At 35.9% G+C, this 108,515-nt stretch overlaps 11 protein-coding genes and 2 non-coding genes across 13 annotated transcripts; 8 read left to right on the top strand and 5 right to left on the bottom strand.

The window, feature by feature from the left end:
- The first annotated feature begins 2,849 nt into the window (after positions 1–2,849).
- On the top strand, positions 2,850–2,956 carry LOC112090066. Its single transcript, XR_002901425.1, has one exon. It is a non-coding gene; the product is annotated as a small nucleolar RNA R71 (small nucleolar RNA).
- A 21,545-nt stretch (positions 2,957–24,501) lies between these two features.
- LOC112089707 lies at positions 24,502–26,398 on the top strand. The gene is made up of 3 exons (XM_024160458.1): positions 24,502–24,993; positions 25,070–26,050; positions 26,150–26,398. The coding sequence occupies exons 1-3, from the start codon at positions 24,502–24,504 to the stop codon at positions 26,396–26,398; spliced, it is 1,722 nt and encodes a 573-aa protein (XP_024016226.1).
- A 3,421-nt stretch (positions 26,399–29,819) lies between these two features.
- LOC18025905 (aspartate--tRNA ligase 2, cytoplasmic) lies at positions 29,820–33,638 on the top strand. The gene is given in 10 exon segments (XM_024160814.1): positions 29,820–30,365; positions 30,434–30,532; positions 30,655–30,762; positions 32,145–32,334; positions 32,337–32,434; positions 32,520–32,630; positions 32,739–32,792; positions 32,873–33,068; positions 33,155–33,269; positions 33,344–33,638. Coding segments are annotated over 10 exon segments (1,644 nt in total). The 3' UTR covers positions 33,471–33,638.
- Positions 33,639–34,363: 725 nt separating this feature from the next.
- On the bottom strand, positions 34,364–36,951 carry LOC18025906 (pentatricopeptide repeat-containing protein At5g28460). Its single transcript, XM_006409396.2, has one exon. The coding sequence runs from the start codon at positions 36,815–36,817 to the stop codon at positions 34,517–34,519; it is 2,301 nt and encodes a 766-aa protein (XP_006409459.1). The 5' UTR covers positions 36,818–36,951; the 3' UTR covers positions 34,364–34,516.
- Positions 36,952–39,394: 2,443 nt separating this feature from the next.
- LOC112089708 (putative F-box protein At2g16290) lies at positions 39,395–40,172 on the top strand (the record flags this gene model as incomplete). Its single annotated transcript, XM_024160459.1, is given in 2 exon segments — positions 39,395–39,727; positions 39,730–40,172. Coding segments are annotated over 2 exon segments (624 nt in total), but the record flags the coding sequence as incomplete, so codon positions are not given.
- A 212-nt stretch (positions 40,173–40,384) lies between these two features.
- Positions 40,385–42,447, bottom strand: LOC18025907 (3-ketoacyl-CoA synthase 9). The gene has a single exon (XM_006409397.2). It carries the CDS (start codon positions 42,132–42,134, stop codon positions 40,602–40,604), a length of 1,533 nt encoding a protein of 510 aa, XP_006409460.1. The 5' UTR covers positions 42,135–42,447; the 3' UTR covers positions 40,385–40,601.
- Positions 42,448–44,566: 2,119 nt separating this feature from the next.
- On the top strand, positions 44,567–45,466 carry LOC112089709. Its single transcript, XM_024160460.1, has one exon. It carries the CDS (start codon positions 44,567–44,569, stop codon positions 45,464–45,466), a length of 900 nt encoding a protein of 299 aa, XP_024016228.1.
- An 8,217-nt stretch (positions 45,467–53,683) lies between these two features.
- Positions 53,684–55,875, top strand: LOC112089710. The gene is made up of 5 exons (XM_024160461.1): positions 53,684–53,911; positions 54,092–54,646; positions 54,895–55,355; positions 55,429–55,504; positions 55,690–55,875. The coding sequence occupies exons 1-5, from the start codon at positions 53,684–53,686 to the stop codon at positions 55,873–55,875; spliced, it is 1,506 nt and encodes a 501-aa protein (XP_024016229.1).
- A 2,477-nt stretch (positions 55,876–58,352) lies between these two features.
- Positions 58,353–59,822, bottom strand: LOC112089711. The gene is made up of 2 exons (XM_024160462.1): positions 59,109–59,822; positions 58,353–58,589 (listed from the first exon to the last, which is right to left on the bottom strand). Exons 1-2 carry the CDS (start codon positions 59,820–59,822, stop codon positions 58,353–58,355), a joined length of 951 nt encoding a protein of 316 aa, XP_024016230.1.
- A 2,249-nt stretch (positions 59,823–62,071) lies between these two features.
- Positions 62,072–65,562, top strand: LOC18025908. Its single transcript, XM_006409398.2, has 3 exons — positions 62,072–62,385; positions 62,877–65,143; positions 65,235–65,562. The coding sequence occupies exons 1-3, from the start codon at positions 62,232–62,234 to the stop codon at positions 65,313–65,315; spliced, it is 2,502 nt and encodes an 833-aa protein (XP_006409461.1). The 5' UTR covers positions 62,072–62,231; the 3' UTR covers positions 65,316–65,562.
- Positions 65,563–65,618: 56 nt separating this feature from the next.
- On the bottom strand, positions 65,619–66,581 carry LOC112089885 (glycine-rich RNA-binding protein GRP1A-like). Its single transcript, XM_024160737.1, has 2 exons — positions 66,385–66,581; positions 65,619–66,171 (listed from the first exon to the last, which is right to left on the bottom strand). Exons 1-2 carry the CDS (start codon positions 66,496–66,498, stop codon positions 65,734–65,736), a joined length of 552 nt encoding a protein of 183 aa, XP_024016505.1. The 5' UTR covers positions 66,499–66,581; the 3' UTR covers positions 65,619–65,733.
- A 14,375-nt stretch (positions 66,582–80,956) lies between these two features.
- On the top strand, positions 80,957–84,897 carry LOC18025909 (probable LRR receptor-like serine/threonine-protein kinase At2g16250). The gene is made up of 4 exons (XM_006409399.2): positions 80,957–83,223; positions 83,538–83,663; positions 83,765–83,787; positions 83,928–84,897. Exons 1-4 carry the CDS (start codon positions 81,248–81,250, stop codon positions 84,539–84,541), a joined length of 2,739 nt encoding a protein of 912 aa, XP_006409462.2. The 5' UTR covers positions 80,957–81,247; the 3' UTR covers positions 84,542–84,897.
- Positions 84,898–85,032: 135 nt separating this feature from the next.
- On the bottom strand, positions 85,033–85,104 carry TRNAQ-CUG. The gene has a single exon. It is a non-coding gene; the product is annotated as a tRNA-Gln (tRNA).
- Positions 85,105–108,515: the final 23,411 nt, after the last annotated feature.

A 108,515-nucleotide genomic window follows, 5' to 3' on the forward strand; every position in this document is an offset into this window, starting at 1 on the left:
GCGACGGCTCCTTCGGGATCTGGTTTCGTCTATTTTCTGCAAAATGAAATGATTCTTGGAAAAAGATTTAATTTGGATGCTGATTTTAACACATTAAGATCTGTTATACTAATACTAGCATAAAGAGATTAATTAAAACCATGAGCAAATAAAATTGATATTAAATCAGAGAAATCAAGTACTTTATGACCAGATTCGGATTTTTGATGTTCTCAACATAGAAATCTTCTAAAAATCGGTTTTTATTAGCAATTTCCATGTAAATTCTAAAGATTACCCAATACTAATCACTAATCACACAAGACTAAATCAAATTCATCAATTTTGCTGTTCCAAATTCGATTTTTATGAAGCATGTAGAATCCAAATTTCAAAAATCTCAATTTCTCTTAAGCTAGGTGCTAAAATCGATTTTTAGATAACCTAAATGGATAATCTATCATTCTTAAGCTATTTCCACCATCAATAGACCAAGATTTTGGGTTTTTAAAGAAAATCCTAAGCTCAAAATCGAGTAAGAATGGTGAGTTTGAGGTTCATACGTTGCTGAAAAGAGAGAATTGATGGCAGAATTGAAATCAGCTTTGAAAAAGAGTGAGGTTTGAGCCAAAAATCTCTTTAAAAGATTAAGAATTGAAAAATGTGTTCTTTCTCCTAAACCTCTAAGTCTTTTGGAAGAGAAGAGAAAAAAGAGTTTTGATCCAAAAAGTTTGTTTCTTTTCTTTAAAAAGCGTTTTTGAAGCAAAAACGGAAAATTTCTGGAAACTTTTAAGTTTACGGGAACTTACCTTTTCTTGTTTGCACATTAGGAAAGTCTAAAACTTACGGAGGATCTTTTCGGGTTTTACCGGGAACATTTGGGGAAGCATCGGGAATCACCGGGAATCACCAGGCAAACATCAGGCAACACCGGGAAATCACCAGGCAACACTGGGAAACGGCAGAAATCCGCGGAATTACCTCAACGACCAACGGCCGCGGTCAGGAGACGCGCGACCGCGGTGGTTGAGGGCTCGGCCGCGGTCATGTTCACGCTGACGCTGTCGATGCACTCTTGGCCGCGGTCAGGTCAGTCGCGACCGCGGCTCTTTTTCCTGCGGCCTTTGTCCAATCTTCTCGTCTTTGCCGGGCCGAGCAGCTAAAAACCTACCTTTTCTTCTTGGTTTTTCTAATTTTCTGATTTTTTTTGTGTTTTTTTTTTTATATAACATACCTAAAACTTAAAAAGAAAAAGAAAGCATAAATTGTAAAAAGGAAAAGAAAACTAAAAGAAAGAGTACCTAAATGGGTTGCCTCCCATTAAGCGCTTTTGTTTTAAGTCGATTTGGTCCTCACTAGTTTCAGTTGCATCTGGTGGAATGATGATCTTGATCTTTGCAAAAACTTTCGGCTTCTCCTTTTCTTTCTCTTTTGGCCTGTTTCCTTTACTTGGAAATTCATCTAAGATAGTAGGATAGTACCTTTTTCGGTCCACATTGAGGAAAACAGCATGCGGGTTTGCGTGATCGATAATTGCTCATATTGTAGCTAGGAATAGTCTCCCAAAAATTAGTGGCCTCTCCTTGTCTTTATCCATCTCCAGGACTTGGAAATCTGCTGGAACAATCTTATCTCCCACTAGAACTTGTAGATCATGAATCGCCCCTTCAGTATCTTTTTGAGATGAATCTCCAAAGATAACCTTAACCGTCGATGTCCTTAAGGTTTTTATGCCCAATTTTTTGGCAAATGTCTTAGACATGATGTTGACATTGGCTCCGGAATCGCACAAGCAGTCTGTAAACTTGATTCCTGAAATGAAACACTGGAAAACAAAACGTCTCGGATCATTGGTAAGCCTTTGAAACGGTGATCGTTCAGGTACCTTAAACGGTGGCTGCTTGGGATCGATATCCTTGTACAGTGGTACAAAGATTGGGGTTTCTTCTTTCTTTCCATCGGTTCCGGCCTCTTCTTCGGGCAATGTGGTTATGGCGTTGCAAAACTTCTTAGGGTTATCTTCAACTCTTCCTGGAAGAACTCCACTTTGCCTCTTCATATAGTCGGCTGTTTGGGCGACTTGCACATCTAATTTTTTTACATGCGAAGATAAAGATTCAAACTTACCATTCAGATCATTGTACATGCAGTCCACTTTCACGTTCACGTCTTTAGATGCTTTTTCGTTCGTCATAACAAGCTGTTGGATTGACTGTTCAAGTCTACCGATTTGTGAAGCTAGCTGGTTCGTTGTGACTCCCTGCTGTTGTACAAATTGATTGTTAAAACCCGTACCTTGGTAGTTATATGGCTGTCGCGGTTGATATGGTACTATTCCTCCAAAGTTTCCACCTTGAAACTTGTTTTGGAAGGATTTTTGCTGAGGTGGGTAGTACTGATCTTGAGGATTCTCCACATTTGGATTGCGGTAAGAGAGATTGTTGTAATTTGCATTCCGGAAGTTGTTGTTGAAGTTGTTGTTGGAGCGATTTTGGTATGGCACCAGTGCTCCTACGTAGTTCACATCTTCTTCTTGAAATGCTTGATTAATGTGATCGATATCACTAGGTACTTCCTCTTCTGCGCCATTGTTGGTTTCACAGGCATGGATCGGGCGATTGTTGCTCTTCAGAAGCTGGCTCACCATGTTCTTCAACTCGATTATCTCCTTGTTGTCTGTTCCGGCTTGCTTCATCGATCGATCGTATTCAGGACAGTCATTGCTATTGGCTTGAGCCAAATCTTCGATGAGAGCTCTTCCTTGGGTTATCGTCTTTTGCCCAAAATCTCCATTGCTAGCTGTATCAAGTGAAAGTTTGTATTTTGGTTGCAAACCTCGGTAAAATGTGCTCAGCAGGCTTGATCCATGAAATCCATGGTTAGGGCAATCACGTTCATACTCCTTAAAACGTTCCCAAGCTTCATAGAAAGATTCAGTTTGCCCTTGTTGAAAGGTTGAGATCTTCGTTCTCAAATTGTTTGACCTTGACTTAGTGTAGAAGTGGTTTAGGAAAGCAGTTCTACATTCTTCCCAATTAGTAATCGATCCTGCAGGCAAAGACTTCAACCAACGGTGAGCTTTATCTGCTAATGAAAAAGGGAACAACTTACACTTTAAATAGTCATGTGGAACTTGGTTTGTTCTCATCATGCTGCAAATTTCTTCAAAAAGCTCGATATGGTCCATTGGGTGCTCAGAAGGAACTCCATGGAACTGGTTTTGCTTCACCAATGAGATGATTTGAGGTTTGACTTCAAACTCATTCCGGTTCGGAAATGGTACTTGAATCGCAGATCGATTCTGAAAATTTTGAGTAGGTGCATCAAAATCAGCTATGCGATGGTTCCTGGCTTGTCTTCGGTGTTGATTTGCTGGCGGAATGGGGCGGTGAATGCGTTCATTCGGCTGCATTGCTGGGTGGTCACCACCGGCTGCATTGATGGGTGGATCAAGGTCTTCACGTCCTTCTCTCTCTCGGTTCTGGTGGTTTCTTGGAAGAATCTCATCCTCCTCTCCATCTTGTCGAGCATGATCACCCTCTGTATGATCATTCTCTTCGTTTTCTCCATGTTCGGACCCGTCTTGGTCCATATTTAAATTTCGATTAATAGGATCTCCAGGCTGGTCGTCGTTGGCCATTCCTTGCGTTCGTCTAAGTCTTCGAAGTTCTCTTTCGTGTCTGTCTATCTCGTCTAGAATTGGAATGTCTCATGCAGGTCTACGCCTGGTATTCATGCAATTCAGAGAAAAACAAAAGAAGGGAAAGATAGTTCAGAAAAACTTTAAGAAAGAACTAGAGATCAGGTGTCTAGAACAGAAGTTAAAACAAGAAAAATAGCAAAAGGCAGCGAAACAAATCCCCGGCAACGGCGCCAAAAATTTGATGACGTTCGTGTCAACTACGTGAGGGAACAAGTTTTACCCTTAACAAAACAAATGAAAGCCGCAAGTGCACAGCTAATCAGTTGTAGTATTTAGGGATCGAATCCACAGAGATTTGTGTGCCTGGTATTCTTCTACGGTTTTTAACTTTATGTCTAGACTAAATTGGTTTTAAAGGTTGGTTGTTTTTCTTGCGAATTAAACTAAAGAAAAGAAAGCAAATAAATCTATCCTAAAAAGCAGGTAAGAAAATCGAATGGAATGCAATTAGAATAGGCAAATATCGAATGAAAGACTAATAAGACAAGTAAGATATCGCATGAAATTTAAATAAAGCAAGTAAATAATGAACTAAGGAAATTGAAATGCAGGTCTAAGAAAGCAAGTAAAAATCGATGGAATTGAAAACTATGGGTTTGGGAACTTTTGGGAACTATGAGCTTTTGGGAACTCTAAGGGATCATAATCGGTTTTAACACTAAGGTAGATAGATTGGGATTGACAGATAACGATATATGGGTTCTAGAGCTAGAGTACGGCGGTATGACTACGTCACTGTCGTGATCATAACCAACTGTTTCTCGCAACCCTGACCAGTAGGTTTCCACTCTGGCCCTGGAAGGGAGAGAACGCAAGAGCTGCACAAGACTCGTCAATACTCACGATCTCGCCGCAGGTAGGTTTCCACTCCTACGGAAAAATCGCCTGTTTCATTCTAGGGCTGATACTTAATGAAAACTTTCGCAACACTAACTATCTAGATCAGATACTAGGTGATCAATCAAGCATACATGCAATAAGAACAAGAATAAATAGAGAACAGGTCGAAATCCCAGATCCATAAACCTAGATGTCTTAATCGATTATGAGAGCCCCTTTCGGGAACCCTAAGCCCAACTCGGGATCTACTCAGACATGGCTGAGTTCGACATCATCATTGGTTTTAATAAAAGTAATGAAAAACAGTAAAGAAAAGAGATAAAGAAAGCTTCTCTATTGAAGAACTCGGACTTGAACAATCTTCTACAAAAATCTCATAAAAACGGCTAAAGGAAAAGGGTTTCTGTAAAGTATCAAGTTTTTTCTCTAAAAACGACCTAAATGACATGTATTTATAGTCTCCAATACTCCATGGTCTCTAGGGTTCCGGAATTGAGACTGAGAATGACTTTGGGCTTCAGATAAGTGGGCTTTAACTCGGAGATTGATTGCCGCGGTCGAGAGTGCTGTGACCGCGGCAATTGGCTTGTTGGCCGCGGTCAGGAAGCTTCTGACCGCGGCAAATAGCTTGTTGGCTGCGGTCAAGTGAGTTGCTGACCGACTCCGAATGGCTCCGGGGCTAATGAAATATCTTGAGATCCAACCGTTGGAATGTCTCCAAACCAAGTGCATTTGAAAGCTGGTTGATTCTTCTATAAGTTGTCCAATTTTGAGGGTGATCAGACAGTGAGAAGGTCTTCGTCTCTCCATGAGAGTTCTGACGGTCTGCATTTATCCAAAAGAGTCTTTTTATCCCAAATTACCTGAAAAGTCTTTTAAAATTTGGAAACATAGAAATCTTTTAAAAACCTTTGAAAATAGAGTTAAAACACCTGTAAAAAATATTAAAATGATCCATAAAAATGGTCAAAATCCGGTGTTATCAGTTAGTTTTAGCCAGATCGATGTGAGTGATTAAAATTAGCTCATGTAGTCTTAATTTTCAAATAAATATCTAATACAAAACTATGAGAGGCTTTGTGATACCAAAAGGGACATGAAAAAATACTTATGGTCTCACGATCCAGACAAATAAGTTTCAACGTAATTACATCTCATGTGGAGACGAAATCACATGTTTTATAATGTTTTTTGCTTCTACATTATTTCATTATGCTTCGATATAAAATGTTATATTTAGAAAATTGAACAAATAAACGTTATAGTCAAGTGATATATTGTGAATTGACCTTTCTCCTCTTTTATGCCACATGATATATTAAAGGGGCCTTGATCAAATATCATCACATGGTCAAGTAAGTGAAACTCAAGACGAAAATAACAAAAACGAAGAAATACTGCTATGGTTACGATGATTAAAAAAAAAACGTTTTAGGTACAGGTCATCATACTAAGCAGCTAAAGTCCATTAGAAACATGAATACTCGCCACTTTTCTGCCTCATGATTTAAACCATTTGCAGATAAATGACTTATATAGTAAAGTAAATGCTGCCTCATTTTTTGGATGGCAGAAGTTTGAGTTGGTTTGCTCTGATTTAGTTTGGTGTGCTTTTGGTTTTTGTTCAATTTTTTAGTATTGCAGCATCAATTTTTGTGTTAGGTTTATATTTTTTTACTTATAATTACCTAATTAGTCTATCATTTTTTAAGCTACAAGCTATTATCTACAGATTAGTAATTTGTCAAAAAGTCATGATAAGGGAAAGTATTATTTTTATAGTTTCCAATGGTATATTTATATACTACTGAAGTTGTTAACTCCACAAAACATTTGCCATAACTACAACATTTTATATATATAATGTTGGTTATACTTTCTAATAATTTTGCATTCATCTAATGATATGCATTTCTATAATATGCAAGTATGAACACATTATACATATATGTGTTGTATATACTCAAAAAACAAATTATAACTTAAAACTAATTTAAAACTAAAAAAAGATTAATGAAAAACCCGGGCGTAACCCGGAGCCAAACCTAGTAATATTAAAATGTGAAAATTCCTCAGACTAGCCTTTAAGGTTAATGAAATGACAAACCTAGCCTAACATATTGAAGGGCTTACTAGACTAACCTTATAAAGTTGGTTTAAGTCTATTTTATCCAGATGTTGAATATTATTACGAAAATACCATTATGATTTTTTTTTATAAATTTTTTTTTCGAAAAAACTTTAATTTCAAAAAAACTTTTTAAAAAATCGAAATTTTTTCTGACGAAAAAAAAATATTTTTTTAAAACAAAAAAAGCAAAAAAAAAATACAAAACCAAAAACTAAAAAAAAAACCCTAATTCATCTTCTTCTCTCTCTTTTTCTCCTGCGCCGTTTTTTTTCTCCCATGGAGCTGCTCTTCTTCTTAACCTTTTCATTCATCTCTTGCTCTCCTCTTTATCTTTTCTTTTGTTTTGTTAAATTTTGTTGTATGAATATGTATTCTTTATGAACTTCAAAGCTTCGATGTTTCAGATCGAGAAAAACACAACTAGTTCTACCGATTTTTTGTATCAAGAAGCCTCCAACGTTTCCAAGCTCGGAGATCTAGATCTTCCTATGGTTTCTACAATTCATTCTGCTATTATCTGAGTTTTTTTTTCATTTTTTCGAATTCTTTGATTTTTTTCTAGATCTAAGTTTTTGGATCTAATATCAACGATAAACTATGGAGATGTGGCAGTTGGCGGTGACTCTTAAGCAGCATTCTCGCCGCGTTGCACACAACCACAGTGGATAGACGTTGTTTCAATGGAATGGTCGGCGGCATAGATTTTTTTTTCAGGTACGTTTGGTAGATATATTTGGAAATCGATTTTGTATTTTTTTGGTTGTAAAGTCATAATGTGTGATGGTAGATTTATTTGAAAAACGGTATGTAGTTGGTAGATTATTAGTTATTGATGGTAGATATATTTAGAAAACGAAATGTGGTTGGTAGATTTATTAGTTATTTGATGGTAAAATTATTTTAAAAAACGATGTCGTTTGGTAGATTTATTAGTCATCAAATGATACACTTATTTGTAAAACGATGTGGTTTGGTAGATTTATTAGTCATTTAATGATAACTTATTTGAATTTGGTAGATTTATTAGTTATTTATGGTAGATTTATCAGTCGTTTATATTTGAATTTTATATATAGATAACAATATTTGTTTATTTTTTTCTGACAGATTATGGACTTTGCCATGGTGAACAAATCTTTGATGGGATATCCAGCACCGATCCGACATGTTTTACTATGAATTGTAGATTTACATTTGGTAGATTTGTTTTGAAATGATGGTAGATTTATTATTAAATTGATGGTATATCTATATTTGAATTTGTAAAAATGATAATTAGATTTTGAATGATAATATTTTTGTTTTCAAATTATATTTGTCGTAAAACATTGATCCAGACATTTCACATTTTTATCACATTTGCTAGTAATGTTATTATTCAATTTAATTTATTTCTTTACTTTCATTATGATGTATATCATAACTGAAATCATTTGACATTGTGATGTTGTAAAAGTTTATGTAAATAGAGTTAAATGTAACAAATATTCAAAAATAAAAATCAAAAGATCATAAGTTAAGAGATGGTTATTACAAATATGACATATATGTTCAAAGTTAATATGAAAAGTAAAGTTATCTTAGAGAAAAGATATATCATAGAAAAAATATTCATGTTAGAAATTTTTGATCATTGATTATGGCATCTATATCGTAAAGAACAATACTCATCTGTGATCGAATCACAGTTAACCGACATAATCTTAGCAAACTCATGCAAAGAAAACGTCAATGGTAACAAAACCAAGTCAAATATAACCATGGAACAAGTTTACCATATGTACGAAACCTGTTTAACATACAACATTCCAAAACAAGTCTACCAAACCGCTGGTTTTTTCGTAGATAGGAGAATATATTTAGGACAAAAAAGTAATTTCAATCCAAAAAGTCAAATGTCTGCCAAACATTAACAACTAAGTCCACCTCAAGCATGGAAAATAACTCTACCATAGAAACAAGTCTACCATAAGCACCTCATATGTCTACCAGATCGAGGTTATCTTTGTAAATACCAAACTTAATTAATCTACCACATGATTATTATAAGAAGTCTACCATACGTACAATAACTCTACCAGATTACATAAACTCTACCAAACTGACAAACAAATCTACCAACATTCTGTAAGTCTACTTCATGTAGCAAATAATCTACCACTTACCGGAAGAAATTTTATTTCAATTTAAATCTACCACACAACAAACATATCTACCACAAAAAACAATAAATCTACCAACATTTTGTAAATTTACCTCATGTAACAAATAATCTACCACTCACCGGAATTTTACTTGAATTTAAATCTACCACAAACAAACATATCTACCACAAAAGCAAAAAATCTACCAACTAAATATAACTCTACCATGAAACAAATATATCTACCGTCACATATTGACAACTTTTTTCACATAAGTCTACTGCCAAAGGACATAAGTCTACCAACTTAGAAATTAAATCTACCTCATTGTCAATAAATCTACCGATAAAGTCAACTATGCGACAAAGTCAACGCTTTCTTTAACAAATCTACCAACACGTTTGACAAGTCTGCCATTTATAACAACAAATCTACCAAAACATAATAAATCTACCTCTCATCATCAAAACTCTACCATGATAAGTCTACCAACATTTGTAAACTCTACCAACATTTGTAAACTCTACCAACTCTCGAATAAATCTACCATCGACCTAATAACTCTACTGACAAAATTTTTGCGTTGACCAAAATTTGATAAGTCTACCGTCAAAGCCTGGTAGACTTATCAAATTTTCAGCGCTATATTTTGCCTACGTGGCATTAAAAAATTAATGGCATTTTCGTAATTATGTTTTTTTCAACAAAGGTCAAAAGGGTGTTTTGGGTATGCTAGGTTAGTTTTGTAAAAAAAATAAAAGTGCGCCAAACAAGTAATATAGATACTTTCTAAGGTTAGTGTAGTAATCCTCCTTATTAAAATTTGTTAACCTTTTTAATTTTAAATATTGATGTGGATCAATAGAATTATCCTTTTTAATCATATGTGGAAATTTTTAAAGGCATTTAGCTTCAACTTTTATTAGTAATAAATAAGATATATACTACATATATAATACAGAGAAATGTGCTAGATTGACTCTAATTTTAGGAAATATTACTAGATTGACTCTAGATTTCTAGTTTTACTAGAATGACTTTAATCTTTATAAGAAAGACCACAAAACCGTGGTTTAGAGTTGATATTCACAGTTATGCCATTTTGATTTATTTTTTCAAAAGAAAATGAGTTAATTACACAGTCATCAATTAAGTTATAAAAAAAATAAAAAATTTCTCTAAATTCTGGGTAATATCGACAAGAATATGGAAGATTTTCTTTCCAAAATTTTTCAGAAAAATCATCATTTCTCCTAGAATCTCTCTCCACGATTTTTAAAGCTAAAAAACCTAAAAACTATCATTTGAAACCCCGAGCACCTCTTTCTGCCCTAGCCGCCGTATACTTGCGATTTCTGTGGCGATTTTGGCTGTCTTCCTCCCGGAATTCGGTCCGCATAAAGTTTCCAGCAAAGTAGACGACTTGTTTCATCTATTCTGGTGGTAAGTTCAACCCGGATTTCTCACTGTTTTTTTTTTGATTTCGACAGTGTGGAAGATGATTAATTCTTGATGGTACGTACAAATTCCTCGTGTTTTCAAGTACAGATCATGTTTTCAAGTGGTTCGACGAAGCACACGCTGAGGAATTGGAGGTAATCACGAAGCAGCAATCGATGATTTTGAATGATCTGGCGGATATCAAACAGGAGATCCATGACCTCAAAAACGACATAAAGGAAATTGTATCTGTTTTCGAAAGTTTCAGATGTAGCATCGTATGAAATTCTTAAATGAATTATTTGTCAGACATATTTCTCATAATGATAGGTTTATTGCACTTGATGGTAAACTTAAATATCGTTAACAAGTTTGCCAAGATGTTATTTTCGAAACAAAAACAATGTAAAAAACGAAAACGTTTACGTAAAATATCAATTGTCGAGATGACACGTCTTGCTGTTGTGACCAGACTGGTTACAGTTGGAGCACTTGTGATCTTTACGTGGTCTTTTTTTATCAAGCGCTTTCTCGAGAGCCGATTTGATCCTACTCGATTTCGGTCTTTCCGGTGGCTGACGTACATCTGGTGGCTGACAAACTTTCAAAGCCACATTTTCTGGAACAGGCAAATCTGAATCTCTTGGCATCACGATGCCACTATAAGCGTTGTACAAGTAGTATTTAGTGTAATAAGCATGACAAAGTTCCATACGGCATGTGTTTCTTGCGTCTGCTGCTGCAAGTGTGTGTACACATGGTAACTTCTCCAAGTCAAATCTTCGGCAAGAACATTTTTTTCGGTTAGATTGACTACATGCGTAGACGACCCAAGCGTCACCTGCGACTGATGTGCATCAATAGCTTGCACTCTAAACTGTTTAGCGTAATTCACACGTGACTGCAAAACAAAGTGGACATGTTAGAAGAAAAATTACAGAGTTTTTACTCAAGTTTTGAATTTTACCTCTAGCAGCTTCTCAACACCACACGTAAAGGTAATTATGGGTAAACCGTCGGTAACATATCTGTCATAAGTAATCCGTAAGTCTATTTTTAAACTTTACTGTCACTGAGCTATATATATCTGCCGAGAATAAGTCTTCTATCAAAGAAAGGTTAATCCAGTAACAAAACAAATATGTTATGTCGTCGACATTGTTAATTTGCCACCAAAGCAGGTTAATATAAGTTTTTTGTGTCGTAAAAATAACTCTGTCATGTCGTCCGAGTCATATGAGTAATTAAATTAGCAATTTAATAAGTTTGTGTCCTCATAGATTTATTCAGCATTACTTTAACTCTGTCACCAAAGCCACATCTTTATCATGTCTCTGAAGAATATCTCTGTCAGACAAAACAATAAACTTGTCGCAGATTTATGTATCGTATATTAAAACTGTCAAATATTACATATGTTTGTCGGGACTATGACAAAGTAATTTAATATCTCTATGCACACAAAAAAAGTCTATCAGATTTTAATAAGTCTGTTAAAAAAATAAGTTTCTCGCCATGCAAGACAGACATGTTGAAACAAGTCTGTGTTATCTAATCAAGTCTACCATATGTAATTAATCTATCATCATGTACAACAGAGTTAATGATTTAAGTCTGACATTCGATTAAAAATCTACTATTCGTAAACAAGTCTGTCATACCCTATCAAATCTGTTATAATGAAGTTGGTAGATTTATAGTAATTGAAATATGGCAGACATATGTAAATTCGAGAAAAGCGGTGGCATTATTGTAAATAAAGTGACGTTTTTGCTGATGTGGAAATTAATTGTTAATGACATTTTTGTAATTTTTTCGACAACAGGCTTTTAAGGGCAATTTAGACATGATTTTTACTAGAATAACCTCAATTTTTACAAAGTCATTCTAGTAATAATTGTAAACATTAAGGTTAATCTAGTTAATCTTCCCATATAATACACCATCTTCTAGTAGGGCTGGGCAAAATATCCGTTATATTTGCTTCGATCCGTTATTCGTCTTGATTCGATCCGAAAAATCCGGATATCCGTAATTTTATGGAGCAAAGAAAATACTAAAATTCAATATCCGTTAAAAACGGAGCAAATCACAAATACTAAAAACATTTAAGACGGATATCCGCTCCGCTCCGTTATAAATATATATGTATATATAGATAGATAAGAATTCATATAAAGCGTATAATTATTATATATAAATGTAATTTTGTGAATTTTTGTTTATAAATTTGATTATTATAAATATTAAAATGTAATAAGTTAAGAAAAAAATATTTTTTATAGAAAATATTGTAATTTTTAGCTAAATTTTGAATTTTTAAATTTTTATTTTAAATATATTATTATTTAAATATTTTTATAGGGCGGATCGGATATCCGGCAAATATTTAGATTTTTGGCGGATATCCAAAAAATGGATATCCGGATTATTACGGAGCGGATACGGATCGGAAAAATAATTATCCGGACAGAGCGGAGCGAATCACGGATATCCACAAAATCCCAGATATCCGCTCAGCGCCCACCCCTATCTTCTAGTAATGTTGAAGGTGTTCAAAGTTCAAACTAGCGTGTCTTTAATTATAAGTTTCTTATCTTGCTTTTTTTCTTTTTCATAATGCAGCCTACATAACATAAATGTAGGAGAAAATTGGACCTGCTTGGTGTTAGACTTTCAAGACTTTTGTAGCATTTAACAGTTTTTATAGTCTTTTTTTTTTTTTGTCAAACATGCTTTTTTAATTTATTAAGTCAGAAGTCTTAAAAGTCACATTTTTTCAGTTTTTGTCTTGGTTTCTAAAAGTTATGTAGGAGGGACTTTTACAAAATCAAAGTAAAAAAATATATTTTTTTTTCTCTCTCTCTCTTTTCTTCCTCTTACATTATTCAAATATGTTTATAGATTTCTGTATAATTTATTCATAACAAAATTTAATTGATTATTATAATCTCTTTTTTTTAACATCTATCTTTATTAATTTGAAAATCAAGTTACATAAATACAACAATCCATAAAAATAAATATACAAAGCAATAAAATAACAAAGATACAACAAATAGAAATTCTAACGATTTCTTTCTCCGAGTTTTCCTTGCTGAAATAGTGTTCATGCTTTCTTTCCTTGATCGCATTTGATCTGATGCGATTTTCTTTGGCTATAATCAATCTTATCTCCTGCTGTATGTTATTGACACATTCCCAAATAAGAATCTATAGATATTTTTCAAAAAAGAATCCAAATTATTGATTCTTTCGATAGAAAAAAGATTTGAGACTGCCAATATTCAACGACTGTACGCATGTCGCCATACAACAAAAAAACTGCATAATATGCTCCAAAACCTGGTTCCCTCCTAGGCGGTTTCCATGGTGGTTGTTCCCATACAAGCGCCATTTCCAGTAGAGTAAGAAAAACTGAAGAATACAAATTTAAATTCCAAATTTGTCGTTCATCATCTTCGCTGACCCTAAACTCTTCTATCCCCGGATCAAAAATCCAAATTATATACCTAAACCATCAAGTGTTGGGTAATATAATTCGTTGAGACAATTGTTCCATACTTGGATCAAACTGGGTAATTTGATTCAAGTAATGCCAACCGATCTCAGAGATAAATCACTGGCAACACCACCATAATGGGTACCAGAAGAAGACTCCAAGGAGGAGAAGAGTGATTGCATCAACCATGGGAGTCAGCGAAGGATTCTTCGAAGGGATAAGGAAGAATTGTAATGAAAGTCTTGTTACTTTCAAACCGACATTCCCAGATTGTTGCACTTTTATTATCAAACATAACATAAAATAAACAGAATAGAGGAGTATGGCAGATGTGGGAATCGACACCGCCGGTGAAAATTGCAGACGACAGATGAAGATGATTGTTTGTAATTGGCTTTTTTAGTGGAATGGTGAAGGAGAAGAGAATTAAGAAAACAGAGATGACCGACCGACGCCGGAAAAGCCGACGCCGGCCAGAAACTATGAAGAAAACGAGGTCCGACGGTTTTGTTTAGAGTCGCCTATGTAATTGCCAACGAGAGAGAGAGCGAAGTTAATCTCTTTTTCTATTATTTTGAGATCTATTTTATATAATTTTTTGCACCATATTTTTTTTCAGAAATATCTAAAATTTTTTGTTAAATATAGGTTAAAAATTCTTGAAAAAAAAATAATTATTATTTTTAAAATAAAAAACAGTTTTACAGCCAAAAATTTTTAAAGTCAAAAGTCATAAGTAAAAGCAGCAGCAAAAGCTCTACAAGCAAGCCTGTTATTCTTTTGGATTTTGGTGTAAGTAATCTTTTTCTTTAATTTTTCTTTCTTTTTTTTTAGATAAACAGCTTTCCTTTTCCTAGTTATTTAAGTGTTTTGTTTTACCTTTATATATACTAGGAGAAGACCCGTGTATTTTGTATATTAAAAAACTGATTGCTTGGTTAAATGTATTGGAGTAAAATATGTTTTACACTCATTTACTCTATCTTGTTCCCAATCAAGTGAATAAAAGTCTACTTTATGCTAATTTTTTGTTGTCTTTTCTTAAAAAAACGAAAATTTGTTACTCCTCTCTTTGAAGAGGGAAGGAGCGTAATAAAAATAAACAAATAAATTTATTTACTTTTCTTTCTTTTATTTTCATTTTTTATTTTCTTTTCCTCTTTATTACTCTACTAATTCCACCTATTTACTCTCATGTTTACTATTCACATCATATATATATAATCTAATTTGTGTTTAGAATAATATGATATATTTGTTATATAGTTTTTGGAAGTAAATTTTTATTTGTAGGAAAATTACCATAAAAAATATAACTTAATTCAAGATAAGAGAATTAAGCACATTGATAAATATTTTATTTACTGCATAATTATTAGTTAATGTGTTTATAAATAAAAGTGTCCGACTCATCTTCTGGTAATCTCTTCTTCCTCTTTTACCTAGGCTTATTTCATAATCCCTATTCACCATGTGTTAGGCTTGGAACGGAATAGGATATTCGGACTTTTAAAGGTATCCGAATTCGGATCCGGATCCGCCGAATAATCAATTTTATTATCCGGATCTGGATCCGAAAACTCCAGATATCCGGAGACCGAATATCTGGTTTGAACTGAATATTTACGGATATTCGGTCGGATATCCGGTTTTGTTGATTTAAAAATAAAAATTCAATTTTTTAAATTATAATGAGATAACATAGATAATTAAAATATATCATCATAGCAAAAGTTACAAATAGCAAAAATTAAAAAGCATTCAAGTAGCATTCAAATAGCAAAAAGTTTAAAAGTTTACATAGCAAAAGAGAAAAATAGTAATAAAAAAGTTAATTTATCTTCATGTCTATGTACTATCCATTTTCATATTTTTCTCTCACAATCTGAAATAGAAAATTATCATGCAATATGAATTTCAATCATATGTAAATGAGTTAAAACAAAAACAATTTTAATGTTAATTTTTAAAAAGAATAAATATTATCAAAAAATAAATAAATATTTAACAAACGGATAACGGATATCCGGTTTCAGAATTTTCTATTATCTGGATCCGTATCCGAAATAACCGATTACTTAATTTCACTATCCGGATCCAGATCCGAACTACACGAATATTCAATTTTTACGGATCGGATAGGACCGGATACCGGATCGGAGATCGGATACTGGATAATAATTCCAGGCCTACCATGTGTCACACATATTTTTCTAATAAATATTTAGCATATATATTATGAAAATGAGTGATTTGATAAGTATTTAGCAAAGACAATTATCGATCATTTTAGAGTATCACAAGCTTCACACCTAGGTCTTGTCAATCAAGTTTTCCACTTTAATTATCCAAATATCCCCAAGAACTTGTTAGTAAATTACCGATACTAAAGCAACCTAAAGCTTCTCAAACTATCTCTCTCTCTTTTTTGAATATTTTTCGTTTTGGGTTTTGTTTTGTATCGAATTGTCAAGGGTCTTGACTCAGTTTAGCCTAATACAACCAATGGTTTTGTTTTTGTTTAGGGGACGGAAAATAAAGTTGTGATCTGTGTAGAAACTGTTCTTCCTTATCACCACCTCAAACTTGGGAACCTCCTAAGTGACTCTAGTAACAGAGGTTTAGAGTTTTCCTGTCGAATTGGAAGCAAAAGAAAGAGATACAACCGATGAAAATGGTATCAGTTTTCAGTAGCTTCGAAAATCAAAGTCGAAAGAAACATAAAAATTTGGAAAAAAAAAAAAAAAAAAAACATAAAAATTTGGTGAACCTAATTTATTTTTCTTTTTGTCAGAGAGTTTTATCTCTCTCTATCTCTCCCAAACAATACTGTTTCAAACAGCTGCAGACTCAGAGATTGATTTCACAGGAAAAATTGATTCAAATGTAGAAGATGAATTGATATCAGATTCGAAGTAGCTGATCTGGCCTGAGACCAACGGAATCTCCCAGAATGATGACGTTTTCTGAAATGTCGAGCATCTTCGAGATCCCTGATCTGGTTCTGATGAAGCTTCACCACAAATGCCGATGAACTCCGTGTACGGCATCTAGCTTCTTCCGGTCTCTCTAAGCTTCGTTTTCACGATTTGCGCCGCTCTAAGAAGCTTCTTTGTATCATCCACCGTGAGACCCGGCGTCTCCGTCTCGGGAATCGCCATCGACGGCGGAGCAAGGCCGTCTAGTCGAATCCGGTCTTTGCTTCCATCCATCTCATGGAGGTTCTCCATCTAGCTCTCTCCCACCGGTATCTGCATAATCTCCAGACGAATCACAGGGAGAAATTTGATTTCTGGGCTTTAGGTAGAGGAATTTGGGAGATGGAGTGTGGTAAAGAAAAAGAAAAGAGGGATATTGTTTTTGTTTTTCTGAGGAAGGAGAGAAAAGTGAGAAAAGTTACAAACGAGAGAAACGAAGAGAAGCCTAGGTGTGAAGCTTGTGACTGAGTTTTTATATAATACACTAGATTTTGCGTCTATGCTACGTGTGGATATTTTATTAATAAAAATTATATACAATTAATTATATTTATTAAGATATAAATTTTATATATGAGTGATTTAATATTATATTAAAAATATTATGATGTTAATATAATAATTTTTATGTAAATTTTGAGGTTTTAACGGTTTTATTTTAAATTTATATACAATATGTTATATTTCAAAAACGTATTATTTGGTCAAACACTTATAAATTAATATACCCAAATACTAAATTTTTTATAAATTAATCAAATGGTACTTATTAAACATAATATTAACATGATGATAAAATATTATACATTTATTTCTTTAAATCATGAAACTAATTTTTTCATCATTTTCACTTTTCTTCCAATTATATATGTATTTTCTAAAAACAATAATAAAATATAAAAATTTAATCTTTTTTTCTCTTGTTTAACCGATACAAATTTTTATTTTGTTATATTAATTTTAAAAACAAACTAAGAAATAAAATATTTGCTTTGAGATTAATAACAACTTTAAATTTGAAACCAAAATAATAGTTGAATATAAAATAAAGAAAATCACACAAAATTTTTGCATTAAATATTTTTTGTCAATTGGTTGTGTAAACACTTAAATAATTTTTCAATGATTATACGTCATCAATTCTAATAATAATAGTTTTTTTCATCATGTTCATTTTTATTCTTATTATATCTGTTTTTTTAATTAATATATCATATTTATTTATTTTAATGATTTTTGTATAATTATATTCAGTTTCATCATATTCATTTTTACTTCTTTTAATTATAATTAAGTAGGTAGTCGGTACAATTTAATACATATAAATTTAGAAAAATGAAATAACAAATTGAACAACTCAAAACTAAAAACTTCTACATTAATCTATTGCAATTCCATGTTGAATATACAAAATATAAATTTTTTCGATTATTTTTGCATAATATATTACATGAGATTATGTAGAAATATGTTTTGCATATGTAAAAAAATTAATATAAATTATAAGTATTAGTTGTTTAAAATTCTACATAAAAAGCATTAAAATCAAGTAACATAAACTTGTATAAGTAGCATATAGTTTTATAGATAATAAATTAAATTTATAATTTAAACAGTAATAATGAAGATTTTAATATCATTTTTTGTTATTAGAGATTTTTTATTTTTTAATTTATTTTCTTAATAGAATTAAGAAATTTATTTAAATTTACAATTTTGATATATATGAATAATATTTAATTTTTAAATGCTGATGTGGATGCATTGAAAGTAATATAGTTTTAACTGTTATTCATAATAGAATATTTTTAATCAACAATTTTTTCTATATTGTTTTGTATTGACAATGTAATTTTATAATTTAGATTTTTCTTTTAATTTTAGTTATTGATGTACACTAATAAATTTGATCTTTTAAATCTTATGTGGATGTCTTTAGAGGCATATCGCTTCAATTTTTATTTTTTTTATAAATATATTTTTTGTTAACCATATAATTTTTAAATTTTGAATTTTTTCTAATTTTAAATATTAATGTGGACCAATAAAATTGAAATTTTATATCATATGTGGATATTCTTAGAGGCATATAGCTTTTTTTTTTTAATAATAGATTTAGATATCAAAGCTGGAATATCCCACACGAGGCAATTGATTATGGTCTCTCCTTGTTTTGAGACTTACCGAATGTATTTGCATGTTGCTTGGTCAGCTAATTGTTACTTTTTTGGTTAATGTTAGGTTGTTAAAACCCCATCAGATGCCATGTTATTTCAAAAATCTTTCTCGGATACTTCAATCTTTGGCTTAATGACAGAACTTCTTTCTCTATTTTCAGTGTTTCGTTTTTCAAAAGTGTCATGATTTTGGTATCGCCTCCTTGTTTTGAGGCTTACCGAATGTATTTGGATGCTGTTTGGTCAGCTAATTGTTACCTTTGTGGTTAATATTAGGTTGTTAAAACTGTAACATATGCCATGTTATTTCAAAAATATTCCCCAAATACCTCAATCTCCTTCGTCTTAATGATGAAACCTCTTTCTCTATTTTCAGTGCTTTGTTTTTTAAAAGTATCGAGTATCAATCACTTGACATGTTTCTCGGATTGCTTGAAATTTATCATTCTTCTCAAATTCGGTGGTCAAGCTTTGGAGATTTTTTGGTCTCTTTTTCGATATTAAAACGGCTTGTAATGGCTTGGTTTATATCTCGTTTCATTATATTCTTTGTAATTTTAGCTAATAGTTAAATTTATAGTTTAGCCAAGTTGGTTCTTTTACATTGTAATGACTCATTTTTTGTGAAACCTAACTCTATTTTTTTTTTTTTTTGAAATGGTTGCACACACAGAAAAAAAAACTTAAAAATTATTATAGTTATGTGACAAAAATTTGGATACTAATGTAAGAGTCTCTAAATATGTGTGTATACATCTAATTTAAATTTAAAATTTTCTATTTTAATATTATTTATTTTAGTTTTTATTATTAACAAAAAAAATTTATATAACTTTTTTATCTTTAATAATTTTTAAAAATAATAATGGAATTTGAAAGAAAAATTAAATTTTCAATGTTGAGGTGGACCAATAAAAAATTTATATAGAATATTTTTATTCAGCAATAATTAGAATTTGTAAACTTTCTTAATTTCCTTATTGAACAATAATATTAGAATTTGTAAAGTTTCCTGATTTTGAATATTGATCTGGACCAATAAAATTACCTTTTAAAATCCTATGTGGACACCATCTAAAGAATCTCTTTCTCTATTTTGAGTGCTTTGTTTTTCAAATGTATCATGATATTAGTCTCTCCTCCTTGTTTTTGAGTCTTTATATAATATACTAGATTTTGCGTCCATGCTACGTGTGGGTATTTTGTTAATAAAAATTATATACAATCAATTATATTTATTAAGATATAAATTTTATATATTAGTGATTTAATATTATATTAAAAATATTATGATGTTAATATAATAATTTTTATGTAAATTTTGAGGTTTTAACGGTTTTGTTTTAAATTTATATACAATATGTTATATTTCAAAAACGTATTATTTGGTCAAACACTTATAAGTTAATATACCCAAATACTAAATTTTTTATAAATTAATCAAATGGTACTTATTAAACATAATATTGACATGATGATAAAATATTATACATTTATTTCTTTAAATCATGAAACTAATTTTTTCATCATTTTCACTTTTCTTCCAATTATATATGTATTTTTTAAAAACAATAATAAAATTTAAAAATTTAATCTTTTTTTCTCTTGTTTAACCGATACAAATTTTTATTTTGTTATATTAATTTTAAAAACAAACTAAGAAATAAAATATTTGCTTTGAGATTAATAACAACTTTAAATTTGAAACCAAAATAATAGTTGAATATAAAATAAAGAAAATCACACAAAATTTTTGCATTAATATTTTTTGTCAATTGGTGTGTAAACACTTAAATAATTTTTCAATGATTATACGTCATCAATTCTAATAATAATAGTTTTTTTCATCATGTTCATTTTTATTCTTATTATATCTGTTTTTTTCAACTAATATATCATATTTATTTATTTTAATGATTTTTGTATAATTATATTCAGTTTCATCATATTCATTTTTACTTCTTTTAATTATAATTAAGTAGGTAGTCGGTACAATTTAATACATATAAATTTAGAAAAATGGAATAACAAATTGAACAACTCAAAACTAAAAACTTCTACATTAATCTATTGCAATTCCATGTTGAATATACAAAATATAAATTTTTTCGATTATTTTTGCATAATATATTACATGAGATTATGTAGAAATATGTTTTGCATATGTAAAAAAATTAATATAAATTATAAGTATTAGTTGTTTAAAATTCTACATAAAAAGCATTAAAATCAAGTAACATAAACTTGTATAAGTAGCATATAGTTTTATAGATAATAAATTAAATTTATAATTTAAACAGTAATAATGAAGATTTTAATATCATTTTTTTGTTATTAGAGATTTTTTATTTTTTAATTTATTTTCTTAATAGAATTAAGAAATTTATTTAAATTTACAATTTTGATATATATGAATAATATTTAATTTTTAAATGCTGATGTGGATGCATTGAAAGTAATATAGTTTTAACTGTTATTCATAATAGAATAGTTTTAATCAACAATTTTTTCTATATTGTTTTGTATTGACAATGTAATTTTATAATTTAGATTTTTCTTTTAATTTTAGTTATTGATGTACACTAATAAATTTGATCTTTTAAATCTTATGTGGATGTCTTTAGAGGCATATAGCTTCAATTTTTATTTTTTTTTATAAATATATTTTTTGTTAACCATATAATTTTTAAATTTTGAATTTTTTCTAGTTTTAAATATTAATATGGACCAATAAAATTGAAATTTTATATCATATGTGGATATTCTTAGAGGCATATAGCTTTTTTTTTTAATAATAGATTTAGATATCAAAGCTGGAATATCCCACACGAGGCAATTGATTATGGTATCTCCTTGTTTTGAGACTTACCGAATGTATTTGCATGCTGCTTGGTCAGCTAATTGTTACTTTTTTGGTTAATGTTAGGTTGTTAAAACCCCATCAGATGCCATGTTATTTCAAAAATCTTTCTCGGATATTTCAATCTTTGGCTTAATGACAGAACTTCTTTCTCTATTTTCAGTGCTTCATTTTTCAAAAGTGTCATGATTTTGGTATCGCCTCTTTGTTTTGAGGCTTACCGAATGTATTTGGATGCTGCTTGATCAGCTAATTGTTACCTTTGTGGTTAATATTAGGTTGTTAAAACTGTAACATATGCCATGTTATTTCAAAAATATTCCTCAAATACCTCAATCTCCTTCGTCTTAATGATGAAACCTCTTTCTCTATTTTCAGTGCTTTGTTTTTTAAAAGTGTCGAGTATCAATCACTTGACATGTTTCTCGGATTGCTTGAAATTTATCATTCTTCTCAAATTCGGTGGTCAAGCTTTGGAGATTTTTCGGTCTCTTTTTCGATATTAAAACGGCTTGTAATGGCTTGGTTTATATCTTGTTTCATTATATTCTTTGTAATTTTAGCTAATAGTTAAATTTATAGTTTAGCCAAGTTGGTTCTTTTACATTGTAATGACTCATTTTTTGTGAAACCTAACTCTATTTTTTTTTTTTTTGAAATGGTTGCACACACAGAAAAAAAACTTAAAAATTATTATAGTTATGTGACAAAAATTTGGATACTAATGTAAGAGTCTCTAAATATGTGTGTATACATCTAATTTAAATTTAAAATTTTCTATTTTAATATTATTTATTTTAGTTTTTATTATTAACAAAAAAAATTTATATAACTTTTTTATCTTTAATAATTTTTAAAAATAATAATGGAATTTGAAAGAAAAATTAAATTTTCAATGTTGAGGTGGACCAATAAAAAATTTATATAGAATATTTTTATTCAGCAATAATTAGAATTTGTAAACTTTCTTAATTTCCTTATTGAACAATAATATTAGAATTTGTAAAGTTTCCTGATTTTGAATATTGATCTGGACCAATAAAATTACCTTTTAAAATTCTATGTGGACACCATCTAAAGAATCTCTTTCTCTATTTTGAGTGCTTTGTTTTTCAAATGTATCATGATATTAGTCTCTCCTCCTTGTTTTGAGGCCTACCGAATGTATTTAGATGATGTTTGGTCAGCTAATTGTTACTTTTGTGGTTAAAGTTATGTTGTTAAAATCCCATCAAATGTCATGTTATTTCAAATATCTTCTTTGGATACCTGAGTCTTATTCGTCTTAATGACATAACCTTTTTCTCTATTTTCAGTGCTTCGTTTTCAAAAGTGTCGAGTATCAATCACTTGACATGTTTTTCGGATTGTTTAGAATTTATCATTTTTCTCAAATTTGGTGGTCAAGCTTTGGAGATTTTATGGTCTCCTATTTATTATTATTTATTTTAGTTTTTTATTATTAATAAAAAAATTATGTATAATTTCTATATCTTTAATAATTTAAAAACAATAATAGAATTTGAAAACTTTTTAATTTTCAATGTCGAGGTGGACCAATAAAAAATTTATACATAATTTTTTTACTCAGCAATAATATTAGAATTTATACACTTTCTTAATTTCTTTATTCAGCAATAATATTAAAATTTTGTAAATTTTCCTTATTTTTAAATCCTATGTGGACACCTTTAGAGGCATTTAGCTTCAACTTTTCTTAGTATAAGACTAGATTTTGCATCCACGCTACGCGTAGGTATTTTATTGATAAAATTATATGCAATTAGTTATATTTATTAAGATACAAATTTTATATATTAGTGTTTTAATAATATATTAAAATATTATAGTGTTGATCTAATAATTTTTTGTACATTGTGATATTTTAACGGTTTTGTTTTGAATCTATATACAGTATATCATATTTCAAAAATATATTATTAGTCAAACACTTGTAAGTTACTGGGGCACTAGTTCTTCGTGATGATCTGAATGAGTGTGAGGATGTTACTGGGGCACTAGTTCTTCGCGATGATGATGGAGATGGAGATGACCATAATGCAGTAAGTGAGGATGACTGCGCTGTTCATGGTGATGAAGATGTTGATGAGATTCGTGATGATGCTGACGAGGGTGGTTATGAGGCCAGTAATGAATCTGCTGATGAAGGTGGTTATGATAAAGATGATGAACCTGAAGATAACGACGGTTTAGGTGTGCAAGAAGAAGTTTGCCAGGATTTAGCACTGCACTTTGGAGAGGCTGCAAGAGAGGAGGACATTCAGACTGATGGAGAGAGCGGGGATGATATCTGGAACGATGACACGATTCCAGATCCTCTGTCAACGGATGATGAAGAAAAAGCAGAGAATGAAGACGAGGATGAAGTGCCAGATGATCAAGAGAGGATAGATCCAGAAGAGCTGCTAGTGCTGGGTAAAACCTTTGGTTGTGCAGAAGAATTCAAGCTTGCAGTGCTTCAATATTCTCTGAAGACGAGATACGACGTGAAGCTATACAAGTCATCAGCTTTGAAGATCGGTGCCAAATGTTCTGACACTGAGTATGATTGCCAGTAGAGAGTCTACTGCTCATTTGAAAAGAGGAAACGAAAGATGCAGATAAAGGTATTTGTTAATAAACATGTCTGCGTTAGATCAGGTTACTCTAAAATGCTAAAGAGATCAACAATAGCTTGGTTGTTTGTGGAGAGACTGAGAGTGAATCCAAAAATCACAAAAAAAGAAATGGCTGCTGAAATTAAGAGAGAGTATAAGTTGATTGTCACAGAGGAACAATGTGGGAAGGCAAAGACAAAGTTGTTAAAGGAAAGAAAAGCAAGCCATGAAGCTCACTTTGCACGAATCTGGGACTATCAGGCTGAGATTCTGCAGTCCAATAAGGTATCTGTAATGGAAATAGAGACTACACCAGGGCCTACTATTGGAAGCAAACAACGGTTTTATCGTCTCTATATCTGCTTTAAAGCTCAACGAGATGCTTGGAAAAATAGTTGTAGACCGATTATAGGATTAGATGGTGCTTTTCTTAAGTGGGATATTAAGGGCCACCTTTTTGCTGCAGTTTGTCGGGATGCTGATAATCGAATAGTTCCAATAGCATGGGCGGTTGTTGAGATAGAGAACGATACCAATTGGGACTGGTTTGTTAGTCACCTAAGTGCATCATTGGATCTTGGTGATGGTGGCAAAGTTACAATCCTTTCAGACAAACAAAAGGTTGTAGTTTCTTGTTTTAAAAGTTTTGATGATTATGATTGTTGTGAAACTTATCTATGGTGTTGTTTCTGTTCAGGGTTTAGTGAAAGCTGTTAAGATCGTCCTTCAACAAGCCAAACACCGTATGTGTGCTCGACATGTTATAGATAATTGGAAGAAGGATGGCAATGATCTAGAGCTGAAGCGGCTATTTTGGAAGATAGCACGTAGTTACACAATGGGAGACTATGAAGAAAACACGCAAGCACTGAATAGATACAGTCCAGGTGCATGGGTCTCTCTGCAGAAGACTAATCCTCCAGGCTGGTCCAGAGCTTTTTTTAGGGTTGGATCGTGTTGTAACGATAACCTGAACAATCTTAGTGAGTCTTTCAACAGAACAATTTGTCTTGCAAGGAAAAAACCACTACTGGACCTGTTAGAAGATATTAGGAGACAGTGTATGGTGAGAAATGCGAAGAGGAAGATTATTACCAATAGAGCAAAGACCAGATTCACACCTAAAGCTCATGAGGAGATAGAAAAAATGTCAAAGGGAGGCATGGACTGCATCAGATATATGTCGACAGATACACTACATGAGGTATCACATGATAATGTTAGTTATCGTGTAGATTTTAGTGATCATACATGTGGCTGTAGGAAATGGCAGATGACTGGAATACCATGTATTCATGCGGCTTGTGTTATCACAGCAAAAAAACAAAAGGTTGATGATTATGTGTCTAAGTTTTACACAACAAAAATGTGGATAGAAACATATCAGACTGGTCTTGAGTCTGTACAAGGAATGAAGTTGTGGCCTAGGACTGGTAGACTTCCTGTTTTGCCACCACCATGGAGAAATCGTCCTCGTGGTAGACCTCCTAATTATGCAAGGCGTAAGGGAGTGAATGAAACCGCCTCCTCTTCCTCCAATAAGACGAAGTTATCACGTATGAAGAGAATCATAATGTGTTCTAACTGCAATGAAGAAGGCCACAATAAGGTCTCTTGTTCAAATCCGAGAGTGGAGAGTCAACCAAAAAGACCAAGAGGTCATCCAAGATTGAATCAGGTATTTGTTACTTATTTTTTCTTCAATTCGTGTGCTTTGATAATTGCAATTTGTGTGCTTTGGTTTAGGAATGTGCTTTGATAATTTACTACTTTATAGGAAGGAGCATCACAAGGGCAAGGGCTAGATTCACAAGAGCAAGGGCAAGGTTCACAAGGACAGTGGCAAGGACAGTGGCAAGGGCAAGGTTCACAAGGGCAGTGGCAAGGACAATGGCAAGGACAAAGTTCACATGAGCAAGGTGCACAAGAGCAAAGGCAGTGGCAAGGTTCTCAAGGACAGTGGCAAGGATCACAAGTGGAAGAGCAAGGTTCACAAGGTTCAGGTTGGCGACGCTGGTTTTTCTGATGAGAGATGGAGAAGGCTATTTTGTTTTAAGAGACTATGTTGGTTCATTTTGGATTATGTTTTAAGACTCTTGTTTTAAGAAACTATGTTAGTTCATTTTGGATTGTGTTTTAAACTTTTGTTTTAAGAAACTATGTTGCTGTTATGGTTTATGTGGCCGTTGTAATGGGATCACGTTTTAAGACAAATGAAACTATGCATTTCAGGTTATTGTTTGAAAATATGTGTTCTTTTCATAGTGTTTTAATCAAACTATGTAATTCTATTCCCAAAATTCAGGTAATGTTTCTACAAGAACAGCAATTCAAGTTTCATAAACAACAACAATTGATTTCATAAACAACAACAACAATTAATTCAAGTACCAACATAGTTTCAAAAGATTAAGACAACAACACCATAACAGCAGCTTTTCTTACACTAATAACCAAGAATAAATTTTGTTGTCTTTGGTTTACCAACCATTACGTAAACAATTGCAATGGTAAGAAAGCAAAGACACACCATAAATATACATATGTTGCTCATCATTCTGCACTTCTGAATATCGGTCTTGCTCCTTACAATCTCCTCCTTCAATTCTTCAATCACAGCTTTCAAATCACCAACTTCAGTCTTCAAATTGCGAATTTCACTCTCAATGGTGCCAACTTTTGCTAGCGCGTCCTCAACTTCCTCAAATACAGCATCTTCTACCCACTTAAACAAATGGTCCTAATATATGAACAATAGAAATTTTGACACTTACAAAATCAGAACGTGAGAGAGGAACAAAGGAATTTTTGAAACATTTCCAACCACTGAAATTTTTGCCATTTAAAAATCACTATACTTACATCTTTTTGGGTTGGACATCGGAAGAAAGGTCGTCCAGGGTTTTCTTGTGTCTTAGATGTATATATCTTCACGGCACGCCCACACTCACACTTCAATGGAAACCCACGGATTCCAGATTCGTAATTAGAACTCATCTGAAAAGAGGTGAAGATGAACAAATTAGAATCCGATATAAAAGTGAAAGAATATCGAATTGAGTGTCACAGAGAATCAAAACTAAGCCTGCCTTTCGTATAGAATCAGAGATAAGAATGAGAGAAATTTGAAGGAAATGTGGATTTGGAGAAGAAGAAGTCGATTTAGGGTTTTTAATTTGGGGATTTTCGTTTTCAACAAGACGACGTCGTTTTGATAAACGACGGTTTTAATTGGGATTTAACCCTGTTTAACTGCTCCTTTTAGCTCGTTAACGAGGATCTTAAATTGGATTGGTCAACTAAAATTTAAGATTTAAATGACAAGTCAATAAAAATTTGGGTATTATTTGGTCTAACTTGTAGTTCGGGATTATTTTGGCTGAAATCGGTAACTTTAGGGTTTTTATGGCATTTTTCCCAATTTAGATTTGTGCAAAGTGAGCTTCATGGCTTGCTTTTCTTTCCTTTAACAACTTTGTCTTCGCCTTCCCACATTGTTCCTCTTTGACAATCAACTTATACTCTCTCTTAATTTCAGCAGCCATTTCTTTTTTTGTGATTTTTGGATTCACTCTCAGTCTCTCCGCAAACAACCAAGCTATTGTTGATCTCTTTAGCATTTTAGAGTAACCTGATCTAACGCAGACATGTTTATTAACAAATACCTTTATCTGCATCTTTTGTTTCCTCTTTTCAAATGAGCAGTAGACTCTCCACTGGCAATCATACTCAATGTCAGAACATTTGGCACCGATCTTCAAAGCTGATGACTTGTATAGCTTCACGTCGTATCTCGTCTTCAGAGAATATTGAAGCACTGCAAGCTTGAATTCTTCTGCACAACCAAAGGTTTTACCCAGCACTAGCAGCTCTTCTGGATCTATCCTCTCTTGATCATCTGGCACTTCATCCTCGTCTTCATTCTCTGCTTTTTCTTCATCATCCGTTGACAGAGGATCTGGAATCGTGTCATCGTTCCAGATATCATCCCCGCTCTCTCCATCAGTCTGAATGTCCTCCTCTCTTGCAGCCTCTCCAAAGTGCAGTGCTAAATCCTGGCAAACTTCTTCTTGCACACCTAAACCGTCGTTATCTTCAGGTTCATCATCTTTATCATAACCACCTTCATCAGCAGCTTCATTACCGGCCTCATAACCACCCTCGTCAGCATCATCACGAATCTCATCAACATCTTCATCACCATGAACAGCACAGTCATCCTCACTTACTGCATTATGGTCATCTCCATCTCCATCATCATCGCGAAGAACTAGTGCCCCAGTAACATCCTCACACTCATTCAGATCATCACGAAGAACTAGTGCCCCAGTAACATCCTCACACTCATTCGGATCGTAATCATCAGTCGAATGAACCTGACTACTTCCACTCTTCGTTCTTCTACTCCAACGAGTTGGAAGCTTCTTCCGTTTTCCCATCATCAGTCAAACGTGTGTGCCAAATCGATAGAGAAATCGATGTAAGAGATGGAATTGAGATAGAATTTCGGAATTTAGGGAGAGAGAGAGAGAGAGAGAGAGATTGGGAAAGAAAGGGTAAAATCGATTTTGATTTGGGGAAGAAGAAGTCGATTTAGGGTTTTTAATTTGGGGATTTTCGTTTTCAACAAGACGAAGTCGTTTTGATAAACGACGGTTTTAATTGGGATTTAACCCTGTTTAATTGCTCCGTTTAGCTCGTTAACGAGGTTTAAATTGGATTGGTCAACTAAAATTTAAGATTTAAATGACAAGTCAATAAAAGTTTGGGTATTATTTGGTCTAACTTGTAGTTCGGGATTATTTTGGCTGAAATCGGTAACTTCAGGGTTTTTATGGCATTTTTCCCCAAAAAAATTGGATGTTCATATAAGAGTCTCTAAATATATGTGTGTATATATCAATTTAAATTTAAAATTTCCTATTTTAATATTTTTATTTTAGCTTTTTTATTATTAATATCAATTTTATATATATTTTTTTTACTTTTAATAATTTTAAAAACAATAATAGAATTTGGAAATTTTTCAATTTTCAATGTTAAGGTGGACCAATAAATTTTTTATAAGACCAACAAAATTTCTTAATTTCCTTTTTCAGCAATAATATTACAATTTGTAAATTTTCCTTAATTTTGAATGTTGATGTTGACCAATAAAATTAATTTTTTAAATCCTATGTGACACATTCTTAATTTCCTTTTTTTAGCAATAATATTACAATTTGTAATTTTTTCTTATTTCTAAATGTTGATGTGGACCAATTAAATTGATTTCTTAAATTCTATGTTGACACTCTTAGAAGCATTTAGTATAAAGATTGTCGATGTCTCAACTTGTGAGCACACGACTTATTTGAATTATTATCAAAAAAGCTTATTGCTCTCTCTTATTCTCTTGTTAGCGGGAACGTCTGGCTCTATCAAAAAGGGCGTTTAAAACTGCCTTAATGTCGTTGGAGCGGGAAAATATGTCGTCAACCACCAACGCGCCGGAGGAGAAGATCAGCAAGGAAGCGGCAAAGAAGGAAGCCGCGAAATTGGAGAAGTTGCACCGAAAACAGGAAAAAGAAGAAGAATCCGCCCGTAAGATTGCTTCTCTTCTATCCCTGGACGATGAATCGTTTTCCGAGAACGAGAACTATGGCGGCGACGTGACTCTTACCGAGTTGAATTCGCCGGCGGATCATAAATGGAGAGAGGCTACTGAGGGAAAGAAGTGGACCGATGTGGGGGATTTGGTGGAAGAGATGGTTGGATTAGAGGTTCTGATCAGAGGCCGATTGGAAACGTATCGCCATAAATCTAGCAAACTGGGATTTCTGATGTTGAGGCAAAGTGGATTCAAGGTCCAATGCGTGGCTACACAATCGGAGGAGACCAAAGTGAGCGTCAACATGATTAAATTCCTCAAGCAGCTTAGTAGCGAGTCCTTTGTCAATGTCATCGGTGTCGTCCTTCTCCCCAAGGACCCTGTGACAGCATCCACGCAGCAGGTTTGATTCCTTCTTCTCCCAATTCGTTTGATTTTTTAACTGGTATTAACTCGTGTTTTTCATTGCAGGTCGAAATTCAAGTGAGAAAAGCCTACTGCGTCAACAATGCCTTGCCACAGTTACCACTTATCGTGGAGAATGCTGCCCGAAGTGAAGCTGATGTTAAGGTACTTTGTATACTGTTTTACAACTTGGAGATTAGTCGGAACTGGTACAACTGTGTTGTGAATTTTTCGATAGTTGGTGGTTTATCTGTTCATAAGAGCTCTTGTGTCCAAAATTGTTGCAGGCTGGGAAAGCTGGTGCCGATCGGGATACACATTTGAATTATAGGGTGATCGACCTCAGAACACCGGCTAATCAAGCCATCTTCCGCATTGAGATGCAAGTCAAAAAAGTAAGCCCTCTTTTAAATGATTTTGATATGCGAAGGATAGGATTTGTCATTTTACTTGTGTCATTAAAACTGTCCCCATAGTAAGTATGATCTTTCCTCCCATGATTTAGTCCTGTTCGTTTTTGTATCTGGATGTTGCATCTAGCTGCAAATGTCCAAATGTTGTTCGTTTTTCATAAAAAAATTTGTGTTCAGATGCAGCATCTGGATGCAAATTGATTAGCATCTCAAATATCTGGATATTCTAGATGCTGAGAAATAGAGAGTTCAGATGCAGCGTTTGCATCTAGTTTTTTCCAAAAATGCAAAATCTTGATTTTCCGCCAAAAACGAAAACTCTCAGTTTCCCACCGAAAACGCAAAATCTCGATTTCCCGTAAAAACACGAAACCCCGATTTCCCGCCGAAACCAAAAAATCTAGGTTTCTCGCCAAAAACGCAAAATCTCGATTTCCCGCCAAAAAAGCAGAATCTCGATTTCCCGCCAAAAATGAAAACTCTCGGTTTCTCTCCAAAAACACAAAATCTCAATTTTCCGTCAAAAACGAAACTCTCGGTTTCCAGCCGAAAACGCAAAATCTCAATTTTCCGCCAAAAACGCAGAATCTCGATTTCTCGCCAAAAAGGAAAAATATCGGTTTTTCGCCAAAAACGCAAAATCTCGATTTCCCACCAAAAACGAAAACTCTCGGTTTCTCGTCAAAAACGCAAAATTTTGATTTCTCGCCAAAAACAAAACATCTCGATTTCCTGCCATAAACGAAAAAAATCTCTGTTTCTCGCAAAAAACGCAAAATCTCGATTTCTCGCCAAAAAAAAGAAAAATCTCGGTTTTTCGCTGAAAACGCAAATTCTCGATTTCTCGCAAAAAACGCAAAATCTTGATTTTTCACCAAAAAAACGAAAACTCTTGGTTTTTCGCCGAAAAATACAAAATCTCGATTTCCTGCAAAAAACACGATATCTAGATTTTTCATCAAAAACTCAAAATTCCAGTAAAAAATTTTCTGTCAAATATATAAAACCATGATTTCCCAAAAAAATGCAAAAAAAGAAAAATTTCATATATTTTTAAAACTTAATTTAAATTCAAAAATATGTTCTTTTTATTCATTTGATATATTTTGCATCTAACTATTTTTCTAAATTCACAAACGAACAATTTAATATCTTTCACAAACAAACAATTTAATATCTAGACGTAGCATCTTGATGCAAAACCTAGTTTCCAAAACAAACAATATTTAGATATTGTATCTAGATGCTGATCTATATACAAAATCTAGATGCAGCATCTAGATAAAAAACGAACAGCATCTATATGCAAAACTGCTTTCTTCTATATATGTTACTTTTGCTGAACGTAGCTAACAATTGTGTAGGCGTTCAGAGAATTTTTAGAATCCAAGGGGTTTATTGAAATCGACACACCGAAATTGATCGCTGGTAGTAGCGAAGGTGGTTCTGCGGTATTTAGGTTGGACTACAAAGGACAGCCTGCTTGTCTGGCTCAATCTCCCCAGCTTCATAAGCAGATGGCAATATTGGGTGACTTTCGACGCGTCTTCGAGATTATCATGTTTACAGAGCAGAAGACTCCTTCACTCATAGACACCTGTGTGAATTCGTTGGTCTTGATGTGGAGATGGAGATTCAAACGCACTATTCTGAGGTAAGATTGTGATGTTAATTATATATATTTCATCTCAAGTATGTCTATTCTGCTGCCAGCTAATATATTTTTTGCTTTTTTGCAGATTATGGATCTTGTTGATGAGCTGTTTGTCTTCATATTCACTAAATTGAACGAGAGGTGCAATAAGGAACTAGAAGCTGTCAGAAAGCAATACCCATTTGTACCTTTGAAGGTAACAATGCAATATGATTTTTGTATCTTATTGGATTCTGATGATTTTTTTTTTTTTTGTTAATCTTATTGGATTCTGATGATTAGCACTAATTAAACTTACTTGCAGTTTCTTCCAAAAACATTGAGGCTAACTTTTGCAGAAGGGATTCAAATGCTTAAGGTATGACTGGTCCTGTTGCATTTGACTTGATGACTTATTTACTATCAATAATATTTGTTATATCTTGTATGTGTTGACAGGATGCTGGCGTGGAGATTAATCCTCTTGGAGATCTAAATACAGAATCCGAGAGAAAGCTTGGCCAGCTCGTTTTGGAAAAGTACAACACAGAGTTCTACATGCTGCATCGCTACCCTACTGCAGTTAGGCCATTCTACACTATGCCATCTGGAGACGATTCTCGCTACAGCAACTCATTTGATGCCTTCATAAGAGGTGCATCTCTGAGTTTTTGGTTTTTTGACTATCAGTTTCTCAGTGTTGCCACTCATTTTAATACTAAATTTGCTCTTTTGTCCTAGGTGAGGAGATCATATCAGGAGCCCAACGTGTTCATATCCCAGAATTCTTGGAGGAACGAGCAGGAGAATGTGGCATTGATGTGAAGACCTTAAAATAATACATCGATCAATTCAAGTAAAACACAAACTGAACCAGTTTTTGGTACCTACGATTGGTCATCAGAGTTGACATATGATAAACGTTTACAGGTACGGTTCACCTCCTCACGGTGGATTCGGAGCGGGGCTGGAGCGAGTGGTAATGCTCTTTTGTGCCCTCAATAACATCCGCAAAACATCGCTCTTCCCTCGTGACCCTCAAAGGCTTGCTCCCTAATCCGATCTGTTCAACTCAAAGCTAAAGCATGGATAATTCACCAGACTTCGCAGATCTTTCTCATGAATATTTTTCGAGAGTTTAAGGGATTTTATTGTCTTTGCCTGATTCTTGCCCTTTAGTGCAAGTGAATCTTGATTTTACTTATGTGTATTTCACATTACCGAGTAAAACTAAACCCATTTCTCCCAATATTTTTGTTGAAAATTGATTTTCTGATGAATTCGTATATGTTCAAATATAAATAATATGCCGTTCATGTTTGCGTTACCATAACCAAAGTTTAAGCGCTATTGCCTACTTTTTAAGTAGCTCAACTTTGTTACTTTAAACAGACTGATTGATGACTTGTTTTTTTTTTTTAATTTTGTCGTCGATATTTGACAATAAAAGTAACTAGACACATCTTCCCTTAATATGCAATAATTGGAGTTTATTGAAAGGCGCTGCAGAGGCAGAAACATAACACAACTAGCACTCGTTAGGGACAACAGAGTTGAAAACACAACCATTACACTTCTACTTAGAAAACAAACAAACTTAGTTAAAATTTTGCAAAACGATCTGCTTTCACAAATCACATCAAATGCCGATTGTTCTGTTTTTGTAGAAAATAACAATCGGCATGAAGAGAGAATTGTATAAGGATTACGAGAATGGGAAAGTGAAGTCGTCGCAGTTGGTCATGAGTAAGCTAGAGAATTTGTTTGGAACTAGATTCAAGCTAGATTAGTAGCTCTTTCTCTTTCTTGTATTCCTTGAATTTAAATGTTTATGTTCTTGTTTGTTGCTTTTAACGTTCTTTCATTATGCTAAGTATACTCAGCTCAATACCGAGCCTCTTTTTTTTTATATGTATTTTTAAACAACCAAAGGAAAAGGGTTCTGCGCATGGTAGAAATGCATTTCACCTTAACTGCTAAAATTACAAAACAAAGGAATATCTTCCTTTTTGTTCGGTTATTACAATTGCACAATAAACTAACGATTGCGTAATTGTATAAAAGTAGCAAAGAATCGAGGTAGAGGTTACTGAAACTGAACCATTATCCCAAGCTAAAGACATTGAAAGGTGAAGCTTTCTCGATCGGAGAGGCAACAGAGTAACCTTGCAAAGACTTTTTCAGCTTAATCAAATCATCAGAACTTGTGAGACGCTCCATTAGAATCTCCCAGGTGGTCTGATTGGCTTCACATGACAGCTCGTTCATCTCATCCATCAGTTTAAACAACGTCTCCTTTTGGTTTTCCCCCTTAAGACACCTGAACAAGGCATTGTATGTTTCAACATTCGGTCTCACCATTTTCTCTTTCATTTCCTCTTTTAGAGACAGTGCTTTTCCGAAATTCCCAAGCTTGCAAAATGCGTTTATGAGAATGTTGTATATCACAGTGTCTGGATTGACCTTGGAGTGCAAACCCATGTCATTGAATAGCTTCAATGCCTCGTTTGTATCCCCAGCTGAGCAATAAGCTTCGATTATCGCTCCATATGTCACGACAGTCGGGTTTAACCCATCTTCTCTCATATTCTCCATCATTTTCTGAACACTCTCGAAGTCCTTGAGTTTGCCAAAAAACGAAATCAGAGTGTTGTAAGTGATGGAATCCGGTTTCAACTTTGCTTCCTCCATATCGGTTAGCATCTCATAGACTTTCTCTCCGTTATTTTTATCACAAAACAACCCAATAAGCATGTTGTAAGCCAATAAATCAAGAGAAAACCCTGATTGTTTCAGTTTCTCCACCACTCTCACTGCGTTATGATCTCTTCTAGCTTGGCACAACCCAGAGATCAAAGCATAATAGATCTTTGCATCAGGAGAACAACCAGCTTCCAACATTTGTTCAAACATATGCATAGCCTTTTCTACGTTACCGACGCAGCAAAAAGCATGGATCAGTGTCATATACGTAACCACATTACCTTTCAAGCCTTCCCTTTGCATATCCATAAAGAAACCAACCGCCATGTTCACTCCATTGTGCCTGCACATTCCACCAATAACTGTATTAAGAGTGACCACATTCGGTTTAATCCCGTCCTCGTTCATCCGAGAAACAGCTTCTTTAGCCGACTCAAGCTGTCCCGCTATGCAATACCCACCAATCAAGCAATTGTAAGTAACTGTATTTGGCACACAATTCTCTTCCATTTTCATCCTTGCCAATAGCTCCTCCGCTTCTTTCATCCTCCCCACCTTGCATAACCCGTTGATGAGAGTGTTAAAATGAATGGAATCAGCTTTAATCACATTTCCATCATCAGTTTTCTTTCCACACGTTTGTTGAAAAACTTGGAGAGCTTCGTCCACCTTCCTTGATTTGCACAAAGTGTTGATAAGAATCCCCAAAGTTACTACATCAGGCCGAATTTCCATCTCATCCATCTTTAAAGCTATGGCATTCATTCTACCAATGTCCATATTCCTTCCTAAGAATGTCAAAAGCGCATTGAAGGAAGGAGCTTGAAGCGGGGCTTTGTTCTTCATCAGATCGCTCAAAATCTCCCAAGCTACATCAACGCGAGCATTTCTGCATTGACTAGTTATAAACCGAGTCAACCAAACACAGCTTGGGGAAACGCCATGGGAGCTAAATCTTGAAATCAACCTAATAATCTCATCTTCTTTCAAAAGCATTCCCCTCCAAACCTCATGGAAAACAATATCAGCCGTAATTCTATTAGGAGGAAAAACTGATTCTTTCCGAAGCATTTCGTCGAGCACCTTGAAGGCATCATCCGCAAGTCCATTTTTGAGCAGGACGTCGATCACAACATTTCGAACTTGCGTGTTTTGCATATTCGAATCGAGTTGTTCGTATACAAGAATCGACTGGTTTGCCATTCCCATACGCCCAAACCACCGGATGAGAAGCTTAGTGGCAACGACGGTAAGCGGGATATTCTTCTCTTTGGCAATCTCGTAGAGCCGGAGAAGCTTATCCCGCGAGTCTGGTTCACTACCGGCGAATTCGATAACCGACTGAAACACCAAGGAGAGAGCATCTTCGCGCCGTTCTAGAGACTGAGATTTCGCATCCAAATACTCGAAGAACGAAACTGCCAGAGAGTATGATCCCAGCCGCCGTGTGATTTGAGAGAATACTAGAGGAGAAACAGAGGAAGAAGATGCTAGAAGCGAACTTAGCGACTCGCTCGACACCCAATCATGTTGCGGGATTTTCTGAAGATTATCTAAAAATTGGACTTCCACCGATTTCTGACTCTCCGATTTGATTCCCGGCGGTGGATAAACATCAGCAGAAAATCGGCGGAGAAATTGAGTTTGATTGAGCAGATGATAGGAGTTCAGGCGCCGAGAAAATGATAGCATAATACTCATCGTCAAAGTTGGAAGGATTTTGGCTTAAATAACCTTTTTGGTTTCTCTCGGAAAATTATACGTGGGTTTCGCAGCACTAAGCCGACTAAGCGCTGAACTGTGACTTCGCAATTTTGGCCTATGCGCTTAAGCGGATAACCGATTTTCTTCGGCCGAAAACCAATTTAAAAAATGAAACTCAGGTTAATTATTTGAATAATCGGAGACTCTTAGAAAAATGACGGGCGTAACATAGGCCCAACTGATGTGCAACATGCCTGAGTTATTTTACTAATTTGACAGAAAATGAAACTCTTATTTATAGTGCAGCTTCCCCTTTTTCGATGTGGGACAACCAAAAGACCTACTTTTATAAAAAAATATCATGGGTATTAATGGGCTTGAGTTATATATGGATCCTCAAGACACAAATATGTCCATTATGCACGTACATCGAAACTCTAGGATATATCAAACCTTTTTCAAGTTCGGAGCAATGGTGAATGTGGGGACATCAACCTACATGTTCATCGAAGAGAAACTCAGCTTGAGATTCTTTTGAAAACTCTTTCGTTTCTTCGTCTCCTTTTCGTTGTTAGAGCATATGCAATAGGGTATTTAACTCCTGTCTCTACCAAATTTCTCTTAATTAAATAAATCAAAAACAACAAAAAGGGAGAGAGACGTCGCCTAAATTGAAGCTGAGAGAAACGTTCTCTACACACGTGGCGAAAAATCATTGGACACAAAAAAAAGGAGAAGAGAAAATTTTTTTTGGGTCCTCAAACAATATTTTCATCTCCCAAAACCATTTTCCTCTCTTCTTTCTTCGTTATCTCCGTCAAATCGCAAGTCGTCGATTTCATCGGAATTCTTTGTCAGCAAGTTTCAGACGGTGGCGGTGATGTCTTCTGAACAACTGATTGGCGGAATCGAGGAGTTGTGAAGGCTTGAAGCTTCTGGATCCATGGAACCGTTGGAGAAGGTAAACGAAGAATCGATTAAAATTGTTCTGATTTTTGGGTTTAGATTGAATACCTCAGATGAAATGGTTTACTGAAAGGGTTCAGAGGTAGGTAGCGATGATTGGTTGTGCTTGGATATGTATGCTGATTTAGGTTTTTGATGATCGGATGAAATGGTTTGCTATGATCGAGAAATGATTTGTCTTGGCTGATTAATGGTTTTGTCTTTGGTCTTCTGATTTCGTTTAGGGTTTATGATGATTGGCAAAAATTTTTAGTTTGTTTTGATCGACGAATGATAGATGATTTTGTTTTGAAACTTTAAGTATCGATAATTTTGTTTTGCTCAATGATAGATGAGTTTGTATGAGTTTGTGAATGGGTTTAAAGTTGATTCTTTGGTTTGTAGTTGAAGTTCATTAACTCTGAGTGTGGATTACTTGTCTTGTTTGTGTAGTTGTGTTCACCTACTGTTGTTTTTGTTCTCTGCACAATGAGTAAATGGAGATGGAATGACATGAAGAGGAGAGAAGAAGCAGAGCGGTTTAGGATATCATCACTTCCTAAAAAGGTTAGCTTCAGTCACTTCCTAGTTAATTGTAGTAAATGCTATTTTGATGTGGGTTTAGGTGGTGTTAGATAATAAATGGAAGAGGGGATTAGTTAATGTAAAAGTTAGATATGTGTCAAGTCTCTTCTGCTTGTGATCAATGCATATTGTGTTAGGTTGGGTTGAATGCTTGTGTTTAGTGTGTAGTTAATGTTTGTTTAGGGTTTAGCGGACACTTTTGTTCCTTCTTCTTTCATGCTAGTATAAAGCCCTCTCTTTCTCATCTCTTTGAACTCGGACACTCGTATCACTTCCAAAAATCTAGTCTTCTCTTCTTTCATCTCTTCTCGTATCAGTTGCAATCCTTCTTGTCCTCTCTTCTTTTGTCCAAGGATGTCTTCTCCATTTCCCTTTAGCAACACCTCAAACTTTGTTGATCTTTTACAAAGTCAACAAGAGAGTGTGTCACCTTACCCAAATCCATACCCTTCCTTCGAAAACCATGCCTTCGGTACCCAAGCTTCCACCGAAGAAGTAGAAGAGGTTGGAGTGACTAGCAATGATTAGACGACCGTGGAGTCCTGCGGAAGATACCCTCCTCATCAGCTCGTGGTTGAACACCTCGAAGGACCCGGTTGTAGGAAATGAACAGAAAAGTGGCACTATTCGTATTCCACAGCTCTTGTTATCTCTGTCTTATATTCTCCGTAGTCCAGTGTGGAGTGTGTCTTCGTCCATATTCGCCAAGCAGACTCGGAACTAACCGCAGCTTAGGCGCTAATAGCCATCTTCCAATCACGACCCTCGGTTCCAAGAAGATACGCATTGCAAACTTTAAAAAAAAAAAAATCCAACTTATCTCTTGAGATTCAAGACTCCTTTTGGTGCTGATTATTTATTGGTAGGGATGAGCCAGAGCAAATCTGGTAAACTGAAGTTGCTGTCGCCATTTATAGATTCTTGTTTTGCACCTAAATATGGGATGATAACTCTCAACACTCTTAGCTCCCAAATCATCCCATTGGGTTATCACTTATGACTACAAGGCTGGTTCTGTTACCTTTGCATTTTTTGAAAGAATAACTCTGTTTCATTGGTAAGGATTCTCCTAGAGAAATCTTTGATATAGATTTTGTAGTAGTAGCTGGAGTGTTTGGGGATATAATGATGCATAGAAGCTGTGACAAGAAATGGGTTGAAATCGAGGGTCGGTTTAGATCATATCGAGATATGGTTTCATTCAAAGGAACGTTTTATGTTGTTGATATGAGTGGACGAGGACATATCTTTGTTAGCGAGATCCAATCAGTCATACAGTCTCATGAGTCTTTTGACGAGAGATTGGTTGTCTCAAGAGAGGAGGAGCTCTTGCTGGTGCAGCGGTTTACCCCAGGGCCGTATGGTCGTGAATATAAATGCATACGTGGTTCAGATTGTTTAGGCTCCAAGAAGAGGAAGGCAAGAGGAGATGGGTTCGAATCAATGACTTAAGAGGACCGATGTTTCTTGGGTATGACCATGACTGGGAATCTCTGCTATTCATTGACTCTGATGCTATCTTTGATAGAATCCGTGTGTTTGACTTAGGAACCGAAAGGACACAAAATGCATCCGATTGCAGTGGCTGTATCGGCGTGTTCCGCGAAAATATAGAATCTCCGGTGTTATGTGGAATCTTGGCACTGCCAAATCCAACAATGAGCATCTAATACAAGTAATCTTGCGTCCAACTTTGTTCATCTTTGGTTTTGGTTACTTGTATTAGTACTAAAGAAAATTTTGTTGAAAAGTTTCAAATCCTGTTTTTGAAGCCTCGCAAGTCCATATATTCTGATTCTTGTTCCAACATGTAGAATGTAAAATGCAGAATGAATGTGAATTCATCTCAAACCACTATGTTTAAATTCTCACCTTAAGTGTAATTCAAGAAGATTATTTCGTATCTACTTCTATTTAATGAAAATTTCAAATGTTAGAACAAGAAATCAAGGAAAATTCAATTAGCACAACTACATGAAGCCTAGATTATATCAGTCATAGATGAATCTAGTGTTTTCCAAAAACAAACTCCTATTTTGATTCTTGTTCCAACTAGTATGGCAAATAGAGATGCAAATAGGTGGCTCAAGATGCCATAAAACACAAAGTGAGTAATAATTCAAGAAGCATCAAATTAAGAGTACAAGAACAATCGAACAATGGAAAAAGAAAAAAAAAGGAAACAAAAAGCAATAAACAAGGAAGAGCCAAATAGACTAGGGACTAACCATGTTGATACCAAATGATTGAATCAGAGTTCAAGCTTAACCGGATATCGGTCAATGCAATGTTCCCACGGACTACTAACCGAAGGCTTGACATTCCCCAGAGCCACCCAAACCGCACTGTTACACTTAAACCCACTTCCAAAAGCAATCTGCCAAACTCTGTTCCCTTTCTTCATCCTCCCTTTAGCCTCAATGTAAGCCAGTTCATACCATATCGAGCTCGATGAAGTGTTTCCAAACCTGTGCAACGTCATCCTCGACGCCTCCACATGCCTCTCCGAGAGCTGCAGATTCTTCTCCAGCTCATCAATCACAGCTCTACCACCAGCATGGATACAGAAATGGTCAAACGCAAGCTTGAAATCCGGTATGTAAGGCTTCAACTTAGCATTAAACAACTTCTTCGCAACCAAAGTAGCAAAGAACAAGATCTGCTCGCTTATAGGAAGAACCAAAGGACCTAAAGTAGTGATGTTCGCCTTAAGCGCTTCCCCTGCTATAGCCATAAGATCCTTAGACAAAGAAACACCGGTTTTCCCGTTATCGTCTTGTTCTTGGTACACACAATTGAAAGCCTTCTCATCAGCTCCTTTATGAGTCCTAACCGTATGAACAAGCTTGTACTTAGACCGTCTACGATCCCTGCTCTTATTCGAAAGCAAAACCGCGGTTCCACCAACACGAAACAAGCAATTAGGAATCAACATGGCCTTCCTGTTCCCGAAATACCAGTTCTGAGTAATGTTCTCTGTGCTAACCACAACAGCATAAGTGTTCCTATGAACTTGCAACATATCTTTAGCTAAATCAATGGCGATAACACCAGCACTACACCCCATTCCACCTAGATTGAAGCTCTTAATATTCCCTCTAAGCTTATACTTGTTAACAATCATGGCCGATAACGAAGGAGTCGGGTTAAACAAGCTGCAATTCACTACCAAAACACCAATATCCCTAGGGTTGATTCTTGTGTTCTCGAAGAGTTTGTCTAGCGAACCAAACATTACCTGCTCAGCTTCCTGACGCGCCGCCACCATCGTCGGAGTCGGAGGGATGCAATGTAAAGCCTCGGGAAGATAAGTCTCTTCTCCTAAACCCGATCTCTCGAGAATCTTCCTCTGAAACTCGAGAGAAGAGTCGTTGAAATCTTCGATTAGCTTCGAGTGATCCATGAATTTCTGGTATTTGACTTTGAGACTCTCCGGAGGGAGATAACAAGAGTAATCGACGAGGTAAACGGATCTGGGTCGGGTCATGATGAAGACGGTGGACCCGAAAACGGCTAGAGCAGAGAGGAGGATGAAGGCGACGAGATTGTATTGGAGATGGAGCCAGAGTTGGTAGAGATCGTCTGGTGTTAATCGAGAGATCTCGGTGAATAAAACCGCCATTAACGGAACCAAACAGAGCTTGAAGAGATGAGTAATCAGGTAATGGTAACCTAGCTTGACGTATTTCATGTTCACGCTCTGTAAGAAATTCGGAAGCTTTCGTGACCCATTCTCGTTCCGGATCTGTACGGATCCGCCATTGACTGGTTCTGCAGCTTCCATGGCGGATTCGAAAAAAAAACGTTAACTTTCGTCGATCGTGCACGAGTGTATGTGTGCAATATAGAATATATAACGAGAGATCGAAAGAGAAGGAATAAAAAAAAAGGATCTTTTTGTTTTGGGAATTAATTATAATGGGTGGTAAGTGGGTTTGATAGGACTAGGATCAGTGAAAAGACGCCATTGATGAACACGTATAAAGACGAAAGAAGAAAACAGTTGATCTGCCGGAAACTTGTGTTATGATTTAGAGAGAGAGAAGAAGGAAAAGAATATCGTCTTTTTTTAGCTTTTCTGATGTGTGTGTATGTGTGTGTTGTGTATATATAAGCTAAAAAAAGGTATCGTCGTCACGAGTCACAAAAAGCTTCTCTCTGGTTAAAGGGTATATGTGTGATTGCAATTAAGGGGAGAGATAAGGCTGGCAATTATTTGGATCCGGGTCAAGTCGAATTAGTAAGTGGGGAAATGTTATTAAATTTGCCAACTCATATCAAATCTTTGGGGTATCAAAACGACTTTAACCAATCTCATTTAATTTGTCTTTGGGTAGCAGTAGGACTAGTCTTGTAGGGATTGCGGACCTATCATACTTTAAGCGAACCAATATTTTCAGTTTTTGGTTTGGTTTTGGTTCTTTTGGCTGAACCAATTGGTAGGTTTTCAATTGGGGTTTGGTCGGTTTTTCGGTTGATTTTTTTTTTTAAAATAATCAGATTATGCCGATTTATACTAAATTAGATCAAATTTCACCAATATTGTATTTAACCAAACTAAATTACCCAAGTTTATAGGAAAATAACTGATTTAAAACTGAAATTCACCAAATATATATTTAACCGAGTACCAAACCAAACCAATTGGATTATCAGTTAATTTTGGTAGTGTCTTCAAATTATTTTGTTAACCGATATCCAAATTGACCAAGTTGATTTAGTTTGGTTAACCAAAGTCCCCATCCTTCGTGAATGTATTGATTAGTGAACTTTTGAAACAGATTTTTTTTGAGTAAGGAAATTAATTTGGGACAAGATTTCCCTTGTCCTCTGGTTTATCTCATTTCAAGTATATACCTTATTTTATTTGGTTCAGCTATTTCAATTATGTAAACCGGTTTAGTGTGTTAAACTGTTAGCTATTTCCAACAAACTAAATATGTAGGCCATGCTTGACCATTTGGGAAATTAATCAGAAAACCATTTATCTTCTTCAATCTCTCTATCTCGTGTGATTGCACATAAAGGGGAGATAAGGCTGGCAATTAAGTTGAGGGGTCAAGTCGAAGTAGAGATTGAAAACCATTTATTAAATTTGCCAACTCAGATCAAATCTTTGGGGTATTAAAACGACTATCTCATTTTCTTTGTCTTTACCTCTTTGGGTAGGAGTAGGACTAGTCTTGTAGGAACTGCGGTTCTATAGTGCCCTATCATACCTTTTTTAAAGTCGTGATTATGGCTGGGATAGTCAACCAAACCGATATTTTCAGTTTTTGGTTTGGTTGAGGTTCTTTCGGCCGAACTGATCGGCAGGTTTTTAAATGGGTTCTCTTGGTTTTCCGGTTAATTGTTTTTTTTTAATAATCAGATATAATCAACTAGACCAGTTTATACCAAATTAGCCTGATACCCAAATTAAACCAAACTAAACTATCCGACTTTATCAGAAACTAACCGATCTTAATCGAATTTCCCAAAAAAAAAATCGGTACCAAGAACCAAACAAAACCAATTGGATTATCTGTTAATTTTGGCAGAGTCTTCAAATCACTTTTTGTGGTTCAATTCGGTTCAGGTTAACCAAACTGTTGGATAAGTTTGAAGTTAACTTGGTGGAGAATTTAGTTTAGATATTTTCTAGAGTAATTAGAAAATACTTGGTGTTGTTTTAGGAAGTTATCCAATAATATGTATTAAGAGTTATCTAATATCTAATTCTAGAGGGATTAGGAGTTATTTTTAAACTATTATATAAAAAGTTGCAGAGTTGTTGCAAACACTTATGAGTTTTGTGATAACTTTTAGTTTTTGAGAAAGTTTTCTAAAACATTAATAAAGAAGAGTAATTTCTTTTAAGCATTGTGTTCTTGAGCTAATTACCCTTGAATTCTAGAATTGGTATCAGAATCTAACCTAGAGTTCAAATACAAAGATCATCAAGTATAATATCATGGACGATATTATACCTGCGACAGACAAATCTAAAGAAGGAAGAAGACCTTCTTCAATCCAATGTCCTATGCTCAATACAACAAATTACACTGTGTGGACCATGAGAATGAAGATATGTCACAAAGTGTGGGAAACCATAGAAGTTGGGACGAAGGATGAAGAGAAAAACAACCTAACGATAGCTTTATTGTTTCAGTCCATACCGAAGGCACTGAATTAAACACAGCAAAAGAAGTATGGGAAGCAATAAAATCGCGACACATGGGAGCAGACAGGGTCAAAGATGCGAGACTACAAACCCTAATGGCTGAATTCGACCGACTCAAGATGAAATATACAGAGTCAATCGATTATTTCTCAGGAAAACTGTCTGAAATCTCATCAAAATCTGCGGCTTTGGGAGTCACTATTGAAGAACCAAAACTAGTTAAGAAGTTTCTTAAAAGCCTCACAAGAAAGAAATACATCCACATTGTTGCATCTCTTGAACATGTATTGGACCTTAATACTACAAGCTTCGAAGATATTACTGGTCGACTAAAGGCAAACGAAGAACGTATCTTTGAAGAAGAAGAAGAAACTCAAGAAGATCAGACTAAGTTGATGTGGATGAATACAGAGGCTCAAAATCGAAACTTCAATGGTGAAAACAGAGGCAGGGGATGCGGTGAACGATTTTACTCAAGAGGAAGAGGATGTGGCCGTTTTAACGGTGAAAGAGGAGATTCAACGAGGAATGTTGATCTATCAAAAATCACTTGCTATCGATGTGACAAACAAGGCCACTATGCGTCAAGCTGCCCAGATCGACTACTAAAGTTGCAAGAAGCCCAAGAAAATACCGAAGAAGAAACCGAGGATGTAGATGAACTATTAATGCATGAAGTGGTTTACCTGAATGAGAAGAACTGCACACCAAGCAAATATAAAACTAACACCGAAGAAGAATACATATGGTATCTCAACAACGGTGCGAGCAATCACATGACTGGTGATCGGAGGTATTTCATGAAACTTGATGACTCTGTTACAGGGAAAGTTTGTTTTGGTGATGATTCACGAATTGACATCAAAGGAAAAGGATCGATATCATTCATTGATAGAAACGGGGACTCAAGAGTGATGAACAACGTCTACTTCATCCCAGATTTAAGATCATAATCAGTCTCCGTCAAGCAACTGAATCAGAATGTGACATAAGGATGAAGGGAGACTACCTGACAATGCACGACAACAAAGGGAAACTCCTTGTCAAAGCAAGTAGATCTCGAAGTCCGAATAGAAATAACAGACAATGCGTGTCTACAGCTAACGCTGATGAGCGATTCAAGCAGGTGGCATGTCAGATTAGGACATGTCAACATGGCCAATATAAAGAACTTGATACAAAGAGAGCTTGTAGAATGAATTCCACAAGTCGTCATTGAGAAAGGAGGAAGGTTTTTCCCCAAGCTACTGCGTATCGAGCTAACAGGAAACTCGAGCTTGTACATGGCGACTTGTGCGGACCCATAACACCAAGCACAGCCGGAGGAAACAAATACATCTTTGTCCTCATTGACGACTATTCCAGGTACATGTGGACTGTTTTGCTGAAAGAAAAAGGTGAAGCTTCGACAAATTCAAGAGATTTAAAAGTTCTGTAGAGCAAGAATCAGGAGAAAAGATACAAAATTTTAGAACAGACAGAGGAGGAGAGTTTGTATCACATGATTTTAACGGTTTTTGCAACAATCATGGAGTCAAAAGGCACCTCACCGCACCATACACGCAGCAGCAAAACGGTGTGGTTGAAAGGCGAAATAGAACAATGATGGGAATGACGAGAAGCATCATGAAGCATATGCATGTGCCAAACTACTTATGGGGAGAGGCGATAAGACACTCCACTTATCTTCTAAATCGAGTGGCTTCAAGGACAATGTGTTTATGCCAAGGTGGAGATGCCACATTTGAAAAAGTTAGATGATCGATCAAGAAAGCTTGTGCACCTCGGCACTGAACCGGGTTCAGAAGCGTATAGATTACTGGACCCTCAAACTCAGAAGATAATTGTTAGTCGGATGTTGTCTTCGACGAATCAAAGAGCTGGAATTGGAATTCTAGCAGTACAGGACAACAACAAGATGGAAGTTTTAAAATCACCTTCAGAGATTTTGGAAATCACGGCATCGAAACGAGTGTTTTCAACCAGAGCAAGAACGAAGAACAGAGACTCATAACGAGGTAAAAAAAGCCGATAATGGTGAATTTATAGCTCCACATGAGCACGAAGATGCAGACTTAGAGACACATCATCAGTCTCCACCTGCACTAAGGAGATCGCAAAGAGAATCGTGGAAACCAAAATATCTTGATGATTATGTGTGTTTTGCAGAGGAAAAAGGCGATTAGATTATTACTTTGTCTAAACGATGAACCAAGGAGCTTCAAGGAAGCGAGTGAATCGAAAGAATGGACAATGGCTTGCAAGGACGAGAATAGATCAATCAAGAAGAATCAGACATGGAGCCTTGTGAACTTACTACATGGAGTAAAACCGATTGGTCTAAAGTGGGTTTTCAAACTCAAAAGAAATTTCGATGGAAGCATCAATAAATACAAAGCCCATTTAGTCGCGAAAAGTTATATACAGCGATATGGAGTTGATTTTGAAGAAGTCTTTGTTCCAGTAGCTCGACTTGAGACAGTAAGGCTTCTTATCAGTCTCCCAGCTTCTAAGGAATGGAGATACATCATCTTGACGTCAAAACGTCGTTTTTATATGGAGAATTGAAGGAGACAATGTTTGTGACCCAACCAGAGGGATTTCAAGAGAAGGGATATGAAGGAAAGGTTTACAAGCTTCATAAAGCTCTGTACGGCTTAAAACAAGCTCCAAGGACATGGAACAATAATTTAAATCAGATTCTCCTGCAACTGCAATTCAAAAGATGTTCTAAGGAGCCATCAATTTATCAGAAAAGGATAAGAGAACATCTTCTCTTGGTAGCAGTTTATGTGGAGGATCTGTTTGTTACCGGAACAAACAATGGTGTCATTGACGAGTTCAAGAAAGAGATGGCATCGAAGTTTGATATGAGAGACCTTGGTAAGTTGACCTATTATATGGGTATTGAGGTACATCAATACAAAGGGGGAATAACTTTAAATCAAAGACGCTATGCTCTGAAAATCTTGGAAGAATCTGGGATGGCAAACTGTAACTTGGCTCACACGCCAATGGAGATCAGAATGCATCTGTCAAATTCTGTAGAAGAAAAGGAGGTTGATGCCACAAGATACAGAAAGAATGTAGGTTGCCTTTGATACCTGCTGCATACACGACCGGATCTATCCTTTGCTGTTGGAGTCCTAAGTCGTTATATGCAGAGTCCTCGAGATTCCCATGGAGCTGCAATGACACATTGCCTAAGATACTTGAGAGGAACCCTGGTCTCGACTTGGAATTTAGGACTTTAAGTTCAAAGGTGCCAAGGTTAGTTGGTTACAGCAACAACTCACATAATGTTGATCCAGACGATGGCAAAAGTACAGCTGGGCACATATTTTATTTTGGAGAAAGTCCAATCAGTTGGTGTTCACAAAAACAAGATGTTGTGGCCTTAACATCTTGTGAAGCTGAGTTCATGGCAGGAACTGAAGCAGCAAGGCAAGCAATTTGGCTACAGGATTTACTTAGTCAAATTACTGGTTCACCATGCGATAGGGTTCTCATACGAATCGACTATCAATCTGCGATAGCACTGACCAAGAACCCTGTTTTTCATGGGCGAAGTAAACATATTCATAGGAGGTTCCATTTCATTAGGGAGTGTGTTGATGAGAATGGATAGAATCATGTTACCTAAAAAGTGACGCCATTTCATTTAAGATGTCAAACCATATCTCTAATTAAACTAAAAAACTTGGATGAGGTTGATATTTATAGAATCGTGTAGAGATATGGTTTGACATCTTAAATGATTATAAAACATCATTGGATACTGAGGGAACTGCAGTCGCTTGCTCTGATGAAATTTTAGTTTGTAGAACATTTATGAACTTTTTTTTTTGTGGGAGGTAATACTTTATTAGATCACCAATATGGATACACTATTTCTCGGTCTTACATGCCAAATTTTCTAAAAAGATATTTAGGTTATTTGATTGTTATCTAAGCTTTTAGAAATTGAGCTCCATTGATTTAGGGGTAGATGAGATGTTGTACGTAAATTACTGTAGGCCGCACCAACTAACAAATATATATATATATATATATATATATATATATATATATATATATATATATATATATATATATATATATTACACTAGGGAGGTGCGAGTGTATCCATTGGAAAAATAAAAGTGTATCCATTGTGTGACAACCCGATTTCTCAGTGTCGGGTGATATTAAATTCAATTTCTGGTTTATTAATTAGACCAATTTTTTAGATAACCTATTCTTACTCTTTTTTAATCTTCTGCGAGCCCATTAAACCCAATCCAAACTAAATTAACCTAAATATAAATATCTTAATCTCTCATTAAGCTTTCTAAAACCCTAGTCTCTCCTCTTTCTAAAACCCTAAGAAGGATTGGCGTACCTTTCCCCCACCGTTGAGCTAGTGTTGGGTCACACAGACAGGGTTTTAGAAAGCTTAATGAAGGATTATGGTATTTATATTTAGGTTAACTTAGTTTGGACTGGGTTTAATGGACTCGCAGAAGATTAAAAAGAGATTAAAAATATGTTTAATTAAGAAAAATGGTCTAATTTAAATAAACCGGAAATTGAATTTAATAATAACCGACTCCGAGAGGTCGGGTTGTTACGCATTGGTTTTTGATTTTTGAAATTTGAAATTTAATGCTAATTCACATCTTATACTATTAATTAAGAAGAATATTTTAAAAACAATCTTTATTTGATATGTAATTTACAAGAACGCTATGTTAATGTGTCGTCATGAAAGAGTTTTCCAAAATACATATAAAAAATATTTACTTTTTTAGAGTAATTACATCATATGTCTTTAACATTAATTTGATAAGATATTATATTAATTATATATATTTAATACTCAACATTTAATTTGTAAAGATATTTTATTTTTTTCTTTTAATTTTTTATCGATATATTTATAAAAGTTTAATACATAATATCACTTATGTTACTAAATATTATATTCTTTTATCTCATCTTTATTTGATTTTTTTTTAAATAATTATTTTATTCATTTAAGAAAAAAAATTAATTTTTTCATACGTATTATAATTCAATTTTTTTTTACATCAAAAACAAAATATCTTAGTTAGTATTAAACCAGTTATATAGAACGTATTAATCAAATTTAGTATATTCAAATATGTAATTTTATTCATATAAAAATTACTATTAAAATTAATTATAAAACCACTACTTATTTAGCATTAATTTATGTAATTGTATTACGAAATAAATATATATTATAATTATTATTTGCAATTGCATAATTAGTATATAAATTTATAATTATTAGGTATTTAGTCCGCGACTTGCGCGGGTCAAAAGGTTTTTAAAATAAAAAAAAAAAAATTTATGCTATAAATTGAAAATAATTAAAACAACTATTTAAGACATTAAAAAACAAAAGAAAGTTAGCTAAAACAGTAAACAAAATTCAAAATTAATTATTTAAAAAATACTTTATAACTGAATAATCCACAAACTAATTTAATGAAAATAAATTCTAGTTTTTCGTTTCCTATTTCTTCCTCTTCATTATTTTTTTTTTCTTTCTTCTTCATCGTTTTTTCCTTATTCTTCTTTTGTCCATATTTTTTCTTGTTTTTTTTCATGTCTTATTTTTCATTTTTTTTCTTCTTCCCATATTTTTTATTCAAATTTATAGTTCACATCTTTTACTATTATTATTTAACACATTCGTCTTCTTCGTCTTCTTCTTCTTTTTGTTTTTACGGTTTATTCTTTTTCTCCTTATGATTTTTTTTTCATATTACGTACTTTTCATACTTTTTATGACTCTATATATTTTGAGGCTGAGAAAAAAGATAAATACACATTTCAAACTTAAAACTCTCCTTAAAAAGTGTGTTATAATTATTGTTAGATAAGAAAGCTGCATTAACTTTTGTAGCTTGCTCCTTTCGAACAATCAAAACTGTTTCTAGGTAATCAACTTTAAAAAAGAGCTTAAACATATATACCAAAAAGAAATTCTCAAAAGTTCTTAACTATGCTAATAACAAAAATATCAAAAATTAAAACAAATATCAAAATAAGACTTTAAGTAAAATAGAGTCTCCACAAAAGGGTTGTGACATTTTCACGGTCCCAAGATTTGCAGATTTTTGTATATAATTTATCATCGATTTCTTTCACATTGTTGTGCTAGAATATTTATTTGTTACCCTATTAAATAATTTTAAAAAATAAAGAAAATACAAAATTAGATGGAATTGAATCCTTCCAACATACAAACTTAAGAAAACTTAGAGTTTTAGCTACTTAAACATAAATTTTACATCTTTTGTGAAACTTAAGCAAGAGAAGTTTTACTCTGATCCAAAAACAACATTTTATAATTAACAGTTCAAACTCAACTGGAAACACATGAGATGAAAGCACTCCACACGAAAAAGATTTCAGTCGGAGAAACGTGCAAAAGATTCAAAGTACAAATAGGTACTTTTTTCTCCTGTCTTTGCCCATAGGTAAAATAAAGGAACCAGAAACCAATATCAAAAAATATCCCAACACTGGACATAAGAGACAAAACACACACAAAGCCCATTCAAATAAAGTGATGTTCGAATAAAAATAGTAATTTTGTTCATGTATCATATTTATTATCAATAGAACTAACTTTGAGAGTAAGAATATGCCAAGTGGACTAACATTTTTGCTGGAACTAAACTCCTTGTTAGCTTGTTTTCTTTTGTTCTCGGCAGCGACATGTGAGGTCTTGGATAAAACATAGACCACCATGTTCTGCACCTCATTCACCAAAACTTCTTTTGAACTGTTATAAATTTAGGATTTATCAGATCAAGTAATAATCCATAATCAGATCGATGATTAAACCTGTGTTTTTGTATGTGTTCTTTTAAATTTTCATGTACCTTCCAAAAGTTCAATCAGCTTGGCAACCTTCACAAGAATCAGGTGAACTCACGTTCATTGCCATGAGATATTTAATGTCTTATAGACCATTCTGAATCGTCACCAAGAGCCTACACCACAAAACAGAATACATGATCTTTTGTAATAATTTTTTAAAACATATAAAACGCTCTTATCTAACTCTGAGAACTGGTTCGGTTCATGACCATAATCTTGATCTTCATCCCCAGCAAATGAAATCTGTTGCATCGCAAGATGAAACAATAAAACGCGAGCACCTAAGAAAGAAAAAACAAAAACAATCAAAACTTAAAACAGATAAGAATCAATAAATAAAAAAAGGCTCGACTCAGCCCCAACTAATAAAAGAGAAAGAAAAGTGTACCAAAATTGGCTAATATATAAAACATAAATATGATAGATAATTAAAAAAATCACAAATCTAAACCTAAAGCACAAAAAAGAAAATATAATGTTACCCTTTGGTATAGCAGTAAACTAAACAATCAACGATCAAGAAAGTCCGGCTAACATATCACCTCCTAAACAGAAAAAAAAACATCAAACGTTATTATTAATAAAAAGAATTTATAAAATATAAATAGAATCCAACTTCTAATATACATCAGAACAAAATATATTCCTGAAAGAGCTATAAAAGGGAAGATACAAAGTATCACCTAACATATATAAAAAAATGTAGATCTACATGAGCTAACAGAAACGAATATAAAACAAAAATAACAACCGAATAGAAAATTAAACAGCACAAAAACTATTTTTTTAGAAGTCACAAGATCACTAATGTGAAACACACGAAATATATAGCTTACATGATCGCCAAACATTACAACCGTGTAAGTGAAGAAAAAAAATTGGTTGAAAAATCTTTAAAATTTTTGCAAATCGGATAGTTCATATATATTTTTTTATTAAAAAACAATATCTAAGTATTTATCAAGACTTACTTAAAGATTAAGGAAATAACATAACTATATATGATGATTTTTCATTTTTTAATGTTTTTTAATAATTCATATAAATATTTTTTTTAAAAAGAAAACAATATCTAAGTATCTATTAAGTAAGATTTACTTAAAGATTTATGGAGTAACATAATTATATTTGATGATTTTTGATTTTTAATATTTTTTTATAAAAATTAATTTAAATAAAATTAATTTCGTTTTTTATTTTTGTTTTAAAAAATCGTGATTTTAGTTGTAAAATCATGATTTTTGATTTGATAAAATCGTAGATTTTGATCAAATTGAGATAAAATCATGTATTTTGATTTGATTTAATTTATTACAACCAATATTATAATCGTGATTTTAGTTGTAAACAATTTTTTTTTAAATTAAAAATAATTTTAAGGAGGGATAAAGGGTAATTAGCCACTCTGAGATTCAACGAGAGAACTTTAAACGAAATTTTTACTTCACTTATAATATATATGATACCAATCAACTAACATTTTTGTAATTATATCTATATACATTTTATTTGCATATTTAAATAAAAGAATTATGGTAATACAATAAATAAAAACTGGACCACGGTAATACTTTCTTGGTAATACATAAAAATGGACCGAGCCTTTTATTTAGTGGCTCACGTTAACGTTTTTATGAATTGGGCCTATTGTGTAGATATTTCTTCCAACATCATCTTACAATCAATTTCTAAATTGGTTGCTAAACAATCTCAATCACACATATCCTCCAAAATATTTTAATTATACTACTTGTCAAATATAAAAATAAGTTGATAAATGTATCGAATACATTTTTCAAAACAAATAATTTAAATTACCAATTTATTTATAGTTTTATAACTGGGGAAATATTTTTTTTAGTTTTATAACTCTTGGTTTTTCAAATAAATACAAATGGCCTCGTATCTATACGATCTAAAAATGTAATTATCAAATAAAAATAGAATAATTATAAGGAATGACCATCCCGCTATCAGTATTTGCAAAAATAATCAAAGGTAAAAAATGACACTGTTCAATTTTTTTAAATACCTTTTATCCCCTACACATCTATGCGGACACTTATGTACTAGGAAAAATATTGTGTCAAATATTCGAATAAAATATTGATAAGGTATGACATTAATTGAAACACTGTTCAAATTCAACATTTTTTTTGGAGTAAATTTTCAACCGATACGGCGTTTCGGTTGCACTCATTTGTCACAGCCCATTTTATCAGTTCTGGGTCTGTACATAATCGGGAGAGCAGGGCACTAATTCAGTAAAGAAGATGGATCTATCATTACCGGAGAGAATATTCGCCGCCGGCGAAGAACCTGTCGGAGAAAGGGTTAATTACTACCACAAATCCAAGGTGATTAACAACATCCTTAGCGCATTGGACAAAGAGGAGAAGGATTTTATGCAAAAATCTCAGTTTGGCAAACTAATCGCGACTACGGAAAAACCCTCCCTTCCTGGGAGTTTTGGCCACTTCATCATAACGAGGTTGCTCAAGGTTAGTAAAAAGTACGAAATATGGATTCTTTTCGCCGGCCGTCCGATTAGAGTGTCTCTGCGATAATTTGCGATTGTCACCCGACTGCCGTGCGGCAAGTACCCAAAAAAGCAGAAGAAAAATAAGAGAAACCCCATTCGGGAGAAGCCATACTGGCCAGACTTATTTGGAAATCTGAAGACATGCTGTATCGACTCGGTCGTGAAGATGTTGAAGAAGAAAATAGTCGTTGACCGCGAGACGCGACTGAAGTATGCATGTCTCGCTTTAACCGGCGCAGTTTTGTGCCCCACCAATCACATATCCAAAATCATCTCCGAACACGTGGAATTGATTAGAAGCATCAAAGAGTTTTTCTCACACCCGTGGGACAGAGTGGGTTTTGAGATGTTGATGTCTAGCATCAAATCTAAAGATGAAGTTGCACTGGCACAAAGCACGGTAGCGGTTAAAGGTTTCTTTCACGCGATACAGTTAGTGTTGGTGGAGGCATGTCCATCGTTAACCGAAGTAGTTCAACTGAATGAGTCTTCCTCGGAATCAGAATCTGAAGGAGACGAAGAGGAGGGAGAGTCCGATGACGTTGCCCCAGCCAACATGCCGGAGAACCCCTCAAATGAGCAATCGATTGCTGGCGATGCCGAGAAAAATGCTGGAAAGCCTTCGACACACACAGAGTCGGCGACTGTCGGACTAAGCCCAAGTCACGCAAGGGAAATCGACGAAGGATGCAAGGTAATATCTTACCTGTTAACTTCAAAATTTACAATGTAACAAATGTTTTGTTATTTAACAACTTTATTATCGGACTAACATTCGTGATAATGCTGCAACTTTTTTGTATGCAAGTCTTGGTTTTTAGCATTATCCCCGACGATTCAGATTCTGCATTTTGCTGGTCCGACGAGGAAGATGATCCAAGGGTTGATAATATGGTAAATCACATCGGGGAGAACTTTGAATTCCGCAAAAACATGTTTCAGGGTGGTTTGTCTCAGGCTGAGTTGGCGAAGATTCGCCTTGAGAGGAAGGAAATCAGGGAGCGGAAGGAGAGGGAGAAAGAGAAGGCCCAGGAAAATGTAACCAATCTTGGTGCCGCTGGTCCGTCGTCGACTGCTCCCCCCAACATAGCTGAACTGTTGTATGTCACGGTAAATGCAGAGCTAGCTCCAGTTGAGCTAAAGGTGGCAGCCGCTGTCGACAAGATATCGACTATTGAAACTAATTTGTCCACTCTTGGCACTGTGATGAAGACAGCTATGGAACGGATGATTACATCAATGCAGGAACAAGTAATATCCAACATTATTGGTTTTCTAGGCAAGTCTGTTTCGGAATTCGACAGGCACGACACTGAAAAATATAGATTTACGGCTCGTGGAAACGCGGAGAGGCAAGGCGATGCAGCACGAACAGGGGCAAGGACTGCAAATCACCAGACACGGCAACAGGTCCAAGCGGATGCAGTTATAAATGACGCCATTGCGTTTGCTAACAATATTAATACCGACCAACAGGCAGCAGGAGGGCGAAGGAGTTGGAGGTCTGAGTTCAGAAGCTGGCGAAAGTAACGAGAGCTCGGAAGAGACACAAGTACGTGTTAAGATTAGTATCATAGTTACTCTATTTGATTTTTGTATACAAACGTAAATAACCGCATAATAGGAGCTGTAGCTGTCTACAATCTCTATTAACTAAGATAACTATAGGTGTATCTGATAACATTAAGCGTAACAATGATGTGAGTTGTGACTTGTTAATATGTTTGTTTTTGCCAGGATGGTGCTGATGAAGGCGATGGGGATGGGGATGACCCGGTTGATGAAATTGGCGATGAAGGAGATGGTCCGTGGCGAGGCAAGAGGGCTATGGTGCAAACATCGTTCAACGACTCCCACGTGGATCCGAAGTGGGTTTCATGCATGATGGGGAGCAATCCCTTTTTATGCCACATTGAAGAATGACCAAGTTATTTTACCAAGTTTGCGCGATTACACGAGGTGTTGCAGAACTATCGGTAAGGTCTCCCCATCATGGTAATTAGAATGTAAGATCGGTAGGTTCAACTAACAACAGCCAATAGATATGTTAGAGTTGCTACTTAGAATGTTAACCTGAACTTTCTGATTTGCACTATAATGTTACAACGAATTTTGTGTTGAAAGTTTGTCTCCGTATGTAGGGTATTCAACCTTGGCAGTGGCACATCTGTTAACAACAAGGACGTTCTAGATATAGCTGATAGGACAAAGCCCATGATGCCTAAGGTAATGCCTTCATTCCACCGTCGTTCGACTTTATCCACGACATTATACGCCTAACAAAAGTAATATCAGATAACTAGGGGGTTAGATGTATAGTCACATAACTATGTTCATAAGTTTTCAGTTTAATGGTTTAGATGTTTGTTTTATGTAAAATAAAAGTGTAGAGCCCATAATTTATTTAGAACTAAGCGTTTTTGTTGTATCTAGATGATGGACGCGCTTCTCCTATACACCCGCGCTGTCTATGTTCGACATTTTTCTGAGTCTCATTTGAACAAGACGGCGTTTCTTGAAACCAAATTCACGACTGCACTGATGAAGACCTGTAGTAAGTTTTCCCGTTTGGCTGTCAAAGATCGTCATAGGTTCAAATTTTGGGATGGTGTCATGGATCACCTTGAGGTGGACAACGTAGAGATCCTTATGCCGGAGCTGTTTGTATTTGTCGTTCAAATTTGACAAGGAGCACTGGGTTGGCATAGCTGTTGACACAACTGCTGGGAGTATACACGTGTTGGATTGCAACCTCTCTTTGAGGACTGATAGCGCTATAAAGAAGGAGATGGCCCCCATATCAATGATGTTACCGTATGTACTAAAGTCCATCCAACAAATGTGTTAGCGAGTCTAAACCTTACGTTATCGTTCGACCTAAAGGGATTCCACAGAACAGCATCATGTGCGATTCTGGTATTACAACTGCCCTGCTTATAATGTTACACTCGGTTGGAGGGATTGACTGATGCAACATGCTCACTCCCGATGTGATGGCCAAAGAGAGTCAGGTTTTGGCTGTTAAGTTTTTCGAGGAGTTTGATGCTCCAGCGTAAGCCAAGGGGTGCAGGACTTAACAATTTGCTAAAAGACATTTGTTATTATGTTTACTGTTTGATTTTCTTATTTTTGTTTAAAGACTTTGTTGAATTTGTCCCATGCTTATTCATTGGCCATGTCAAACTATTTTCTAATTTACGTCTGTTAACATATGTCGACTTTTTGAAAAGTAGGTCTGTATCAAATATCAAATGATATGATAACATGTTTTATAAATCGGTAATCAGAATGTTAGATCAATAGAGTAAACCAACATCAGCCAATTTATATGTTAGAGATGCTAATGAGAATGTTAACTTGAACTTTCTATGCCTACGTCTGGTTGATTTTAGGGCGATGGAAATATCAACAACTAGATAAAAAAGGTGGACAGGCATAGTAAACAAAAATACTTTATAGTGGGGGCAACAGAATAAATCATCTTACAAACATATTTTACAGAAACTTAGAGAATAGTTTGCTTGGATTCATTAATACACAAAACATATTAAAAACAGAAAGTATTTGAAACCGACATAGTGTCGGTTTATGCAGCTCAACAAAAAGGAACCAACTGCATGGAATCCGTTGCCCCCATTCATCATTCCCATAGCTATATCGGCATCTTACAAGAGGCGCGGTTATGGCCGAAGCTACCACATCGACCACAGATGTTTAAACGCCTCGGTAATCCTCCCTGTAACAACGTAATAAGAATGTTAGTTTGCTAACTCTCAAAGTTACACGGGTAAACAGAATGATAACCGAGTCGATAATAAAAAAATTACCCCAAATTCTTCACGAGATCGGATGCGCGTTTTGTGTGGCCTCCCAGGGGGGCGGCGGGTGTTAGGTGGCTTCAGGTTAAGAGATGAGAAGTCGTCGCCTACTGGAAGAGTTTGCGCAGACATTGTTACGGGGTAGATGCTGCACTCGTATGCCTTGTTCCAAAAAGCTGTGGTGTATTCAATTCCAACCAAGGAGTCAACCCTTGTCTCAGATCTCAACGCTGCGACTTACAGCATGGCAACAAGGGATCCGCAACATCTGGAATTCTTGACAGCTGCATGCCTGCATCTCCAGGTTAACCAGGAAAGGAACCCCTCTTTGTTCCGGACCTCGAATTCATCTTGATTTATCCGACGGAACGAAAACTCTGTTGACAGTTCAAAGTTAGCAACTAGGATATCCTCTACCTTTGGGGTTAGCGTGTTATTTGTCTCCGAAGCGAGGGTACGACGAGTGTTAAACCAACCCATCAGAGTTGCCCTAATGTACTCGATCAATGGCACAATTGGGTAATCTCGTGCAGCTGCGAGCACATTGTTGAGGGATCCAGTTACATTGCTGGTCATGATGTTTTACTGGAGACCGTTGAAGTGAGCCCTCGTCCAGTGTTCGAATCCAATAGCTGTCAAATAGTCAGCGCAACCTGAGTCCACAGCTCGAATTTGGTCAAATAGTTCAGAGAATTGGGAAGGTAGGTAAGCTCTCGCAGCTTGAGACACCAAATAGCTGAGATGATTTTTCTTGAAGATCGCCTGGAAGTTACGCTGGAGATGCACAACACACGCACAGTGCTGTGCCATTGGATACACCTAATCACATTGATACATAATTATTAGCGTCAAGCCAGTTATCACTAGTATTTAAGACGCTAACACTATGAGTACACATTTAAAAGGTTTCTTAACGAGAAGCAAATAACTCATTATCCAAAAACCCGTGCATCTTAAGCAGGCACTTATATGTTTCATTAACTAAAATAGATATTAACGTGATAACATATTTGTTATCAATGGTATAAGACACTAACAATATGAGAACACATATAAAGTTTTTATTAACCTGAAGCAAACAACGTATCACCAAAAGACCCATTTTTTTTACTAAACATGCACTTATATATTTATCCATATACACGAACTATTAACGCACCATTAATATGAAAAAAAACAACTCATTATCAAAAGACCCATGCATGTTAACCAGGAATTTATATGTTTATCCATCTACACCAACTATTAACGCGATACTATAAGTGTTAACACACCAATAAATAAAATGCATATCTAAAACTGTTATTATTAATATAGTTGCAGATTAAAGTGTAATACCTTTTGCAGGCCGGCATAGATCGAGTTATGCCGGTCAGACACAAAAACGAGATTATGGCTGTCCGGCACCACCTCCTGCAACTTCCGGAAAAACCAACTCCATGCCTTGTCGTTCTCTCCATCCACTATCCCAAAAGCCACTGGGTAAAGCTGGTAGTTTCCATATTGACAACTCGCGGTGAGCAGGCAGCCTGTGTACTTCCCTTTAAGGTGGGCGCCGTCGATTATGAGGACTTTGCGCGTATAGGGATAACCATTGAGGCATGCCCCCAAGGTGAAGAACAGATATTTGAACCTTTGGTCCACTCCTTCATCGTAATCCGTTTCTAGGGAAACGACTGTTCCGGGGTTTGACATAACCAAGCGTTGTAGGTAGATGGGTAGCACCTTGTAAGAATTGCCAGCAGTTCCCAACCCTGTGTCCCTTGCTAAATCTCTAGACCTCCACGCCTTCCAGTATGATATTGGGACGTCATGATCATCACGCATAAGCTCTCGTAGTTCATTAGGTCGGGGTCCAACACCACCGGCATATTTGTTTTTGAACAAATCTCCAATCACACTTGTCTTAGCTTGCACATGAAAGCGGCCACGCTCGTCAATGGTACAGTTGTGGTCAAGCCAGGCACGTCTGATATGGAACCACTCTATCCCTTCCATCCTTACGGTGTACACCCTCCATGGGCAGTTTTGCCCGACACATTCCAAGTCCATCCTGCTTGGTGTCGATTTTCAGGTAAAGTATTAGAACTTTTTGGCCATGGCGTATAAGGACATATGGCGCTTGAACGCGTCTTAGTCTTTGAATACCATCCCCACGTAGAGGATGCCTGGTTTGTTAACATCGTCCCCTACAAAGTATAATACATATGTTAGTTAGGCACGTTGACAGTTGGAGATCCAACAAATATGTTAGCGAGTATATGAGTAAAGCGATACCGATATAGTCACATTCTTCGTCAGACATGTCATCGTCTTCCGAGTCATGTTGTTTAGGGTTGACACCACTAGGATCTCCATTGCAACGCATAGACAAACCCAAGAACGGACCCTTGTTGATATCTTGGTCGATTTTAGTTTTGCCTTTATCAGTCAGGCTATTGGCTGGCCTCTTCCCCTCACTTGTTGAGCCCAACGAAATCGTTGAGTTAGTAACCCATGGATTGGTAAAATATTCGATAAGTGTTAATCATGTATTTGAAGATGCACATGAATAACATACCCGCTAATGATATGCGTAGATCTGTACCTTCACATGTTAGAGGTCGTATGGAGAGGTGTTGAACCCCTGATGTAACTCCGGACGACTGTATCACGGTGTCAGGATCACCGTCTACATTTCCGATAGTTGTAATGTTCAAGCTTGTATCTGGGAGCATCAAACACAGATCCCCCGAGGAGTTGCTAGTCGAGCTGTGTCCACCACCCACGGGCACCCCGTAAGAGGACTCTATGCGGGTCATAGCCTCATGTATCTCCTCCAGGAAACGCCTCTCCTTGTCCGTGAAAATTTCTTTCGCGACACTCTCTGCTATATGGAATATAGGACCCTCGACAACCCTTTCTCAAAATTTTTTAACATCGTCAAGTCCACCGCAAGTCATATCCGTTAACTTTTTCTTGTTTTACGTTAACAAAATGATTACCGGTGTATGCATGAAAGGAGCGGGGCAAAGTTGGCTGAACACCTTCAAACCCCGGCGGTGGACCTCCAACAGTCAGGTTGTGTCGCTTCTGAAACTTATAACGCTCAACATTATAAACCCCGAGGGTCACATAGATTGTAAGCGAATCAAAATCAACTTTGACGGCCATGAATAGCTCCATGTCCGCCGTGGTTGCCATGTCCTGTGGCGCAGTTTTTTTTCCAAAGGATCCACCATAGCCTCCGGTAGTTTGTAAGTCAGCGCCATCATTTCATAACTTGGAATTTTGAGCGCTCCCTCACCATTCCGTCAAGCGCTCGAACGTTTTATTTTCTTGCACCATCATCCTGTACACAGTCTCCGCCGAATCTTCTTAAAAATCCCATTCCGTATTCGCGGTTTTCTTCCACACTCCTCGAACAAAGCTTACAACACGGCCCATTTTTCTGGCTGGTTACCGTGAAAACAAAACTGTTAGAGACCACAATAGGATTTAGAGACATTCATAACGAGACAAACACTAGTTTTTAGTACATAATCACTAACACATTTACTAGACTATCACTGGTATCATTAAAGTAGTACGGAGATTCAATAAGTGTTGTAATAAAAGCAATCTTTCCAGATATACAATCCGACAATAAATGTAGGACCTCCATTACATACGTTTGAAGAGCACGTGAACTCACCTTCTTTTGGATGAGAGTCAACTACTTCTTCAATGGAAACTCTAGATTTATCTGTTTTTACTCTGTGTGTTTTTTTGCTCTTAAAGTTTAACAGCGACGTTTTTCAATTGACAACGATAACTCTTTATATAGCAGGTTAACAAACCCTAGTGTCATATACTTACACGCATACATCGCATATAAGCCCAATTGTCGAAGCAATCTTCAGCATATCCTTGCATTTAATGCTTCTTCGGTGGGAAAAAATATGTGACTCTCGTTTATGCAGGAATATCGCCCCTAGTCTACCAAATATCTCTAGCCATCCTATAGATTGTACTTACCGTCAGAAGCTTTTGTTCATATTTGGCATAAGCAAAATATCAGAAGGTAAAAAAATCATTGCCAATGACCAAAAACACAATATTAATATTTATTGGTGAACCCTTGATCATTTAGTTAATTTTGGTTTTTCATTTGATTTATTCAGCTAATTCACTCATAAAAAATATGTCAAGAAAAGCTTTTAATATTCGTCCAACGGTCGAAAGATCCAAAGCCGTCACTTTAAATCATAACTCAGATTAGCCTTTCCAAAAAAAAAAACTGCAAGTAGCCGTTACGATTCTCTCTCATTATTTCAAACTCTTCGATCTTCTTAGGGCTTCTCTTGATCTTGCGATTCCCTGCTCTCTGTTGTTTCCTTCAACGACCAAACAAACCAAAGATTTTAGATTTTTCTCTTTTTGGGCAGTAAAAGACTTCAGATTTGTTTACCAAATTAAGGATCCGAGCCAATTTGATCGGTCATGGCTTCTCCGGCCAACAACAATTCCTCTTCTTCTCCTCCGATCCCTAACAGACCAAACCCTAAACCCAGAAACTCGGAGGTTGGTGATCCTTTGCGCCGGAGTTTTGGTGGCAACCCATTTCCGGCCAATTCTAAAGTCAATATCCCCAAAGGTTAGGGCTTTTCTTGATATTTCTCTTCTGTTTCGAAATAGATTAGAGTTTTAACTTAGTCTTTGGAGTATTTTGTAGAGGATATTTACCTTAGTGTTTAATCAGTCTGTTTGTTCAGGAAGTCCTCAGTTTTTTGCTCGATATGATTCGCTTAATCTTTGATATGTATCTTTGGTTATCGCCTGCTGTGATGTTTGTGTTTTAACTTAAGTCTTTGCAGAAAATTTGTAAAGGGTCCTTAGCTTAGCGTTTAATCTTAGTGTTTGTTCAGAAAATCTTACTTCTTTATTGATTTGTGATGCTTTTGTTCCTCAGATTGTTGCTCGAAGTGATTCGATTAGTTTTTGTATAAGAAGAGGATTTTAACTTAGTCGTTAGAGAATATTTGTAGAGAGTCCTTAGCTTAGTGTTATCTTTCTTCTTGTACTTTGGTTCACATTCATTGATATGTTTCTTTGGTTATTGACAGTTGTCATGTTTATGTTCCTCAGATTTTTCTCGGAGGAACTCTTTTGGTGGCAGAGAAAATCCTCGTGTAGAGTTTGGCGACAAAGAGAACGAGAACAAAGCTCTTCCGCTTCCAAAAGCTTCCAAGAACTTCATGTCACCAACAATCTCAGCTGTTTCTAAGATCAATCCATCTCCAAGGAAGAAAGTGTTGTCTGAGAAGAACGAACTGTCTCGTTCCTCTGACACTAAAGGCCTAATCTTGGAGGAAACCAAAAGCCATCGAAATGTTCGGTCATGTGTTTCGTTTTCTGAAGAGATACACATCATTGGTGTCGATGAAAAGAAGCGGTTCGAGGGATCACATGACATGACTGTTACTGATTTCGATGAGAATGAAGTTCATGAGAACAAAGGGATTGTGTATTCTGATCCAAGATTCAGGATCAGTCCTCGTCCTACTGTTCCATACACATCTCCTGAGTTTGCAGGTCGTGAAGTCGATACATTGTTGCCTCCTTATGATCCGAAGAAGAATTATCTGTCGCCGAGGCCTCAGTTTCTTCATTATAAGCCGAATCCAAGAGTCGAGAAGGATTTTGATGAGTGCAAGCAGCTTGAGGAGCTTTTCATCTCTGAAAGCTCTTCTTCTGAGACTGAATTGTCTGCGGGGGAATCTGAAAAATGTGAGGAGCAAGAGGAGGTTGCTTATCCTGAAGATGGAGCTGAGGCAGTAGTTGAAGAAAAAGAAGAAGTCGAAGATGTGGAGCAATTGGAAGCAGAGAGGGACGAAGAAATGGTTTGTGAGAGCACTGAAGAGACAAGTCAGGTTCCAAAACAGTCTGGTTTCAGAAAATTCAAGTTCCTTGGTTGGCTTTTGGCTATGGCATTGGGGTGTTTGTTGGTTTCAGCGACATTTTCTGGACTTTCAATCCTTAAAGAATCGCCTTTCCACGAGTTCCATATCCCGACAGGAATCACAGAGTTTGCAGAAGCTAACAACTTGGGGCAGTTGAGTGAAAAGCTCTGGACTTTGACAGAATCATCAGTTGATAAGCTGATCTCACGTCTAAGAGGAGGAGCAGAGAAACAAGCAAACAATTTGGAGCAGTTAAGTGAAAAGCTCTTGACTTTGACAGAATCATCACTTGTGTACGTGGATAAGCTGATCTCACGTCTAAGAGGAAGAGCAGAGGAACATGGTCCTTGGCAATTTCAGAACTTGACATATGTTCTGGAAGATTATACTGTTTTCCAGCCAACAAGTGTTGAAATCAATGAAGTACCAATGCTAGAGAGGAGCAATCTTGATGATGGTTATGACAATGGATTTGAGGAGGAGGGTGAAGGAGAGGAAAACTCAGAAATGGTTTATGAAGCAAAAGATGGTGATGCAGAAACTAATGAGTTTGATGAAATGGTTGAGATGAAACCGGGCACAGATATAGAGTTAAATGAAGGTGAAGCAAACTTGGAAGCTCTTTTCTTAGAGTCCATCGAAGAACAGAAAGAGTCTGCGATGAATCATGAAGAAAACAGTGAATTCTTAGAGTACATAAAAGAACAGAAAGAGTCTCCGGTGAATCATGAAGAAAACAGTGAATTTCAAGAACAGATTGAAACTAAATCAACCAAGGACCCGGAGCAGTTTAAAGAAGATGAATCTGAAGCGGTCTTCATAGAATCCAATCCCATCAATGTGCACCAGCCAAAAGAGACTGAGGTAGCTGATATTGAAAGTGGATCAGAGGAAGGTTTTGGAGAAGTTGCAGCAGTAACTAGTGATGATCTTCAACCTAAACTGCAGGAGTGTGAGTTAGTTGATGCTGAAAATGTCTCAGAAGAAGGTTTTGGAGAAACTGCAGCAGAAACTAGCGATGATCTTCATCCTAAAGTAAAGTCTTTTAACAAGGCGATGATAGTATCTTCCTCGACTGTGCTGGTTCTACTCGCAGCTGTTGCTTTCTTATTCGCTAAGAAGGCAAAACCTGTGGCTGCATCTGCTCCTGAACCAGCTCCTGTGACCGAGAAGCTAAACTTGGTGGGTCATGTACCAGTGGAGAATCTGATGAAAGAAAGTCTTTCTTCACTGAATCTCCAGGCAGAAGAAGTTGAGGACAGGACAAGTAACAGTTTCCATAAGAAGAGCTCATTCTTGAGCGAACATCAAAGCGGAGGAGGAGGAGGCAAGAAGAGTAATAGCAACAAGAACTTGAGGAGAGAATCAATGGCATCCTCAGCATCAGAATACTCCGTAGGCTCCTTTTCTTATGGAAGTTTCACAACTTACGAGAAAATCCCCATCAAAAGTGTAAGTAAATCAATCATCACAAACTGTAGTTTTTCTATTTTGGCTTTGACATTGTATTAAGAGTTAACACCAACCCATTTATTCTTTGCAGGGGGATAGAGAGGAAGAGATGATTACACCTGTGAGACGTTCAAGCAGGATTAGAAACAACCAACCTTCTGGGGGGCTATGAGAAAGAGAGAGACTCACTACCACTTCTTGTTCTAGTCATTGCACCACTCTGCAATCTTTAGTTTCACTAGAATTAGGATTAGCTTTCTTGAGTTCTAATCTCTTGAATTGTACCAGACTTGATTCAATCTTAAGGTCTTTCTTATGTGTGTGTGGAAGAACCAAAGCATCAACTTTTCATTTTAGTCATTGCACTACTCTGCAATCTTTTAGCATTTGACTTCTAATCTCCTCATTTGTACCAAACTTGATTTAATCTGAAGTTTGTTTCTTTGCATCAATCTCCTTCATTCTCAAAGCAATCTTGGAAGAACAAAAGCATCAAACTTTTTATTTTGTCTTTTGTTTTTACATATGAAAAAAAACCAAATAAACAACGACCAAATCCATAGCCCAAAGAAACAGAGAGAACACAAGACTCAATCTCTCCAGTTTCCGTCAGATCGACCACCGTAACCTCCGTCACCGTAACCGCCGCCACCATATCCACCCTCACGACGTCCACCTCCATAACCACCACCGTATCCACCTCCTCCGCCGCCACGGCTATATCCACCTTGATCACGTCTACCTCCGTAACCACCACCACCACTTCCATAACCACCGCCTCCATAACCGCCACCACCCCCTCCATAACCGCCACCACCACCTCCGTAACTGCCTCCACCACCACGGTTATACCCACCACCACCGTTACCACCGCGAGTTCGGCGAGCTTGAGCCTCGTTGACAGTGATATTACGACCATCAAGCTCTTGACCATTCATCGTCTCAATCGCAGTTCTCATCGATTCCTCATCCTTAAAAGTCACGAATCCAAATCCTTTGGACCTCCCTGTCTCACGATCAATGATGATCTAAATCCAAAACCATACAAAAAATTCGAACTTTTCAAATCAGATTTCATCACAAGAAAATGGATTTGATACAAACAAATCGGACGATGATGAAACGTACCGATGGAGGTTAAGAGATTAACAAATCAGTAACAGAGTAACAAAGAGAAAGGTAAAAAACAGAGTCACATAGATTCCGGGTTCCGGGTCGGATCCGGGTCGTCTTTAACGGACCTTGGAGTCGAGAACTTCTCCGAATTGGCTGAAAGTTCTTTCCAGAGATTGGTCGTCGGTGGCCCAAGCTAGACCTCCGACGAAGCATCGGTACTCGCTCTCTTCAGAAGCCATCTTCACAAGTTGTATAAGCTTCAAAGGAAAAAGATGAAAGTTCTTAAAGATGAGATTTTGATTTTTATTATATTCGGAAATTATGAGGAAGATGACGTGTCAGAAGCCTAGAGACATCTTCCCTTTAAAATCGAAACCATGGTTACGTTGACGGTGCATAACATGTGTGTTTGGTTACATGTAAAATAATCCAAAGATATGACTATATCCATGTCCAAACATTGTGTTTTAATACGACGGTATTATCATATTACGTTATGAGAATAAAAAAGTAAAATGGTCGCCTGATCCAATGGTCCAGATCCGATGGCTCGTATTTATGTTTTGGGATTATTTTGGGTAGGACTCACTTGTACACGTGTCGTGATCATGTGGTAAAGACAGCATCAGTAACAACAGGATTTGAATGTTCTTATTTGTTGAGAATTTGAGATTTGTCTGTTTTGACGAAGGATAAGTGACAAAAGAAGTGTATACGAGGATAAGAAGCCTGATGAAAAGTCATTTTAATTTTATTTTCAACCCATGTGAAAAATGTTGTTTTCAGATTGTTAATTTTGCACTTAAACTAACTAACGAAATAAAAGGAAAAGGATATCTTTTAAATTGCATATTTTTTTAATCGATAATCTATCATAGATGAAAAACTCGATAATATGCAGATACAAGTGATACAACAAAGCCCAAATCAAAGTCTAACAAAATCTAAACATACAATAGAAATGTGTACTGATACATGTGAAGTTATAAACCTAAGGGAAAAACCTTAAAAATACACCAACTATATAAAATTTAGAAGAAAAATATATAAATTATCTTGGTTGCTATAAAAATACATGATTTTTTTTTAATACACCAACTATCAATCAGTATTTCTTTAATACCCAAATTTTTAAAAATTTCATGTATTTTAAAACATTAGTATTTTAAAAATCCGATTTTACCTTTTTTACCCAAATTTAATTTATTTTATCAGAAAAAAACAAAATTAATGATATATATATAAATAAATTCTTTTCAAAAATTTCAAGGATTTTAGGCAACGTGTTTTCGATGTGGAATCTGTCATCTTACCATCAGAAGGGAAATCGTTGCAATTTTTGTTTTCTCTGAACAGCGACTATTTTTTGATTAATTTCCTGGATTTGTACCAAATTTGATTCATTGGAAACTTAAATTAGAAGTTTCGATTCAATCTCTTTCATTTTCAGAGCAGTCGTTGAATGTGGAAGAAAAACAAAAGTTCGCACATTTAATTTGCTTTTAACTTATGATTACTCCAATCAAATCTCAAAACTAAACAACAATCAAATCCAAAACCAAAAATATTAATGATTACTCCATTATTTCATAGAATCCATTAGATTACTCCATTTGATCCATAAATCCAGCAACAACTACTTATCTTCTTCTTTGCCGTGACACCGCAGCCATCTCAACCTAGACTGAAGCCATCGCCGATGTCAATCCCGGTGAAGATCCCAAATGAAATCGTAGTAAATCGAGAAAGAGAGAAGGAGAAAGATCGAGATTCTATGGACAAAATCCAAATTTGATCAAATCAAAACCAGTAAAGCGAAAGCAGGGCCGTGCCTATATAGGTGAATTAGAAACATTGGCCTACGGGCCAAATTTCTAAAGAAAATCTAGAGTTCAGATAAGAGTAGTAGGAAACTAAAAGAATATGTGTAACGGATTTCTGTGGAAAGGGGCTCCCAACAATGCAAAAGGTGATAAGGTCAGTTGGGACTCAGTTTGCTCTCCGAAATCTAGTGGCGGGCTAGGTCTCCGGAGATTGGCTGACTGGAACTCGGTCCTTGGGCTTAAACTGATATGGCTAATTTTTGCGTTGGGTGGCTCCCTTTGGGTGTCGTGAGTAAGACTTAATTTCATCGGTAACTCTATCTTTTGGGATTTAGACCCCCGGAACTATGGAAGCTGGATATGGAAAAAGCTTTGCAAGCTTCGCCCTCTCGCCAGGCCATTCATCGTGTGTGAGATTGGTTCAGGCATTACTGCAAACTTCTGGAGTGATAATTGGACGGGCCTTGGTCTGATTATAGCTTTGACGGGTGACACTGGCCCCTGAGTTTCTGGCCTTTCTATTGACGCCTCTGTCAGAGATGCGATCATCGACGGCTCTTGGTGGTTGACTTCTTCTAGAAGCCGCAACCCCATCATCAGTCTCCTTAAACAATGCCTCCCTCCGGTAGCACCTATCCTTCTTTCCGAGGTCGACGACTCTTTTTGTGGCAAGTGGGGAATTCTACTCCCACGAACATCTTCTCTGCAAAGTCTACTTGGGCCAGCTTATTCCCATGTAACATCTCAGCTCCATGGTCCACATCGGTTTGGTTCAAAGGTATGATTCCTAAGCATGCTTTTATAACCTGGTTGGTGGCTAGGAATCGAATGCATACCCGGGATCGTTTGCAAAGCTGGGGTGTCCATGTTCCTTCTTCTTGTCTCCTATGCAGCTCTGCTGATGAAACTAGGCAGCACTTGTTTTTTGATTGTGTATATAGTTCGGAGATTTGGTCCTTTTTTATGAACAAAGCTCATCTCTCTCCTCCTATCGCTTTTGAAGATGGACTTAGATGGATTAAAGACCCGGTTAGAGACCCTAACATTTCCCTGATTATCAAGCTTTTGTTCCAGGCTTCGGTTTACGCCATTTGGTGCGAACGTAACTCAAGGCTTCACTCTAACTCCTCTAAGCCTCAGTCCGCTCTAATTGCTGACATCCAACTGACTCTCCGATGCCGCCTTGACCCGCTATCTCATGCGCAAAGGAACCTTCCCTCGGTTGTTTCTCTCTTAACATCTTGGTTTACGGTTTTTCAGCCCCCTGACTTCTCTTTTTTGGTCTTGTCTTGTGGTGGCTTTTTGTTGCAGCTGTTGCTGTTTGTCCATGCGTCGGTGTAATTTTTTGTTGGCATGGTTGTAATCTCTCATTCATTATCAATGGAAATTTAAAAATTAAAAAAAAAACTAAAAGAATATGTGAGTTTTTTTTAATAAATTTAGAAATTAATTAAAAAATTATTTAACAAATATAAAAGTAGAGTAATGGTTACAAAAATGTTTAGTTAGGCACTTAATACACGATACTTCTTCAACTCACTTTCTTCATTATTGAATTTTCGAAGCTTTCAGTTTTCTTCTTTTTAGAACAATAACATAATTATTAAACGGTATCTCAATAAGTATTTGTTAATTACTAATTATTTTTTATTATAATTTTTTTTCTTTTGCTTATATGTTATAACTCTTTTTTTACAGAGATGTCTGGGAATAACTTTAAAAAATCATTGTGTGGATATAAAAAAGAAAACTAAAACAGAAAAGAGAAAAAGAAGAAAAATCTCAAGCGAATATTTTATTTAGGTATTTCAAAAAAATTAAAACTCTTGATAAATCTATAAAAAAAATGATGAGCATCATGGTGTTTCTGGAGATGGAATAGAGAATGCGAATGCAGTGAATGAAGATGACTTAAATGAGAAAAAGATGTGAATACCCTAGATGAGGAGAATTTGAATGAAAAAGTGGATATAGTGAATGAAAATGGTTAAAAAAAAAGATGAAGATGAGAGGATAAAAATGAATGTGAAAAAGAGAATGATCCGATGAAACATTGTGAATTAGTTTTATATGAATTTGAGATGATAAGAATTTTTTTTTTTTAATTCGTTTACGGGCTCGAAATCTCTAGGCACGGCTCTGAGCGAAAGATAAAAAGAAGAGATATCGAGAAAAGAAGAAGAAGAAGAAAGATTTTTTTAAAAAAATATAAATTTTGTTTTCTGTTAAATTAAATTAAATTTGGTAAATAAAAAAGAGCAAAATCAGATTTTCAGAATATTAATGTTGTAAAATATACAAAATTTTAAAGTTTGGGTATTATAGAAATATTATTGATTGATAGTTTTTGTATTAAAAACCAAAAAAATAATAGTTGATATATTTTTATAGCAGTCAAAATAGTTTATGTATTTTTCTTCCAAATTTTATATAACTGATGTATTTTTTAGGTTTTTTTCCTAAACAAAAAAGCAAACATGTATTCTTGGATAAAAGATCTTCGATCAACACTGTTTTTTAACCAATTAGAAGCGCCGGTGAATTTTTGATCTTCCGCACAACAACGAACTGCCTAATTTATAAAACTATTGATGTAAATGTAAATCAAATATGGTATAAAAAATTATAATTATATTATGGAGTAAAAAATTAACATAAATATATCTTCCAAAAAGTTCTTAGATGTATATGCTTTGAGACTGCGATGGGTTGATTGGTGCACACTTTCGCAGAACCGATCTGTACCAGTGGCCCCCGTAAATTAAAATCATAAAGATATTTTAGTTGACCTCTGCATAGTGTTTTGACTAGATCTTCTTGAATGTTCATTTCATTGTTATGTGAGAGAACACTTTTTAATCGTGATTTTCTTTTCTCGTTTTTAATAAGATTTTTGGTTTTATTTCTTCTATATTATCTGGTTTTATTGCGTAACATGTGACCACCCAATTTGACAATGTGGTGGTTGGAACATGTCCCTTTTCCAAATAATTCGTATATCGTAATTATAAATACATTTAAAAAAGACGTTTAAAAACTTTTTATTTCGAGATATACTTCAAAAGTGTTACAAAAGATGGACGTCTATAGTCTTTAAAACTAGGTCAGGCATGGTTCTTTGATCGTCTCAACCGTAAGGCATCGTCTTTAACAAACAAAAAAATTGTTTGTTTAAATTTGATTTTGTTATGTCTTTTGGTAATACTGTTTGTTTTGGTAATACTGTTTGTGTAATATCCAGATTTATAGTATATGCGGAAATGTTTATAAGAAATAATATTAACACTTTAGATAGGGAAAGAAGATTTCTCATTAATTCTGTAAAGTGTCATTTACAAATATATATAGTAGTGTGGTTAAGTGAAAGGAGGCTTAACCAGACTAAACCATAATATAGATCTAATACACCCCCCTCAAGCCGATGAAACCGAAGGGAGATAGAGGCTTGACACAGACATACGCCCAAGCAAAGAATGAAAAAGACCCGGATGTAGAGGCTTGGTCAGTATATTTGCAAGCTGATTGGAGCTGGAGACATGAAGCACCGTTAAGAAACCATTCTTAACTTGATCTCGAGTCGTGTGACAATCGACCTCAACATGTTTGGTCCTCTCGTGGAAGACCGGATTGTTGGCTATGTTCATCGCGGACTTGTTATCACAAAAGAGCTTCGCCTTCGTGCTAACTGGAATGTGAAGATCAGCCAATAGTTGTGTGATCCAAAGCAATTCGCCTGTTGTTTCAGCCATGCTCCTGTATTCAGCTTCCGTGCTGCTCCTGCTCACGGTTTCCTGCTTCTTAGACTTCTAGGAGATCAACGAAGTACCAAGGAAGACACATAAACCAGTTACAGAACGGCGAGTGTCTGGGCAAGTTGTCCAATCTGCATCAGAGAATCCATTTAAGCAAAGCTCGGTAGTAGCAGAGTAAAATAGTCCTTGTCCAGGATTGTTCTTCAAGTATTTCAAAACATGATGAGCAGCTTGCATATGGACATCCGTAGGACAAGAGAGGAACTGGCTTAGCCGATGCACAGCAAAGGTAATGTCAGGACGTGTGATGCAGAGATATAGAAGCCGACCAATGACCTCACGATATGGTCGTGCATCAGGAAGAAGAGTTCCTGTTTCCTTGCTCAAAGGAACTTTTGGATCCATTGGTACAGACTTCGGTTTACAACCAAGAAGTCCTGAATCTTCAAGCAAATTCAAACAGTACTTCCGTTGAGAGACTGAAATACCTTTCGAGTTCCGAACAATTTCAAGGCCAAGAAAGAACCGAGCAGGACCTAAATCCTTAGTCTTGAATCGCGTAGAAAGATGAGTCTTAACAGAGTTAACAGCCTCATCATCATTGCTCACAATGAGAATGTCATCAACATAAACAAGGAGAGCAATGAAAGAAGTACCTCTTAATCTGACAAAGAGGGTATTGTCTGCAGCTGATTGTACAAAACCCACCTCAAGCAAAGCATTGGAGAAACACTTGTACCATTGACGTGAAGCTTGTTTCAAGCCGTATATTGACTTCCGTAAACGACAGACAGCATTAGGAGGGAGCTGACCAGAAGCTGGAGTATAACCCTGGGGTAAGCTCATATAAATCTCTTCCTCTAAGTCACTATGCAGAAACGCATTAGTGACATCCATTTGTGTCAAACTCCAACCCATTCGAGCTGCTAATCCGAGAATGAGTTTGACACTTGTAAGCTTCGCAACCGGTGAGAATGTGTCAAAGTAGTCCACACCTTCCTGCTGTGTGAAACCTTTGGCTACCAACCTAGCCTTATAGCGTTCAATACTTCCATCAGCCCTGTATTTTATAGTAAAAACCCACTTACAGCCTACCACATTCTTCCCTGGAGGCAACGATTCAACAGTCCATGTGTTAGTGGATTCCATAGCATTGAGTTCAAGGTTGCAAGCATCAGTCCACTCCTTGGATTGAATAGCCTCCTTAAAGGTTTTAGGCTCCCTCTCCATTGAGAATGAAAGAACAATAGATTGATAAGGTTTGTGGAATTGGGAATATGAGATATAAGAGGAGATCGGGTATGGTGTGGTGTAGGTGGTGGAAGAAGAAGGTATTTGGTCATGGGAAATGGAGCAATGGTAATTGGATAAATAACTTGGTGTTTTAGTCGTGCGTTTTGGCCTAGTATTGGGAAGGGAAACCATAGTGTTCTCTGTGACAACGGGGTTAGAGATAGGCATTGGAACACTAGGTTGAGATTGTGATGCAGATGATGAATGTGATGGTGGAATAGAAGTGGATGAAGATGATGCAGGAACTGAATGAAATGCATCTAAATGTGGTGAAATGACCTCATCTAAAGCTGCAGGAATTGGTAATGGTAAAATAGACTCTTTGAAAAAATCACCTGAGGAAAATGGATGTGAAATATCATGAAATGGAAATACGGTTTCATGGAAAACAATATTGCGTGACACAGAGACCATGTATGAATCTAAATGCAACACTTTGTAACCTTTGTAACCTGAAGAGTAACCAAGAAATACACATTTATCTGCACGAGGACTAAACTTGTGCTTATCTTTCTGCAATGTTGATACGTAACACAAGCAACCAAATGACCGAAGAAATGAATAATCTGGTGGTTTATTAAGCAAGAGTTCATATGGTGATTTGTTATTCAAGACAACAGATGGCAAACGATTGATTAAGAAAACAGAGGTAAGAATGCAGTCACTCCAGTATACTAATGGCAAGTTGGATTGAAATAGTAATGCACGAGCCACATTAAGTAAATGCTGGTGTTTACGCTCTACGACCGAATTTTGCTGAGGTGTGTAAGCACAAGAAAACTGATGTGAGATGCCATGTTGCCTAATGATATCAGTGAAAGCCAATTCAGGAGCATTGTCAGTGCGAATCTTTTTGATAACAGCATTGTATTGTGTATGAACATGCTTAATGAACATAGAGAATAGTTTGGAAACATCACTTTTATATTTCATCAAGTAAACCCAAGTCACACGTGTACAATCGTCTACTATGGTGAGGAAAAACCTATACCCTTCAACAGACTCTGTAGAAAATGGACCCCAAACATCTAAATGAATGAGATCAAACGGGGATGAAGACAAATGATTATTTGACTGAAAAGACAATCTTTTTTGTTTAGCTAATGGACATACAGGACATGGAGACACAGAACTACTAGACTTAGACACAGGTAAGACTGAAGATAGCTGAGTTAACTTGTTAGCCGATGGGTGTCCGAGGCGTTGGTGCCAAAGATCGCCATCAACCATCAAGGATCCAATGAAAGAAGCAGAGTGTTGAGATGCATCAAGTTGTAAAATGTAAAGGTTGTTAATGACCTGTCCTCTACCAATCATCAAGCCCCGAATAGACTCCTGAATGAGGCAAAAATCAATGTAAAAATGTGCAGAACAAGGAGTCGATTGCAGGAGGCTACTAACAGATAACAAGTTAAAACGAAATGATGGTACATGAAGGACATTATGCAGAACTAAGGATGATGAGAGATGTATTGTGCCAGTGTGTGTGATCTCAACTCTAGTGCCATTAGGTAAAGAAACCGTTGTTCCAGAGACTACTGTAGTTTCACTAAACAATCCTAAGTCAGAACACACATGACTCGTAGCACCACTATCGATAATCCAAGAACCAGGAGAAAGATTATTGTATAATGTGGAAAGACACTGATGTTGGAAAGTCAATCTACCATTCTCAAATCTCAATGAAGATGATGGGAAAGAAATATTACCAGAAGAGGACTGTGCAGGCATCGCTCCATGTTCCGTGATACTAGCATTGATATGAGCTGTATCCGAGGATGGTGATTCCATGGGAGGAGCATGCGAACTCAGCTGCTGAATAAGGGACTGAACTTGTTCCGAAGTCATCTGGCTAATGTCCAAATTCATTGCCTGTTGAGGTGAAGGTGGTATGTATGGAGCATTAGTCATTACATTTGCAACAGCAAGAGGTCGAGAAGTGTTCTCAAGCCTTCCACGAGGCTGAAAACTATTCTGAGGTGGAAAACCACTCTGAGGTGTTCCTCGAGGTTGAAATGCAGATGGAGACTGGAAATTTGATGGTCGTTGATTTTGATAATAGCCTGATTGAGAGCTCTTGAATCCGGGGATGTATCCAGGGGGATATCCATGAAGTTTGAAGCATTTTTGGACAACATGACCCATTTGGCCACAATGCGTACAAACAGGTCGATTCTTAGGCCTGTAAGTATTTTGAATAGCATAAGCAGCTGGATCCATTCCATATGTAGATTCTTGAGCAGAGGATAATGAATCAGAACTCTGAAAAACTACATTCTCAGACGATGTAGGAGACTTAATACTCTTTTGGCGTTCATCTTGAGCAACCATATTAAACGCATCTTCAATACTCGGTATGGGCTTTAACATCAGGATATGGCGACGAGTTGCTTCATATGACTCATTTAACCCCATTAGGAACTTGGTAACACGGCTACGATCTTGCAACTTTTCCCATAGTTGAGCTGCATTACATTCACATTTCCCACAAGTGCAAACAGGGAGATCTACGTAGTTCTTATATTCTTCCCATAGCGTTACCAATTCCGTGTAATAAGAACTAACATCTGAAGAACCTTGATTAATAGAACTCAGACGTTGTTCAATTTCATATACCCTACACTACAAGAAAACACCTCATTTACAACGACCATATTCGTTGTAAATTCGTTGTAAATGAGTGTTTGCATCGATTTTACGACGAAAATCAAATCGTCGTTAATCGATCGTCGTAAATCCAATTTCGTCGTAAATTCGTTGTAAATTAGCGACGATTTATATTTGTCGCTAATTTAAGACGATTTTACGACGATTTTTAATATTTTTTATTTTTTATTTTTAAAATTTTTACAACGAATTTACAACGATTTTTAATATTTTATTTATTTTTAATTATTATTTTTACAACGAATTTACAACGATTTTTATTATATTTCCGGCGATGGTGGCTCCGGCGGTGGTGGCTCCTCCGGTGGTGGTGGTTCCTCCGGTGGCGGTGGTGGCTCCTCCGGCGATGGTGGTTCCTCCGGCGGTGGTGGCTCCTCCGGCGGTGGTGGCTCCTCCGACGGTGGTGGTTCCTCCGGCGGCGGTGGTGGCTCCGGCGGCGGTGATGGCTCCGGCGGTGGTGATGATGACTCCAGCGGTGAAGATAGATTGTTGAACTTGTTATATAATAGTGTTGAGTTTGTTATATATATATTGTAAGAAATTTTGCCAAACTACCGATGTGTGACTTTTGTAATTTTGATTAACGACGAATTTACATCGATTTTAGGATGAATCGTTGTAATTTCGTTGTTAATTTAAAAAATAAAATAAAATAAATTTTTACAACGAATTTACATCGAATCGTCGGTAATTCTTTGTTAACTTTGAATAAATTATATATGATCATACTGTAATAAATTATACATACATTTTTTATATGAAAATTTAATAAATCAACATAAAATTTATATAATGTAAACATAAAATAATAAGATTTTAGAACTTATAAATAATAGTAGTTAGGAGAAAAGATTTTTTTTTAATAATAGAAAACTTGCAATAATTTTTTTAAATGTTTTTTATTTAAAAAAGAATTTGTTGTAAAATTATTGTAAATTTAAAACGAATGTACAACGAATATTAATTTTATTTTAATAAAAAAAATATTCGTTGTTAATTCGTTGTAAATTTACAACGATTTTACAACGATTATTAATTTTTGAATAAAAAAAAATTTACAATGAATTAACAACGTTTATTTTTTAATTAAATAAAATTAAGATTCGTTGTAAATTTAATTTACAACGATTTTACAACGAATACCATATTCGTCGTAAATTCGTCGTAAATTTACAACGAATCATTTTACAACGAATTAATGACGAATTCGTTGTAAATTCGTCGTAAAGTTGCAACGAAAAAAATCGTTGTAAAAATTCGTTGGTAATCTTGTGTTTTCTTGTAGTGCTAGGAGCATCATCTTGCTTAAAGCGAGAAGAGATGTTTTTCCAGATACCTTCTGCAGTATTGATGAATAGAAGACTCTGTCCAATCTTCTTGGAAACAAAGTTCATGAGCCATGTTGCAACCATATCGTTGCATCTAGACCAAGATCCGGAGTCGCGGTGACCTTCTTCAGGTTTCTTGATGGATCCGTCGATAAACCCCATCTTGTTCCGAACATTAAGCGCCATACGAATCGATCGACGCCAAGAGTGAAAATCCGCACCAGTTGTGAGACGATCGGAGACGAGAACAAGACCGGCATGATCCGAACTATGTAGAAAGTACGGATTCTCATAATGATCTGTCGATGAAGTTTGGGTAACTTGAGTCATTGCGATATTTGAAGAAATCGAAGATGAAATATGAACGATTCAATGTGAATCAAACAAAGAAGAAGATGCAATTGTGTTGAGAATGAGAGAGTCAACAACAATTGAAGCTCCAATTGAGAAGAATCAAGGTGATAAAAGATCGAAAGAAATCGAGAAATTGAGAAAGAAGATTCGAAAAGAAAAGAAAAGGAAGCTCAATCATCGAAGCACTCATGATAATCGTTTGAAATCATCAAGGAGAAGAAATCAAAGATACGAGATTGACGAAGACGCCATGAAAGCTCAGACGAAGAAAGTTCGTTACGCGGAAGATTTTCTCTCACTTCGCTCTGATACCATATTAACACTTTAGATAGGGAAAGAAGATTTCTCATTAATTCTGTAAAGTGTCATTTACAAATATATATAGTAGTGTGGTTAAGTGAAAGGAGGCTTAACCAGACTAAACCATAATATAGATCTAATAAATAATTTAGTTACTTATATTATTAAAGTGTATTTATTTTTTTTGACACTGTTTTTGAAAAAAAATTAAAGTTAAAAGTTTTTAAGGTTGGAGCAATTTCAGAATGAGTGAGCTATCGAAAAATGGTCCATAATACTATATGAGTGAGAACAAAAAGTACGTGAAAAATCATGTGATGATTACAGGGACACTAGATAAGTCTTACCAGTAGCGGATCCATGATTGAATTTAAGGGGGTGCAGACATATAAAGAAAAATACAAAAAATATTGTTATCTTAAGAATCAAACTCAGATTAGGGGTGTCAAGCATGAGATTGAAGAACCAAATGAGCTGTGGAACCTTTTAACATCCTTACCAAAACTAAGAATATATAAATTTAAGGGGTGTCATATGAACCCCTATGCTTCAACATGAGTCTGCCTCTGAGTCTTACGAGTCTTTCGGACTAACGCATCGACCGTCGAACAGTGATGGGCCAACAAATTTAGAAACAGGATGTTGAGCCAACAGGCCTAAAGAGAAGTGTTGGACTCATTGGAAAAGACGGTTGTGGTGTTAAGAGTTGATAGCTAATCCATATGAAAGTCAGGATCGGAGTCTCATGAATTTAATAGCCAATCCGCCTGATTCTCCAAAGAGAAGACAGAAGCGGAGTCTCACAGTTTGATTAATCTTTAGTTTTTTTTTAAAATTATGTGTAAATATATTTTCGATAGAAAAAAAATCTTTAAAACAACATATATTTAAGTCTTATTCAAAACATAATATTTCTAATGTAAATTTTCAATAATAGCATAATTTGGTATTAAAATTATTGAAAACTCCTTCCTAATTATTTTACAAAATCTAAACTCTGTGTTGGAATAAAGAAACCTACACATCTTATGTTTGATTTTATTTGTACTTCAATTAGGATAAACAAGTATTTTCACACAATAGTTTATACTACTTTTGATATTTTAATTTTCTGCTATTTTAAGGTAATTTTATTTGATAAATGCAAAGATATTTAATTGCAGGCTTGTAATTGATATATGTATCAAATAAATAAGAACTATATATAAAAAATGTTGAGAATGTTCAGTTTCCCATCGAGACTGTGACATGCAGGCAGAATGATCCAACTCTTGGAAACCCTATCAACTCATAAATCTTATCTATAATTTAGATAATGCTCCATGCAAAACCAATCAAGTGCGCTAAACATATGTTTCCGCAAAAGAAGTGACATCTCTAAAAAGATATTAGTCACGTAACATTAAGTGAAAGCAAACTAAAATCGGTTGCACGGATCATACGACTAGGACAACCTAACCTCACTACTCAATTGACTTCCCAATCCGAATTATGTATATTTTTATTAAATACTTCTTTACTAAAACTCTCTCAATATAACTAACAATCGACCGAGAGATCTTCACACACATCGAATACTTTAAGCTTTAATTACACACAATCTCTCTCTCTCTCACACACACACACACACACTCTACTAACAAAAGGTGTTTCAGCCTTAAGTATGGATTCTCTTTCGTTAATTAAAATCCCTGGATTTATTAAAATCTCTGGATGAATCTTAGTCCATCCAACCGTATCCCCCATGGGCATGATGTCAACTCGCTTCCCCTTGCGTGGAAATTTACCATTCCCATTAACCAATTTAAGTACCATACTTTAAAATGCGGTGAATAGATTAAAGACGATTATATTCATCCTGAAATGAACTATTAGAGAAAAAACATATATATATATATATATATATATAATATTATAACCAGAGCCGGGTTTGAAATTTCTCTGATTACAAACGAATAAAAAATTGCCTCCTTAATGTTTTATATAAAAATAATGTAACAAAAAATATCAATTTTAAATGATATCAAAGAACAGTAATATCATGACTCTTATTTATACTGCAGTTTTCTCCTTTAAATTTTCTAATTTTTTAAAAATTGTAGACCAATTTTTTTTAAAATAAAAGAAACTATCAGACTCTCGCAACTATAGAGAATTAAACTATTGCAACGACACCCTAAAACTGCATATAAGACAAACTAAACTAACTTTTTTTTTGAAAATTGGTCCCAAAATAATATTTAAAATCATTAGTCCTGAAGTACATGCTTTATTAATGTGTCTAAACCTGACTCTGATTATAACCATAAAGTGATATAAACTCTTACCATTTGACTAATTCTCCATGGAGAATATAGCATTTGAGTAGTATATTAATTGGATTTTCAAATGAGTATAAATATAATATTATTTTGACTGGCTAAATAAAAGGATTTTATATTTTTTTATACATAATCCTTTATATACACATTGAGGCTGACAAACACTAAAATAGAATAAACCCGCTAAATACAGTTATATAAATTCGCGCTAATGGGAAATCATTCCCTGCCCTATACCAACATAACAATTACTCTACAAATGGAAAGCATTAGCCTAGTACAATCACTTGATATGCTAATTAAACGATCTTTTGGTTTTGGTTGGAAGGAAATCTACTTTGATATTCAAAAGTAAATTCGATAGGTATTATTATTACCTCATTCTACCAAGAATATTGAATTTAGTACATGAATGTAATCAGTCCTTAAAATTGCAAAACCATTAACTTTTGATATCCAAAAAGAAAGAAAAAAGGGAAAAAACGGAGATTTTGTTCCCAACCTTTTATAGGAATAGTAATTGCGGCAACAGCTTAGCTGTCTTCGGGCGGGATTACCGGGAAAGTCAAACCAAAACAGTAAAACGACGTCACTTTGCACCATCTACGTTTTTTTCAATTTAATGCTATAATAATTTCAATTCACAGCAATATTTTTTTTTAATTATTATTACACCGAGTAGTATTAATTTTTACTTAATTTTTTAATTTTAATTTTGAAGTTTCTTGCAAAGACGAGAGGAGAGTGTCACAGTCTACAGTTGTTTTCTCAACAATCTCGATCTTCTCTCTCTCTCTCTAAAGATTTTCACAAAATAGCTTTTGTTTCTTCGACTCTATAGATTAGTGATTTTCTGAGCTTAGGAATTAGGATTATAGAGAGAGAAAGAGAGAGAGAGAGAGAGAGAGAGAGAGAAAGAGAAGAAAGCGAGAGAGAGAGAAAGAGAGGTGCTTTAATGTCTGTGAAGGTAGGAACTGTATTTGGATCCAGATACAGAGGAAAACCAGTTGGATATCTATCTCTGTCTTCTTCTCCGCAAATCGAAGATTGTGTTCTAGGGTTTTAATTTGGGACATTGCTCAATATTTATTCTAGGGCTGAATTTGGGTTTTTGGTAGTGATGATGAGATGAGTGTTGTTGATAAGAGCAATGGTTGATCATCGGAGAAGAACCGCATTGGGTTTCGTTGTGTCTTCTTCATTGTTGTTGTTATTCCTTTTCGTCGACTGTGTTTTGTCTCAATCACGGGCTCGATTCGACGAGCGGCTCGCTCTGCTTCGTCTCAGGTCTTCTCTCGGATTAAGAGGAACAGATTGGCCAATCAAAGGCGATCCTTGTGGTGTTTGGAAAGGGATACAATGTGATGGTAATGGAAGCATCGTTGGGATCAACATCTCAGGTTTCAGGAGGACAAGGATTGGTAAGCAAAACCCACAATTCAATGTTGATCCGCTTCTCAATCTGACCCGTTTGGCTTATTTCAACGCTTCTGGTTTCTCGTTGCCTGGTTCTGTTCCTGATTGGTTTGGTCTTGGTTTGAACGCATTGCGAGTCTTGGATCTTAGTTCTTGCTCTGTGAGTGGTGTTGTCCCTTTCACTCTTGGTAATCTAACTAGCTTGAGAAGCTTGAATCTGTCTAGTAACAGTCTTACTGGTTTGGTTCCGAGTAGTTTAGGGGATTTGTCGAATCTCTTGGAGTTTGATCTCTCTAAGAACTCGCTCACTGGTGCTCTTCCTCCATCTTTTAGCTCTTTGAAGAATCTGTCGAGTCTTGATGTTTCTTCCAATTACCTCACCGGACCAATCCCTCCCGGTGTTGGAACGTTATTGAAGCTTCTCTATCTGAATTTCTCCAGCAACAGTTTCTCGTCTTCGATTCCTTCGCAGCTCGGGGATCTTGTCAATCTTGTTGACCTTGATCTCAGCATCAACTCGTTGTCTGGTTCGGTTCCTAAGGAGCTGAGAAACTTAAGGAAGCTGCGGAATTTGGTGATTAGTGATAACCTGTTGAGTGGATCTTTACCGGTTGATTTGTTTGCTGGAGAGAGCCAACTTCGATCTTTGGTTTTGAGAGAAAATGGTTTCTCCGGTAACTTACCTGATGCGTTTTGGTCGTTGCCTAGATTGCGGAGTCTTGACGTTGGTAAGAACAACTTCACAGGAACGCTACCAAATTCTACTTATGATCCAAACCAATCATCTGCAATGATTGATATCTCCTCAAACGCATTCTATGGGGAGCTCACAGAGATTCTTAGAAGGTTCACAGATTCTATGGACCTCTCTGGTAATTATTTCGAAGGTAAAGTTCCAGATTACGTGCTCCAGGCAAACGTGTCTGTTACTAGGAACTGTCTTCAAAACGAGAAGGGACAAAAGTCCTTGGAAGTTTGCTCATCGTTCTATACAGCTAGGGGATCAGACTTTGATGATTTTGGACGCCCCAATTCTACACAACCTACACCGGAAAAGGCTTCTTCAGGGATAAGCCGCAGAACAGTGATTATATTGATAGCAGTGGCTGGAGGAGTTGGTTTTATTCTGTTTTTCGTTGTTTTGCCAATTCTTGTGGTTTTATGTATACGCCGGAGAAGGAGAACGGCGCAGAGAGGGAATGTTGATAGACCTAAACCTGCAGCGGAAGCTTCTCAACCACCTAAAGGACCACAGACCTTTGATCTGTCACGTCTTGGGAATGCTTTCTCGTATGAGCAGCTTCTCCTTGCAACAGAGGAATTCAGTGATGCCAAATTGATAAAACGTGGACATTCCGGGAGCTTATTCCGTGGTTTCTTGGAAAACGGCGTACCCGTTGTTATCAAAAAGATCGATATGCAGGGAAGTAAGAACGAAGGGTATATATCAGAGCTGGAACTTTTTAGTAAAGCTGGACACCAGAGGCTAGTTCCTTTTCTGGGACACTGCTTGGAGAATGAGAGCCAAAAGCTCCTGGTCTACAAGTTTATGAGGAACGGAGATTTGGCTAGCGCTTTGTTCAGAAAATCAGACAACGAAGGTGATGGATTGAAGTCTTTGGATTGGATCACGAGGTTGAAGATTGCTCTTGGTGCAGCTGAGGGACTAGCTTATTTGCATCACGAGTGTTCACCACCTCTAGTTCATAGGTACTCACTCTCCTCCTCAACTTCTTGTAACAAAATCTTGATTCTGTTGAAAGCATTGACATAACGAATACTGTGAAATATATAGTAAGAAGTAACATTTGTGAACCAGGAGTGAAGAATTTCCATCTGCTAAGACTTCACAAAGTAACTTGTTGATTCTGTTTTTAGTGTCATATAATCTTTCATGTTCATTGGAAGTAAGATCTATTCTTTATGGATTATTAGTGTAAAACCACATGCTCTAAATGTTGCTATGTTGCATAGTAAACACAGAAGCAAGCGTTACTCATGTTTTTGTGTTCTATGTTATATAGGGATGTACAAGCAAGTAGCATACTTCTTGATGATAAATTTGAGGTACGTCTCGGAAGCCTAAGCGACGCATACGCTCAAGGTGATGCTTATCAAAGCAGGATCTCTCGTTTACTTCGGTTACCTCAGTAAGTGACAAGCCCCTCTAAAGCTTTTGTGTTGGCTCGGCTCTAAAAATTTCTTTCTAGTTTTACTTATACTTCTCCCTCTTCTTTCCCCACTCTTGCAGATCAACAGAACCATCCTCTTCAGGTACGATATAACCTTAGTTTAGATATTCTACGTGTAACGGTTAAATAGCTTCTTGCTTAATAGAACCTTAAGTTCTTAGGCTATAGTAACAACGTCTCATGTGCTTCAAAGAAGCCATCTGATTGGTTTCTACTCTTCAGGTGCAACAAATGCAACATGCGCCTATGATGTCTACTGCTTTGGCAAAGTATTGCTCGAGCTAGTCACAGGGAAGCTCGGTATCAGCTCGCCAGACAACGCAGAAGCAAAAGCATACATGGAAGAAGCTTTACAATACATCAGCACAAACGAGAAGGAGCTAGTGACCAAGATCTTGGACCCGTCACTGATGGTTGACGAGGACTTACTAGAAGAAGTATGGGCAATGGCTATCATCGCTAAGTCATGCCTAAACCCGAAACCAACAAGACGACCATTAATGAGACACATCGTGAACGCTCTTGAAAACCCGTTGAAAGTAGTTAGAGAGGATAACAACTCTGGCTCTGGCTCTTCACGGTTGAGAACAAACTCGTCGAGAGGTTCTTGGAACGCTGCTATATTTGGTAGCTGGAGGCAGAGCGCGTCTGATGTAACGGCGGTTCAAGCTGCAGGAGCAACGAGCGGTGGGGGTGGTGGTGGTGGTAATGGTTTGAGAAACTCAGGGTCGCAAGGGAGCAGCGGGAGGAACAATAACAATGGGAATTCATCGTCGAGAAGACGACAGTCTAGTGAGATTGTGCCAGAACCTGCTGCTTATGGGGAAGATGTATAAGCAAAGAGGTTTAAGGAGAGTAGAGAGGAGAAAAATTTGTGATTCGTTTCATCGATTCTTTGTTGTCGATAATAACAGAGGCAAAGGAAAGTCCTCAAGGTAGCATAATGTTAGGAGGGAAGATTTTTTTTTCTTTCTTTTCTATTTTCTCCTTCTTTGTTTTGTTTCGTTTTTATTTTTATTTTTGGTTAGGATTGGCGGAGTTAGAATTTGTAATTCACTCTTTTGTCCTTTTTTTTTTTGGTTCAACGTGGATTTTGTAAATTTGTAATTCTTGGAGATTGGTTTTTTTTTTCCGGTTTCTTTTTTATTGAAAGGCCGGGAAAAAATAAGGAAAGGTTGTGTTCGTTTAAATATTTTAGTTCCACTTTTTTTCCTTCTTTTTATTGGATCTGATACCGTAGGTGTGTGAATCTATATGACTTTTGACTATTTCAGTTGCACGTGGGAAGCTTAGTGTGTGGGAAAAAAAAAAAGAAACATCAAAATGCAGGTTCTACCGAGAATTGAACTCGGGTTACTGGATTCAGAGTCCAATGTCCTAACCGCTAGACCATAGAACCGATTGCTGATAGCTAGTCGGGTGCTTTTAATTATATAGGTAAGCTAAACTATATGGCCAGTGGAACTTGATATTAAATAGATAAGATTATATGTATTTATATATATATATATATGTATTTGTATATTTTTTTGGTAGGAGGGAAGAAAAGAGAATTGAGTTTCTCACTTATTATTGCTGCTTCACATATACTTCTTTTACATCATATTTATATTAGTTGGAGGATAAGTAGCAACAACTCAAAATCAAGGATAATCAAGGATAGGTAACAACTAAATTTATTTCTACAAGAAGTATAAGATGGATAGTCATTATCCATTTTTCAACACTCCCTTTTGATTATCTATCACTAATAATGTATTACGTATTGCCTCGTTAAAAACCTTATCATGGAAAAATCCATTGGGATAAAAACCATGATAAGAGAAAAAAAGTATAGTATCGTAATCTCCCTCTGGAAGTGATGAATATAAACTTTCTTCCTAGATCTCGCAGTCGGCGCATTCCAATATTATGAACATGTTTTCTGAATGATATAGTAGGAAACGCTTTTGTAAAAAGATATGCTGCATTATCATTCGAACGAACATATTGGATATTCACTTCTCAATTATTCTCGATTTCTTGAGTGTAAGAAAAAAACCTTGGAGGAATATGTTTTGTTCTGTCGCTCTTGATAAAACTTTCTTTAAGTTGAGCGACACATGCAGCATTATCTTCGAACACTTTTGTTGGTTCCATATCGATGACTATTCCACTTGCACCTTGTATATGTTGAGTCATAGATAGGAGCCATATGCATTCTATACATGCTTCATGGAGAGCAATGATTTCCGCATAATTTGAAGAAGTGGCTACCAAAGTTTGTTTTTGAGAACGCCACGAGATCGCTGTTCCACCAATTGTGAAAAAAAAAATCCAGTTTGCGATCGAGCTTTATGCGGATCTGATAAATATCCTGCATCTGCAAAACCAACTAGACCAACTTCAGGGTTTCTATGATAAAATAAACCCAGATCAATCGTACCTTGGAGATAACAAAAAATATGTTTTATCCCATTCCAATGTCTGCGCGTAGGAGATGAGCTGTATCTTGCAAGTAGATTAGTAGCAAAGGCTATATTTGGTCGAGTACAATTTGCAAGATACATTAGCCCACCGATAGCGCTCATATAAGGTACTTCAGGATCTAATACGTTTTCGCTATCTTCACAAGGTCAAAATGGATCCTTGTTAATATCAAGTGATTTTTTGACCATTGGAGTACTCAAAGGAGTTACTTTATCCATTTTAAAGCGTTTTAACACTCTTTTGGTGTAATTTGATTGATGCACAAATATTTCATCTTAGAAATGCTCAATTTGGAGCTGTAGACAAGATTTGTCTTTTTCCAAGATCTTTCATTTCGAACTATTCTTTCATGTGAGTTCTTGCATAATCAATCTCATTTTGAGTTCCGATTATGTTCTGGTCATCAACATATACCGCAATGAACACAAATCCTGATGAGAATTTTTTAATAAAAACGCAAGGGCATATCGCGTTGTTGATGTATTCTTTACTGAACAAGTACTCACTCAAGCGATTATACTACATACGCCCAGACTGTTTTAATTCATAAAGTGATCACTGTAATTTGATCGAACATATGTCTTTATGGGATCTTTACTCCCTCTGGGATTTTCATATATATGTCACTATCAAGTGATCCATATAGATATGCAGTCACAACACCCATAAGTTACATATCTAGATTTTAGATGTCGTTAGGCTCATTAAGTACTTGAATGTGATTGCATCCATGAACGGAGAATATGTATCTTGATAATCAATTCTCGGTCTTTGAGAAAAACTTTGTGCCACAAGTCGGGCTTTATATCTTGTGACCTCGTTTTTCTCATTTCTTTTTCTCACAAAAACCCATTTGCACCCGACTGCCATTACATCTTCAGGTGTAATGACTATAGGTTGTAAAACATTTCTTTTATTCAGGGAGATTAATTTATTTCTCATGGCCATCTGCCATTTCTTCCAGTCAGGCTTTTTTTGGCACTCTGACATGGACCTTGGGTCTGGATCATCATTTTCATTATCAATTTCTTTGGATATCAAAAAGGAGAACATTCCATTTTTATCATTTATCTCGCTTCTAGCCCATAATATCCCACTTTGGATGAAGTAAATGGAAATCTCATACTTTTCAGTATCATGTTTGTCTTTTGGACGAACTTCTTTAACTGGTTCTTCTAGAACCTCTTCATGTATGTCTTCAGGACATATATCTCTATATGGTTCTTCTAGAACCTTTTCACCAATGTCTTCAAGACATTTTTTGTTATTCGGTTCTTCTGGAACTTTGTCTCACAATTTCTTTTTCTTTCGAGGATTTTTATCTTTCGAGCCCATCGGTCGTCTCCCGCGCTTTAGTTGAACCTGTGGTTCATTTGCTTTATTCCCATCAATAACTTGTTTTGGAACATTTATTTTTGATGGAGCATTAACAGCGGGGATACATGATTTCGTCATCCTTTGAATATCCGTGAACGCATCAGGTAAATGGTTTGCCAAACTTTGCGAATGTATAATTTTCTGAACTTCCACCTCGCGTTGATGGGTAGGGGATCAAGATAAGCCAAGGTTTGTGTACACCATGTGATATCCTTTGGTGATTCTCTTGATCCTCCCCCCAACACATAGAATTCATTTTCATCAAAGTGGCAATCGGCAAAACGTGCCGTAAACATATCTCTAGTTACTGGTTCAAGATATCTAATTATACTTGGTGACGTATAGCCGATATATATTTCCAATCTCTTTTGTGGCCCCATTATTGTTCTTTGCGGCGGGGCTATTGGGACATAGACCACACATCCAAAATACAGAGATGGGATACATTTGGCTCTTTGCCAGATGTTAACTGTATTGGGAAATATTCATTATATGCACTTGGTCTCATCTGGACCAATGATCCAGCATGCAATATAGCATGTCCCCATACAGTAATTGAGAGTTTTGTTCTCAATATTAACGGTCTTCCAATCAACTGCAACTGTTTTATCAAAGACTTAGCCATGCCATTTTGTGTATGAACATGTGGAACTGGATGCTCAACATCGATTCCCAATTACATACAACAGTCATTAAAGTCCGCTGAAGTGAATTCAAAAGCGTTATCAAGCCTGATTTTCTTTATGGCATAATCAGGGAATTGCGCTCTCCTGATTATTGGGGCAATGAATCTTGCGAAAGCCATATTTCTTGTGGTCAATAGACACACATGTGACCATCTACTATATGCGTCAATTAGTACCATAAAATATCTAAATGGTCCGCACGGTGAGTGAATCAGCCCACATATATCACCATGTATTCTCTCTAAGAATACAGGGAATTCATTCCCAACTTTGGCTGGTGAGGGCCTAGTTATGAGTTTTCCTTGAGAACATGTCTGATATGAAAAGTCTCTCGATTAAAAAATCTTCTAATTTTTTAATGGGTGGCCACTCGAATTTTGCACAATCCTTCTCATCATTACTGATTCAGGATGGCCAAGTCTTTCATGTCATACTCTAAATATACTAGTAAACCCCGTGTTTACTGTAACATATGATTCAATCATATTTATTTTTGTGCAATATAACTGAGATGACATCATTGGTAATTCTTCCAATACATGTTTCCTTTCAGTTGTAATGCAGAGATATTCAATGTCATTCTTATTTGTACTTGTTATATGATATTCATTTCCTCAGATATCTTTAAAACTTAGCAAGTTTCTGCTAGATTTGGAGGAATATAATGCATCACTTATTTCAAACTTTGTCCACCTTGGTATTGAAAAATAAGCTCTTTCGGAGCCTATTATAATGTTTGCATTACCAGATATGGTACTCACGCTTCCGGTAGAGTCTTTTATTTTGAGACAGGAGAAATAATTTTTATCGTTAAGTATAGTATGTGTCGTAGCACTGTCGGCTAAACATGTATCTCCATCCTGAATCTCAAACGATGACATGTTATGAATCAAAATATGCAAGAAAATGCATTAATATCCCAAAACATGATTTGAAAAATTATTTTACATTAAGAAAAACCTTTTCGAGTTAATATATTACATTCTTATTTAAAATTACATTGGTTTTTTTTACCTTCTTAAAGAAGACTATATATTACATCGATCCTAATCGCTTTGTTTCCGTTGATTCTTCAGGATCAACAAGGAAATCAGCGATATCAAGATGAGTATAATCACTTATGCCATCAAAGGAAGGTCCAGCTTCATCAGAGATGAAATTGGTTTCAAAATTCTTTCCTTTATCCTTTTCTTTGGAATCGTGTGATGCTCGGTACATATCGGTTAAATGTCTTGCATACGACAGGTACGTGCCCAATGATTTTTCATGCCGCATCTGTTACAAGCAATTTCTTTTTGCTTTCTTGCTTCCCGACCAACATCATTTTGTCTTCCTCGTCCACGACCTCGTCCACGGTCGCGGTTACGGCTTCGACCGCGTTCAGTCCTATTATTTTGATTGGATGACGCAACATTCGCTTCTGGGAATGGTGATGATCCAGTTGGACGAGTTTGATGGTTTAACATCACGAGCTGATTATTTTGTTCAGCCACAAGGAGGACTTGCATCAACTCCGAGTAAGTGGTATAACCTTTTGCCCGGTATTATTGTTGCATGATTACATTTCCAGGATGAAATGTTTGGAGAGTTTTTTCGATCATATCGAAATCACTTACATCCTGTCCACATAATATTATCCGAGAAGTAATTCTGAACATCGCAGAATTATATTCACCAACACTTTTGTAATCCTGGAACCGGAGGTTCAACCACTCATGTTTGGCTTTCGGTAAGATCACATATTTCTGGTGATCAAACTTATCTTTGAGTGATTGCCAAATATCTGCATGATCTTCTTTCGTGATGTATTCTTCTTTTAAAGTATTATCGATGTAGTGGAGCAAAAATATCATGGATTTCGCCTTTTTTTCATCTGATGTCGTTATCGACTTATCGATGGTATCGAGAAGCCTGTTTCCTCTTAGATGCATTTTTGCACCTACTGCCCATGACATGTAATTTTTTCCAGACACATCAAAGGTAGGGATTGAGCTTTGCCAAATTTGACATGATAACTGTATACATATCATAAATTTAACGAAAAAATTCAATTCAAATTTTGTTTTTAAAGAAATATGATAAAAACTTTTGAATATACATATAGGCAGAAACTTCTATATAATTGAGGAGGCAGAGTGATAACACCGTATTTTGACCACTTTTATGGATTGTTTTGAAATACTTTTGCTATGTTTTTAATTGCTTTTAAGTACTTTTATTACGTTTTTCTAGTATTTGTAGTTCGAAGACTCTTTTCAGGTAACTTAGGGAAAAGCTTAACAAAATGGATAGAAAACCAGATTTCAGCTCAGAGTCAAACCGTCAGAAGTTCACCCCAGATTGAAGGCCTTCTCACCGTCTGATCCAGCTCAAATTTGGAGATCTTAAAGATGGAAGTATCAGCTTTCCAGCACATTTTACAGCTTGGCAATCCAACGGTTCAATCAAAAGATACGCGAAGAGCAAGATGTCCCGTAAACCAGCCGGCAAGCGTTTCCACCCGCGGCCAACAAGCCATTCTCCACGGTCACAACCACCGTGACCGCGGCCAGCCACCCATTTCCCACGGTCACGCACATCCCGACCGCGGCCAGCTAACTCCGACTTTGAAGGCCCATTTCTGAAGCCCGTATCATTTTCCCAGCCTCAATTCCGGAACCCTAGACACCAGAGAGTATTGGAGACTATAAATACATGTCATTTAGGTCGTTTTTAGAGAGAGAAGAAGAGAGACGAAATACTTTACAGAAATTTTACTTTAAGCTTTGTTTTTAGGTTTTAGGGAGAGAGAGATCTGTCTCTTGAACCCTTGTTCTTTTTTTTTTCAATTTCGAATTCTATTCTACTTTTTAATACTATGTTTTTGATTTCGTTTATTATGTCTGAGTAGTTTTATTGTTGGGATTAAGAGATTTTCGATGGGGATTTATATGTTCAGTGAGGATTCCATGAGCTTTTGAGCCGAATCTTAGAACTTTTTCTTCTGAATTCGTTTTTACTGCATGAGAGTAGCGTCATGAACTACAATCTGATCCATATGCTTGGTGACACGAAAGTGTTCATCAGGTGTCAGATCTAGTTTGGGAGAGCAAAATAAACATAGGAGTGGAAACCTACCTATGGGCAATTTGTGAATGCTGACGAGTCTTAAACATAATGCATCTCTTCTTTTCCAGGGCCAGATTGGAAACCTATTGGTCAGGGTTGAGAGAGATAGTTGTCTATGATCACGACAGTGGCGTATTCATACGTTCGTGACTCCAGTTCGAAAAGTTTATGCTAAGGTCTTATCAAATTTACTCTCTAGCAATGTTTTGAATCGTTCATACCCCTGAGATAACTTTCCTGAACCCCATCGCCTCTTTTCTTATAGATTTACTCCGATTTTCATTCAAGCTTTAGTCTAGGTTATTTACTTTTTCAATCGATTTTTATTTAAGCAATTAGGTTAGTCATTTTTCCCGTTTTTACCCATTTTCGTTAAGTTTAGTTATTAGGTCATTTTAATTCCCGTAGTTTCTCTTTAGGATTCGTTTTTACATTTTAGACACACCACCAAAACCCTCACAAAACTCGCCTGGTTCTAGACTTCCTTACTTTATATTTCTTTCGAAGGTTTTTGCAGGAAAGATCCTCCTTCCCTGTGGATTCGATCCCTAAGTATTACAATCGATCAGCTGTGCACTTGGGGCTATTGATTTCATTTAGGGTAAAACTTGACAACCCTCAACACGACACACATCAAGTTTTTGGCGCTGTTGCCGGGGAAGGCACGCGCTTTCTTTTCCGCAAAACCCTAAGAAAGGTTGGTAAATCGACTCTAGAACCCCTTTTTCTGCATATTTCCATTTTTCGGTTATTTTGTTTCCATTTCAGAAGATATGGATCCTATAAATCGAAATCCACACTATGAGGATGGTTTCTATAACACTCCTCAAGCCACCAGACGCAGAGAGAAGCAATACTTACGCGATCTCTACGAAGAAATTTGAACCGAAGACTACAGAACGTTCCAAAACGAGCCATACGTACCTCCAAGGGCAAACCCTAGATATCCTATGTATCGCCTACCTCACCAGGTTCTCCACCAAGATGAGAACGTCCAGCTCAGTAACCGATTGAGTCAGCTCAAAGGCGTAATCAAGCAGTTCATAGAAGCTCAAGCAACCGCTACAGCCGCTCTAAACGAAAGGATTGATGGGATATCAAAACTTTTCAATGAGAAGATTGATAACCTAGCCTCACAAGTCAAATCAATAGAAGAACGAGCAACCAAGGACGCAGCTATGATCGCTAACAGGTTCGACAGCATGGAGGAATAGCAAGCGAAGCACACCTATGAGCTTCGCAACACCAAAAACAAAGTCATGGACCTGGATTTCAAACTTGATGATGTGGACAAAGCCCTTAACGAAGCTAAGAACGAGTCCTATGACTTTACAGTCGAAGTTTCAGAGAAGGTTTACAAAGTCATTGACAAAACCGAAGAGCTTGACTCAACCATGGACAAAGTAGTCTATGCTCTTGATGAAGTTTAAGAAAAGGTTGAGGAGATCATACAAGGACTTGGAGAGCAGATTCTAACAACCAAAACTAAAGAGTCAAGTCCAGAGAGGAAGTACATCAAGCCAGAAGACCCAGGAGATCATCCAGGAAGCAAAGGAGCAGGCAACAGCAGCAAATCAACTCGGAGACACTTTCCCGCGGTCACGTCGCTTCCGACCACGGCCAAGATACATTCTCCCACGGTTGTGCTTGGTCTACCCGCGGCCCATGGACGTTTACCCGCGGTCGCATCACCTGCAGTCAAATCCCACCGGAAAAACGTTCCAAAACAGTCCCGTTTAGCTCATACAAGCAGCTGTGCGTCTGATAAACCTCCTGGGATGACTAAACCACTCCATCAACAACTGGTTTGCTCCATCAGCACCCAAAGATCTGAAGAAAAGGACAAGTCAGTGCCCTGCAACATGGCTTTGTCTTGTGAAGATGAGTATGAAGAACAATACTCTGAAGATGAAGAGTATGGGTTGTTTGTAGAAGATCCAAACGCGGGATACTCCTCAGAAGACAGTTCAGGAGAAATTCAATGGATCACCAACAACATCAGTAGGGAGAAACTCATAGAGTTCAACAATGTGGTCAGGTCATTCCCTGCTCACCTAAGCTTTGATGAAATCTGGAAGCTTGGTCGTTTGCAAGTCTTTTTCAGGTACTGCAAGGAGTCTAAGGAGTATATCCATAGATACTTTATGCGAGCTCGATACATAACAACACCAGAAGAAACTGTCTATGCGATTCACCTCAAAAAGCCGGAAGAATGCAGCCACTACACCAACAAAATCAGCAAGGAAAAGCTCGACGAATTCAATGATGTAATCCGAAATCTGCCTGAAGGAATCACCTTTGCCAGAGCTTGCAAGGACTTCATGATAGGCCATTACTTCTGTGAGAGCAAGGAATCAATCCCTGAGATAGAAGACTTGTTCAATCATTCCAGAAGAGGTAAACCTATTCGAACACTTCACAAAATCGAAGGTGTAGGTCAGTTCCTCATCTCTTGTTCTATTAAAGGAGAAATGTTTAAGATCGTGCTTTGTGATTCTGGAGCTTGTCTTAACATGATGTCTATTGCTTTGAGACTTGGTATTAAACACCTGCGTAGGACTAGAGCAAAGATTAATCTAGCTGATGATTCCAATGCAACGCCTCAAGGAATAGCTCATGAAATTCCTTTGAGAATAGGAGATTGCATAGTGCCTGTCGACTTCTAGATTGTCGAGACGAGAGACGCAACATATCTAGTGATTCTCGGATGGTCTTTTCTAGCAACTTCCATAGCTATAATGGACTGGCCAAACCGGAGGATTTCATTTGCTAATATCGACAAAGATGTCTTCACAGAAGCTGTCCCATACAACAGCAAAGCAGGAAAACATTCTGCAACAGAAGAGTTTGAAGAAGAACTTTGGAGTGACGAAGAACCTGCTAGGCAAAGCAAGGAGATGTCGAAAAAGACTTGTCTCAGGACAAGGTCTTCTTCATTGGACTAAGCCACGTCCAACACCAAAAGTCAAGCTAAACGACTTAAAACAGAAGCGCTTAATTGGAGGCAACCCATTTAGGTATTGTTTTCTTTAGGATTTTTCTTTCTTTTTCTATTGATCTTTTTCTTTTTCTTAGTTTCAGGTGTTTCTTATAAAACAAAAAAGCCAAAAAAATAAAAAAAACCCGAAAAAAACCAAAAAGAAGGATGGTCCCTGACTGCTCGGCCCAGCAGGAACCAAGGAGAAACAGGAACATGCCGCGGTATAAGCCCCCGCGGTCGCAGATGCTCTGACCGCGGGAAACGCATGATCGACCGTGGCCGAGCACCGGTTTGCCGCGGTCGCGTGGCTCCTGGCCGCGGCAAATGGTCGTTGAGATTAAACCCGACCCCAAACCACCCACTTCACCTCATTCCACCTCACCAATCCCCACTCCACCTCATTCATCACTTTCCACCACCTTCATCACCACCTATCACCTTCCCAAACCTTTTCGAATGAATCCGGTTCATCTCCACCAGCATCCCGGATCCAGGTAAGTTCTCTTTGGCTTTACCAATTCGATTATCTATGCATTTTTCTCATCCAATCTCGACTTTTTTCACACTGAGGACAGTGTGATTTAAGTCTGGGGGAGGATTTCATCCCTTTCTAAATATTTTTCTCTCATGAGTCTTGCATTATCTACACTTTTTTAATTTTCCTTAAGGTTTTTCAAAATTGGTTTTCAAAACAAAATACGTTTTAAAAGGGAATGGTGAACATGAATCAATGATAGTTGACTGTGTGCTTTTAGACTGCTCCTAGTGACATGCTCATTCATGATTTAGGACTAGACTAGGCGGTAGCTAAGCACATTTGAAACGAAGTACCCCAGAGGAATTTGAATGATTTCGATTTAGATGAAGGAATACACTAGCTCTGTTTTATTTGGACTTAATTTGGACTTAACTTTCTCATTGAAGCATTAGACCAGGGAAACGAATCATACATTCAGGACTCCTTTATCCTTTTACCACTCTCAGTTGATCCTGAATGGCTAGTTCATCTTTAGCTAGTTCCCCACCTTAACCAATCCTCTTTCAAACCACATGCACTCTTGTTTTCTACTGTCTTATATGCAGATAAGTGCAAAAACGTTGGAGAGAAAGAGGAACGACGCAGTTTTCAGTCTCCAAGGACAGAGACCTGCGATTTGCCCGAAAAGTTCCCGGAAGGATTCAACACAAGAGGAAGCTCAGTTTGCCTTAGAAGAATCTCAAATTTTGATACAATCTCGTCCTCTAGTCTCTCTCTCTCTTTAAAAGGTATTTCCCTTCCAAAAAAAAAAACCGAAAATAAGAAAAGAAAGGAAATAAAAGCCTTAGAGAGTCTAGAGAGGTCGAATTTTAAGTCCCAAGGCAACTGGAGTTCAATTTTATGGAGTTTTGGAGATCATTTCCCGGAAAGAATCTAAGTCTGGGGGAATAGCTGTTTACAACAAAGGAGGAAGGATTATGCAACAACATTTGGCAAGAAGAAATGACTGAAAATTGCGGTCATCAACAGGTCCTTATCTCTCTTGCGGTTTTGCATATTATCTTGCATCCTCTAGATTCATCAGGTAACCCAAAACACTTTACTCCACCACTTAAACAGCCCTTTAATGCCAAACGCCGTCTACCATGGATGATGTCTTTAATGGGAACTCACTATTGAACTTAATGAATGTAGAGAGCTAGTTGACTGGAATCAAGATTTAGATTGTTTAAGTTTTGCATGACGGAAAAAGTGGACTAGTATCTTTTGTGTATTGGTGAGAATTTTCTAGACTAAGTTGTGGATTGATGCACGATCTTTGGTCCTAGTTTAGGAGTTCATGTCTCTGAGATTTGTGCGTTTCCTATTTTTGTTTTCACTTAACCAGTTTAGGCTTTTGTTTTGTTTGAGGACAAACAAAGGTTTAAGTCTGGAGGAGTTGATAACACCGTATTTTGACCACTTTTATGGATTGTTTTGAAATAATTTTTTATGTTTTTAATTGCTTTTAAGTACTTTTATTACATTTTTCTAGTATTTGTAGTTCCAAGACTCTTTTCAGGTAACTTAGCGAAAAGCTTAACAAAATGGATAGAAAGCCAGATTTCAGCTCAGAGTCAAACCGTCAGAAGTTCACCCCCGATTGAAGGCCTTCTCACTGTCTGATCCAGCTAAAATTTGGAGATCTTAAAGATGGAAGTATCAGCTTTCCAGCACACTTTACAGCTTGGCAATCCAACGGTTCAATCAAAAGATACGCGAAGAGCAAGATGTCCCATAAACCAGCCGACAAGTGTTTCCACCCGTGGCCAACAAGCCATTCTCCGCGGTCACAACCACCGCGACCGCGGCCAGCCACCCATTACCCGCGGTCACGCACATCCCGACCGCGGCCAGCTAACTCCGACTTTGAAGGCCCATTTCTGAAGCCCATATCATTTTCTCAGCCTCAATTCCGGAACCCTAGTCACCAGAGAGTATTGGAGACTATAAATACATGTCATTTAGGTCGTTTGTAGAGAGAGAAGAAGAGAGACGAAATACTTTACAGAAATTTTACTTTAAGCTTTGTTTTTAGGTTTTAGGGAGAGAGATATGTCTCTTGAACCCTTGTTCTTTCTTTTTCAATTTCGGTTTCTATTCTACTTTTTAATACTATGTTTTTGATTTCGTTTATTATGTCTGAGTAGTTTTATTGTTGGGATTAAAGGATTTTCGATGGGGATTTATATGTTCGGTGAGGATTCCATGAGCTTTTGAGCCGAATCTTAGAATTTTTTCTTCTGAATTCGTTTTTACTACATGAGAGTAGCGTCATGAACTACAATCTGATCCAGATGTGGTGACACGAAAGTGTTCATCAGGTGTCAGATCTAGTTTGGGAGAGCAAAACAAACATAGGAGTGGAAACCTACCTATGAGCGATTTGTGAATGATGACGAGTCTTAAACATAATGCATCTCTTCTTTTCCAGGGCCAGAGTGGAAACCTACTGGTCAGGGTTGAGAGAGATAGTTGTCTATGATCACGACAGAGGCGTATTCATACGTCCGTGACTCCAGTTCGAAAATTTTAAGCTAAGATCTTATCAAATTTACTCTCTAGCAATGTTTTGAATCGTTCATACCCCTGAGAAAACTTCTCTGAACCCCAGCGCCTCTTTTCTTATAGATTTACACCGATTTTCATTCAAGCTTTAGTCTAGTTTATTTACTCTTTCAATCGATTTTCATTTAAGCAATTAGGTTAGCCGTTTTTTCCCGTTTTTACCCGTTTTCGTTAAGTTTAGTTATTAGGTCATTTTAATTTCCGTAGTTTCTCTTTAGGATTCGTTTTTACATTTTAGACACACCACCAAACCCTCACAAAACTCGCCTTGTTCTAGACTTCCTTACTTTATATTTCTTTCGAAGGCTTTTGCAGGAAAGATCCTCCTTCCATGTGGATTCGATCCCTAAGTACTACAATTGATCAACTGTGCACTTGCGGCTATTGATTTCATTTAGGGTAAAACTTGACAACCCTCAACACGACAAGCATCACAGAGCCTACCATAATTTTAAGGAGGAGGTATAACTTTTTACTCCACAAATATAACATTAACGAGGAGGCTTAGCTTTCCACTCCATATATATGATCTGAGGAGACATAGTTTACCATATGATCATATGATCGTAAAGGCATAGCTTATCATAACAATCAGTTCGGGGAATGCAGAGCCTATCATCCTTTCTTCATTAATTTTCATAGTCGTAAGGTCGTAAGTGTAAACTTGAAATAAATTGAACATAATTTAAATCAATGGTTCGGAGAAGGCAGAGCCTATCATCCCGAAATATACATAAACTTGTAAAAAATGAAATATAAAATTTAAATCTTACATTTTTGGATATATGAACAGATCGAGAGGCGGTCGTGCTGATAATATGTTATAAATTTTTCTTTCTATATATTAAATAGATAAGATTATATGTGTTTGCATATATATATATATATGTGTGTGTATATATATATTTGTCTTTTGGTGGGAGGGGGGAGGAAAAGCGACGAGAGAGGAGTAACAGAGAATTGAGTTTTTCACTTATTATTGCTGCTTTACATATGCTTCCTTTACATCATATTTACACTAGTTAGAGAGTAGGTAGCAACAACCCAAAATCAAGAATAATCAAGGGTAGGTAACAACTGAATTTACTTCTACAAAAAGTATTAGATAAATAATCATTATTTATTTTTCAACAAGGGCATATTATTTTCTTTTTCATTTTATTAAAATAATAAAATGGAAGCTGGAAGGTTTCTAATAGACACAGTCTCAAAACCGATGAAAATTGAGACTTTTTAAAATGGGAAAAAATCTTCAATCTACTTACGCTGGATCGGAGTATTTCACTGACAAATAATGGAACCACAACACCAACTTGAAAAAAAATCATTTGCATGCATGTGGTACTTAAACTTAAATACATTTTTTATTGCATAGATCACCAATGTATTTTAAAATCTTCCTTCATTTTCTTGAATACAACTGAATTTGCATGCATGTGGTACTTAAACTTAAATACAACTGAATTTTCTTGAATTTTTTATACTATCATCTTCATTTCCCAAATAAACATCATCGAAATTATATTTTCTTTTTGCCATATCAGTTGATCGTAAGTTCACATCCACATATCCATATATATTTGTCACACTAAGATTTTTCATTAATGCAGCATCGATTTTAAACTACGTCTATATAATTGCATATATTTTTGGTAAAATATAATTGCATATATTTAACTATGAATGGTCATTCGTAGATATTTTTTGTAGCCAAAAAAGTAGATATTACCTCAACGTATTAATTTCTTTTATGTATATTCTTAGGGGTAACAAGTCAAGTGCGTTTCAAAATTTTTTTTTTCCAAAAACGCAAACATACACCATTCACAAGTTTTAATACTATTGTTTGCGTTTTTCAAAAGAAAATCAAAAAGTTGTTTGACATCTTTCAAAACAGAAAATTATCACATAGACCGTTTTTTTGGTCTGCAGTATATGTCTAGTGTTTTACCAAATAATGCACTAGACTAAAGGAAGAATATTTGTTAATTTTCTTTTATCTATTTAGTTTCTTATTAATAAAAAGCTAATGTAAATTCATTACAACACAAGCGTTTATATATATATTTGGAAAAAAGAAAAAGATTATATTCTAAGTTTCTAACCTATGTATTAATCAATTTATAAGTAATTAGAATTATTAATATATTTTTAAAAAATATAAATTGTTACATTGTAAATTTATTATGATGTTTTTCATCATTTAAACTTTTATTTACCATAAATTCATTTTTTCACCAATCAATTATTATTCTACACCGTTTTCTGACTGCAATTATTCCACAAATATGTTTTTTTATAACTTTCATTAGATTAAAACTAATTAAAATAATTAATTTTAATATATTTTATATTCAAAACATCTTTTATATACTGAAGTTATGTTTTTTGCTTATTCACCATTCTAACATTGTATTTTGGACCGCAACTTATTTTTTCACCAATCAAACATTATTTTGTACCGCTAATTATATAGAAACCGCACTTGTCCCGCAAATATGATTCCGAATGGTAACAGCGTTTTTAGTTGTGCAGGAAAAGCGGTTTAAGATCGTGGTATCGTTCAACTGCGGTACGTACGGGAAAATATATTTGCGAGACAAATGCAATTCGATTGGTGAAAAACAGCTTGCAGTCTACAATAAAATGTTTGAATGGTGAATACGATTAAAGCGGTGCAGATTACAAATTATATTTAAGTAAAATAAAAAAATATAATAATTAGTATAATTGTGTTCATTTTTGTTTTGGTTATTTGTTTCATAATAACGAATATATATATATATATATATTCATATTTATTTTAGTATAGTTGTTTTTTTTTTGAAGAAAAATCCATAAAACATAGATTCTGGTTTTTAATTGAAAAATAGTTAACTCAATCAAAAACTAGTTTCCTTAGTTTGTAGGATTTTTTTTTAAAAAAATCTTGAACAGTAATAGAATTAGTTTTTGAAAAATCTAAAACCAAAAATCACTTCAAAAACCACAACCATTGAAAACCTAATTTGAGTTTTTTTTTCTTTTTATGAAATATATATGATTAGTATGAAAAAAAAAATTACCCATTAACATATAAAAGAAATATCTGAAATAGAAGTATAGATAGTGAAAGAGATGATGACAAAAGTTGCTTTTTCTTCTTTTTTTTTTTCTATGGATTTGTGTTTTTTTTCTTTTTTTTTGTGTGTATTTTAATGTAGTAGTAATATATGTATATATAGAACTAATTTTATTATTAAATATTTGAATTTGAAATAAATAAAAAACAAAAAATTTATTATCTACTGTCTTTTTCAAAAAAATGCTGAAAAAGGGAGTGTTTCATTTTAAACTACGGTCTATGGTTTTAACTATTGGACAAAACCGCAAAAGGTGTTTTTGTTTTTTTTTTAAACCCAAATTTAATTCAATTTTATATTGATTGATGACATGTGTGCGTTTTTCAATAAAATCTTTCCAAATTCGCGTTTATTTTGTTACCATTCAAAACCTATATTTTCCCATACGTACCGCAGTTGAACCATACCACAGTTTGAAATCGCTATTCCCGCACAGCAAAAAACATTGTTACCATTCCTACCCATATGTCTAGTGTTTCATCAAATAACGCACTAGAATAAAGTAAAAATATTTGTTAATTTTCTTTTATCTATTTAGTTTTATTAATAAAAAGCTAATGTAAATTCTTTACAATACATCGTTTATATATATTTGGAAAAAACAAAAATATTATATTCTAAGTTTATAACCTATGTATTAATCAATTTATAAGTAACTAGAAAAATTAATACATTTAAAAAATATATATATATATTGTTACATTATAAATTTATTATGATGTTTTTCACCATCTAAACTTTTATTTACCACAATTTCATTTTTTCACCAATTAATTATTATTCTACACCATTTATTTTGACTGACTGCACTTATTCTACAAATATTTTTTTAATAACTTTCACTAGATTAAAAATAATTGAAATAATTAATTTAAGAATAGTTTCTTGATACCTGTAATATTTTTATATTCAAAACATTTTTTAGGTACTGAAGTTAATTTTTTCCCTTATTCACCATTCTAACATTTTATTGTGGACCGCAAATTATTTTTTCACCAATCAAACATTATTTTGTACCGCTAATTATATACAAACCGCACTTGTCCCGCAAATATATTTCCCGCACGTACTGCAGTTAAACCATACCATAGTTTGAAACCGCTTTTCCCGCGCAGCCAAAAACGCTGTTACTATTCGGACCCATATATCTAATGTTTCATCAAATAACGCACTAGAATAAAGCAAGAATATTTGTTAATTTTCTTTTATCTATTTAGTTTTTTATTAATAAAAAGCTAATGTAAATTCTTTACAACACATGCGTTTATATATATATTTGGAAAAAAACAAAAAGATTATATTCTAGGTTTCTAACCTATGTAATAATCAATTTATAAGTAATTAGAATAATTAATACATTTAAAAAATATATAAATTGTTACATTGTAAATTGATTATGATATTTTTTCACCATTTAAACTTTTATTTACCACAACTTCATTTTTTCACCAATCAATTATTATTCTACAACGTTTATTCTGACTGACTACACTTATTCCACAAATATAGTTTTTTATAACTTTCATTAGATTAAAACTAATTAAAATAATTATTTTAAGAATACTTTCTTGATAAATGTAATATATTTTATATTCAAAACATTTTTTATGTACTGAAGTTATCTTTTTCCCTTATTCACGATTCTAATATTTTCTTGTGGACCGCAAATTATTTTTTCACCAATCAAACATGATTTTGTACCGCTAATTATATACAAACCGCATTTGTCCCGCAAATATATTTTTCCGCACGTACCACAGTTGAACTGTACAACAGTTTGAAACTGCTTTTCCCGCACAGCCAAAAACGCAGTTACCATTCGGACCCAGTGTTTCATCAAATAACGCACTAGAATAAAGCAAGAATATTTGTTAATTTTCTTTTATCTATTTATGTTTTTATTAATAAAAAGCTAATGTGAACTCTTTACAACACATGCGTTTATATATATATTTGGAAAAAACAAAAAAAATATATTCTAAGTTTCTAGCCTATGTATTAAGGGAGAGTTTCAGATTTAACCTATATTTCAAAGTCAAACACCAAACTAACCTTTTTTTTCTCTCTCTAACTTTTGCATTTTCTCACAATTTTATCTTTCCCACCTAAACTATTAACGAAAATGCCATTATACATCTATGATTTCGATTTTTCTTTAATTTGGATAAAGTCTTCTTGGTCCTCCTAAAGATCATTTATTTACGAAAATGTCATCTTCTTCAATTCCTTCAACCACCATGAACAACCACGAAATGGGAATAAATGCTTATCAACCAATTTTAAAGCTGTAATAGTAAAGATCTGAGCTCATTCACTCATAACCTTGCTCATTCTTTCGTAATTTCTTCTCCAAAACATCTGGGCTAAGTTACAATGCGTCGGGCCATGCATTTTCGGTGATTTCTGGTTATTCACCTGGGTTGTTTATTTTCGGAGAAATCTTTAGTCCTGGGTGCTTAAGAGAAACTTAGGCGAACTCAATTTTGTTAAAGGTAATCCTCACACTTCAATTTCTCCACATTTCAGTTTTATATCGCGAAAGTAGACTTCTCGTGAAGTATACAGAAATCTACTAGTCAACATAAGGTTATTTTTGCAATTGACTTCTTAAAAGTAGACTTCGTTAAACTTCACGAGAAGTCTGACGTCCTTTGAAAACAAAAAAAAAGCTTAGTAGACTTCGTTTGAAGGCTCAAGAAGTCTACTAAAGAAAAGAGGTTATTTTTGTAGTTGACCGTATTTTGACTTTTGGATTTAGACTTCCGTATGAAGTCTACTGTTTACGTCTGCATAAGAATTCTACCTTAAAGTTACTTTTGTAGTTTGACCAAAAATGTATTGGTCATTTTAGTGTTTGACTACTGTTTTTTAAAAATTAAAAAATTAAAAAAATTTCGAAAAACTTCAATAGACTTCACAAAGAAGTCTAAAGTTTGTAGACTTATTTGTGAAGTCTACTTATATTTTTCGGTCAAACTTAGAAGGAATCATTTTTTGAGTAGACTTCATTGTGAAGTCTACTCAAAAAATTCAATTGCAAAAATAACATATTTTGTTCTGTAGACTTCTATTAAAAAAGTAGACTTCGAAAGTAGACTGTCAGAGAAGTCTACTCTTACATGAAGTCTACAATAGAAGTCTACTTTGTTAGTCAATGCATCCGTCAAATGCTATAGTAACATTTTTGGACGTAAGTCTACTTCTGAAGTCTACTAAAAGAAAAGTCAACAGATTGGTCAATTGCAAAAATGACCTGTTTTTTAGTAGACTTCATTAGTAGATTTCTCTATGAAAAAGTAGACTTCTCCTCCAATCTACATTTGAAGTCTGCTATAGAAGTCTACTTTTTGACGTTTTTTTTAAAATGCGTTTTAGGCAAATTTATAAAGTATTTTTCAAAATTTTTGGACTAGAATTGCTTCTTAGTAAGTGATTGAACTACCCAGTGAATTTTCATTTCATTTCATTCGATATTTATTGTTGAATCAGAAGTTTTGATTTTTAAGCTACTTAGCTTATCAAAGTAGACTTCGTCGTGTAGTCTACTAATGTTCTTTTCGGGAGAAGTATACTCTTGATACAAAAAGTCTGTATGTAGTGTTTGCTAATATGGTTTCTATGGTTATTTTTTTCAGAGAATGGCTCAAATTCCAGTTGTGTACGGGGAGTGGAAGATTGAGGAGAATTCATGGCATTTTGTTGTTGACACGGGCAAAGGTGGAAGAATGTGGTTTTTGAACGATGGTTGCACCTTGGGGGAGCTTACTGAGATGGCGCGAGATGATTATAACTTGGGCAAGAAGACTGTGCTCATCGAGTTAACCTACTCACTACCAGTCTCAATGTTGCAAACTATGGCTCCAGATACACCTCCAATGCATGTCACCAATGATAGACAAGTTTAAAGCTTGATTGTGTTAAGCAGAGTGCATATGGTACGTCTTTGTGTGTCCACTCGAGTGGAGATGGATACTGAGGAGAACCAGGAAGGATCAGATGAAGATTTAGGTGAGGAGTCTGAGGAAAATTCAGAACATTCTACGATGATGAGGCAGACAGTTCTGATGTAAACGAGGATGGAGAAGATGTCGACGATGCAGCTTACTCTGACGGAGAAGATTACAGTGTCTACGGTAAAGTGAAAGATGAAGATGATGATGAAGATGAAGTCTGTATTGAAAATGTCAGAAACAGATATGGTGAAACAGGAAGCACGCCCATGTCATGGTCTGATAATATATATGTTACGGCAAGTTTCCCTACAAAAGAGAAGCTGTTATCAGAGGTTAGATTGACTGCGATAATGTTAAAATTTGCGAAGACCCTGTTTGTGGCTAAATGTCGAGTGGAAGGATGTGCTTGGATGGTTAGAGCGGGCGTGAAGAATGATGCATCCACTTTTTGGGTGACAAAATATGTGAAAGACCACACATGTTCAATAGCCCATCGAATGGCTCAGCGTGAGAAGTCTACTCCTAAGTATATTGGCAAGCTGTTTATAAGTCATTTGGGCATCATTGATGGACTTACACCAGAACATGTCAGGGTTTCAATGAAGCATATGTTTGGCATCAAGATGGATTACACTACTTCATACAGATCTTTGATATATGCCCAACAATTGGTCAGGGGAACAGCTGAAGATGGATATGCGAGTCTCCCAGCTTACCTACATTCAGTGAACAAAGCCTATCCGGGAACTCTATCAACTCTTCATGTAGATTCGAATAATAAATTCAAATATCTATTTCTCGCATTTGGAGCATCGATTGCCGATTTTCAGTACATGAGAAGAGTTATTGTGGTTGATGGATGTCATCTAACAGGGAAATACGAAGGTACTTTGTTGGTTGCCACCGCACAAGATGGAAACTTTCAGATTTTTCCTTTGGCCTTTGGAATTGTTGATGGTGAAGATGATGCTTCATGGGAATGGCTTTTTTCTAAACTGCGTGAATGTGTCTCAGATGGTTATCCTTTGGTGATAGTTTCTGACAGACATCTTTCTATTAAGAAAGCTTGTCAAACTGTTTTCCCATGGACAAAACGAGGGATATGCTACTACCATCTACAACATAACATAATAACAAAGTTTAGGGGGAAGAAGTTGCTGTACTTGGTAAAACGTGTGGCTTATGCTTACAACCTCTATGACTACAACCGGTACATTGTGGAGCTGAGACAAATCAAGTCTGACCTTGCTGACTATTTGGAAGAAGCCGATGTCTCCCTTTGGTCCCGAGTTCATTTTGTTGGAGACATATACAATATTAAGACTAGAAATGTCGCAGAGTCTATAAATGCTGCACTTAAGAAGGCCCGTGCTATCCCATTTCATTCTTGGATTTCATACGAGAGAAGCTCGGTCGGTGGTTTTTAAAACGCAGAGAGGATGCTTTGAGTCTCACAACACATAATACTCGGGGAGTGGAGTATTTTCTGGCGATTCGTGGATATTATGTAGATGCAATGGAGGAATGTGGTGTGTTTTATATCGAGAAGATCCCATGTTCACATGCTATTGCAGCTGCAGTAGCCGGTGGGATAGCTGTGGATTCCCTTGTATGTCCGACTTACTCGAAAAACTACTTGTTTGCTGCATATTCTGCCAACATATATCCCCAAATTTCAGAGGTCCAAGGAGTCCAACCATCAATATGTCTGCCACCAGACATTCGCCGCAAACCAGGCAGACGGAAGAAGTCTCGGTGGCAATCATGGCTAGAAATTTCTAGGAGGAAAAGCAAGAAGCCAAGGAAGCTGCACAAACTATACAGCTGCTCACATTGCAAGCAACTTGGTCATACCCTACCGAATTGTGTAAGTTGAGCTAAACTCATCTAATATTAAATCATAGTATACAATATTGACAGTTTTAGGGTTTACTAAACTTTGTGTCTCTCACTTAGACGTCGAAGATTCACCTGGACAATAACAAGAAGGCTCCGGAATAGGAGGACAAAGCTTCTATTATTGTCAAGAAGTCTACTATGGAAGTCAACTATAGAAGTCTACTACAGAAGTCTACTGTCGAATCTACTATGTATGTGATATTTTGTTTACGGTTATGTTTGAAACGACTTCATTTAAGTAACTGCTTTAACGACTTTAACGGTGCGTTTAACCGTTGTACCTATTTGTCTATGGTATTTCTGCTTATAAATTCTCGGGTTTAGACAAATTATAGTTTCATTCCAGACCCTTAGAAGATGTCGAACCTGATAAACTTCAACTCTCTCCCTTCCGACATTCTGTGGGATATCCTTTTAAAAATCACATCTCGTTCATACGCTGCGCTCTGTAAAGCAAGGGTTTTTTCCAAATATCTAAATGAGATTTCTAATGAAGAGGGTTTTTTAAGAGCCGTTGATCTAATAACTTTGACCATTCCATGGGTCTGGGATCAACATGGGAGGGTAAACGCATTCTTTCGGCACTGTTTGGAGTGTAGAAATCCTACAACGCAATACCTACGAGGCGTTTCTCTAATCTTCTATGAAGACAGCATCCAAGCAGGGTTAGATTTAATAAAGGTGTCATCAAATGGAGGATGCCTCATGGCTACTTACTCCATGGTTATGTTCTCTTTAACCATGGATGGCATCCATGATGTATTTAACCACATTTGTGGTCTACTTCCGGCAGAGGCAACGAAGATGAGGAAGATTATGCACCACATCAACAGGTGTCCAACCACTTATAAGAAGCTTGACGAGTTTCACGAACCAATCTTCCATGTTTTTGCTAAGGCACAATCAAGGAGTTGTGCTTTTATGAATCTGCCAAACCAGCACTGGATGGATGATGAAAGTCTTGTCGACTCATATGGTGACAAAATCTGCAGTCCTTGCTTCTGGAAGTTGGAATGTGCCATATTCTGGAAAACAATTTGTGGATTTGCAAATGAATGGCCGCGTTGAAATTAGTTGACTCCATGTTTTATGTTTTTGTGTTTACTTATATGTTTAAATGACATTAGTAGACTTCTGCACTAGACTTCGTTTGTAGACTTATATTTATTGTATGCAACATATTTATGAGTTCTACTTAACTTTTTCCGTATACACTACAGGAGTGCATGTTCAATAATATTTCACAGGATTCAGTGTTTAGGGTGAAATCGAAACTTATAAATACAAACATGTTAATTACTTAGTAGACTTCAGTACAAATACAATTACAACTTAGTAGACTTCAGTCGAATACTTCAGTCGTAGACTTCAGTTTAATTACAATATCCTAAACGAAAATACAACATATTTGGAATTTTAATTATACGATAGGTGGCCAAAAAACTTCCACACCTATCATCGACCAATTGCTAAAATGACCTGCAATCACATTAAAGGTCATTTATGCAAGTAGCCCAAAAGTTTCCATAAAAATGAAAGTTAGTTTTAAATACGGATACCCTAAGCTTTCCTATCATAGACATCCAGTTCGGTTGCATTTAGCTTATCATGGCCCCTAGCACCTATTTCGTCAAAGATCTATGCAGCCATTTTCTCCCTGATTTGTCGAATGTTTTTATCACAAAGTTGCGGAGGAAATGACAAATCCAAAGCATAATACTCGATGTACTTCAGGCAGTAGACTCCGCAATCACCACTCTGAATGTTTTGAGGCATCTCCGTACCTGGTACTCGCGAATGGGTGAACGGCGTGTAGAGGAATCTCCACTTGTCTTCATCAGGTGCACAGGTCTGAAGAAGGTAGGGTATCATAACAGCGAGAAGCTCCACAACTTCGTCAATTTGGGCGTCAGATGCATGTTTGGTTCCCGCATGACTATCCCATATCGTGATATGCCTCGTCACAAATGAAACCCAGATAGCTACCCAATGGTCCCCCCCTGATGTGCAACATTGAGTACAAATAGTCGACTTCATAGGCCCACGTCTTTTTAGTCTGGCAGTAGATAGGTAATTCGCCAGTGTAGTACGAATATGCTCCAGGTGGTAGAAGTTTGCCAGAGTTTTTGAA

Source organism: Eutrema salsugineum, unplaced genomic scaffold, assembly GCF_000478725.1.
Source record: "Eutrema salsugineum unplaced genomic scaffold, Eutsalg1_0 scaffold_11, whole genome shotgun sequence".
NCBI classification, from domain to species: domain Eukaryota; kingdom Viridiplantae; phylum Streptophyta; class Magnoliopsida; order Brassicales; family Brassicaceae; genus Eutrema; species Eutrema salsugineum.

What these genes read in the sequence shown, in the direction of transcription:
- LOC18025908 (XM_006409398.2), top strand. Translation starts at nt 62,232, where the DNA reads ATGGCTTCTCCGGCCAACAACAATTCCTCTTCTTCTCCTCCGATCCCT. An exon ending in TAAAGTCAATATCCCCAAAG is followed by an intron (nt 62,386 to 62,876) that starts GTTAGGGCTTTT and finishes TATGTTCCTCAG; the next exon opens with ATTTTTCTCGGAGGAACTCT. An exon ending in AGAAAATCCCCATCAAAAGT is followed by an intron (nt 65,144 to 65,234) that starts GTAAGTAAATCA and finishes TATTCTTTGCAG; the next exon opens with GGGGATAGAGAGGAAGAGAT.
- LOC112089711 (XM_024160462.1), bottom strand. Translation starts at nt 59,822, where the DNA reads ATGGACTTGGAATGTGTCGGGCAAAACTGCCCATGGAGGGTGTACACC. An exon ending in TCTATGCCGGCCTGCAAAAG is followed by an intron (nt 58,590 to 59,108) that starts GTATTACACTTT and finishes CAATGTGATTAG; the next exon opens with GTGTATCCAATGGCACAGCA.
- LOC18025907 (XM_006409397.2), bottom strand. Translation starts at nt 42,134, where the DNA reads ATGGAAGCTGCAGAACCAGTCAATGGCGGATCCGTACAGATCCGGAAC.
- LOC112089710 (XM_024160461.1), top strand. Translation starts at nt 53,684, where the DNA reads ATGGATCTATCATTACCGGAGAGAATATTCGCCGCCGGCGAAGAACCT. An exon ending in AAATCGACGAAGGATGCAAG is followed by an intron (nt 54,647 to 54,894) that starts GTAATATCTTAC and finishes AACATGTTTCAG; the next exon opens with GGTGGTTTGTCTCAGGCTGA. An exon ending in ACTGCAAATCACCAGACACG is followed by an intron (nt 55,356 to 55,428) that starts GCAACAGGTCCA and finishes ACCGACCAACAG; the next exon opens with GCAGCAGGAGGGCGAAGGAG.
- LOC112089885 (XM_024160737.1), bottom strand. Translation starts at nt 66,498, where the DNA reads ATGGCTTCTGAAGAGAGCGAGTACCGATGCTTCGTCGGAGGTCTAGCT. An exon ending in GAGAAGTTCTCGACTCCAAG is followed by an intron (nt 66,172 to 66,384) that starts GTCCGTTAAAGA and finishes TTTTGGATTTAG; the next exon opens with ATCATCATTGATCGTGAGAC.
- LOC18025906 (XM_006409396.2), bottom strand. Translation starts at nt 36,817, where the DNA reads ATGAGTATTATGCTATCATTTTCTCGGCGCCTGAACTCCTATCATCTG.
- LOC112089707 (XM_024160458.1), top strand. Translation starts at nt 24,502, where the DNA reads ATGGCTGCTGAAATTAAGAGAGAGTATAAGTTGATTGTCACAGAGGAA. An exon ending in TCCTTTCAGACAAACAAAAG is followed by an intron (nt 24,994 to 25,069) that starts GTTGTAGTTTCT and finishes GTTTCTGTTCAG; the next exon opens with GGTTTAGTGAAAGCTGTTAA. An exon ending in GTCATCCAAGATTGAATCAG is followed by an intron (nt 26,051 to 26,149) that starts GTATTTGTTACT and finishes ACTACTTTATAG; the next exon opens with GAAGGAGCATCACAAGGGCA.
- LOC112089709 (XM_024160460.1), top strand. Translation starts at nt 44,567, where the DNA reads ATGGGAGCAGACAGGGTCAAAGATGCGAGACTACAAACCCTAATGGCT.
- LOC18025909 (XM_006409399.2), top strand. Translation starts at nt 81,248, where the DNA reads ATGGTTGATCATCGGAGAAGAACCGCATTGGGTTTCGTTGTGTCTTCT. An exon ending in TCACCACCTCTAGTTCATAG is followed by an intron (nt 83,224 to 83,537) that starts GTACTCACTCTC and finishes TATGTTATATAG; the next exon opens with GGATGTACAAGCAAGTAGCA. An exon ending in AACAGAACCATCCTCTTCAG is followed by an intron (nt 83,788 to 83,927) that starts GTACGATATAAC and finishes TCTACTCTTCAG; the next exon opens with GTGCAACAAATGCAACATGC.